At 34.7% G+C, this 144,179-nt stretch overlaps 2 protein-coding genes across 3 annotated transcripts; one reads left to right on the top strand and one right to left on the bottom strand.

Annotated features, from left to right (window-relative positions):
- Positions 1-16,403: 16,403 nt before the first annotated feature.
- ndufs6 (NADH:ubiquinone oxidoreductase subunit S6) lies at positions 16,404-22,562 on the bottom strand. 2 transcript variants are annotated; one of them, XM_088601039.1, is made up of 4 exons: positions 22,375-22,560; positions 21,278-21,331; positions 18,723-18,845; positions 16,404-16,536 (listed from the first exon to the last, which is right to left on the bottom strand). In XM_088601039.1, the coding sequence occupies exons 1-4, from the start codon at positions 22,522-22,524 to the stop codon at positions 16,468-16,470; spliced, it is 396 nt and encodes a 131-aa protein (XP_088457165.1). In that variant the 5' UTR covers positions 22,525-22,560; the 3' UTR covers positions 16,404-16,467. The 2 variants fall into 2 exon arrangements, with proteins under 2 accessions (XP_088457165.1, XP_088457166.1); XM_088601040.1 differs by lacking the exon at positions 21,278-21,331 and having other exon boundaries at positions 22,375-22,562.
- A 55,878-nt stretch (positions 22,563-78,440) lies between these two features.
- On the top strand, positions 78,441-143,822 carry LOC148651130 (lysophosphatidylcholine acyltransferase 1-like). The gene is made up of 14 exons (XM_088601038.1): positions 78,441-78,809; positions 110,364-110,503; positions 118,686-118,900; positions 123,191-123,303; positions 123,814-123,874; positions 127,711-127,769; positions 129,320-129,354; positions 129,870-129,924; positions 132,584-132,666; positions 133,015-133,140; positions 134,485-134,638; positions 135,368-135,466; positions 136,354-136,495; positions 137,560-143,822. Exons 1-14 carry the CDS (start codon positions 78,684-78,686, stop codon positions 137,718-137,720), a joined length of 1,569 nt encoding a protein of 522 aa, XP_088457164.1. The 5' UTR covers positions 78,441-78,683; the 3' UTR covers positions 137,721-143,822.
- Positions 143,823-144,179: the final 357 nt, after the last annotated feature.

Raw genomic sequence — 144,179 nt, 5'->3', positions numbered from 1 at the left:
TATGTTTGATTGAAAACAGAAAATTCATTAACCTTTGGAGCACAAAGCCACTTTGGAATAATTCTTGATAAATGCATGGATAAAACAATCAAATTATAATAGAGCACTCATAGTAACAAGGTAAAATCATTTTTTCCCCAAACCCTACAGTACATGCAGGAAGACTTATCTGATGATGTTGATTATGCTGTTGAAAACTGTTCAAATCTTTCAATTGTTTGTGAACTCTCATAAGTGTGAAAATAAACACTTTAATATCTTAATAGTAAAGGATTTAGATTTTAAAATACATTTTAAAGCATTTTGACTGAACAAAAATTATATATTCAAAATAGGTAACACCAAAGTAAACTTTATCTGGTTTTTACCCCAGTCTAAATTGTTTTAAATTAGTGCTCACCCATCCTTTGACTATATCTTTCCTTATATTCAGTTTTCTATTTTAAAAAGTGTATGAAATATCTATAACACAGCATATTCCTCATTGTTACACACTCTACTCTCCTAACATACTGTATTCAACATCCCCGTCATTTTCAGAGCTACCAATATACAGGTCCACCTAGCGTGAACTAGCATTACATAGATTGATTGGCTAACTGGTCTTTGAAAGGCTGACTGGTTAGCTGGCTGGATTTACATGAGAGACCCATGTAATCTACAGTGTGTCTCAATTTAGTCAAATGTTTCACTCCCCATATTCAGACCTCTTGCCTTAAAAACAAAAAGATTTTTTATCCATATATTAAGGTCACCCATGCATGTATTGCATTAAGTGTGATGTTCATAGTTTACCAAGTTACCTTTTGCTTACTTTGATGATCTGAAAAAAATTCAGGTTGACTGTGGTAATTTTTATGCATGAAAACTACAGTTGGTTTTTTGCTGCCTGTTAGTGGGCGAGCCTCGGCTGACTGCCTTCTCCTCATTAAAGTGTCTGCCCATTTATCCACCCCCAAATGCTTCTGTATTATGTCAGAAACACTTATTTGTTCTCTAGCCATCAGAGAGTATTAACATTAATGCCAGCCATCACATGAGAGGAGAATGTCCGCCTCTCAGACACAGATTGTTATACACACACCAGGAAACATGCAATCAACTTCTAACTAAAGGTCACATTTGCAATAACTTAGGAAAATGCAGGTAATTGGTTACAGAATGTGCTAATACCTTAGTGTGCCTTGAAAGTTAATCAGATAGATTTGAAACATAATTAAATAGATGGGGTCTTATTGGAAAGTTAACCACAAAGATGAACACATGAAGTTTGTAAAAAAAAAGTTCATTGTGCTTAAGTCTTCTTTAAATATCTTTCACTAATAGATAATGATCACAGTCCATTTACTATCAATACCTCTAGAAACCTTTATTTGTTTGTACTGGCTGCACCTTAAAATTATTCAAATACCCTGTTAAATGATAAGAAACAAAAATACTAATAATAACAATTATTCCTTGCAACTGCATAGTTCTTTTCATCATAAAATACATATAGGAGGAGATCCACTTCATCAACAGCAATCCAACTTAATAGCAGATCATGTGCAGAAATTAGAAATCCCTTCCCCAATTTAATGAAAAGACAATTTCAGGCAAGCCAAGCCCAGACTGACACAATAATCTCAGAAGACATTTTTTAACACGTAGCCAGGACTTCAGTTTGATGTCTCATCTGTAGGAATGCACTGTAGGAATGACCAGCATAGTGGCCCTGGTCACTGTTTTCGAGGATTGATTTAATAATTCTGGTCCAAACAACACCTTGCCACCTACTAGTCCATTATTACCACCTCACCTACTGTAGCAGCATGACTTTCCTGACAGTCCTCCAATTGCTATTCCCATTAAGCTAGCATTTTTTTAGCTTCTGAAATCTGCTGAGAGCTAAAGAAGGTACAAGGTAGAAATGCTGTCACGTGGTTACTCTGCTGTAAAAACTAATGATTTACACTGTTTGAAAATTGATTTGAAAGTAATGACATTACACTCAAAAGTCAGAATGAGAAAAGTCTATGGACAAGTCAGCACAATATGGAGTTTTCTAAAACAGAAGTTCAGATAAGGTTCAAATTCTAATCTTGCCTCCTTCTTTTCACTTACATATAACCTATAACACATACAGTATAACTTTTCTCAAACTTTTTCACACTCAGAACTTGCTCTTGTAAGAGAGATACCTTACCTTCTATTTTCCATCTCTTACTTTCACCTTCCATCACTCCTATGCTTTACCCTGCAGTGCCCACAGCAGTAAGCACCACCACTTTCAACCTTGTACCATCTCATACAAACCTTTATTCAGGTCCTATCTCAGTGGAGACTCTCTCTCAGTGGTTGCTCTGTTTCCCCTCAAGTACCTTCTCTTTAGTCACTACTTTTTGGGAGGTTTCACTTGGAACCTGTACACATTCTTCCCTTGGTAGGAAACAGACCAAACAGGCCAGGGTTCATATGCTGTATATAAGTATTTGAAGCCCTATTCCTTTATTAATCCTACAATTATTTTATTCACATTAGTCCCTTCACTTCTCTTAGTCACCTATTGCATCCAAGTAAATGACAGGCATCAGAAAGTGGTTGCTCTCTAAAACGCACCTGCTGTAGATTGAAATGATCTTACGTTTCTATGGACAGCACTTTACAATCATTTGAACAACACAAGTTCATATGGACTAAAGAAAAAGGTTCAGTTTTATACTACGAACAAATAATCACTTTTAATATCTTAAAAATTTAAATTTCATCAGTATTATTTCACTAAAAAATTGAAATTGAGAAAAATGCACGTACTTTACATGGTATCACATTTCATACACAGAAAAGAAAATGTTTTCCAGCAATAGATATGTAGTACCCACTACAAAAGTTTAAAAAAAATTAGAATGTGTAGATATCACATAATAATGATATAGATTCCAGTATCATTAGGAAACTAGTCAAGTTCACAGACACAGATGATACAGATAAAAAGAGAATTAGAAAACACTGTGAATTCTGCAAATAGAGTGATAATGTGGGTGGATTCATCTTTAACACAATAATGATTTTGGTACAAACTGAGGTCAACCTTATTACTGAGCTATATGTGGACACATTTCTTGGGTCAAGAATTTTTGCAAAATCCAGAAGTGTCAATTTTCTAATAGGAAGGTTCAAGACCATACAGAGCACATTCTGAAGAAAACAAAGCTAAAGTTTTGCTGTGGCCAGTCTTTTCTCCTAACTTGAATCCAAAAGAACATCTTTGGGACTAATTGACCAAATTATCAACAGGAAGCAATAATGACTGGACAACCATTGCCAACTGGCTCCAGGTGCATAGGAATTGGAGTTAAACATTCAAGTCCAGAGGCTGATTGGGTCTCTGTGTCAATGCTGCTTAGAGTGTGTTAATGCTCACAGAGGTCAAATCTGTTACAAACCTGATAATTTGCTTATTTTATCGTATTTATGATTCTTCAATATGTGTTTTTGTTCATATTCCCTAGGATTGTGTTTTATCTCTATCGTACAGTACATCAGTTACACTTGAGTGCTGTGTTTCTTTGATCTATTACAAAGAATAGTTTTTACAAGTTATTTAAATTTTCTTCTTATTTCTTCTTTGCTTTACTATGATTGGTTGCTCCAAAATTATTATCTGCATTTAAAATTTCACATACAGTATGAATTTGCAACAATCATTCAAGGCACAGAGGGATTAGCATAAGTTACAGCACTCATACCTAAAACTTCTGTTTTTCATTAACTGTTTCTTCATTACCTTAACAAGGATTTACATTGTCTATTATTTCTCACACTTAAAACTTTTCTTTTTAAGACGCCATCACCTCGGTATTGTGTATTTTGATAATCTTACCTGCCCTAATCCCAGAAGAAAAACAACAATGTGTAAAATAAAATAGAAATACTACATATGTTTCCAGTATATACAGTACAGTAGACTTTAAAGATATTGCATTAGGTGAAGGCAGTGTTAATTTCCTTGGAATTTATACCGTTTTAATATGAATAATAATTAAATATACTCCAGTATGTATTTTTTCTTACTTCCAATTATGACATTCTTAAATTTTAGTTTTCTTTTTCTTGAAATTAGATTTCTATGTTTCAACTAACAAACAATTTCATGTATTGCATTGCTTTCAGTATTTTAAGCCCCTGAGACATTATCAAAGTCTTGTTCCCATAACATTTGTACCTTGATGCAGAAAGCAGTAGCAATACATTCATCATGACTGTGACATTTGGGACAGGATTCAGAAAATGTGTGGAGAAAGACCCCTGCTTAAGCATTGTGTAACAAATTAACAAGGAACATCTTTGCTAAACTTTATTTTGCTAAAGTGTATGGTTTTTAAAATTTATAACCAAATAATCAAGCTACAGTAAATGATATGTTCATATTGAAATAGTATAATAATAAAATCACCATGACAATATCAGGTTAATTGAAACAATGACTAAGGACCTGGGCAAAGTACTGTATATAAGTAAATAACTTAGATTTTTTTTCTTTTTTATTATTATTTTTACAAAAACAGCATACTCAAATCCTCTTTCACATAGACACATTAACGAACATAAACACCTTAAAAAATCTCAAAGAGTCACACTATTTCCCCCCAAAACAAATCTCAGGTTGAGTCTGTTTCTGAGCCCAGATCCCCCACTGCTACTTGAAGACAAGACTTTCTTTCCTATCACCCTCTCAGGGCTTCTGGTCATCAAAACCCCTTCCCTCTAAGGTCACGTTTCCTGGGCAAATTATCCTGGCACAATCCAGTCAGCCTTCAGGTTCTTGGTCTCTAGAATTCTGTTGCCAGTGAAGCTGCCCTCCACACAGCTCCGCTGTGAGGGCTGGCATACCTCCATGAAGCACATGAAGTATATTTCAATATAACTTCTGATTCTTAAGTGGACAGTTACTCCCAGTCACCCTGTACAATAAAGGAGAATCCTGGAAAAAGTGATACAGAGAACCAAATGTCCCTGCTAGAGAGAAACCTGTTTTGAACTGATCGTTCAATTGGAAACATTAGTCAGAAGCATACATTCACAGGAGCAGTTTATTGTCAAACACGAATGTCTTTCCATGGGAGTTTGAGAACATTTTAGTCCTCTGCTTAATCTAATTTTAATTATCAAAAGAGCCCAGGACCTATTTTTTGACGGCAACATTCCTTACTCTTATTTTCAGTTCCCAAGTAGCAACAATTTTGGACAACTTTAGAACTTTAACTCCAATACAGTCTTGGAAGATTAACCACATTGATTCATCAGTTGAGAAAGTCATAATGTCCAAGATAATCACTACCATCAGCAGAAATATATTCTCAAGGAATCAACAAAGAAACTGCCATGTTATACTAACACATGAAAAGTTCAATACCAGCATGTGCATAATAATAATAATAATAATAATAATAATAATAATAATTGCTTACACTTATATAGCGCTTTTTCTGGACACTCCACTCAAAGCGCTTTACAGGTAATGGGGACTCCCCTCCACCACCACCAATGTGCAGCATCCACCTGGATGATGCGACGGCAGCCATAGTGCGCCAGAACGCTCACCACACATCAGCTATCAGTGGGGAGGAGAGCAGAGTAATGTAGCCAATTCACAGAGGGGGATTGTTAGGAGGCCATGATTGATAACAGCCGATGGGAAAATTTGGCCAGGATGCCGGGGTTACACCCCTACTCTTTTCGAGAAACACCCTGGGATTTTTAATGACCACAGAGAGTCAGGACCTCGGTTTTACGTCTCATCCGAAGGACGGCGCCTGTTTACAGTATAGTGTCCCCGTCACTACACTGGGGCATTAGGACCCACATGAGCCGCAGGGTGAGCGCCCCCTGCCGGCCCCGCTAACACCTCTTCCAGCAGCAACCTTAGTTTTTCCCAGGAGGTCTCCCATCCAGGTACTGACCAGGCTCACACCTGCTTAGCTTCAGTGGGTTGCCAGTTGTGAGTTGCAGGGTGATATGGCTGCTGGCATAAAGGTCTACAGATGATTCAGTGACAGAAATGTATGACACATTGGTCCAATACATACATAATAACTATCCTAGAAGTGTTTAATTTTATTCTGAATCAGTGTGAAATACATTCTGTATGTATTGGCGATCTATGCTCTGAGGAACTTTTTTTTTCTGTTGTGTCAAGCTAAACAGAATCTGTATTTCCTAATTTACAATTAAAGAAACGCTGTTAAACTGACTAAATTTCAATTTATAGTGTAGTCCAAAAATAAATATTTAATATATTTGACAAATATATTAAAATAATAAATATTAATTGTATTCAGTAGCAAGACAACCAAATAAAAAATAGGAAATGTGCTTCCATTTTTTCCCATTACTCTGTGCAGGCTCAAAGGATAAATAATAGAAGACATGGTTTATTTTATTCAGCATATTTTTTATGCTCAGTTTCATTCAAAGATTCTGCTCAGAGCAATGTTTGAACTACATTAGCCTTCTGCAACTTATATGCCTTTCAAAATACGTAATTGCCCTTACTATGAAGTTGATTTTCTTTCAATTATATAGAGCGAACACAACCATACATGAAAGTTTATAAGCATCAGTTTGACTCCCGGTGTGTCACCAATACCAATTATTTTAGCCTGGCTGCTCTTTTCTGCTCCCTGAAAACCTGCAACTGGAAAGACTGGAATCACTACATGCACCAGTAGAGACCTGGACCGTTTGCTTGGATGGGGAAATTTTGTTATAAAAAACCTTCAGAGAATAAGGCTGATAAAATAAATATGATACAACTAAAAATTGCATTGTTTGCCCCTAGTGTTTCTCATCAACAAAAATGTGCTTGAGATATTCCACAGTTTTTAGGATGAAGAAATTGACTTTATTCATGTAACTTCTACTTTCAGTTTTTTATTGTGGTTAATTCATTTTAAAGAAATTCGTGTTTCAATAAAATCCTGTAGATGTTATTATACAAACAACCAGTCAGTTTAAAAGAATGATACATTCTCAATATTGTCAGAGTTTATATACAGTACAACAACAAAAATGTTGTATATAGCAGTTTATATAAATTCTTCTGTCTTAAAGTGTTACTTTCCTGGGAGATATTAACAGACTTCGAATTATACATCTGTTCCTTAAGGAAGCATATTTTAAAATAATGAATTAACTTGCAATACTTCTGTTGAGGTTTTGCTGAATACAGATACGTTGTTCTAACAGGTCAAAACAGTAAAAAAAACAGTAAAACAAATTACTTCATCTTACATTTAAAAATAATCTACATAAGTAAACAAGGTCATACAACATATGTATTGCTGTGAACAGCTGTGCTGCTTTGTTAGTGTAAGGCAAAAGAGAAGTAGCAACTAATCACATCAGTGAACAACCCAAGCGTGGTTGTAGTGTGGTCTTTTGCATTAATACTTTACTTGTAATGAAACTCAAAAAGAATGAGAAGTCTAGAAATATCATTCAGCTGAGCATAGGTGAGAATAGATTAACTGTTTTTTTTCTCTCTGTAGTGTTTGTGTATCGTAGAAGGCATACACAGCAATGTTTGATTTTTCACTGGACCTTCTATTCAGATATTTACTTGTCCTGTACACAAAAATAAAAATATCTATGTACAGAAGGGATTTGAGCATATTGTTTAAATTTGTCAGCTTTAACATTTTCTGAAGCTGGTTGAAACTAAAGACGGAACAATAAAAAAGTATATTCATTGATACATAATTCATTAAGTATAACACAAAGTTCTACACAACAAGAAAAGTGAATGATGTTGAAAGTTTAGAATAACATATGTTTTGAGTGTGTATTTCTATTTTTCCTACAGTATATGCCTGATACCTGTAAATAGTATTGTCATGTGGGTCAAATTGCCTGCACAGTTTTGTAACTTTTCTTATACCATTTCAGAAATTAAATCCCATATCTGCTTTGGTCTCGCTTTAAGAAGCATATTGTGTCTTCACAACACAGCATGTGTTTACTAAAAAACATTCTGTTAAGACAAACCACTTACTTGAATTTAGCAGATGCGAAATTGAAAACTTATTTATACTTTCTCTAACATGAGGTATGTTGCAAATTGTATCAGAATAATGCACAATATGTTAAAAAAGTTGCTTGCCTTGATTACAGTTAAAGTCTGTTCTGCTGTACTTTCCCTTTCAACCTGTTCCTGTGATCAAAATGTCACCTGATATGTCAATAAAACAGGTGCTGTATTACAGCCCTGACATCGAAACACTGTTCCAGTGCATTAGGATCCTGATCATGATAAGTCACTATAACAGCAAGTTTTTCGTTCTTTTGCTATTTTTATACATTATTTTTTATCATTGTCATCATCTATGACAGGCAATCTTCCATCTGGATCTTGAATACAACTGTTTTCTTTTTTTCTGACCAGAGAACCCCAACCTGAGAAGATGCCATGATTTTCTTACATGCTCTCTTATCAAAATCCAAATACGGTGATGAGATAGATCTTACAACAGACTCCCTAAGCTACACTTCAGGCATAAACAAGGTTAAAATATTCCGGCTTAGAACTTCAAATCTTCACCTGTGCCATACATCAACAACTGAATTTAAGATCTGTAATAAATAGCAATTGTCATAAATACAACTATAAGAGACTCCAGACCAATTCACAGTTAATTCAATAGTAAACAGAGCAGTATTGTATCCAGTAGTTCCCTTTAGGTGTGAACAAGCCATGGCTGGTGTCTTGTTTCCAGTGCACCTAGGAAATATTTTTACTGCTGTGATCTACACAGCAGTAACTCATCCATGGATTCGTTTTTGTTTTTTATCAACTTAACATTGTTTAATACAATAGGAATTACTCAATGAAATTCTATATAGCCAACAATTTCTTTTTACATAAAATAATAAATTCTTGTGCTCCCATACTTTATTTTCTCAAGATTCTGTGCCCTTGTGGAATAGGAACAAAGACAGACATACTGTATTAATGCTGCAAGCTTATCAAGATACAGCATTAAATAGCATTAAATGTTTAAATGCTTCCTCGTGAATTAACATCACAATCATCTTGAACATTATTAAAGATATCTGTTATCATTCTAATAATTGAGTGTTTGTGATTTAAAATCAATAATAAAAATACTATTACATTCAAGTTAACAGCTTGGTTTGTGTTTATTTGTTTAAGAAATACAAATAAAATGTGGTAGACCAATACTTTTTAGTTTTAAAAATTAGACTAGAAACAATTAAAAACAATATTTTAAATTACCTTTTATCTAACATACTGCAGTTCAGGTCATGTTCACAATGGTAATAACAAAAATAAGTATTTTTCAGAGTTATGTGGTTGCATGTGCACAAGGGAGTTAAGATTAAATCATTTTTCTAATACTGAGAATACTTGGAAATTAATACCTGTATACAGAACAGTGAAAAGAGGGTATGTGTAACAAACCTAGTGTTCCTTTTCTTTTATAGCCAAGTGTCACTTAAATTGTTCTTTTGGTATTCACAAGACAAAATTACTCAAATCTCAGTATGTGTGGTATTAATTCCTCAACAACATACCAATTTACCTCAAGGGGCTTGAATAGGAACAGTCTGAGTTTCCACCCACTCTGTATCAACTAATTACAGTGTTTCATAATCCTCAGACTTGTTATTTTCACTAAACAAGTTCACAATAAAACGGCATTATGGCAGGCTGCCACTTTCATATAAGTGTGTAGACATGCATATAGTGTAGAGACAGCGTTATGCAGACTGCCATTCACCGAAACAGATAATTAACTACACTGCTCAGGTTTTAACAAATTCACTGCGCTGGCTGCTGTGATTGTATTTGTCAGGTAGTGGAACTGAGACTTCAAGGATAAGAACCCTTAAAATGAAAGCAGTTGATAGGTCTGATGGCAAAGCAAGAAATAAATGAGGTAAATTGCAGTAATTTCACATAACAGGCAGTTATATGTATATTTATCCAGTGTCACACTACCTAAGGGATATGCAAACCAAATGTAGCATACCTAGTATGCTCCTGGTTTGTATATCCCAATTGACAGTGGCAAGTGCTCGTAAATGTATGGTCTGTATATAGTTTTGTTTGTGTGCAGTTTTCTTGCTGAAATTATCCAAAACCAGATGTTGTTATTCTAATATTTTTTAACAACTGGACTTTGGGAGAATTTGGGAGATTCGGTTTCTGAAGCTGTCTAAGTCACACTTTGCCCACCAGAAACTAATCTATCCATGCACAGATGTGCTTTATCAGCTGTTCTGTATTAAAATATATTGCAAGTAAACAAGACTATCAAAAGCAAAAATCACAGACTGAGTGAATGCAAATTTTAACATAGATAAATGATTATTCCCAAAAAGCTGCATTTTCAAATCACGACAATCATCTGCCAATTCTTAATCTTTCCCCAGAAATAAATATTCAAAACCTTTATGTGTTTTCATTAAAAGAAGAATGTAAGAATATAAATCAGTACTCTGCTACATTTGTACAAAATTGAGCAGTTATTTATTTTAAATCAGTTTTGTGAAGATATTAAATAACCTACAATGAACAACAAACTGGTGTATATGCAGATAAAAAATGTATCTTTGATAACATCATGGAACTATTCATCATATTGCAGATTCTGGTTGAACATCAATGCTTAGTATGCACTCCTTTGTACACAAAGCCAGATAAAAAGGTAACAAATGTGAATTTCTAAACAAAGCTACATGTTAAAGCATTCCAATAAATGACATCGCAAATATTGTCCAGATTTTAGCATATTCTGTCTTGGATGAAACTGAAGTTGCTGCTTTAACTGTTATGTAAATCAACAGTGACCTCTTTCTGTAAAAAATGGAATAACATGAAAGCAGGGATAGGGAATGGGATCTTAATATTGTCATAAAGCGAAAACGCAAAACACTGGTACAGACCGTAGTGCTCCATTAAAGTGTGTACATATTATAGAAAAATAAAATACTTTTTTATGTTGTATGCACAGTTTAACAATTATTAAAAAAAAACATTTGTCTCAGGGTATTTTGGAAGTCTTTCATGTATTGCAAATCATTCAGGAAGGTACACATTTACATTCAACACAGTTGAAATAAAACTTTTCTTGCTATGTTGTATACTGCAGATTAACCTCTAGTAAAACATATATTTATGATATATTGTGAAATCTAACATTAAAATCAAACAAATCATACATGCTTGAGTAAAATGATTTCATGCCACGAGTACATTTGAAAAGACAAGGAAAGAAAGAGTTAACAATGAAAGATAAAATGTATTAACTATGTTGTTATACTGTTTTGACAGTTATTTAAGATATTTAATTATAAGTTAACACACAAACAATAATATAACATAATCCCAAATAGAAACTAATCACAAAGTTGATCAGAGACAATGTAAGATATAGGTCAGTGCAGTTTTTTTTTTCATTTTGCATTAGATTTATGCAAAATGGGCAAGAAATATTTCATTGGTTGCATAAATGTCAGTTAAACTCATTTTTCTGGAGGATGCCCTTTTCAGTGTGGCGAAATGTATTGAATTGGTATGCAGTGGATCGGCAACAGTAAAATGGGTGCCTTTTTGTAAAGACAGTATGGACTTCCAATGCATTAGGTTAAAGAGAATGTTTAGAAATTAAAATTAATAATAATATTTTTTTGTTAAAACATACCATTGTGGACAATATAAGTCCCTCAATCTTTATCGGAGAAATAAAGTACATCTCCTGTAAAGAAGCTTGTTTTTACGGCCTATTGGCTAGTGTTCTGAGTTTGTATGCAGTGGTGTGGGAGCAGATGAAAGAATAATTTGATACCAAGGGTTGTGATTGTGTGATAAAGACACACATTATCATTTACAATTCAATAAGTATTTTAATCTACGGACATAAATAATTCCTAACATAATAAAATGCTTCTAAAATAATGTAAACTATCAGCTTTTTTATTTCGTATTTGTGGAAACTGACACTCCCCTCTCACTTGGAAATGAAATATTGTCAAGGTTACAATAAGTCAGAGTGCTCTGCCACTGTCTGAATTTTCAGCAGTGAGATCAGGTGACCATGAAACAGACACTGTTTAGTGATTCCCATCTACATAACTTCATTTTCTCACATGAGAACTACAATAACAGAACATAGTGTCACATTTTTACCTGAAATACCCTTTATGTCCTGTATATGACTTTTGTATTGCACTCTGTTTGAGGATTCTATGTTAAGTGAAAGTGTAAAAAGCTGAATATATAATATTAATATATACTGTAAACTTAATATGAATTCATATTCATACAAATATGTCTGTTACAAAAAAAACAATTCCGCTGGGATTGAGTGTCGACCACCAAGGGTAGTACAGGCATTCTGGGGGGGGATCTTAGAGTTAGCCCTTAAGTTGATCATCATTGGGTAATAATGGTCTAAAACCCTGTATTTAAACTTTATAGAGCCAGTGACTGGCAGGAACTGGCTTTAATCCTTCTCCCAAACTGTGCTTCTTAAGTTCGACAAACATTATAGATGACAAACTGCTTATTTCGAAGCAATCAAAATAGTTTAAAACGTTATCCATCAAAAACAATGCACATTTCATATTTATAATTATGCTTCAGAATATAAATCAGTTACAAAAACAGCTGTGTATTATGTCAATATTTATTCAATCTCTTTCCTAAAAATGTAGGAAGCGGTTTCTGTGAAAAGGGGTCTTACTGACTTACTGATCACAGGGGAAACGAAATTGTTTAACATGAGTCCATTGTAGCATGCTGTAAATACAGTCCCAGTGATTTTGTTGTTTGTCGCCTGCCAATACATTCCCCTTTTGCAGATTAGCAATCAGAGATGCCACCTGATACCAGATGATGCCAGCTGAAAACATGATCCTGAATGTGAGTATTTTATTTCTGTCACAAACCAAAATAGAAAGAAATATTAAATAGTTTCTATAGTTCTGGCTTCTTGTGTTAGTAGAGCACTATTGAAGAGCTGAGTGTCCTATATTTTCGTATTTGTGTTGCACCCTCGGGACTGGTGGATGTCCAAAATTCTGACACTGGTGAAACAAAGCTTTCAAATACACAGCACATGGCGGGATTATTATATTTCCTGTCAAAAAGATTAGACAAGATCAAATTAATTTTTCTAAATTCTGCCAACTTTTTTTGTCCCTAAATCCAGCTTTGAAATACCATTTTTTTGTAAGCATAATACACAGCTTTCAAATTCCATCAATGGAATTTGATGGAATATAGCCCTTTCTCCTTTATTCATCTGAAAAGCTCACACCGCCCATTTACACTTGCAATAGTTAAGCTGTTTATGTTCCCATTCACCAGTTACACAGGCTAGCTAGTGTAAACACAGCAGTATCTTTTTAATTGTGCTGTTTCTACCCTTGCTCCTCTGTCGAATTAGTACCCTATCTATGCCAGATTAAAGCAGATCTGAATGCATTTGTCACTGAATCAGCTTAAACTTTACTCAGCGTGCATGTGGGAACACGATAACACCGGATGCTGTTTGCAGAGCGGGATTTCTAAATCTTTGCTGCCCTGGTCCTTTGCTAGATATTCTCCCTTGTTTGGCAAAGATATTTGTTCTTGCAGTGGGACTGTATTCAGATACAAGTGCCCAGACAACTATAAATAGTGACTTCCCTTTGTAATATGCATTGAATTCAGACATGTTAAGATTTTACAGGAACGATTGTAAAAAACCATCAATTAAAATGAAAAAATATTTTAAACTCATTCAAATTCTAGTAAATATTCAGCTTCCTATAGTGTATTTGTGCAGGTATCAATTACCACACTAAATAACTAGCAGGATTACATGATCTGATGCCAATTAAATTCACTATACACTTGAACTAAGGAAAAATAAAATGTTTGTTAAACGGTTAGTTATGATGAGAGTCCAAGCACAGACCCCCAAATGTACTGAGACAAAGATTATTTCTGCTATTTTTGCAGCATTATTGCTTTACTGTCAAGCAATTTGTATTTATGATTATGTAACATTAATAATGCAATATATAAACTGTATATATTTCTGGGTTATTGCATGCATACATTTGATCACTTAGTACAAGAACATACTTTGCATTCTATCCGCTGATTTCAAGTAACCAGTAAATATTGGGACACATTCATTGTTACTTTCAGATTGCAAAAGTCTGTATTTAAGGCAATAACTGTACCAAATTTACTAAATTTAATTCTTGCAGCCACTCTAATGGTTTGCCTATTTGGGGTCCTGTGACTATTTTTTTTTCTTCAGCATGTAAAATACATACTCAATTAAATGTAAAACTGGAGACTGACACAGATGCTCCACAGATGATTTGGTGTATTTTTAGAGGATCTGTAGTTCCTTCATTTCTTAAAAGTTTATGGACAGAAGAGACCAACAAAAAACCAAAGTGATAGGAAAGTTAAATTGTGAAGAACGGAACTAAATACATGTAGTATATGCATATTATGTATATTGATGCATAAAAAAATGCAACATAGAAGTCTAATGGATTAAATATTTTAAACATAAAATAACAGAAAATTGACCAACACAAATCATGGAATTTTATGTTTTCAGTGACATTGCAAAGTTATTATTGCTTATGACCTCCAGTCAGCTGCTGAAGATTGGCAGGTCTCAGTTGCCTCCTGCTGATGGCATTAGTTAAGATAAACCCACACATGCTCTATTGGACTTGGCCATGTCAAGACCTCAGCCTGTTTTCTTGAAGTCAAGCCATTGTAAACCAATGCAATATGTGATCTTTTAACAAAAGCACTTCCAAGTTGGCTAGCACAAATGCAAAAAAGGAAAAAAATGTTTGTTCAAGTACAAGGACAATGTATCACTGAGTAATAAGGTTGCCCTTAAATCTGCACCAACAGGGTTCTTGTGCTAGTTTCCTTCCCAAATTAACATATTTCTACTGTCCCATCAGTTGGCTTGAGCACCACAACTATCAGCATAATACTCACCATCTTTCATCAATTCTGTCAAGGGCAAAAACAAACACCTCTGCCACCAAGTCAAATATTCTCTGATCCATAGAATACAATGATTTTGTCTCATGGCTATTCAAGATTACTCCTGAATGTCCTCCAAGTATAAAGAGCATCTTTATACAGTGAGCTACAGGCATTTTGCTGAGGTATGGGTGATTTGTTTCAGGAACTTCTTGTGGTGTACTCACTGCAGTCTGAAACAAGTTACGCAGGCGGGGCAGACCTGGGCCAATATGGTGACTCCTGCTATCCAGGACACAGCCTATTCCTCACTGAGCCAGTTTCTTGGTTACTCTGGGCTCTGTCTGGTGATTACATAAATATATGTATCTCTTGTCAATTTCTCTCACAGACAGGCCAGCTTCAATCATGCTGATTGTAACCAGGTGACCTTTATTACTCAAAGTGGGGCATGGATACATCTTTAACTGTCCTTGCAATAATAAAATAATTCAAATCATGCCACTTTGAAAGCCTATTTACAGATTCTTAAGCAACTCATTTTGATGAGCGTCAGCTAATTTTCCAAACTCACAGAACTACCATTTTAAAACTTACAGGAAAAAAAAATCTAACTACATCTCAGCGCTATAATACATTGATACTAATCTTTTGCAAAAGGGCATTGTTCAGCAAGACCAGAGAACTTGCCATCTTTTGTGTTTATATTGTATATACATTTTATTTCTTATAATAAGTAACAAAAGGGAAGAGGGTGGCTTCATCAATATTACAATATCAGTGCTATACATAGGTTCATTCCTGCAAGGTGTGGCTTTTGGTCTTTTATGTGTAACAAGGTTTCATAAAAGTATGAAGGCTTAAATGTATGAAAATTAAAAATCCTGGCAGTACAAAAAAATTAAATTAGTAAATTTATGACTTCCTAAATATATTCAACAAATACTTACTGTAAATGGCTCTCTACTTTTCAAGAGTAAATAAATCAAGACTTAATAATAGCTGTCATGTTCCACCTTAAGGAAGTACGTTTTAGAAAAGGAACATACTCTCAACAGAATTAAGACCGCTAATTATGTACATTCTATCCACTAATTTTTAAGATTGTAAATAAATAACACTGAATATCACACAGTGTAATTAAATTTGTGGTTTATCCTACTGTATATTCTAACACTATCATAGTATTAGGATGGAACAAATGCAGCCAGCAAAATAAACAATGGGTAAGCTACAGTACTATAACAGGCTTTAAAATGACTACTAAAAAAGCCTCAGTACTAAAGAAGGAACCTACAGGCAGATAATAATATAATAAACCAAATTAAAAAGTCCACATACCGAACGAAATTTAACCAGTCTTCACCCCTTAAACAAACAAGCAAAAAGGTCATTGGGAAATAATTTATTATCCATGTAAAGTTCAGGTAGTTACAGACAACGAGAAAGGAGCTTCAATGATGATGTGTCTGCTTGAACTGGAGCCCACAATAGCCACATGTCCCGACTTTAGTATCTTTGTCCTAAGAAAACAAAAGGTCACTATTAGACTGGTAAGATCAATGTTTCATGTATACTTAGAGGCATAAAATAAATTATATTGGTCCAGAAATGTCATAAGAAACTAGCAAAAACATTTCCACATTCTATGGACACATAGATCCTTTTAATACAGTCCCTTTAAGATAGGTACCTTCAAGTAGCAATTAAATCCAGTTTTTCTGTAAACGTATTCTGCACTTTTCTAAATGTTTAATACTCCATTTCAACTTCCACTCTTGTTCATTAAATTAATATCGTATGGTCCTGCAACCAAGCAGAGGAATTTAAGGCTCAGCTCCCCTTTGTCTGGCTTCACTATGACATACATCAAGCCCTACGTGTTTCCTAAAAAAGGTCTGTGAATGCTGACCTGAGACCACTTAAAATACTTACCTCTGTAACAGTCTAATGTAATTACATCAATGAGCACAAATACAAATCAAAGACTAAGAACAGGCAAACATTCCTAAACTTATGAACCCCTTTGGTTTTGTCCAGAGTTAACTCTTTACATAAACAGTTATATACATAAAAAAGCTGAAGTGGAGGGTTTAATGTTCAGCTTTATTTAGAACATATATACGTTGGTGGTTTCAAATAGTTTCTTGAAAAACACATTTTCTCACATTGAAAAGACAGCTCATTGGTGATGACAGGCAAAATAGCCTTTTCTCATTCTTGACTATTCTAATCCTGTTAAATGCATTTATCTTCATATAGCAATTCTATCACCCTCCAAAACGGGTTTTTTCCAACACTTGTTGATATGACGTGACCCAGCATAAGGATTCAACGCAATAGATCAAAAATGCTTTTTTAATGAGTAATGATATAAAAGATTCATGTCTATTTTATACAAAGACAGAATCTCAAAAAAAATGTTTAAACTGAATATTTCCAAAATTTATGCTTCTGAAAAATGAGATGGACAAAATTATATAAGCAATTCCTTTTAATGCAATTATATTAATATGTAGAGCATATATTTATGTGTTTTTAAAGCAACTGTTTCAGATGGTTTTTTTTAATAAATTTATTTTAGAATGATAATATTACAAATTCTAAGCATTCTTTCATCTGGTTATAACACATCTATGTAATTGGAACATTGCTAAATAATCTGGTATATAGGCAAATTGTTATCCTATGTCTACAACCCCCAAACCCCACCCCCTAGACATAAATGTATACATTCAGCACAGCAAAGCCATTTCAGTCAAAACCACAGTGATCTTGTTACTTGCTCTGAATCAACACCACAGTGTTTACATTAAATGATAAAAAAACAGTTGTAGTGCTTATTCAGGGGCAGTGTTTATTTGTCCCTGAAGTACCACTTTTATGATAAAAGTGATTTCACAGCAACAGTGAAATGCACATATAATAAGAGTATATTCAGATTTTATCTTTTTTTATTTATAGAAGAACTGCAATGTTGGGGCTGAGTATGTAACTGCTGTGGGAAAAACTGGGAGTGAACTCCCCTGTATGTTGCGTATTTTTTAATTATTTCAATTAACCTTTGGCAGGAATGCCATTTATTACTATGGAGGTTGAAGTTCAAGTAGGTTCGCATACCAGAAGAAGGCTCCACAGCCTTAACGTTGTGTCTCTTTTCTTTTCAGCATAGAATAAACCTTTACTTGTTCCTTTGCAAAACAGGTTTAGTATTGTTTTCTTTTCGTTAATGTATTTGGAGCAGTCACTTCATGTTTTCTTTTTTTTACAATTTAAGTGAACAGAGAGCTCAAAAACAAATAGGTGTTAAACATTTGTATTCTATTCCCACTTTAGTATCTACTATGCATTTCATTAATTTATTATGAAGTACAGCAATCAATTTGAATGGTAGCCTCGATCATTTTAATGTGCAGCATTAACTCATAGAAATTTAATTCAAATACGTGTATTCACAGGTAGTATTAAACCAAAGGAGGTAAAAGTAATCTGGGTTGTTTACAATAAATATTAACAAGAGTACAGTTCACAATACAATTATGTTGCTTCTTTGTACCACCAATATATGCTGCTTTGGGAAGATTAGTAAAAAGTTGTTAGGGCATCAGAGGGCAAATGTGCTACATAGAACATATAAGACACTAAATGGCATGTTATGAGAAAATTAATTAAAAGGTCAGGTTAAGCAGATGAGATAAAGCCTAATTACCAGATTAATGTAGACTCGGGGGTGTCCCAGAGCTCCTCCTCCCCCATCACAAGAGACCACTCTGCTCTCCACTTCTTTAACAGGCTCCTCAGCCACCAGGTTTATGGCAAAGTTCTCATTAACCTGCATTTACCAGAAAATACAATACAGATGTAGCTGAGAATTCTCTTCTCTTATATAAGGTAAATGGAGTTCACATTATTGTCATACACTTTAAATTAAACTGAACAACAAGGCAAAGGCAGGCCTACAGCATAAGGTCTGTAGCCAACAAAACAGGTCATATAAACCTCTTATAACAGTCATCTTGGAAAATCGTTTGCTTCACACATTTGATAAAAAACATTTTTACTAAAATACATGATTGCATATCACAACCAGATATTGATGTGACAAGTGTATTACTTACCTTGCTTTTAAAGAACACATTACTCTTTGATTATATGCCTAATTGCGCTATTGGGATTACCTATTTTAGCATTTTGTATTTTAATCTCTCATGTAGAAATACTTTGTTTAAGGCTTTGACAGCAAACCATATTGCAGAAATGCCCATTTCTTTATTCTCCTTTTTCCCCAATCAAAGGCACGTGTGCACACGATCACTTGAAAAGTGAAATTCCACCTGAACTGTTCTGCAGACAAAAAGGTGATGTACTCTAAGTTTTGCCAACAGTGCAAAGCAGATGACGATAAAAAAAAAAAATTAATGCAAATTGAGCAGACGTGCTTCGGCAGCCTCTAGGAAATAGGCTAGCTTCAATGTCTGCTTTCCTTCAAACTTGCAGAAACATCCATCCAGAACAGATAACATACTCTGCCCATCAGTAGATCAGTGACAACTAACTGTCACACTAGAGCGCCTTTTGAAAGAAAAAAAATGTAGGAGAAAAAACTGGAGACCCATTTAGATAACTTGGCAGCACATGCTCAAAATATAACTGGAAAAGAAGAGAAGATGGGAGAACTGTGGTGGTGATGGAAGCAGATGAAAAAACACATATGGATCAAAACTGATCATATGTTCTAAAAGAAAAGTTGTGCTGGTGACATCCTTTCATCAAGTGAGATAAGCAATGAGATGATGCGCTGTTCCCATCAGCAGCTGACTGACAAGAGAAATGTCCACACAATGGACGTGTTACCATTTACAGTAATGCAATGTCGGAATGAATGACACTGCCAGTAACCTCACAGGTTATGCTAACAGACATCAAGGCACCAATCAAGGCTGCTGAAAGGCCCAGCTTTAAGTGTTTAGATGGGCACTTTCCGCTCCACCGTTCTCAACTGACAAGTACCCTAAAAACCACTGTCAGTTATACAAGCACCAATATGACCCTACGGGCCTCGTCAGTGCAATTCAGAATTAATGTAAATGTGCATAAGATATAGCCCATTGTACTGTGAAGCATTGCCAAAATGTAATATTCGGGTCTGCAAGTTAATATAGGAGAAACAGAGAGGTTTCTTAAACAGTTCTAACAATTGCCTCTATTTCATAGTGTCAGACATTTCACCAACTTCAGCCTGTCATCTTTAAAAGTTTATAGGCTTTTTAGTTACCATTGTGTATGTAGCCTACATTTATTACTTTAAACAGAATTTTCTACCTTTTAATGCCAAAGCAAGCAAGTAGGGAGCACAGCAAAACGTAAGCCTTCAGGTTAAACCCTAATCAACTAAATCTGCACAGACTATTTCAGATGGTCAACTGTCAAGAATACAATATAAAATGTAATCTCACTTAACTAACAAATAGCCCTTAGATTGTCCAAGCTTTACTAACTACTAAAATAAAATAAAAATAAAAAAATAAAACATGAAGGCACAATACCTCTCTCTCATGCATGACTCCAGGATGGCCAATTCCATGCCATTCTAAATTGTACTTTAAGCTGATAATGTATGCACAATGCAATAAGATGATTTCTGATTGAAAACAAAATACAACTATTGAATTTTCTATGCAGTGACTGGATATTAGAATTCTCATCTCAGATACACAGCCACATTTAACACACTGCCAGAATAATAAAAAAAACACATCTAACCTCCTAGAAACTGACAGTGAAGGACTCAGATGTAAAAGAAAATCACTACTATAAATATTGTTCTAAAATTGTCAACATGTAAATGAGGTTTATATTGTTTCACCATGCTTCACTGACATCAGCTGTTCAAGGCTCTTTTCTCTTTATAACAGTGGGCTTAAAAAAAAACAATAACTAGGGACTGCAAGCTTGTAATAAAAGCTAATTTCACTACACATACATTTTACCTGGAGTTAGCATTTAAAGTTGTGCTAAGCATCAATATTTTGTATTTTAGATTTTTTTAGGACATTTGGGAGCCTAAATGTTAATCATTTAAAGAAACGTAAAATAAAAAAGGCTTAAGTAAGTACCTGCATCAGCATGCATAGGTTGCAAAGGAACAAGTAAATGTTTATTCCATGCTGAAAAGAAAAGAAGGCTCCACAGCCAAAATGTATCTTTTTTCTTTTCAGCACAGAATTAACCTTCACTTTACTTCATAAAAAAAATACCGCTCACCTCTTTCTGTCTTCCAACAAATCTGGCTCGTCTTAAGTCTTTCTCATCATAAACCTAAAACAGTAACAATTAACTTACAAAGGTACATCTGGAAAGATGTGCTTACTAAAATAGTAGACATATCAGAATAAATGGTCTCAGTCTTAAAAAAAAACTCTAATTTTACAAAAATATCTACAAAATGGATGGAGAACAAAACATGCTAGTTTTACAAAAGGTTATCACCAACAAATAACGATTTATACTAAAGCAAAGATTATTAAAATAAATGTATATCTGCAGTATTTTATACAGGATCTCTGCATTTCTTTACATTATTATTTTTTTACAACAGCAGTATTAATGCTGGGCAAACCAGTATCCCCTCCAGAACACTGACTGGTACACAAGTTAAAGATCACTACAGTAATTATATAGTACACATTTCTTTCATCACATTACTATGGTAGTTTAGAGCTTAAAGAGACCAACATGCATGCATAATTGGGTAAATTGACAATTTTTACTTGCTACAGAAATCTTAGTAAAAGCCATATTTTACATGATGTAGACAATGAGACTGAACGTTATGACTATGAGAAAGGATACTGAACAGTTACTCACTTCTGGTTACTGGTTTATCAGGTACAGTATAAACATTAAGTTAATTTCAAACAACAGGTATTTGATTATGGCCTTCAAAACATATCTTCATATTGGTTACAGGATAAAGCAGGATATTAATGATTCAACTGTAGCATTAGACAAGCAAAGGATAAAAGGAATTTTAAATAATTTAGTTCACACTAAATCCAAATACTCATACAGGACATTCTAGTTTATGTTCAATGGAAATTAGCGAACACATTAACACCATTGTTAAAATAGAGAGACCTGAACCCATTTATTGTATTGTGCTATTTTCATTGAATAGGAAAAAAATGTTTTTGAAACAGGTACGAAAGAAATTCCCGGAAAATATTAAATATTATTTATGCAGAATACTTTCTTTTATTTAATATATGTCAACTTATAATTCAAGACAGTTACAGGTAACTATTGAACTAATGCGTAATTTAAAACATTTTTCAAGTTTGTCTATTTTTATTTTGTATTACCTGTCCTGTGTGAGTAACTTTCTCCCCAGTACTTGATACAAGAGCACCATATCGATAAGAAGGGACGCAGGACACTTTCAAGGCTGCCAAAATAAGCTTGGGATTCTTTATGTTTGTGAAGGACAACAGCTTCTGTATGGAAGCAGCCATATTTTCCTGGACTCAGTACCCACAATTCCTTGCAAACTGCTCTTGAGCATGACAGGTGAGCCTGGTTCTGGGTCCTAGTGCGTTCAAAGGACAGAGAAATGATTGTTGGATTGTTTTATTTATTTGTATATGGCACTTTTTCTATATACATTTTATTATATACATAGTTTACAATTTTAGTTTGAATAGCTAAAACAAACTAAACAAACTAAACTTCAAAGCAGTTAATTAAACCATTTTCTAAAGCACGTTAATGTCAAGGCACAGCTGTCATTCCTCAGGTTCATGCTGAATCTAAAAATCCAATAGAAAATAAAACTATTAACAGTCTCTTATTCGTCTGTCATGAATTAAATGTGATACAATTTCATTCTAAGTAATAAAAGCATCATTCCCGGCGGATCAGCGAGTATGAAATGACACTAGGACCCTGCGGAATAAAGGAAGGTCTTCACGTGTTCAGTGACTTCTCTGAAGTCACAGGAAACAAGCGGTCTGTGTCGTACGGCGTTTTTCCGAAAATCTTGAAAGAAAAGAATAACAAAATAGTCTTTGTGCAGCTAAAATACAGGTTTGTGTAGTTTTCTGTTTCTGCCTCTGCCTATTTACCGATCCCACTTTATTCAAAGGATTCTACCATATTTACTATAGAATAGGCCTTCTTCAACACGTTGGAAATTATGCTTCAATGTCACTCATTTGCTGTTACTAGTTTATCGTAAATTTCTTTGCATATCCGTACGTCGGTAACATCGTTGTATTAAGGTGGTTTATATCAGACCTATACCAAACTAGCGTACTAACCACATCTACATTTACAAATAGAGCATGAGAAACGGCCTCAATAAAACAAGAAATTCTGAAATTTAATATTAATGAAAAAATATACAGGAACCATACTTCCTGTGTCTATGTGTACTTTAAGCACAAGTAAAATAATATTAAACTTTTTTTCATAAGGGAATTGGGAGAATCGTTACATTAAATGTCACATTATCTTCGTGTGCCTTCTAATAAGGATCTCTCAGCTGCCATACTGTATTATTATAACAGGCAATCCAAGTATATCCAGTATTTGTGTGTTCTGTATTTTGCAGGTCCTGATGCAATGGCATTTGTTGTGCTGAAGCGGTTGACCACTTCATTCACTAGGCAACTCTCATACCTGAGCAGATACACAGCAAATCCATCCTCATGTCGTACAGAAGCATACAGATGTCTGTCATCTGTGGCAGCTTTGCAGCCGAAGATGTTAACATCTGTTTTTGCTATGTATGGACCAAAAGATGTGCCTGTATTGAGATGGAGCCGGCTACCGGGTTTACAGCAGTTAGCAGGAATGAAGACGAAGACTGCGTTAAAAAGACGCTGTCAAGACTGCTTCTTTGTTCGCAGAAGAGGAAGACTGTTCGTTTTTTGCAAGACCAATCCTAGACACAAGCAACGTCAAGGATAAATGTAAATTTAAGAACTTGAGGGAGTTGGGAATATCTTATAAAGTTTGTAATCATAATGCATTTCTTTTTGTGATTAGATGTTTTCCAGATGTCACAATGAAAGTAAAAGTAATGTGATCAAATTGTGAACAGAACTTTTTTTGCACTTTAAAACTACCATAGCTACATTTTTCTGTTTTTAAGCACTTATATTTCCAACATTTGAGTTTCTACATTCTTCTCACTTTTATACCCATAATGATGCATTTACTAAAACTGCAAGTGAATGTGAAGATAGCAGGGTAACAATACAACTGATCCAAAAATTAGCAACCTCAAAAACAACATGCTAAAGTGGCTTTGAATAACAAAAGCAATACAGACTTTTTTATTCATACTAAACTTCTTGAGTTCATATTTGTCATGGATAGAGTTAGGATTTTTTCAAGTGGTAGTGTATACAGTATATACGTTATGGTTATCTGACATTAAGCACTGTAAATCTAGTGCTTCCTAAATGAATGTCAAAAAAAGAATAAGCTGTTACATATTTACCTTTGAACTCCACATATAGTACATTAAAGTGCAATTAGGAAGGACATCCATCAAATCATTTTTAATAACGGCACGATCCAATACCTAGATACAATGAACTGTAGCCTAACCCAGCAGACAATTGGTGCAAGACGGAATACCCCTGGAGGGGATACCAGTTCATGATGGAGCACATGCAGAAAAAACAATTCAGACATGTTTGGGCTGCTGGAGGAAATTGAAGCATGTGGTGGAAAACCACACAAACCTAGAGACAGCATGCGAACTTCACACAGAAGGCATCTCAGGCAAGAATAGAACCCCTGCCCAAGAGCTACAAGCCGTAGTGACCTAAAGAGCCATAAACCTAAAAGGTATTTCAGTATGTCAAATTCTTATTGACAAAATAAACAGAAGAATATGAAGGGATAGTGTGCTTAATAGTTTGGTTTTAACATGCCAGACTGAGGAAATGAGGGTACTGGTCAAAGGTCAGCAGTGACACAGCATCTCAATTAGGGAATTACTTATTTTTACCCATTTTCCAGTTAAATGGTAATAAAAGACCAGTACACTAACTTAGTCTCGTATTTCTGGAATGTTGTTTTTGTTACATTGTTTGAAACAGCTTAAAGAGCAAGCAGTGACATTTGTAAAAAAGCTTACACATGTTGCTGCATCTGAGTAATATGCCTGTGGCTTTTCTTGCTATTACACAGATCTTTATAACTTACAAGTTTAATATGCAGTGTAATCATCGTTAAAGGTCTTTCAAAGATAGTGTCCCATTAACTGGGCTGGAACAGCAGTTTGTTCTCTCATAACTGCTGTAAGAACCTTAACAAAAATTACTGCTTATGCTTTAATTTTGTTTTTTTGTTTCCATACCATATCTTCAGTCATCATTATTAACAGAAGGGACATAATATCTATACATATGAATGAATCCTGCTGACCAACAATACTAATTAAATACTCTTTCCTAAAGAAAGCTTCACAGGCAAAAATGTTTTTCAGTCTTTTTTTCTTTTGCTTTTCAACATGGAATCTACTTGTTCCTCAGCTCCCCACTCTAACCTCATTATAATTATAAATATAATAAATATTCCTGCTGGCCAGTTATGTGTGAAAAGTCTTAAAATTCTAAGTTCATATGTCACTTCCTTTTTAGCAGTAGTTAAGTGCTATATTATGTCTACCTGCAGCTCAAAATGTAATTTTGTACCTGTACAGGGGACAATAGTTTGACCTTCACAACTACTATAACTCTACCACTTACAGGTAGATGTTCTGAAATTATTTCAGCAAACAGCGATCTTGTACGGTGCTCAACAGAGTTCTGTATTCCATATTTGCCTACACTTGTCATTGCATTATCATATCTGAAACCATTTATTGAAGTGAAAAACAAGAAACATGTATGGAACTGCTGTTGAAAGATGAACAGATACATATAAGAGTTTGCAATGCTCTTGTTTTATCACAAATATCAGAGGTAAAGGGATGCATGCTATGAAAAACAGACACACACAATCCTTCCACCACATTACAGCCTTTCTGCGGTTCTCATACAAGTTATGAGTCAAGATTAACTGAAGAGGAATTTTAATACACTTTGAATGGAAGCCTCACAGAGGGGGACATACCAGGTGATTAATAATTATTGTATTAATGCCAGGATACCTCTGTACTTTGGAATGTAGCTGCCAAATCTTTTCTTTTAAAATGTGTAATGTGTTTACTGGATATAAAAGTAACCGTTAATTTAACACATTTTGGACAGATCAGCAGCAATATCTTAATGTGGAATGCAATTTTTCAATATACATGGGTTGCATGACTGATATTACATTATACTTCCATACAGAACCTTTTGTATTATACTAGTGTATTCTGAGAAACGGAGTATTAACTGCTAAAGTATTAATCTTTTCTAAAAACCTTAGGTGAATTTTTAATATTTGGTCATGCCAACAGGAAAAGTGAAATTAGCATTTAGACATTTAGTAGATAACAGTGGACATTATTTTTTTTTAACTAAAGTAAACCTTTGCCAGATTCAAGCAATATTTTAATAAGCATAAAATAGAATCTATTTACATAAGTTAGTGATCCGTGAAGGTTACTATAACATTAAAGAGCAATATTTACCGCTTGAGTGGTATTCATTAGAAATTAACTACCACTTAAATTAATTCATAAGACTGTATTACTGGAGAAAAGAAGCAGTTGATCAACATGTACTGACAAGCTAGCAATCACCAGCTTTATAAATGAATATATTAACCCTTGGGTGAGGATGTGCTACAACAGGATTGAGTTTATCCAGCTGTGTAAGACACACTGCTGTTTATTTAATGTACAGTCAATACCGTTTGAGCAATAGGAGGCTGAATGTCCATTATTTGATTTAGTTCTATGGATTCTATCAACATAGCAATAATACTGTACTGCACTTTTAACATCACTATTCCCATAAAATTATAGATTGTCAGCTACCTTCAAATTTTAAATATCTGCTCACCATCTAACATGACACGTAAGAATAAAGGTGATGCAATAATTCTGTCAAAGACAGATTTGCCATTTTGAATGTGCACCTTACCAAAAAATAATGGAATTTTCCAATTTTCTGTAAAGTGGGTTCACGCTTCTCTAAATGGGCATACAAATTCTTACGATTCTCCCTTTGTGTTTCATATTGCAGCTTAAATAACTGTGGGGCACTTGCTTTAGTACTTTGCCTCTCCAAGGTAAGATGGTCTTGCCCCAGTGGTTTACTTGACATAAATCTATTGTCCCTTGATACAGACATTCTATTATTTTGCTTGTACCCTTGCAAATTCTAATGGAGTTATTATTAACCTGTACCATGTAACTCTGTTTTTCCCCCCTGTATCCTTAACTTTACTGAGGGGAAAAGCATGTTGCCTGAGGCCACATGGAATAATACTATTGCCAAGTATGCAGTATGCAAGGAACAGATTTGTTTTTTGTCCAAGTTAAACTTCTAATAGACAATTGTTTTACATACTGTACTATATAAGCACTTTCTTTGTCAAACACAAAAAGCCTTTTGTTTGCAAATACTTATTAATATATTGTATATCTTTTGATAAATTGAAAATGAGAAAGTAAATGCTATTTGTCTTATCTTTTTTATTTACATTCTGTCTAGACCATGAATGTACAGCCTCTTGCTCGTACTGCCTTTCACTATTGAAATTTTAAGTAAACTCCCAGGGAAAAGAATTGGGGTGCATGCAAACGAGCTGTAGAAGTATTTATGGACATACTGTATCTATTACAGTACTGGAGTCCTCTTACCTTCAGAGGGTCTTCAAGGCAGGGGATAAGTAATATTTTTCAGCTGAAAACTATTTGAAAGTTGAAAGTATTTGATATTCTGTTAGTATTAAATAGGTAAGACTATGATGGAATCTGATCTAAGTATCATTAGTTGATTGTACAGGAAAGAGGAAACTAAATAATTCACTGATGTATTGATTTTTTATCATCAATAGTATTAGTAGGATTACTCCTGTTTCTAGGACAATACTGTGGCTGAATAAAGTTTTACTGTACATTAAAGCTAGGGCAACATACTTTATGTACTTTTACTGTATTGTTATTGTAATAATAATACTATTTTTATATACTATTCAATGTAGCCAAATCTGCCCAAGTGCAAAATCATGGTGCTCACTACCGAGATACCAGGTACCGTGAAAATGAAGAATTTGTGATGACACATGACACCTGTTTATAGTACTTATATGGAAGAACAGGACAGGGCAATCACAGTCTCCTTGGGACAAAAGAATAGTAGGTAGAGTGATCCAGGCATGGTACCACTACCCCAGCAACGGTGTAAATGGATTTATACGGATTTATATGGATTTAACAGCCCTTAGCCCTCCTCCTCCCCATAGGATATAATAAGACAGCGATATATCAGCTGGTATGTGACATCATATCTGCTTTTTGCATTAAATGATAATTTGAGAATGTGCCAAAATCAATATTTTCAAAGATTATTTATTACACTTTTTCCCAGTTCATTAAATTTAAGGATGGCACTAATTTACCCAACTTGGTAACCGGAAGTAATTAATATTTTTAAAACTTTTGTTTCATGGCATTCATATTCATTATTCCATTATGAAGGTCAGCTGTACAAGAAGGGTTGGAATGGGAGTTATTGCGGTATCATTTGTGTTGTTTTCTTTATGATGGGTATTTTGTTTTATTGTGGAACAGCTTGTGATAAAAAATTAAGTGGATGCTAAGTGACTAATGCAATTTTGCAATCTTGGATATGGCCAATTAAAAATTAACAATGGAAATAATTAAGTTTGATTGATTCAGAGAGTACTAAAACTTGGGCTCTGCTTTATAAGTTATTCATACAAATGTACATTTCTCTTTCACTTACACCCAAAATAACATTATAACATGTACTATAAATTCTATGAGACTTTTAACTTATGTTCAGAACTTGTAGTGATTACATTATGCCTCTCTGCACATTGGAATGTTGAAATTTTAATTGTTTTTATTTTCATTTTTTACTGCATCATCTAATATGCATATAACCAGAGGTAAACAAGGATTCCTAGCAACATTTCATTTTGTAGCTGTTAATCCTCACCTTTTTTCTGGCACAGTTAGCTGTCATTTTACACTCTGTTTTTATTTTGCCATTCAGCTCTATAATGCAGCATATTCAATTAGCTTTGGAACATAAATGTCTTATTTTAATAGGTGGCTTTTTTGTTTTGATGCAGTCTGCAATAAATTTAAATGCTATAATGTACACATCTTAATTAAATAAGGACTTCACTGCACACGTTCCCTGAAGTTCTTATTGTGTGGGAGTAATTATCATATCTTAATGGATTATATAATATGCATATATCTGCTATGTCTGCATTTAATTTGTAACTTTATGTTTAGTCTATCACTAGGCCTCTGTATGCTGAGCTGTTAAGTTTCTGGTATAAATATTTGATAATGTAGTTATAATGTTAAATATTAGTTAACTCTACCAGAATAAAATGTAAATGTCCCTGAAAAGTAATTTAATCCATGTTCATGGACATCTAAAACACCTAGGGGGTTATGCCTTACTTTCAATGTAGGGACATAAGATGAAAAATCCCCAAAAGTTAGGAACTCCTGACAAACGAGATATGTGGAAAGTTACGCTCAATGGAAATGTCTTTTTTACAGGAGAAAAAGTATAAGTAGACTTTAAGGATAAAATTATGAAAATTATATTTGTTTTTGTCATGTCATGTGTGTTTAAGTAACAATTAGAGCTCATCAGGTTAGTGTAGCCTTGTCCTGACATTTGTATCTGATCAACAAAGAAAATCTTGTTGTATGGTCTTATGTTTCAATTTCTTTACCTAATTATAGATGTTAGTATAAAACAATTCTAATATCACAAGGCCAATAGAAACATACTTTTTCCAGTTTTTCAATAACTGGGTGTATATACTGTATATAAGTGGTACTTTTTACTTTCTCGTGAGTTATGCTGTGTTCAGCAGAAGTTATAAATCACCTTTCTATTTTCTATCCAACTAATTATTTTCCTTGGGGGATGGGATTGTTTAGGCCGCCTAAATAAGATTTGCCATGAGTGCTTGTTTTTTGCCTGGACTAATATTGCACTCCGCCCTTTTTCATTTCAGAAAGCAGAGACTGGCTTGAATTTGTGTCACTTTTCATTGCCATTTAACAATTTAGTATTTCTTGCAGGTTCCAATAAAATTTCTGTATCCACAGTCAAATAACTGTCAAGAATGTCTACTTGATCATGATGTTTGTTGCAATTCCATTATGTTCAACTGGGCTATAAAATCCCAAGACTATTAGTTTGATTCATTGTTGCATGGGTGCTTTCTTATTTCTGAATCAGTCGCCCACTTTCTGGGTATATAGTAACTACAGTAACTGTACCAACTATATTTCTCTTATCTTAAATAATCCACCAAACCGTAGTAATAAGATCAGTCTGATATTTGAACTCTTATTGAAGTATGTGAGTGTGGATAGCTACAGTACATATTTAATCATTGCATATGTGTATTTCCTCATATTCTGGCTATGAGTATGTTATGCATGTTTGTGTCTATATGTCTGCTCTGTAATTGACAGGCATCCAGGCTGAACCTGTCTTGCACCTGTTGCTTGCTGGGATTAGTTCAGGCTTCTCTGTCACCATGTATTGGATAAAAAAAATATTTCTAAATCCATTTTCTAAGGGATCTATATTTATGATTATTTATTTTTTTATCACTGAATTGCAATTCAAGGTGAACTTTGAAGACAAGAAACAGTTTAATGTACTACCGAAAGTGGTATCTCTGAAACTGGTGGTCAATGTACAGTATGTACTGTACTTATAACTCAAAAAGGTTTTCACCCCCTTTCGTCAAATTGTTTTCTATTTTTGTCATTAAATAATTGCTAGTATGTTCATGAAAGTGTTTAGTAAATCTGGCTAGTGATAATTTTGTCAACTAGTACGATATAAGCATTGATTAAATTTAAATAGCTTCTAATTCTACTTGTCATGTGAAATCACACTATACAAAGCAAACTTTTTGTTAAATTCTCACTTGTACCTACAGTAAGGAACCCCAGCATTTAACCAGCATTTTGCATTTTTCACAACATACATTTTAATGTATCAATCCACCCACCTTGATAATGAAAAGTAAATTGCTAATTAAAAAGGCAGCATAATAATCTTTTCAATATCACAGTAAGTGCTAGCCATGTTTATGTTATAGTTCATGTTGTGGTATATGTTATGTTCACGTTTAAAAAGTCACACATTTCTGGAAAAGGTGAGTAAAAGACTACACTATACTTTCTTTTTAGATGTTAAAGCTGTATTCAGCAGTTTGTAAATGTAGCTTCCGCTTGCTTTTTGAGCCCACTTACTTTTCTGCAGTTGGATTTTTATTCTCTTGTTACTCCAAAAGGCGGAATACATCTTGACAACAAATGGATATAAGCAACCAAGTATGTTTCTTTCTACTTTATGCATATTACTAATACATATCCTGTTGGTAGCATAGCATAAATACTTTACTAAACCTCCATTTGTAACCTGTACCAAACATTTCTGAACATATGAAATATAAATCGTCATTTGTAATGGTCCTTTGTGTGGGGGCCTGTTGGGATAGTATTGTTCTCAAAGAGACGAAATAAATTGAAAAGGTTTCTGCAGGGATTTAACTCAGTACAAAGAAAATACATTTAAACTGACATGGTTGTTCTAATGATCTCCCCTATTATCTTTTATTGAACACAAAATGAGTTACACCCATCAAGATTTTGCATGCTGTTCACTGAACCAGCTGAATCATTTACACTGGGGAGAAGCCCCTTTTAAAAATAGGGGAGAGGAGATACCAGAAGATTAGAAGTGCTTCCTTACTGGAAGATGATTAAAACTAAATTTTCTTTACTGTCCTGAAGTACAGTATACACTAGGCAACACCTCAGGAAATCTCTAAAGCCAGCATTCAGCTTAAACTACAACTTAGGGAGTTACATAAATGTGTCGTACATCCACATACCAAATAAACACAGAAAGATATTGTTGAATATTATGTGAAACATATTTTATTCTTGTACTTGTATCTTTAAGAACATACTGACATCACTGGAGTTTTTATTTCAGTTCTTTGTGTTTCTAGTCCATTAAGTTTTTCATATCCTTTCTATGTATACTAGAATACATTCATAACTATTTTAATAAAAAAAATGTTATAACTGCCATACTGAAGACTCAAAAATATTGACAGCATATTTTTGATATGAGATTGATATCTGATAGCAGAAGTACACCCTTCATTCTGCCAGTGAAGTAATTTTTTTACTTCTCCAACTGTGGAGTGGAGCTGCTGGCACATGATGATTTAACAAAAGCAGTATATAAATATCCCTAGTTATTACTGTACACTGCATTGGCAACAAAGCAGAAGTAAATAGATAGATACTTTATTGATCCCGTGAGGGAAATTGCAGAATGCTTGAAATCCTGATGCACATTCATGTTAATTTATATTCGATGCTGAATAATTCTCTGTTGTTCTTTAAGCCTTTAAAAACTCATTCATAAAGTATGAAATAAAAAAAAACATGGTGACTTCTTATTTAAAAAGAAAATAAATACATATATTTCCTATATTTTATTGAGAAATTAGTAATTTATATAAGTCATGCTCTTTGTCTTTTGGATCTGCTTTTTCCTTGTGAAGTTATACTGGTAATAAATCTTTTCTATTGAGTTGATTGTTTTGTTTAGATGTTTGCTTCAGGTACACCGTAGGTACACTGTAGTAAGTAGCTTTGCCTTTACAGAACCATGATAGTCCCAACAACATGCTTGACCATATGCTTGAGTTCTTCGGTTGGAAGGCAGTGCTTGGTGTTTGCCACCCAGAATGTTTCTCATTGTGGCCTAAACAGTTCATCTATTGACTTGTCTGTCCAGAAAATTCTTCTAGGAGTCCTGTGGATCACCCAGGTATTCTTAAGTGCTGTGATTCTATACATTTGGAGACAGCCAAACGCTGCTATCCAGCAGAAGAACCCCATTCTGGCTGTCAAGCATGGTTGTACGAGTGTCATGGTTTGGGGCTGCTCTGTTACCTCAGGAACGAGACAGATTGCCATCATTAACAGAAACATGAATTCAGCATTGTATCAGAAAAGAATTCTGGGAGAGAATGTCAGGCCTTTCGTTTATCAGCTGAAGCTGAACAGAAAGCTGGGCATGTAGCAAGTCAATGAATACAAGCGGATATACTGTACAACAGAATGGCTGAAGGAGAAATTTTGCATTTTGAATTGGTCAAGTCAAAGTCCTGGCCTAAACCCCATTGAAATGTTATGGTAGGAACTGAAGTGAGTTATTCATGCAAGAACAGCCTCAAATGTCATACACTTGAAGCAGTCCTGTAAGAACAATGTGTCAAAAAAAGCTGATGTCAGAGACTGATAAACAGTTACAGGAAACATCTAGTTGCTGCCGAAGGAGGTGCCACCAGTTATAGAATATAAGGGTTCACATACTTAGATATTTAGTGGTGTATCAATTTGTTAATTAAAAAATTCAAATACATCTTCTGTCTTTGTATTGTATTTTGATTACGATACGATGATACAGTATAATTACATTTTAGGCTGAAATAAGTGTACATACTGTATACGAGTTCACAAATTATTTTTTGGCACTGTAAGTTTTTATGTGCAGTATTTCTTAATTTTTATGTTAATTGAAATGTTATGTAACAAAACTTATTTTTTTCTTTTGCAAAGTAAACACAATCTCTTACCTCCTAACATTTACTGTACATTTTCCTTTTACACAATTCACGATGTATAGTGTATCTTATTTTACAAAGTACATATTGTGTTGCTTACTTTCTACTTAGAATACTATTTCCATTGATAGCTAGTTGTCTATTATAATAAAATAATACCAGGCATGTTAGACATATACATAAGTACTTCAATAACACTATTCAAGTCAGATTTCTCATCTTTCGATTGTAGACAAACATCCAGTTCAATAACATTATACAAATATCATTATACAGTAACAATTTCATAAGCTGTGTAGAAAATTAGTCTTTCATGGTTACAAAATATGTATAATTTTCCCTTCAGTGAAATGTTCCACAATTATGCATGTACATTTTTCAGAATTAATATGAGGGAATAAAGTTTTTCAAGTGAGAGACATGAGATTGTAACGTTTCTACTGTGCTCATTGAGAAGACATACACAGAATGCCAACAGTGACATCAGACAATTGAGAAAGACCTGACTGCTGACACATGAAATTAGAAAATGATGGCACTGCTACTATGGTTGTTAAAAAGACAGTAAGAGAATCATTTTATTAATTATACTTGTTGTACTAACATGATTGTTCCTTGTACTTCCCTAATGTAAACTTCATATATAAAGTGTAGTAAGTCAACTGGAATAAGAGTTTCTGCAAAGCAAATAAATAATAAAAGTGCTAATACTAATAGACAGGCATCTGTAGAGATAATTCACTCAGGTCAACCTAAAAACGTACCTTTCTCTTTCAGAAGCCCATTACAAGGTCATTGCAACAGCTTTTGAGGCAAATGTAGTGACATAAAACACCAATAATAAAAAACTACTGACATTAGACTCCAATAGTGCAGTTTATTCCCAGTGGGGAAGTCTGGCAGAGTTAGCATCAGGTCAGGCAGTCAGACTAGTCAGTCAAAGTGCAAATGTGATGAGGTAAACTATTTCTTCAGACAAACACTAACAGTTGCTTTGGTACGATAGTTATGGTCGGTATGATATGTAGTATATGTAAAGTATACATGTATTAACTTATTTTGCAAGGAAATGCCTTTTTGTTTAGTGACAACAAAGTCTCCCATAAGAAAAACAACAATTTTAAGTGTGTTTACCTTTGTATCTGTTAATAAGACAGTAAAGGAATCACTGGTTTTCTTCAAGAAAAACTTGTAGCATTTTTTATATGCTTTTGTTCTTAGTAAAGCAATGAATTTCAGTTAATGCTTAATAATGTAAATTGCAATCTTTCATGTAAATACATTGTTTATATTTAGTGTAAAAAAAGAAATAATGTAAAAATAAAAAAAAGAAGAAAAATCAAAGCAAGCAGAAAGCATCTTAACTCCAATCAGAATCACTAATGAGTCATCAGTGCCAACAAAACATCAGCTTCCAAAGTGAGTCTTCAAACCCACACCACAGCAGATTCCCTGACATTTCCTCCCTGATAAACCATGGCACAGGACTTCAAAAGCTTTGCCATCAGTTTTTCCTCACACTCACCCTAGTCCTAAAACTTTTCAAGAACTCAGAAGTGTAACTTGACCCTGACAGCAGGCACTTGACAAGGAAGAAAGGGCACACAATTTCTGATGTCCAGAGCTTTTAAGATTAAGATGAGAGCTCAGGTCAGGGTTACAGTTAAGATACAGCAGTATTCGATTGAGTGATAATCTGCTTATCCACAGTGATAAGTATACATTGGATCTGTCTACCCTGACTCACCGCTGTCTGGCAAAACACACAAGGGATGGATAACATTACACTTAAACACTTAGTGCCAACTGCCAGGATTAATGTGCCTCAACCCTCACAGTGAGATACATCTGGTGTGATGGATATTCCGCTAATGGATCAAAAGAAGAATTGGACTAATACGAAAAGCTGCAGCAAAAGGTTAATACATCTTTTAAGGGGAAAAAAATGGTGATTCAGATCTGTTAACAATCCGTCTGCTTACATCAGTTTCTTTCAATGCAGAAGCTAGAGACTGTCAGTGACTGGTTCCAGAGAGAATCCTAATAGTTTAAGTTTCCTGCTTCAGTCAGCACAGTCCATTGAACTTTACATTTTATTAGATGCGTTAATCATCTGATATAATGTAAATACAGTTGATGTACACTTGCCGTTTCTTAGATTCTTGCACAATCCTTACTAACGACAAGCAATAATCCATTTAAAATAAAGAATGAAAAATATTTTTTTCATAAATATGATACCTTGGAAACATCTGAATGGTATTAATGACATGAATCCTATTTAAACCATACAATATGGTATGTTGATTTCTTACCAAGGGACATACTTTGTTTGAGTTTGTTTTCCTAAAACAAGTTTCTTGGCTTTTTCTGGCAATGTAACACACTGGGAATTGGCATGTCAGAAGGAAAAAAAAAGCAAATGATTATTATGTATCAGTAGGAGAGAAGCTTGAGTTGGGAAATATAAATGCAACAGCAGTGATTTGTGTGAATTGTTGTATCTGAAAGTGTAGTCAAAGGGCAAATGAACATTTAGGCAAACTAGTGCTGACAACTGTTTCAAATGTCACTTCAGCACCCAAAGTCTACATGAGCGAATGAGAGTCACACTAGTATTAATTTAATCTTATCCAGGGTTGGATACCTTTCTGCCTAATTTTTTTTCAGTATTCTTTGCAATGCTCAGGTCATTACAGGCTACTTTGTATGTTCAATTATTAAGGCCAACATTTCTTTCACTGTGGAATTTGACATTTCACTGTTTTTGTAAGGTTACAGTAGCTTTTGCAGAAGGAATTGTGTGTTAATAAATGCACTGTGAATCATGGAATACTGATACCTACACAACACTGAAATATTTCCAAGATCAGATTTTGTAGCATCGTGAAACAAATGGAATAGTCACTAACAACAAAAAATCAAAATCTTAAAAAAACACGCTTAAATGAACTATTAGAATTGAGTGTAGACTCCATTCATTAAAGTTCATAAAAATTCTCCAAAACATTGTAAATCATAAAATACTTTTCTTTTTGCTCTTTGCATGTGTGGTAAAAATGTCAATTTTCTGCATACAAAGTGCTTTTATGAAGAAAAGAGCTATAGTTTGTCTCAGTTTGAGTGTCTGTTTCTCTTCATGCTTTCTATATTCATGGGCTTGTTCTTACAAGGAATGAGATATGCAATACAATGTTATATTTTCACATCCCATTTCATTACAAACATCATTCCCCAGATCTCTTGTCTGCCATTTGTCTTCTTAGCTGACACAAAAATGGCCACTGTAGCTACACTGGTGTCTCAAACCTAAAACCTGATTCCTTCTGATAAAACTTGCACAAGGGTGAATTAAACCAATGACATAGTCAAATTTTATTAATGGCTTGCCCATATGCATTCATTGGATAATTAACTATTCACAGGTGAAATTAACTGATAGGAGTGGGTGTCCTGAACAAATTGAATGACCCTTGATAGCATCAATAGGATTTTTTTTTCTTTTTCGCTAGTGTCCTCTGGTTATCAAACCATCAACAAAATTTGTCCACTATCCTCCTAGGAAGAGGCAAAAAACCTTTAATTATCCAGCCACTTTCTATGGCAGGTCATTAATAAAACCTAGTTATCTTTCCATAGAGCTGGGGAGTTTTACTCTTATCTTCCTTATCTCATAAAATATTTGGGAAATTCTTTATAAAAACGAAATTCAAGATGGTTACCCACAGATATTTAAAATGTTACTACAAGATATTCATTGTATAATAGAAAACTTCCTGCTGTGTGTTCCAACAACAAATGCAATGGAATTATGTTGCAGAGTTTCATAAACATTGATGGATCTTACCAACCTGCAAATGCAGATAAGGGCAAAATCACTGAGAGGCTTAGTCCTACCAAATGTATATTTAAAGGGCTATAGGTTACATATGCATTACTTACTCTTTTGCCACATGCATCAATGACAAGTGAAAAAAATGAATAGTCAATAATAATGCAGTAGACTGGCAAATGTGCTCTGACCGTGCATACATTATTCTTGAGTCTATCTAATATATATTGCGGGTAGTATTGACTTCATTTCCTTTAGTCTAACCCTTTGCCCAGTGCTATGTGCCTACTAACTTCCCTGAAAATAAAATTATTTTGTTGATGTACTGTATATCCGCAGTGGACCATTGAGGGCTCCTTATGAAGCTAGAATTTTAATTTACGGGTGAGACCTTCAAAACCATCCTGGCTTTTTGTATGGCAAAATCAAGAAAACAGCCAACAAAACATGAAAAAAAGAACATTATTTAAAAATAATTACACATGGTACAAGTGTGAAAATATTGAAATGGATTGCCATATTTATGTACTTTGCGTTGATTTGCTAATTTACATGTCTGTCAGATTGCTAACCTGTATTTTGTAAAACATCAAATATCCTGGATTTCTATCTTTTCAGCATCCCAGTGTTTAGCTAATGAAGAATTTGATTTTCTTGCCAGTGTCACCATGCTCTGCTAGTATCTTCAGCATGTTATCTGGGTTCTTTCTTTGAACAAAGATACCCCAGCTGAATCATACTGTGCTTTCAGACATCCTCAGAGCCCCTCAGGTTATACTAGGTTATCCATCAACAGCATTTCAAATTCCCTTCCACTTTTACAAAGTAGATTCATTATAACGTTTGTAATCACAATTTGGATTCAGTGACAAGCAGCCAGCCAGTAAAAAGCGGAAGCTAGCAATAAGCAAAGAAAAGAAAGATTACATTAGAAAGCTGTCAAAACTACTCACAAAAGTCTCTTATTAGCTGAGCTGCTGAAAGAACATTTCCAAGCACTTTGAAACAGTAGCACGGTCAGCTGTGTTCTCAATCAAAGGGCTGCATTCAACTGGATATTGAATATAAAAGGTTGTGCTCATTCAAAACATTCTTTCATATGCATTCCTATGTAATTTAATTCTCTGTGGAGCATGACGTGTGTTGAGCTATGAGTTCAAATGGATCTCTTTTTTTCATTTAATATCAAAAGAAGGGGATCTTCAGAAGACTGCTCGGCATTTAAAGATGCTTCGCTGCTTTGTTCTTCATCCACCACTCAGCCCGAGAGGAAATATCTATAAAGTTACATTGAAAAGATGTTTTAGCAGTCACAAATCCCAGAGTGAATACACACAGGTGTCTCTAGGCTCACAATGGGAAGAACTCAGAAGAAAAAAAATCTCAAGCCCAGAATAAGAAAAATCAGCAAAAGACAGCAGCACTTTATGTTCTCTTGGTATCAGTGATTTACATTCAGTAGCATCATATAAAGAACTCCTAAGAAAGGATGGAACATTATAAAGCAAGTATGTACAAAGAAGTAATAAACACGGGGAACGCCTTCCTTTTTCAAATATCATGCAGTAGCTGAAATTGGAAGTTTCGGAATCTTCCTGTAATCATGAATTGCATACTATAAGTTTGTAAATTTGAGAAAATACACTGAGAAGTCCGTTTTATATTCTTACCCTAACTTTGATGCATTGACTGCATGAAACACAAACAATTCAATACATTTATGTAGAAAATATTTTGCCTATGGAGGAAGACATTGGTGTGATAATTATTCATTTAGTGTTTACAGGAAACCACTATTTCTGTAGAGGATGAGTAAAACAATTTTGAAGAAATTTATTAGTAAATGTACTGTAACTTTTCATGCATTTTGGTAATACATGATGCAGTTTATTGTTACTGTTTCATTGCAGTTATTAATTTGATAAAGAAGGTGTTTACCTTTTGTTAATAATAAATCTTACATAAAATCTAATTTTCTAATGACTATACTAACCAAATCAATCAATTGATCATCTGTATATTTAATCTGATTGTTGGCAGGAACAGATGTTTATTACAGGTTTACTGTACTTGTGGTCAATAAGCCCCTATATTTAAGAAAAGTGTATTAGTTTATATTCTGTTTAAAATTTAAAAATCCTATCCTTCTGAAAGTGACCTGGTGAATATGGAGTTGTGTGATGACCATAGGCAGCATTCTGCATTCTTTTTTCAAACTTTAAACACCTTCTTATTTGTGAAGTGAAGTAAGTAAATTATTTTGGTGGCGGACAAGTAAAAGTTTTAATTCAATGATGATAACTAATCTATAGAGAAACATCTGTGCTACCAGGTGAGCATAAAAAGTAAATATATTTTGTTTATTTGTTGTTAACAAATAATCTGATACCATGCTGGTCATTTTTTAGTTACATATTGAGTTAAGATTATTCTTTCATTTGTGTAGGTGATAAAACTGAGCTATCAAATGTTGTTACACCTACCTACCAGTATATTTTTAACAATTAGGTGTTTATCCCCTTATGCACTAGAAGTAGGAACAAAATAGTATAACAAAATACTTACTGTATGAATCCTGTAATACTATCTACAGTAATAATCAAAAACAAATCCACTGTCTTCTTAGACTCAGTAGGTGATTCATATCTGTTCTTTAAGAGATAGCTCCATGACACAAGATCATACAAAGCATACTATAGGTGTTTACTGTGAACTATGGTGCATGGTTTCCTACCATACTAAAGGCATTCTTTTCATTATTTTATATTATTAACTATCATATCATTAATTTATATCATTAACTTTCACTTGTACATCATGGCTCATCAAAGTTTTGTTATAAAATCGTTGAGCTTGAGGATAATTATTCAATGCTTTCAATTGTCGTCTTCCTAATAAATAATAATAATAATAATAATAATAATAATAATAATAATAATAATAATAATAATAATCCTTATAACAGCATTACTGTGAGCATCATCATCTTCAAAGAAAAGTATTATATTGACCTACTGGGAATGACGTTGATGCTATAAAGTAAAATGAAAGCATTCTTCTGAATTCAAAGCTTGTCATGTTTAAGTATTGCTGAATACGTACTGACTTGCTTTAAATAAAGCAGCTGTATTCACAGGGTAACGGTTCTTGGAGGTTAGGGCCCAGTGGCAGATACTAATAGCAGCTGCCTTCTCCCATTTCTCAAATCCATTTTAAATTAATAAGAACTCTCCCCACTGTTTTTTCCCTTTTTTCATCCTTGAAGAGGCTCCCCCCTTTGCATATTCATTTCATGTTAAATTGATGGATTAAATTATCCCAAGCTCAAAATCAATCCTGCACATATTCATTAGACTGGACCAAATCCCCTAGTGGGGATACAGTGCAGAAAATGCATTTAGAGACGCTGATAAGGCTGGGCCCATTATATGTCATTTTAAACAAAGAGGCAAAAAAGCCTTTGGAGACGCTCTATCAGCTATTAAACAGAGACATTGCATGCACGGTGAGATTGATGATTAGCATTTCCGTCCCTGGGAAAGAGACTATGCCTGGGCTGGCGATAACCAGAAAATGTGCCTGCATTTTTCTCCCTCACACAATTATGTCTCTTGCTTCACAGGCAAATAAATGCCTGGTCTAGGCTTGTACCCCTTTGTCTTATGTGCTGTGTAATCGGTAACAAGTGGACAACATTGAATCCCTTATGTCACAGCCTTAAACTTGTAAGCAGTATACAGATACAAGTTGTTAAAGCAGTGTGACATAAGATTAAAAAAGAGAGCTGAAGAATACACATGCAAGTTGCATTTAATTGAGAAGTGAACATTTAATAGGAAAAAAGCATTTACTATAATCCTGACTGTTCCAACCCACCCATTATCCACATAACATACTATTTATCTGAGTTCTTTAAGATTTTAATGTTTACACAAAACGTCTCAGCCCTAAGAACAATCAAAACAATTCAATACAGCAACCTTAATTATAAAGTCAAAATATCATAATTAATGAGAATAATTCTGCATCTACCCAGTTTTGCACTGGAAAGTCAGAGCTCTATTAATTATAATTAGTCATACTTAACCTTTGATGGCAGAAAATAATTAATGTTACCAAAGCTGAGTCTATATTATCAAGATCCTGTCACAAGACAAATCATGTTTATTAATTCCCATAATTAAGATATCAGTTTCTATAATTAGTAAACAATATGGTGACATAAAACAGAAGTACCATAATTGTTTTTATCATCCAGCTTTTATTGATAACCTAACACTGGGAAACAATGTACTAGGAGCAACATAAATACAGTATATTAAAAATAATAACTGTTTTATAGAAATGTGTTTAAAAACAGTGATGTTAATAGCTATGTTGAAAATAAATATTGTTAAATGGCACATTTTTTATTATCCTTCATATACTGTACTTCTTTCTTCAGTAGTATTTTATTAAAAATAAAGCATTCCTTTCTGTAAAAGATAAGAACCTTTGAACCAACACAGTAGCAGAGTTTAGAATTAAGTACATTTCCTTGGATTGATCTATTCCTATCTTCATTTAAGCCCAATTTTCTAGTCAGTCATCTTCCTGAAGGATGTGCAAAGCACAGAAGCTGCTGCATTTGTTCCATGCCTAGCTAAAGTTTTTAACTTTTACCCAAATTCTGGATTGACGTGAAAATTGAAAGGGGGCAAGGATAACTGGATAGTATAGCACACGTCATCCCCAGAGCACCATTAAAATCACTGCTGTTCTGGCTCCAGTCTTCATTGTCTGCATTAACTCCAGTGTTGAAGTGACACTATTGATGTTTCTCAGGAGTGACATAGCTTAATGTGTAGCCCTTGGGATTGCAAAAAGTATTTACATATTTTTAAATCATTAAAAATGCATCCCATAATACAATATTTTAGAAAGGCGTACTGGAAGGTGAATAAATACAAACAGAATTAAATACAAAATATAGGAAACTAAATCTTGGTCCATAACTGTTTTCTTTGCACATGGTACTTGGAGAACTGTTGCTCTTACATGAACGGGTTTGAAATCAGTAGTGAAACACTGATATGATGACGGATTATATCTTTTATTAATATGATGTTGTAGTAACCTGCTTTTTATATTCCAAATGCTAAAAAACAGATCTTTGTTCCTGTTTATTCATTTTAAGTAAACCGTGCAGTATATACCATACACAAACCTGCTCCACAGTTTCCAATCAAAAGTAATAATGAACAGGTGGGAGAAATTGTTTCAAGTAACCCAAGCCACTAATTTATATTCATCACTTTCACATTTTGGTGGCAATATTATAACTTAAAGTTCATATAGTCAACATTTTGTATATTTACAGTACATTAGGTCAGTGGCATAAAGCATTAGCTACAAAGTCTTTGTGAAGACAGAAAAAGATATAAATATTCAAAATAATATTAAAATGTACTATTATTAGCTTACCTGCTGCCATCATATTAACATAATAACTGACATATTGCCATTTGATTGTCATGTGAGGCATTAGGGGTGACAGCGTGCTATGTACTTAGTTATATATTGTCTACATTAACAAGTGGGTGGGCACTTGTTTCAGGAATATATTACCCAAAATCTCATGTGAAAAGTTATAATAAGAATAACCAGGGAGAGATGAGGCCACAAGATAATTAATCTCCATTTTTCTAGTGAAACTTGAAGTGTGTTTCTTATTCTTTCCTAATTGCCACAATTTAAAGCAATGTCCTGGTTACTTATCTACAATAGATATTCTTCTCTTTGTAGTTTTCCTTAGTAAAGCTTATCTTCAGTTATTTGATCATTTTTACTAATATAGTCAGTCATATTTTTATATATCAAAGGCTAAAGCCAGCTTCTCTTTATAAAATTTCTTGTTTACATTCTTAGTGAAGTCTTTACCTGAAATGTACTGTAAGAGCTGCTGAATAAGAGCTGGTTTTGATTTCTTAAGAGCTGTGGGGTGAATTGTTCATTTAGTACACATTAACTTGTCTGTAAGGCAAATCATTTATCTTCTTTCTGGATTATTCTGTGTGTTTTATTGATGTTGTAGACTTTCATAGATTAATAAAAATAAATCATTTTTTTAAAGTATAGATATCTAAATATATTGCGGTTGCTAATAAAAACAATTTTATTTATGAGCAATTTTCAAAACACCCAATACACTGTACAATAGCACACACAAGACAAAACAGAAATGAAAAGAACGTGAAATAAAAAAGTAGAGTAAATTGAATCAAGACTGAGACTAGACTAGACATTAAAAACTTTAATAAAAAATACGTCTTTGAGAGCATTTTGAAGATGCAGACAATTTCTAATACATTTGGACAATGCATTTTATGAAGGCTGTTCTTTGTCAAAGTAAGAAGGCCAAAATCAGCAGATCTAAGGTTAAGAGATGGACTACGCTCATGCAATACGTCCTTAGAATAATATAATGCTAAACCGTTATATGATTTATATGTGAACAAAAAAATGTAAAAGTCCACACGAGATTTGGGGAAAGTACTTGCCATGTACTGCAGTTTAAAGAGGACAGAATTACTGTAAATCTGATCTAGAGTACCTTTACACAGGATTTCAGTCAATTAGTACCTCAGAAGATAACCCAAGTAAGGTGCTATAGTAGTCTAATCTTGATTACTTAAAGGCGTGTTTCAGTATTTCAGCATCAGACAGGAAAAACAAGGGTCTCAACTAAGCAATAAGATAATGGAGAAGAGAGATGCCCTCCCTAAGTTTCGAACATGTATTTCAACTTCCCTGCAAGGTCTGATTTCAAGTCTGCCAACAACAACAACACTGAAGTCAGCAACTTTGGGAAGGTGATGCTTGAGCCTAACCCTATTAGTGTAATTCAGTCTTCTGACAGTTTATATGAAATATATTTTGTAGCATCCATATAAATATAAAGTGCAGAAATTACAGGAACAGTATTCAATGTGGTCTGCAAATATATCTGGCTGTCATTGGCGTAGCAGTGAAACCAAAGGCCATTAATTAAAAAATGTATTTTAATTTAATGTATGTTGTTTCTTATCTATGGCAGTATAGAGAGGCCAGTGAAATTGTAACACAAGATTATGCATGTACTTGCCTTTTAACATGAAGCTAGCTGGTTACATATATAAATTCATGACATTCATTGCTTTACATTGCCTGTAAGTGGTTTATTTATTCTTTGGCGTCTTGAACAATCTTGATTACAAATGTTTCATTATTTAGGATTTGTCTGTTTACTGTTGAGTGTTAATTATTATTAGATCTGTTATTCTGTAGCAATGAGTGTAGCCATTGACTTGGAGCAAAGCTCTTAATTTATCTCATGAAGGGAAAGAATCAATGACACCAAACGATAGTTTTGAACAAAAAATTGAACAGAAAATATACACGATAGTTTTTCAACACTGCCTGCCAGGTTTAGTACACAAAATGATCACATTTTTAGAAAATGCTTCTCTTGATCCAGTTAACAGCATTAACTAAACAACATCCAGATTAAGGTACTTCAGTAATTACTGATTTCGTAACTACAGAATATCCATCCTGTTACCACTCCCTTCTCTGCATAAGTGTATTAAGTGTTCTTGGAATAAATGTAAAAAAGGGAATTATGTCAGCTCATTGTGTTGTGCCACTTGAATTCAGATCGTGTATTTCTACAGTACTAGACTGTGTTGACACATGGCTTATATGTGACTGACCTCAAGTTCACATAACAGTCACCCTTTTAAAGAACGTACATAATCAGACAGATTGGCAATCTAGTGCTCAAACAACCTCTTGACATGAAGCTTATATATATTTTTTAAATTTGCAGATAGCCTCAAAACAGAAGTCCCTCAACCACCAAAATAAATAATATCTATAGTATTATGTATGTAATTGTGGTGTTCTATGATCACTTCATGTTAGGTCAGTAACCCCAGCATTAAAATTATGTAAGGTATTTTCTTTAGTATAATGCATGACATCACAAACATTTAAAAGCTTTAAGTGTTAAATATGATAGCAATAGTTTTGATTAGCCTAAAATTAAAACAATTGTTCCTTTTCAGTTTGTATTATTTACAAGTCATCCCATGAATTTATTTTTTTCAGTTTGATTGGTGGATATTTGACAAAAAACAGAATTAGTCAATTTTATACAAAAACCTACTATGTCCTTTATATTTATGTGTTAGGATTTAGTAAGTTCAGCAATACACTTAACATCTGATACACTAATTACTTATATCTTATATAAAAAAGTAATAATTTAATACCTGTTACCTTTGAATTGTTATTCAATGGTACATAAGATCTATGTTTTAAAAAATAATAATTTTGTTCACACAACTGGCACAAGGCCAACTATAGCTCTAAAGACTTTTTTATTGTGGTTTAATTAACTGCTAAAAACCACTATAAAAATTAAATCTACTATATAACAGTATATGATGTAAGATTGCTTCAAATTGCACTCTACATCTTTTCAAAAATATAAAGGTTACTGTATGTCATTCTAAACTTTTTTTAGCAAAATGTCTGATTCAGCAAGGGCAAGCATTGTTTCTCTAGCAACTACAGTACTAGGATTATTTCACAAATGAAGTTCAATTTAAAGCAACAAAGAAATGATGTTCTCATATCAATTTTGTTATGTTATTTCAGAAAAATATTATGCAACTGTTGAACACAAAAAAGATAAAATAATCTTGTGAGCAGTCACAAAAATGTATTTCTCAGATTGTTATACTGAGGCATTTTAATTTTTATAAAAAGTCACTGCAGCTTTTGTAAGCAACAAATACATGCAAGAAATGTAACCAGACATAATTAGTAACTGTAAAAGATGAAATATTAATGCTTAATGTATACTAATAATAATTTATATAGTACATGGGTATTCTGCAAAAGTATAATATTTTGCATTATGATTAAATATGTATGTTGATCATAGATTTCAGATAATTTTAAAACTTTTTGAGGGTTTACTCCTCTCAGCTTATGTATCTTTTAATCAAACACATCATACCACTAGTTGTGCCACAAAGTACAGTAAATGGCTAATAAAGGAAAAGCTTCTTTCAAAAGTTTAAAAGCTCCTTTTCAAAAATAGAAAAGGCTGATCAGGAAGTATTTGATGTTTGAAGGAGGACTCCCTCTTAACAAACATATGAAATCTATTAAATTGAAACAAACCACTATATTACTGCATACTACTTACACTGCATGTTCTCTGAAAAAATACAACTGGATTAGTTGATAAGTATAGTAGGCTTCCATGTTTTAAACAACTTCTCTGAAGTATCTTCAGAATGTATGATTTAGATTGGAATGCAATGTTTTTAATCCCACCATTTTGCTGTCTCTGTCCTGTTCAGCATTTTTATTTCATAGGTAGAAATCGAAACACAAGAGCTCCCCCATTTGTCAATTAAGGAAATTACATGAAAGCACAGCTTTTCCAATGTCCAATGACTACAGTCACTATATGTTAGCATTACTGTTGTTGTTGTGCTGACTTTTTCCGAGTAAAATATACAGTACTGTAGCCTGGAACTTGAACACATCTGGAAAATGAAATTCTCACAAAATGACAAGTAGTATACAGTGGTCTTCTGGGTACTATTGTGTTCATGAGTTTCTTGAATTTTTGTGCATCAGAAATTTGGAAAATAAAAAAATACATAAGAATTATATAAATTATATAAACATAGTTTCTATAATTGAGGAATGTAGTATTAGTAAGTTAGAACAACTGTAGAATGAGCAAGTGATAAGCCGTATTGTGTTAAAAACATTTCAGTACTTAGTGTTAGAATGTAACCGCAGACTAGATAAAAATAAAATGTATTATACTATACTGTAAAATACAGTATAGCTGCGTAAATTCTTTCAGCAGAAAATTAAATGGCTCAATATTTTGTAAGTTAGAATCACTTAAATCACTGTTAAAGATTATTACTATTAAGTGTTAATAGAGATATGAGAGGCGTTTCTTTGTCCTCACAAGAATAGGCATGTTTTTTTAAGTATTCACAAACATTTGCTTGAGTCAGCGGAAATCTCTAAAAAGAGAATACATTAATATGACATAGGAAATCCCATAATTGGCATAAACAATAAAAAAGGTTTAAAATGACAATGGGTTCTTCCCACGTACATTGAAATGTTGGAAGTTCTGTAACAAAGCATAAGAAAATGCACGTTATTCTCAAATATATATACTGTATATATGTACTGTATGTTGTACGTCAGGCCATGCCTGTATTTGCCTGTTATTAACTAAAAGCTTTGTGTTTAATAGTCTTAGAGTCCTAGACAGTAATAATCAATGAAGCCAGTATACATGTGCCTAAAAAATAAATTCTAAATAAAATATAAATGAAGTAGTTTTGTCTAACATGTGGTAATGACACTTGTTTAGAACAAAAGCCTTTGTTAGACCCTTTGGTGGAGCTGGTGGTGGAAGGGAGAGTACAGCACTTTGATATCTTAGTCATCATCATGGATACTTATCAGATTACCCAAAACAGCATCCGCTGCACAGAGCGCTCTTTATTCTCATGCATTTAAACTCATACACAGGTTTCAGCTCCAAGAAGGACCACTTGTGGGAATGATGATAGACACGGAGACAGCTCAGGGCACTTAAAAAGATTCAAAGACCATTTGGCATTATAGTATGGCTTTTGCCCATCCATGTAAGGCAAACAAGTGTTTCATTTTATCAAAGAACTGAATTTTGTTTTCCCCATATTGCCTTTGATCATGCTTGTAAGGCAAGTCATTTTAAAGCTATTACTTTCCTCATCATTTTCTCTAGTTTTCAACTGTCTATTGACAAATGTTCAAACTAGCTTTTGAAGTTCAGATTAATTAGAGTAAAACTGCTTTGACAGACTGATTATGTTACATTAATTGTGCATGCAGGTATCTTTTACATTGCTGCAGACGAAGCATGGAGTTTCATCTATAGTGCTTGTCTTACACATCATCATTAACAATCATATTGGTTCATGATATATTTGGTGCAGGACACAAATTACTACATGGATGGTATTGTAAGAACAAGGCAATTTGTAAGCTATTCATAATAACAACAATCTTTATAGTTAGTCATATCAATCAGATTTTGACACATTTGTGTAAGTTGCAACATTTTCATGAAAAATGTAAATGTATGGTGGTAGTTTTGTGTCTCACAGTTGGAGGTGCTTAAATCAACTGAGTCACACTGTATGCAACAAGTCTATAACCCACAGTGTGGTACTTAATTAATCTAATATCTTGATTGCTTTAGTGTACATTTGAATCATATAGGTTCATTTGAATCATGTAGTTTTTTTTTAACTTGAAAACTACAGACATTATGATGATAATGCATTGCTAATTTGATAGTGATTTGCCTTAGTTTTTGTTCCAGTAATCATTGTTATAAACTGAATAACTATCTCTTGTTTTGCATTCAAAACACATTTCTGCTGCAGCATTACAAATTTCAGTTCCTAAAAGCAAGACTTTAATTATTTTAAATTAACATGTTGGGTTTTCATGTTCTTCAAAGCATGAGGCAGTAAGAGCAGTTGTCAATGTAGGTGTTTTATATCATTCTGTGTTTAAATGGAAGGTTTTACACTATTTACATGTACAGGTGTTAAAAACAAAGAAGTAAAGACGACTAGTTTCTCCAAAAATATCTTCACCATATACAGCTGACATAACTAAAATTAAAGGAGTTGTTGATTTAAACGGGGAGTACTGTAGATGCCCTAATGTTAACTCCAAGGCTATTATTATGGATAACCTCAGAATAACAAATGGTCTGAAGTCAATAGGCTGACTTCTTATCAGGGCTTTCACACTGGATTATATCTGTGCTTAGTATCAGCCAACACTCTGACCTGTCAATACCATGGAAGTGATAATCTCTTGTTTTTCCTGCACTTTGTCAACCATTTGCATTCCACTCTGATTACATACTCTGCAGAAAGAGGGACTCCACTCACAAGCTATGTCATTACCTTCAATCTATCGGTAAATTAAAAAGAATTTGGATTTGGATTAAAAAGCCTTTGAACATGTAAGTGTGTTATATGAAGTGGTTAGAAATGTTCGTGTTAACTATCTCGAACATCTCTCTTTAGGGAGATTTGTTAAAAGAAGGTATGTTAATACAAATTAAAGGGCAATGAAATCATGAGCCCTCACAAGCAAAGCTGGATATTCTATCACTGTGGAAACTCAAGTAAAGTACATATGTACATATTTCTAACACAGTCATCTTGGATACTTCATGACACAAAACCAAAATAAAAAAAGTGACATCTGAATTTTGCAAAAGATGCATTGTATTTAGTTTTGCTGCCACACATCTCCAGTGTCTTGGGTATGTTTTCAGTCTTGGGCATCTGTTTGTGTGGAATTTACATGTTTTTCTCTATATTCATGTACAGTATATTCTTGCTGAGTTGTCTTGTTTTATTGTACCTGCTGGATAGGTGGAATTAGCTATTTTAAATTGTCCCTTCTTCTGTGCCCCGTTAATTTGCATGTCCTCTTGAAAATAATTTTGTTCGAATCCTGTGCCCATATCTAACTGAAACTGTAGCTGGTACTATCTGCAGTCTGAAATAGAGATTGAATCGGCGATGCCTGTACGTCATAGGCTTTTAGACACTGAGCAACACCCTTCCGAATACACTTTAATTCTGATTCATTTATTCATTGTTCTTAGTACACAAGACACAGACAAACTATCAAAAAAAGTATAGCTTTCCAGTACTGTATATATCCACATAAATAGCCCTGGTACAGATAAAGAACAATATTTAATCTGCATGTAAAATTATTTTCCATCATGGGACTACATATCAAAATATATATTTATGTACTATGCAGAAACAAACACATTAACACTTTTGGTGAAATTATTCTCCAAAGTATAAATACTTTTACAACTACTTATACTTTTTATATTTTGAAAGACCTATCAGATCCTACAGTCAAGGTTCATCATCCACAGGATCTAAACTAAGTAACAATCTTTGCAACAAAATTGATTTTGTTCAATTACAATCCCAGTTTTTAGTCGGTGGTGCTAGTATCTTCAAATAATCACACAAAATAGGTACGAGCATAATTTACCAGATTGTCAGTGGTGAAAAATGAAACAGTAACCAAAACTAGAAATAAAAACAGGTTCAGAAATACTATTATCTAGATTTGTACAAATATTTCCAGTAACTAAGCAAATAAATGACTAAATCAGTAGAAAAATAAAAGAAAAACTCTGTGGTTCACAGAAATCATTTCTGTTTCTTCCAGTGCACTAAAGACAATGACAAAAAGTACAAGAAGCCTTCATCTATCGATTCATTCAATTAAATTCAGGCTCACACAGGTGCTGGAGCCTATCCTGTCAAGCAAAGGGCACAAGGTGGGGCACACCCTGGACAGTACGCCAGTCCATCACAGGTCTGACAAAGACACAAACACAGACACAAACTCACACAAGGGCCAATTTTCCTAGAAGCCAAATTACCTTTTATCTTTTGTCTTTGGACAGTGGGAGGAAACTGGAGCACCAGGAGGAATCCCACGTGAACACAAGGAGAACGTACAAACTTCACGCAGATAGCACATCAGGTCCCATATTGAACCAAGAGCCCCAAGGCTGCAAGGTATCAATGCTAACCACTGCACCACCATGCCGCCCACAAGAAGCTTTCATACACAATTTAAAATTTAAAACGTCAAGACATGGAACCACAGCAAAACTCTGTAGTTCATAGAAACACAATATAAAAGTCTCGGAGGATTATAAAAACAGGTAACAATCCTAAAAAAACAAGGTGTGCCCTCGACATACTGTACAGTATAGTAGAGCATTGAATTTGGGTACAAAAGGAAAAGATGCTAACCTGATAGTTCACTGTGAGAGTGCTTGAACATAGTGACACCCAGGGCTCCTTCTAAAGCCAGTGGGGTCCACATCATCATTTCTAAGTTTGACTCCAGATGCATTATGAGAATACACTGTGTATGAATGTAATGTAAATTCATCTGTAATATCCCAACTGATCTTCACCAGAAGTATAACATTCGCTTTTCTGGTGAATTAGAAATCAAAACTAACACTATGTTTTGTTCTCTGTGACATTTCTGAATTAGTACTTAATACCGAATCCAAGATGAAGTCTGCTGTTTGTACTGAATGTTACACAAGCAGGTTGCTACAAAAGGTCAAACATAGTTACATATAATATTTATTTTTACCCAGACCTTCAAGTAAGGTTCTCTGCACAGCTTTTGATTGACATCCCCTTTCTGAGTTCTCTGCACAAAATATGTTTTCCTTTTATTCTGACCTCTACAAAATACAATTTGTACATTTTTAGCCATTTTTAAAATTACAGGTCTGAGTAAAGCTGTGAGTTGAAAGACAGGCATTTGAAGACACAGCGAGGCACTCATGTTTGACTCAAAGATTTCTCTTGTCTTACACTGCACAGTTTCACAAGTCAGATCTGTCTTACAAAGTAACATGTGGCTTTAGTTACTAAACCATTCTTTATCATGGCTGTCTCTGTTTTTTGACACTGAGGTCACTGAAAAAAAAGTGTGAAGGTAGTCTCCTAAGGACCTTCTCATTTTCAAAGCAATATGATGAAACTACTCTAGTCAGAAAAGGTAGAACCTGTCACATAAATAAAAATGAAATGGCTTAGACCTTTTTTTCTACAAGCTTGAACAGCAAGAAACTTTCAAAGACCACCTGCAATATGAAAAGTCTGAATATCTTTGCATTTTGTCTTGAAGTGTTTTACAGAATGATTTATGCATGCAATACAAACATATACAATAATTCTGGCTGTGTCATTTCCTCAATTTGTTTTATGTGTGTGTATGTGGTTTGTAAGGGAAATCTTTGGTGCTTTATGTCTAATGTATTTGATTTCTCTATTGCTCTTGTTTTCAGAGTTTGTCTTAAATAATTACTGTAAGTATGTCTCCCTGCTAAACATAATAAAATAAACATTTTTTGTAATTTGTCTTTTTGAATGCGGAGATTTGACACCTTAGACTTCCTCTTTATTATTTTGTTGAAGGGACTTGCTTTTCAGGAAATGTGTTTACATTCAGGCTGCATATTATACAGTATTATATCTAAAATCTCCAGATATAGTAAATTAAAATGTTTAAAAAAGCAGATGCCATGTAGCTCATTAGGTATTTAGTAGCTAATGTGTCCAAGGATTTCCTCCATTCATTTCATGAAAACAAAGCTATTAGCTTCAACAACTGTGCTGGGTATCCTTTTCTGTACTCTCATAACTGATTAGGTAAAGAATTCCTTTCTGTTTTTGGTTTGAAGTGAATTTCTACATAATTCCTATGTGTCCTCTGGTTTATGCTTCACTGTTCTTTCTGAAGACATCCAGTGGGCTTACTTTGTCTATGCTTTTGAGGATTTTGAATGCTCGTATTGTGTCCCATCATAATCTCCTCTGTTCAAGACTATAAATGATCATATTCCTTCAGCCAGTCAGTATAGGACATTCCCTTAAGCCCTTGAATGTATCTGATTGCTCTTCTCCGGACATTCATCTGGACAGTGTGTCCTTGTCTATGATGGTCAAAAGTGTTCAGTGGAGCACTTTGTCTGGTGCATAACAATAAATGTCAGAATTTCCGAGTGACAAATAATTTTTTTGAAAGTTCCATAAATAGAAAAACATTAACCGTTAAATGACCAGAAAAGGCTCAGTTAATGAATAGGTACCCAGGAGCATGATTACCACATTGATATTGTTCAGTCCCAATGAATACTGTGCATGTTGCAGATGTTATGCCATAGCACTAATAAAGTATGAAATGATGATGAACATACAGTAGCTAACACCCAATGGAGCACTGACACTGGTAGGTAGTCATTTTGGGTGATTAATATTACAACCACCTGTGGCACAAATGAAAATGCAATTAATCAATCCTCATGTCAATACATGTCTAATACAAGGCAAAACCAAAAAATAACATATTAAATATGACAAGAGTATCATATCATATCAAATTGTAATACTTCAAAATGTAAAAATGTGTCTCTTGTTTTAGACAAATATATAATTTCATATAACTATACATATTTCAATATATATCAACTGTATTCCCTGAATTCTGAAGAAAATGGTTTAGCAAATGTGTGGTTTAGATGATAATATCTAACACTAAATACACTAAATACAAATACAATCTGATGTGATCACCCATTTTTTTTAAACATTAACGTCTTTGGCAGCTATTTCTTTTTCATCTTAAAATTGTGTCTGAAGATGACTTAGTGTGCAATCAAGGATGTAATTCTTCCTGGAGCCCAGTGCTTTTAGAATAGGCTGCAATACTTAGCAGGAAAAAGTGGCTTTCTCGTGATGACACATTGAAATATGAAACATTTAACATTATGAACATTGAAGCATTACACATTGAAATATGAAAAATACATCTTGTTACATATTATAGACATCATGTTTGTTTACTCATACAAAAACAATAAGGGATTTAAAAGCACAATATCCGATTGAAAGAACTAGATGAAAGGACTGTGCACTCAACTACTGTGAATGCTATCTTTAAAAACATTTCTTTGCTGTAGCAGATCAACAGACACCATCAATATACATAACACATTTTCCCAAAGCAAAATGGTTAATATACCTGTTTAAATCTGTTCTGAACATTGTCACAATTGATTGACAACACCTCTGAATAGTAAAACATTTTGTGGTCTAAAATAACAAGTCAGCCTGTCAGTCACTAAGCCTTTGCCCAGAGGGTGAGAAATAATGTAAAAACAAAAGCCTGGGCTTTAAAGTCGCTTTCCTTTCTATCATCATGAGTATAGTAATATCTGAAAAAATCCAATACATGTCTGAGCAAATTGCAATGCCCAGTGGTGAATGACACTATTATTTGTTATATATGCCCAGCTTGACCTGATCGATTGAACATTGGTATAAAACAGCACAATATCACAGAAGGATTTAAGCAATACTTGCAGTGGCAAAGGTAAATGTCACTTGAGCTTGACTAGATTTAGAAAAATATATGACTAAATTATATTAATTCAGATAGAGAACTGTGATCTGATCATTATTAAATATATGATACGACAAAAAAATAAAACTTTGTAAAACTGCAGTTTGTAGGTTTGTACACATATATTTGAAAAATCTATAGTTATGTCTAATTATGATTTGGCTAATGATTGTTTTCTTATTCAGTTTGTCAGAGCACCCACAAGAGGAAATGTTTGTATTGGTCGAGTCTTTTCAAAGAATTTAGACAGATTCATCACTGTAATCACAGTATGTTGTGCTTTGGAGCATACTTTATACTGTGCAGGTTTAGACCAAATAAAAAATCTACAATTTTAGAGCAGAAGAAATTAGACAAAGGCTTAGAAATGCCAAATAAGATAGTTAATATATGAATTTGGTGGTGAAAGAATGATAAGTTTGAAGAGATTCTATGTGAAGCACAACCCAGATTTCTCACAAGTGTGAGTAAAGCAAAAATTAAAACTATATACACAAAATCAGCAGGATATAATGTATGAAAAGAAATGCAATGGATTGCAGGTGCAGGTAAAACAAATAATAAAAAAGACCAAGAGAGATACAGAAAGTAAATTTTCCTTTAAATATTTCACCTGTTGAGCCTTCTTTGGGTGACACCCAAAGAAGGCTCCAAAACTAAAATGTTGTGTTTTCTTCTCTTTTCAGAAAATGAATGGGAATAAACCTTTACTTGTTCCTTTGCAGCCTACTTGAATTACTTTTTTCTTAAAATGTTTCCAGGTCACCAATGCTAAACCTCTAGTCAATGAAAGGGAAATGGCTGATGTACCATACTGAGAAAGTATTTCACTCATGTGTTCATTAAAGAAGAAGTCAACAACATATGCCACACCATGGAAGAACAAATGTTTTAATGTTAAAATTATATTAGCAAGGAAGAGGCAGAAGTGTTTCTGCCCAGTGGTATTCTTCCAAATGTACTTAAGCAAACAAGATGTTATTCATAAGCCATTGACACCGCTCTCACATATGCATCACTTACCATATAAGTGTTCTGTGTTAATCAATCATTATACTGTATGTGTAATTAATTAATTCCTTACACTTACATAGCGCTTTTCTGGACACTCCACTCAAAGTGCTTTACAAATAATGGGGACTCCCTTCCACCACCACAAATGTGCAGCATCCATCTGGATGATGTGGCAGCAGCCATAGTGCAACAGCATGGTCACCACACATCAGCTATCAGGGGGAGGAGAACAGAGTGATGAAGCCAATTCATAGATGGGGATTATTAGGAGGCCATGATTGGTAAAGACCAGTGGGAAATTTGGCCAGGACACCTGGGTGATAACCCTACTCTTTTCGAGAAATGCCCTGGGATATTTAAAGACCACATACAGTCAGGACCTTGGTTTTAGTCTCATCCGAAGAATGGAGCCTTTTTTTAAAATGCCCCGTCACTATACTGGGGCATTAGGACCCACACAGATTACAGGGTGAGCTGGCCTAATTAACACCTCTTCCAGCAGCAACCTTAGATTTTCCCAGGAGGTCTCCCATTCAGATACTTGCCTGTTGTGAGTTGCAGGGTGATATAGTCCCAGTGTTATTGAAGTTTATCCCACAAGGGCTAAATGAAGCTCATGTCTGGCAAGTGGGATACCTGACATATCCATTGGATAACTCACATTCTCATCTCTCAAGGAAGCCCTTGTTACAGGAGCAACTGCTCAAAATCTGACATGTCAGGATGAGCCCACAGGATAGGTAGTAATTGTAGAGTCAAGACTTGATCGCTGTGATGCTGTGTATTCAGGTTGCTATCAATTACTGTAAGCGAAGCTCTGTAGTGGACAAAACTTTCCTGCCCAGACTATCCTACCCTTCCGATCGATTGGCCAGTTGCACATAAAGATTATCATTCCACAAGTCTACTTCACACACAGTAATGTCCATCACGATAGTCTACATAAAACCTTGATTCATCTCTAAAGAGGACTTTGCTAAATGGCAAGTGACAGTGTGCTGACAGTGGCACATTGTTTTCTTAATTAATAGGGTACATAGGCCTTTTTCTGCATTTTTCTTAGTTAAGTTTCACAAGGATTGACATTCAACAGGTTCAATCACCTTATCACCTATGCCCAATGAGGTTATTTAGTACTTATGCAACATTAAATCTCAAGAATATCACAGGCAGTCATGAATGATCAATTAACCAATATTTTTCAAAAAAGCATTAATTAATATCCAAAATATCAATACATAAACATAAAAGAATTGTATTAACATTTTTTAATCTTGCTTTTCTGTAGCTTACCCCTTTCCTATAAAGTGAGCTGTTAATTGCAATATGCTATTTTAAGAATAGAATTTACAAATCTACTACTGTATGCATGGATATTAAGCTGTCTGCATTAGAAAACATGTTCCTGGACATAAACACATAATACTGCCAAAACCAAATGTTGTCAAACATATTGTTACAGCTTTAGGGGGCTAGGAAGTGTCTAGATAAAGTTGGTAACACCTAGCAGTGTAAACATATCCAGCTTCAAAGCAGAGAGGATGTTTGCTGAGATGTAAGGGGTCCCCTGATCAAAAACAATTGGAAAGCTTACCTTGGTTTACCAAGTTAATTAAGTTGTGGGTACATAATTGACAATGGACAGTCCAGAAACATACAGTACCATATAAGACCACATTTAGACAACAGAAGAGAAGAGAGGAAAAAGAGAGGTAAGTAGGTCAGATCACAAGAGAGGACTCAGGAGAAGTTGGAACTTGAAGCATACACCAGGAGAGATCCCCTACTTCATGATCATTCAAACAAAACTTTATTGGAGCTAAGTATTTGAACCTTACGAGAGAGCACTTGCTATTCTGTATATTTAGGTAACTTGGGTTTCCTAGGTAAAGATAACTTGGTTAGAGACACTCTTTCCTGCTTATGGGTGCTTTTTTAGAATAAGGAGATATTTTGTGGCCTCTGGGTTTGCAGAGAGAAAGAGAGAAAGAGAGAGAGAGAGAGAGGTTTAACTGCAGGTTGTATTGCATGTATTAAGAAGTTATCATTTAAGAGTTCAATACTTAGTAGTAGTCTGGGGACTTCTGGGTGATTTGGATGTTAGGCCTCTGAAACACCTTGTCTGTACATACTGTAAATATAGTAAGTTCTGTGTTGTATGGTTTGTTGTGTAGTGTAGTGTTTGCATTGTCATCATTAATAAACATTTGTTTAGCCAAGTGTGCTTGAATTATTACTGTTTTCACCAAAGCAGTGCCAAATAATAAAGAATTGATGTACCTTTAATTTTACCAGATGCTCAGATATATCCTGGAGAAATCACATCCAAAGATGGAGGTTATGAATATGTATTTTACCTATTGATTAAACCACTTGGTCAATTCCTGATATTTAAAATTTTTGGAACGCCCCATTTGTAACAAGATTAATTTCCTCTGAGACTTACAGTCTTAGAGTTCCAGCACTAAGCAATGTTAAGGTACTTGTAAAGTGGACTATACAGTATACCTGTTCTCTATACAAGGCTTGATATGCATGGAGAAAATGTGATAGAAAAACAGTTTTCTATCAAACAAGTGGATGGAAATTACAATCCTTTTGACATCTCTACAGTACTTTCATTATCTATTATTGATAAAGATTAACTGTTTGCCTTTACACAGGTGTTTGACTGAGTGGTACAAGTGCATTTGAACTATGAATGCTGTTTTCATCATTTCGTATGCAACCTTTCTTTATAATCACACTGTCAGTAACTATGTGTTACTGCACATGGTTTGGTTGCATTTCTTCTAGCTACAGCAAAAACATTTCTACTGTGCACTATTATATGATAGCATTGGCAAAAATACATGGTGCAAACTTGTGGGGCATAATTGTTTTGATTATGTTTCACAAGTTTCCAAAGCACACTTAACTCAGAACTGCAGAATTCAAATTAATTTTAAGCCATTCTTTCTGTATAAACATCATCAGGCTTACAAACAAATTACGTTTTAACAAGTGTTAGGTGAGTGTTTACTTCATCTCTATAAATTGCATTTTCTTCCTTTTATTTTCAACACAGTTTAAACAACTTTCATGTTTTCAATTAACCTCATCTACCCAGTTCAGGCTATAACCTGATACAATCTGCCCATGGGGAGAATTGCCCATAAAGAGCATGACAGTAGTTTCATGAATTAAAGAGTTATACAATTGTACACAATCATATTGTTCCAAATAGCTTAGTCGGTGATTTTGTAAATTATATTATCGTGAAAAAGTATGAAATCCTGAAATGACGAAGATGAGTCTGAAAAAAAAATTATTTGGGGTTTTGTTCTGCACAATAAATACATAGGCAGATCCACTGCTATCCCATTCGCATATCCAGAAATAAAATAAAAACAGAAGGGCAGGATAAAGGGCAAAAGTTTTCAGTGCTACCTGCTGTACATGGTCCACATAAAATCTATTTTTTATGTTTTTTTTATGGTTTTGAGATCATTTTTGCATTACTTCACCTCAATTACTTCTTATGCTGCTCTAACAGAAAAGTCTTTATTACTGGAATGCCTGAATCAACACGTCAACTTAGTTTAGAAAACTACTACTACTTTAAAAATATCAAATGAAAGCATTTTATATTTGATCAGGTTGTCTAGTTACAATTCAAAGCTGCATATTTTGTGTTGTTTTGTAAATGCAAGATAGAGCACAGTCATTCTTAAGTTCAGAATGTCCTCTTTTATCTATTGTTTATTTCAAATGGTGGATAATATTTGTGCACAGTTAACCTCTCTATTGTGCAAACAAAAAGGTTGCCTCAGGAAAACTGCCCATGCTTTAAATAATGCATTTTGTTTCTTTTTCTTCATTTTCCTTTAGGGACAGCAGGAGCTTTTGAAAAGTTGACAGCCTCAGAAATTCACAATAGGCTTCAGCCTGCGATCAATACAAAAACCTTTGTTGCGCTGAATATGAACCTTCTGCCCTCTGATGCTATGCGATTGACTCTTGATTATGTTAGCCTGGGGGGTATTTTACTTGTTTTTGATAAGTTGGAATTAGAACAGGCTTTGCTTCCCCATATGTTAAATTAGAGGTTGTTTCTGGACCTTTTCTAATCTCTGCTCTATCATAACTATTGTATTGCCTTCATTTTAAATGGCTTCATTTCCTTCCATAGATGACACTGTGAGATATCATATTTTGAAAATACAGCTACTGTGCATTTGTATGTTCTCTCTCAAATTTGTCATAAATATTCTGCAAAGAAAGCCTTTTTTTGCTGCTCTTGACCTAAATTAGGAGAAGCCCCTTTTATGTTAAAATACTTGCATATCAATTAAAGCGTCAATCTTTGCCTGTCTTAAATTTTCATGAATTGTAATTGTAAGTTAAGCCTCCAAAGTAAAATATTTGGCTGCAGTGTTTCTTTTAAACGTCCCCTTTAAAAACTGGCTCCAAGAAAACAAAAATGTTGTTTTATAAAAAAAAAACAATGCTTCATTCTTTAAAATGTCATATGGATTGATTTTATACGAGCATTACAATTTTAATCAGTTGTGTAGAACTAGATGTTAAAATGCATCGCCCTAGGGCTATAATGAAATTGGACAAGAGCCGGGAAATTGTGTCTTTACTTGAAACAAGTGTTAGGTGAATGTTTACTTCATGTTTGTAAATTGCATTTTCTTCCTTTAATTTCAGCACTGTTGAGACAAGAGAGGGACCTTTCCTCAGCTTTCCTACTTACCATTAACTTCATCTCCTCAATATTTCCCAAATGCAAATGTCATGACCTGATACGGTCTGCCCACAGGGCGATTTGACAATACTATCTCAATCTAAATTAAAATAGAAGTCGAGTAAGGTTTTACAGCAAGCGCTTGCTCTTGACACTTGCAATTACAAAAAATGTAGCAAGAACATGATTGCAGAACACCTTGAAAATGAAGTTTAATCAGAAACATGGAGTTTTTGTCACAGATTTATAATTTCACAGTTTAATATACTTCCATGTTTTATGTTTCAATAATTAGGAACACAAGTATCTAGCTTCTAGGCAAATAAAGTGCAAGATTGGTATTTTGTATGAGAAAAAAAACAAACAGAAAACTTCTTAATCTACTGAATGTGAAAACACAACAATATTATTACCAGAAAGGCACAGTCTGTATAAAGAAAGGAAAAACGTTTTTTTTTTATTCTATGGAAAATAACAGTATCGCTATACATTTTTGTATTATATAAATAGATATCCAGGTGAATATAATGTGTATAATTCTAAAAACTATGTCTGTATATTTTACCGTACATGGCAAAGACGACAATTTAACACCTATCTTACAAAAAAGAAAACATTCAGCATTAAAGCTTTTAAAATTATTTTACACATAAAATGTTGTTTTGTAAGGTTTTTTAAGGAGGTTCAAGGATTGAGAAGGTGTGCTGGATATTAAATTTATTAACATGAGGGCATTTATGTTAATTGCAATTTATTTTATTATTGTAACGACACGGCCGGATAGAGAAGCGCAGGTGGTGATTTGTCAGAACCCAAGCCAAGAGAGCAGAGAGTGACAGAACACCCGAAGAGACCCAAAACACTGCAGTGCAAGTGCACAGGAATGGAGGGAGAGTGAATAACAGATTACAGGCTGCCAGGGCTTAATCAGCCCAGGGTGGTCGGTAATGGAAAACAGAAGGGAAACAGGGGAGGGTGCGTCGGTCCTAAGAGAAGCTGGCTCACTGAATCCCTGGCGAAAAGAGAGAAAGGCTGGCCTGACACAGTGCCAGCCCTATACACGTTGCCAAACACAGCCTGTTGGTTGGAATAAAAGAGCCTTGGGAACGGGAAGGACCAAATGGTGAGCTCTGCTTTCCCCCAAGGGCTTCCATGAGGGGAAGGGGCTCACCAAATAGCAGTGAAGCAGGAAACCCCCGCTCGGTGATCCAGTCAGAGGGCCCAGGAGCTGGTGATACAAGGCTTATGCCCTAATGGGGGGTCTAATCCAAGACCAGGCCAGGCCTGTGCTGTCTGCTCGGCCTCCCAGAAATTTCACTCCAACAAAAGCGCCCAGGTGCAAATGGAATTGGGAACCCAGGAGCCCATTGGATCAACCAGAGGGAGACCTCTGCCAAGAACGGGCGATAAAGGAACCCTGTCCTTAGACCCCTCACAATACAAGGAGACCTGGTTAAGCACAGCTGCAAGGAACAGTCCCAGTCAGAGTCCAGAAACATGGGGTCTCAGGCTCATCTAGCATCAGAAACAACCAGATGCCTGGCTCCCTAGGAAGAGAAGAGAGCGGGATATAGCTGGGATTCTGGAAAGTGACAAGGGAAAAAAAAAGGTAACAAAATGGGAAAAAGATTAAGTGGCCTAGACAACCTGAAAAAACAGGACTTTCTACAAAACTGCGACGGTGCTGCTGGACTGAGTGAAGGATAGGTGCACGGGGAAAACCCTGGCATCTTGGACAAGGGAAGCTGCCTTCTGAAATGGGAGTGATTGCAGAGAGTGGAGTGCAGACTTGAAGCTAAAGCTACAACACAGGGCAAGGTAAAGGATTGAAGCTGGAGGTACTGCTCAGAGCGAAGTAAATGCTTAAAGCTGAAACTGCTGTGCAGCGTGAAACGAAGGCTTGAAACTAAAACTACTGCACAGGACAAAGTAAAGGTTTGAAACTGAAACTGGCAAACAGAGGGAAGTGAAGGTATGAAACTGAAACTGCTGTGCAAAGTGAAGTGAAATGAAAGCTGATTGAGCTGAGAAATGGGGGAGAATGGAAGCGGTACTGTAATCAGGAAGAAACCAGGGTGAAATGAATAATAACGAAGGTACATCAAAGTGTCTCCTCAGAATTTAATAGAAGAATGGGAATTGAACAATAAATTGGATAATTACTAATCAACACCGATCTCCAGAAGAATCTGGTATGAGCAGCAAGCCCTGGAAAACAATAAGCCCTGGTAAGAATGCAATGATTTCCCAGGGCAACTGCTAGCTGAAGAATGCCACAGGACGGCTGTCAAGACAATTATAAACTGAGAAAAAAGTAATTTAACCATAGTGAAACTTTAATATACTATAAGACCAAGTTATCACCTGTCCCGAAGTTTCCTAGGGACCCACAATCTAGTGCTGAGCGTAAAAAATTCTATGTTGTGTTGGAATACTAACCCTAAAATAATCAAATCTACTTGAAGAAGTTCCTGGAAATTGGCCATGTTCAATAACATGTCTTCTATAGGCAAATTTTCAATCAGCTGAGAAATGCTATAAAAAGATATGGAAATGAGCAGGTATTTCAGGCCAATCTAGGGATTGGCTTACTGGAACCATCTGACATTAGTTGTACAGTACATTAAGTTGCAAGACAAAATTAAATAAGTTTTACTAGTAGAACATATTTTCTTACATCTTTTAATTTGACTCAATTTTAGAATCCAATTACTAAACGCAACCATACACAACATAGAGAGCAAAAGGTCTCCGCAAAACAAAAGTTGAAGATAGGTGCAATTATTACAGGTACCAAAGTTTCCTTTAGGATAAAAATCCACCACTGAGTGCCAAAAATGCTTATGTAGTGTTGGAATGCTAAATCTAACCCTAGCTGAAGTTTCAAAGGAGCATTCCTGGAAATCTGTCAATAAACCCCTCCTGTCATCAGATTTGAAAATACATCTCAAACTCAAAAGAATCAGACTACAACGATCAAAACCATTGCAAAAAGCTCTTGGAAACTGATCGTTCTCGATGATGTGTCATGATGATGTCCAGAACGCACAGTTCTGGATTTTGGGTCCCAAGGAAAATTTAGGATGAGTGATAATTTTCTCCGATCTGAAACTTTTTTTTTGGAGACGTTTCACTGCCTATGTTGTATATTACAGCCTATGCGATTGTATTGCAAAACTAAATCAGATCAAAAGTTGTAAGAAAACCTGTTCTGCTGAGTAAACTTTCTCAATTTTGTCATTTGATTGTTGTGACCCAACCCCTACACTGGCCTGAAATTCGTGATCATTTAAACCCAATTTCTGTTGAATCCAAAGCTAGGGTTAGGGTTAGGATTCCCACACCACCTAGATATTTTTTTGACTCACTTCTGAATTTTGGGTCTCAAGACAAATTTAGGATGAGTGATACTTTGCTCCTATATGAAACTTTTTTTCGGAGACTTTTCGCTGCCTATGTTGTACTGTATATTACAGCCTATGCGATTGTATTGCAAAACTGAGTCAGACCAAAACTTGTAAGAAAACCTGTTCTGCTGAGTAAACTCTCAATTTTGTCATTCCATTTGTAAATAAATATATATCTAGAGTCAACATTTAATGATTGTGACCCAACCCCTACACTGGCCTGAAATGCGTGATCATTTAAACCCCATTTCACTAGCAATTTCAGCTGAATAAAAATTTGTCTAGAAAAGACACATCATTGAAGAGAATTTGTTTTCAAGAGTTATTTTCAATGGTTTTGATTGCTTTAGACTCATACTTTTTGGATTGAGCAGCATATTCAGATTTGATGTCAGGAGGGGTTCAGAGACAGATTTGCAGGAGTGCTCTGTTGAATCCCCAGCTAGGGTTAGGGTTAGCATTCCTACACAACCTAGGCAATTCTATTGTTCAGTTCTGGATTTTGGGTCCCAAGGCAAATTTAGGGTGAGTGATAATTTTCTCCTATCTGAAACTTTTTTGGGGGGAGACTTTTCGCTGCCTGTGTTGTATATTACAGCGTATGTGATTGTATTGCAAAACTGAGCCAGACCAAAAGTTGTAAGAAAACCTGTTCTGCTGAGTAAACACTCTCAATTTTGTCATTCCATTTGTAAATAAATGTATATCTAGAGTCAACATTTAATGATTGTGACCCAACCCCTACACTGGCCTGAAATGCGTGATCATTTAAACCCCATTTCTCTAGCAATTTCAGCGGAATAAAAAATTGTCTAGAAAAGACACTTCATTGAAGAGAATTTGTTTTCAAGAGCTATTTTCAATGGTTTTGATTGCTTTAGACTCATACTTTTTGGATTGAGCAGCATTTTCAGATTTGATGACAGGAGGGGTTCAGAGACAGATTTGCAGGAGTGCTCTGTTGAATCTCCAGCTAGGGTTAGGGTTAGGATTCCCACAACACCTAGATATTTTTTACATTCACTTCTGGATTGTGGGTCCCAAGACAAATTTAGGATGAGTGATAATTTTCTCTTATCTTTGTTTTATAAATTATCTCTCATTCTAAATTTGTCTTGGGACCCACAATCCAGAAGTGAGCGTAAAAAATATCTAGGTGTTGTGGGAATCCTAACCCTAACCCTAGCTGGGGATTCAACAGAGCACTCCTGCAAATCTGTCTCTGAACCCCTCCTGTCATCAAATCTGAAAATGCTGCTCAATTCAAAGAGCATGAGTCTAAAGCAATCAAAACCATTGAAAAAAGCTCATGGAAATGAATTGTCCTCAATGATACGTCTATTTTAGACAAATTTTTATTCAGCCGAAAAATGCTAGAAAATTGGTGTTTAAATGATCGTGCATTTCAGGCCAGTGTGGGGGTTGGGTCACAACAATCAAAGTTTCAGATGATTGATTATTGATAATCATTTATTATTCAATAGTACAAAATGGTATAGTGCCTTTATATTTTGATTTCATGTTTTTACAAAATACTGTATATTTCATAGCCCTTGGATAACTGCAGTAAAGCAATCATTTATCAGCATTTTTACAGAGAATTGAGGATGTAAGAAAATGTCTAAACCATATTATAGATAGCTGTCCAGCAGGATACTTTGTCAATTAACTTGAGAGAGAATAATGGAATACTAGCAACTTGAGGAACAAGATTTTAATTTAAGTGTCATTTTGTAATTTTATATTTTCTCATGTTGTTAATTTTTTCATGTAATTATCTGAATTCATTTTAAATCTCAATCAAACATAGAATGTCTGTTCCTCAATCTTACAAAATTAATAGAAAAGTATACGTCCAGTAAAACCATGTGAAAATAAGGTTATTTAATTACACTTTAGTGAAAAAATGTATATGAAGAAACAATTTATGTGAAGAAAGGCTACAGTGCTTTAAATATAAATAAAATGACAGTAATGAGATAGCTCTAGTGATTTAAAAATATCACAAATTAAAGCCATGCAAATCAGCCATAAGGCAATGAATAGAATGATATGAAAGAAAAAAATGTTATGTAGTTCTAGAATGCAAAATAACCTTTGTATAGAGGTCATTTACAGTTTACACAATGACCTAAAATAACCCCTCCATAAATAATGTATTCAGTTTTGATTTTTGCACTTCAAAAGGACCACTGTAGCTTTAGAAAAGCCTCTGAGCTAATTCTCACAACTACAGAGAAAAAGACATGAGGAAGGGTTGAAAAAACAAATGTGGCCTCTGTGTAATGCAATGTATTGAAAGGAGTTGAAAGGCTTTTAAAATTGCCCACATTTGTTGCCATTAAAATATGTGCGATAACATTTTATTACAACAACAGAGTAAAATATCTAATGTTCTTATTTTAATAAAATGTGTGGTATGTAGAAAGTTACTTTGATACAATCCACACATTTTTATGTCCTCAAATATATACAGTAACTTCAAAATACCGCAGTATGCTTAAAATATCATCGGAGCATTTGCACTAAAAAAAAACAGCAGAAAGATCTGCAAAGTAGCTTGGTGAGTGCCACTACTGGTTCACAGTTCCAGGGTCCTGGGTTCAATTCCTGCTTGGGTGTTTGCCTGTATGGAGTTTCCATTCCCATTCCATGCTCACAGATGGTTTAGTCAAGTTCTTCAATTTTCTCCCAATTGGTCTCTTTTTCAGGGGGCTTTTTATATATTTGGATGGTTCGTCTGTCTCACAGCTTGAATGGTCTTTTTCATTGTTGATGTTTCCAACCAGTTATTTTTTAAAATAATACTCCATTCATGCGTTTCCTAATTGCGTCATCCAATTCAGGGTTGCGAGGGAAATGGAGCCTGTCCCAGCAAGCAATGGGCAGAAGGCGGGATACACCTTGCAAGAGAGGCCACACAACTGCAGGGCAACACCCTGCAATGTATGCAATGTTGACATACTGTAAACACAGACCTGCACACACTCACACCAGGGCCATTTTCCCCAGAAGCCAGTTAATCTACCAGTACAGTATATCTTTTGACTGTGGGAGAAAAACCGGAGCACACAGGGGAAACCCACACAAAAACAGGAAGAACATACAAACTGAACTGAAGCATGGGCCCCAGATTTGTGAGGCAGCAGTGCTTACTACCATGCCACCCAGAATGTATAATATTTTTTTAAATAAAGCAAGATTTATTAGAATAGTATTTGAAACCATTTAATAATAATAATTACTTACACTTACACTGTGTAGTGCTTTTCTGGACACCTCAACCAAAGCACTTTACAGGTAATAGGGACTCCCCTCCACCACCAATCAGCAGCATCCACCTGGCAGCCATAGTGCACCAGAACACTCACCACACATCAGCTGTCAGTGGGCAGGAGAACAGAGTGATGAAGCCAGTTCACAGATGGGGATTATTAAGAGGCCATGATTGGTAAAGGCCGATAGGAAATTTGGCCAGGATACTTGGGAAACACCCCTACTCTTTTTGAGAAATGCTCTGGGATTTTTAATGAGCACACACTGTTATAGCATTAAAAAAGATTCTAAAAAATGTAAACTAATAATCAATAATTAAATAATTATTTTGGATATTCAAGAGAAAACCCCAACAATTTCAGCAGGTACACCACTACAGAAAATACAAGAATATGTGGTCAAGAATAATAGTCTGGGGAAATATGCAGTAAGGATTTCCATCATCATACTTATCCTTTTTTCTACATCTTCATCAAGTCAACAAAGATACTTCTGCTGCAAAATGTCATAATTCAGTATGTTACTTTTAATTTTAACAGATTTTCTTCTACACAATTCACAGTTTTTATGAATACAGCAAATTCCCAGATCTGTAATCAATAGCTTTCTTGCTCTGCTAACAACTTCTATTAGAAAATAGAGAGCTGTTCTATCCGTAGAGTATTGAAAAGCATGCTGTTAGTGCAGTAGCAATGTGATATTGACAGAAATACACCAGGTATGTTCAATGTAATAATGATTAAATTTCAAAATCCCATACTAATTGTACTGTTTTCTAAAAAGGACTACGTTTTCAAAGATTTATTAAGAGGCTTTCTTATGAGAGGAGCCATCAATATGGTGTTAAAACCACCTTAAAATACAGCACCTATTATAAGCACTTATGAAATTCAATTAAGTATTGACAACATGGAAACTGACAACAGCTGTATGCATTTTTCCTTCTATCCATTATCAACAGGCACTTCATCCTGAATACCGTGTGTCTTAAATTCCAGAATACTCGACTAAGCACTCGAATGCAGTAAATACATTATAGGCCACTAGGTGGCAGGCTTCAACCATCAGAAAGAGTCTAAAATGGAAGGTCCTTATAGTAACTTCTATTTCTGTTATATACACGAGATGGCAGCAACAATACGTCCAAACTACAACACATTTTTTTTTCCTAGTGTTGGAGACAATGTCTCCTAGGAGCTAAGTAATAATAGTAATAATACAATTAGATTCATAAAGTCTTTTCAAGGAACTTCTTAGTCTACATTTGATTGATACCTGACCAACATTTAAATCTAGACTACTGTTGTCCATATACTGTCAGAAAGCCACTTACCTTTGGTGAGGGTCACAACTCATAACTTATCCTAGAAGCACAGGGAACAAGGCAGGACTAAAAAATGGAGCAATTCAATTTGAAATCAGAACCAAGAATGTCAAAAATCAGATGAACATATCAGAGGGTTTTATTAAAGGCTTTCATTGACATTCAAGCTAAGACTTATAAAGCCTGCAAGACTGAATTAATTAATGTGTCATTATCTTTAAAATGCTGTGCTGTTGCTCAATATTTTTTTAGTGTCCATGCACTTCATTCAAATTGTGTTTTTTAAACGTAATTGGTGTAGCACAGCTTCTATAACAAAAACCCATTGTTTTCAGGTAGAAAAACCAGAGCTAGTAGAAAGACTTTAATTTGTTCAGACTTTTATTTGTTTTGGTCATATACAGTATACAGTACTATACCATGATTGTGTGTGATGGTATTGAAATAATCATCCACAGAGTCCATGAAAATGACTGTCGGTTATTATTTTGATATTTAAAACTTTCACATTGAAGCTTCTGAGCTGCAGGTAAAAACAAACCTTCATTTGCTACACATGTACAGTAGAAGATGCAGTGTAGGCAGCCATGTTTTTGTTTTTGTTATATTTGACCACAAGCAAAAGTCCTCCACAAAGCCCACTTAAACTTAATTCTGTCTTGGTGTTAAAATATGACCTCACAGCACAGGTAACGTGACTTGTGCTAAATTAACAAAATCACCTTAACCACTTCTTTTATGCAAGTTTTAATGAGTGAAACTAAAGCTGTGACTCTGGAGAATGAAGGTCAACCCTGTTCCTTCTATGGTATTAGTAACATCTGCTTTTTGGCACCTGAAAATGGGACACATAGGAGAGCTGCTCATGTTTCATAAATATTATGGGAGTCCTAGTCTATCTGTTAAGACTGGATTTATCTGTAGGTCATGAAACAGCCACACCAGTTCATCAGGTAAATTAGTCTCCATGAGCAGTCCTATATTCACAACTGACTCTAGTATAATATAGTACATGCTAGGTTAAGAGCATAGGCCAGAATAACCTTCAGACTCATTCTGGTCCCTTTTAGTCAACTCAGCACAAGCTTTTGTTTGTTGGGGTAAACATTAAGAGGATCTGAATTATTTACAGTAATGGAACATTAAATCATTCTGGGACTTCAAACCTACAGTAAGTACTGTATGTGAATCAACACATGACTGAACACGCACATTTTGCTCACACCATAAAAAAGAGAACTAATATATGTAGAGAGTATATTTATACAAAGTGTTTTGTGTTTTTGTGCATGTGGGATACTACTGCAATGAGATATCTTAATGTAATTCGCATAGTTATGGTGAACACTTGTGTAAAAAGACACTTTGAGCTTCACAGCTTTTATCAGCATCAACAGAGTGTGGTGTACAGTTTTGTATATAGTTTTGGACAAGTACATTCATTTTCTTCTAGTGATCTGGAATTAAAGCTTATTACATTTCAGAAAAAGGTGGAACATAGAAACAAGATTTACTCCTGGTCTTTAGTATTGGCAATCAGGAATGAGAAATATATTGTCTATGACTCCATCAATCCCAATTCTAACACTAATATTATTATTATTAATAATAATAATAATTGCTTACACTTATATAGCGCTTTCCTGGACACTCCACTCAAAGCGCTTTACAGGTAATGAGGACTCCCCTCCACCACTGTGCAGCATTCACCTGGATGATGCGACGGCAGCCATAGTGCGCCAGAACGCTCACCACACACCAGCTATCAGTGGGGAGGAGAGCAGAGTAATGTAGCCAATTCATAGAGGGGGATTATTAGGAGGCCATGATTGGTAAGGGCCAATGGGAAATTTGGCCAGGATGCCGGGGTTACACCCCTACTCTTTTCGAGAAACGCCTTGGGATTTTTAATGACCACAGAGAGTCAGGACCTCGGTTTTACGTCTCATCCGAAGGACGGCACCTGTTTACGGTATAGTATCCCCGTCACTATACTGGGGCATTAGGACCCACATGGACCGCAGGGTGAGCGCCCCCTGCTGGCCCCACCAACACCTCTTCCAGCAGCAACCTTAGTTTTTCCCAGGAGGTCTCACATCCTGGTACTGACCAGGCTCACACCTGCTTAGCTTCAGTAGGTTGCCAGTTGTGAGTTGCAGGGTGATATGGCTACTGGCATATTGGCTGCTGGCATATACAGTATGGCTAATATTACTTCAGTGCTCTCAAAGGAGACTCCTAATCACAGCTGGCATCCAGAACAGTAGGTTCTCCAAGCTGTTGTGCATATCTTGCTAACTGGGAGAACCAAAAGAGCCAATCAAGCATTTCTTTGCATGGAACATACAGTAGCAACACTGCGTCGCTCAAGCCCAAATATAATATATGATTATGACTAACTCTTTTATTCAAATTACACATGCAATTGACTCTTTATTGTACATAAGTGATTGCTTTTATCTTACATTTTCAAATGTAAAAAGACCTTGAGGACAATGATAAAAAAGGTCTTTTTTTTAAATACAGCACTTACAAGTTATCTATAGTTCACCTCAGGCAGGTTTTACACAACATCTGTGTTTTAATGGCAGAACAGACTTTTGTCTAATATGTTTGATTAGAGAATTTTGTAAACAGATTGCACTGCCCACATAATGCAAAACATTATATTGAATAGTTATTGAAACTATGCCAATAGCTGATTCAGCTCCATTAATAAAATATCTCTCTTTAACAGATGTGCATCTGAGAAGATTTATCCAGAAGTGAGAGAAAGCCCAGGGCTCTAAATATCAATTCCGTTCAAACAGAAACTACACTAAATAATCCTATATCTCCCACTGTCATGCCTGCAATCTGAAACTATATCACTAAGTACATCTCTTTACTAAAGTGTTACATATGACATTTAAAAAAATCTTCACATTGTAAAAAGAGTCCTATTTTTCAAATGCAAAAGCATGAAAGTACTTTTTGTTAAAATCTTTAATCAGATTTAGGAGAATGATGAGATAAAGATCTGTAAGGTACTTACATGTAAATAGTTCTTTTTAGGGATAAAGCTAATTGTCATTTAACATTTCTTAGTGTTTGTGGCCATTACAAAACATTTACAAAATATTTTGGGTATGAAAACAGTAAAATTCATAAACTGTCTCTCTACATTGCATTTTAGATATGCACACAAAACTATATACATTCTGAAGAATTTCTACCTGTAATGCATTTTTAAAATAGAAATGCCTGTGGCTTTTTAGTCCTGTCATTTGAAATATTGCATTTATCTTGTTCCCTTTTTGCATTATTATACTGGTGATTAAATTGTCGGTAAGGAGGTGGGTGGCTATGAGGAACAAATAGTTGAGCCAATTAAATTTCTACAAGTTAATCTTGCAAATTAGCTGTCAAACATATGGCCCATTAACTCACAAAATAGCTTTAAATGGCCCCATGCCCTTAACTGTGTGTTGTTGATGGATTAAGTCAACACATGGAATCTTGTGTTCACCTTTGCCTGGTGCTGGTAAGGTGTCTAAGAAAAAAAAACTTTTCTCTAGTCCTCTTCTTCAGTTTCTTGCCAGGTTGGACTTGTTCTGGGTGGAAAGTGTGCTGCTTAATCTAATGTCATTTGTGCCCACTTGGATAACAACAACAGGGGGTTTGCCTGCCCTAGCTAGGAGTCAACTCTTTTGATGAGATCAGTCACCTTAGTACCAGTAATTCCATTGTCTTTAGTTCTAATGCAGTCTACACACAAGTCATGTTTTGAATTCTTAGCTGAGACCAGTGATTGAGTTTTCTGGTCACCACTGGAGGAGACTTTCCCTTGGGCTCCCTTGTCTGATTTCAGGTCCTGGCAAAGCTGTTTAGAGATGCGTCACTGGGTGGTATTGTTTGGATGGGTTGGGGAAATTTATTTTTCTTTTCTCCGCCTGGGACCAGCTTCACGCAGTCCATTTCTCTATTTTGTTTTTCTGACAATCTAGGGTGCACACTTCGCTGAATCTTTGTTTTGTCAGATCATCAGTCTCTTGAAGCCCATTGAGTGCCTTTAGTTTGTTCTCCAATGTATTAACCTTTTCTTAGGATCTGGATTTTGTTACCACAGACATGGTTTCACTGTTGGGTTTCCTCTGGGATGTTCAACATGTCATGCAAGCTACAGATAACTGGTTTAAATACCATTTTCTGAAGTATTATACATCAGGCGATGTATACCAGATGCAAAGAATTGCATTTTGAAGATGAGAAACAGCTGTGCTATTTCTTCATAATGGCTTAAATATTGTTAGTCTCTGAAATTTCAGAAAGTAAAAAGACCAGAAGATTAATAATTTTATAGACACAGGTGTGACTTAAATATGATTCTAAATTTTATTCAGTGTAATGCTTTCAGCACATTATTGAACTCCAATACAGGCTAAAATAGTCAAGAATTTCATATGGCCACATTATAAACAAGGTTCACTCTCATAATCATGCATTTGTTAAGAAGAGCACAGAATTGGTGATATGCTGGCCTCATTTTTTATGCTCCCTCATAATGTCTGCTACATGTCTGCTGAAATAAAGAATCCTCATTTTTATGCTCTGTGAATGATAAGGAAGCTGCAAGACACAGCTTGAATGGACTCAGCAGAGACAATTTGTTTAGCTTGTCTGCATTCTGCTTGGTTTTAGTTGTAAATCCAGTGAAGGTAAATTCCTGTGTACAGTCAAACTTACATTGACAAGCTTATCAAAACCAAAGCTAAGTACAGTATATTCAGAAATACACAGCATTCATTTTGTAATGTATGTAAAGACATATGGCGGACATGTCCAAACCTAGCCCTGAACGGCCAGTGTATCTTCAGATTTTCAAGGTCTCTTTAATGCAGCAGCACCTGATGAGCTGTGAGAAATTGATTAGTCCAGTTAAGCCACTAATCAGGTGGTTTATCTTATTACAAGTTGAGTTGTAATGAAAACATGTAGGCACACCTGCCCTTCAGGACCAGGATCTGACATCACAATCATTTGGCATCTATTATCAGTGACTCATTTTTATCAGCCAGCAATTTATATTAATATATAGTGAATTTAATAATGTTTTTACTAGCAATGCCAAATGTACACCTCTGTTTCGAACAATGAATGTAAAGTTGCTTTTTAAAATGCAATAAATTTAATAGTAAATTTGCCAAATAGTAAATCTCTATTTGTTCACAGAAATCTTGAAATTAGTAAATCATGGGTAGAAACAACTAAATAATAGAATGACAGCAGCTCAATTTTACGTTATGGATTCCATTCCCACTTGTAGTGCAGACAATTAGCATAGAACATCAGGGCTTCATCTTCTAATCAGCATCTTCAGTTTCCTCAGAACTAAGCAATTCAGACTACACTTCTAGATTCTATAATGTGGCACTCTACAACATACCTTCTGACCCATACTTTTCTGTATTGGTGTAACTTTATTTAAATGAACATTCATTTTATTTACTTCTGCTTCTCATTTATTGTACATTACAATGCTGCTGTGTATTTTCTTTAAAATGTGTGAAATGTAAACATTTAAATGTTCATTTTAATTGCATTTAGCTACTGTATATAACTGATTCTGTGATTCCCCTTTTTTCTTTGCAAATATAACACATTTTAAAAACTATAGTCCTTGTAAATCAGCTTGATAAATTGTTATATGTCTCCAGATTAATTAATAATAATAGTGCTTGTTGTCATTTTCATGTAGAGAACACTGATATCTGTATTTCATTAAACAAAACAAGAAAATTCCATACTCTGTGATGGTGGTAATGAGCAAACAGCCCCCCCCAAAAAAGAACAGATCCTTATTTGTATTTCCTGAACACAACGTTGAACCTGGCAGATCACATAATGCCAGCAGTAGAAAGTAAAGAAAGCCAACTTCACGGAATACTAGTTTAGTTTCAAAGCTCCTCTCTGCCTGAGCTGCATAAATTCAGAACTCTGTAGGCTATCCTGAAGAAAGCTAAGACACAGGCAGGAAATTTGTAACACATTAGCTTGAAAAAGGTTAATTATGTTTTATACACAGTAAATAAAAGTTTTCTGTATAGTGTTACTACTTTTTAGAATTGAGTTATTATCATCAAAAACAAAATACTGTGCAGCTCTGAAACATAGAACGGCACTGACAGCAAAATCCCTTACAGCTAACATGGGAAGAAATATTGCAGCCCCCACAAAATGGACTGGAAGACTGTCGATGAAGAAACCAGGCCAGGACTTTTATGTCTTCTTGTTCTTGGACGAGATCTTGTTCAGGCTTGGTCAGCATAAAGAAACCAGAGTTTCAGGTTTGGAAGAAGATTGGCAACTATTCTGAATTAAGGGCCTTGTGATCAACTGAAACTGAGTTAAGATTAAAAATGGTGAAAGACTGAAGACTTTGAGACCTTTGCATTGGTCTTATTCCTGCTTGAGTATCTGAAGGTACTGCACTTTGCTTCAGAAAACCACGTGTAGATGTACAAATACCCCAGTGTCTCCAAATCTGCTGGACTAGGATTTATATCAGTAACAACTGAGGCCAGGATTCAGGCCTGGGTGCGTGCTATACAGGGCTGTTAGATGAGCATTTGCACAAGATGTCCCCTTTATTGAATTGAAGAAGGATATTTTGTAGAGATATAGGTACCTGGAATCAGTCCCTGCGCAGCCAAAGTTTATCACAGCTAGTAGGTAAACCCAGAATGTCCCCTAAAGGTCCAGTCTCAGAGTGAGGAGATTCTAGCTGAGTTACCTTAGAGAAAACTACAACTAGGGAGGTAGAGTGCCTGGAAACAGAGCTATAATACAATATAATACAATAATAAACAAAATAAACATAATACAATAAGTACCTGGGGTTCAGGGAAAAGCCAGGGAACAGGTCTGCGGTGTCCTGTTGTGGTAGAACCTTAATGAGCCCCCAGTGGGACAGCTACAGCCATGGGTAGAAGCACAGGGATAGAGTTTGTGAGAAACTGCATTGTCTCCCAAGGATTGAGAGATCAAGAGCTTTACAGCAGGATGGTTTAATCTGATGAGCCCCAGGAGAGGAGGACTGACAATACAATGGTATGATGGCACTGAAGTGAAGGTGAATTTGTTTTTGCCTGTTTGACAAAGAGGGGTACTTAGCACTCCCAGGGAGTTGAACTCATACTGTGGGATAACTACATAAAAAGACAGAAAATCTGATTAATGAAAAATGCCTTTGTTATTAAGGATATGCTCATTTTTTTTCATGGGTGTTCCTGTCTGCGTCTGATACGCCCAGGAATAACTAGTGGGAGTTAATGCAGTTACTACTGAGTCCCTTCTCCTGTTCTTGGCGCCTATCTTCCAGGATGAAGACAGGGGATTGGACATTCAGTGGAATTCAGTTTAATTAAAAGCATTACTCTGATATCCTTTGTCTGCTTATTCAGAAATCAAACTGGCAGCACGTTCAAGTGCTATAGTATTTAGATTTTTTATTTAAAAAAAGCTGCTAGGTTCATCAACAATTGAAGGAGTTATTTTTCCAGATCTCAAACTAAACGTTTTGGACTTGAAAGTGCACAGCATGCTTAGTACACAAATTATAGGGTGGATCAAATGTAAAAGGAAATGGGTAACTTGCATATTGATAAGGATCCAACTTCTTATTGTAAGACATTCTAGCAAGCACTGAAATCATTTCTTCATAAAAATAATCAAAAATATTATCTTGTGTAATGTGTTGCTGAATGGTAAAGGATGGATATTTTAAACTAGCTTTATATTTGTAAAAGAAAAATACTGACTCTCAGATGCATAAAACGAAGAACAGGTTGAATTTTGCAGTAGTTTTGTATAGACAAAATAAGCCACTAATCTGATTCTAAACTACAAATAAACACCCATTAACCATAACCTTTTAGCAGTATTCCAAACCACATGTAATGCCACAGCCAGAGTGAACTACTATCTGTTCTCATGATTGTTTTTTGCCTGCCTTTACCTTCCTTTAAAAAACAGTAGGAAGACAGCAGAGGCTGGTGTCTCTTATACAATAATAGACTGTGTATACAACATGGCACCATCTTGATTAAATGAAGTTGCTTTGCCTTTGCCCTGATATTGGCACATTTAATTATTGACATGTCAATGTTGTCCTGTTTTTAAGAATGACAATGCTCAAGTACATATTGCAAATTACAGGCAAGAACCCTTGGCACAGAACAGCATTAAAACACTGGCCTGGCCCTTAGCTCATATCTAAATCCAAATGAACATTTATAAGATGCAATTGTGTGAATAGTGTGAATAGTTGAAATTTCAGTATACCAAGAAACCAAGGACCAGCTACATTAGATGACAATTGAACTTCTTCAACAACATATTCCATTTTTAGTAACCTGTTTCTCTGTACCCTTTAGCATCAAAATTTAATTTAGATTCAGAATTAGCATGTCATAGGGTAAATATTGAAATTTCTCAAATTCACTGTTGGTTACTGTGGAACTTACTATAAATGTAACAACTGTATAAAACATATAACATCTGTAGTATTAACCATAAGTAAACAGGTAAGGAAACAAAGCTGTTAAAATTCAGTGAAACAGTAGCACCTTAGTAACCTTGTATACAAATTCCAGATGCACAGCACTTAAAAAAGGCAACCAGACATACAAAGGCAGTTCTGAAGCTGTGAATATTAGGCTGCATTTTATTGCATTGTTCACTTGCAATATATTTACATGGAAAGGTATGCTTAAATGTTTACTTCCACTACATACCACGTTAGATTGCTGTATGTGTTTGCTTTTGTTTATATTTTACTGTATATCCAAAACCTAGGATAAAAAACAGAAAACCATATCAAAAACATTATCCTACTGTAGAGGGCTTTTATTTAGTTAGGAACCACTGAAAATGTCCTTTTATATTTACAGACTTAAAAAAGTCTCTGCTAGGGGGTCACTAAATCAGATTTACTCAAATAAGTCTATATTGTACACTGTTGCTGTAGTGTTTTTAACCGTTTTAAAAATATACTACAATTGTATATAATGTTTAAAAGAAAATAGATGTAATGAAATACAAAACTAGTTTTGAAAATACAAATATGTACAAACCATAGCATTTAACTACAGTACTTGGTAACTAAACGTTTATATTATAGTAAAACATTCTGCTGTGATTTAAACGTTTACTATCAGTTATAAACAGCCTAAACCATACTGTAGGTACATAGGTATAAAAACGCAATGTGCAGGGGTAACTTTTCATTGTAACCTTCCAAGAGATGGCGCAGCGGTGGGGCAGTTAGTGCCGCTGACTCTCAGCTCTGGGTCATGGTCTCGGGTGGGTGCCTTTTGTTAGGATTTTTGCATGTTCGTACGCTAAATAGTGAAGATGGCGTCTTTGGGTCTTTTGTGCGTCCAGTCAAAAGTTGAGTCTCTCCTTGCGCCCCATGCTTCTGGGATTGTCTACAGAAATAAGTGGCTTTTATCTGATATCCGGGTGGATATAGCCTTCAATTTCAAATCGGAAAGGGTGGAGAGGAGTAAACGCTTCAAACCCCCTGGAGTACGGCACCACATTTAAGCGTATTTGTTCCAATTTAAAAACTTCAGCTACAGCATACCTTGCCTTTGAAAATGCATTCAGTTCCCTGACTGAATACTTTATTTAACGACAACGTATTTCCTCTTCTTGCGTTTTAATTTTCAGTTCTGTTCTGCTGTACAGGTCGCGGACCTCTCCTTTCTTATCATGCCTTAGCATAGCTCGCTAGCCGCTTCATACTGTCTGTGGTGAGTAAAAAGCATCAGGCTGTTGCTCACCTCCAGAGGAGAGTGATGTCAGCGCCGTCACCACAGGACGCATGCGTTCTGCAGTCACACTAAGCCAGGCTGGGGGATTCGTTTTGAAACCAGCAAAAGAGAGAGGCAGAGCCGTCTAGTTTGACCCGTTGTTGGGTAATTACCGCCTTCGATTTAGATGATCAGCGTTTTATCTCTCCAGCCCCTAGCATCCACCACCGGCTACGGAGATAAAGAAAGGCGTATCTGCAGAAAATAGAGAAAATAGGCGAGCTGCGCAGCGGCGACACGAGTAAAACGCCGCAGCTGTTGTATTAAACTCCTTCCTCAGGTCTGAGGATGAGGCTGTCGAGAAACAGCAGACGGTGCTCAACAGTAGGTGGAGATGGGAAGAAGGAGCTGGCTCCCCCATTTAGGAACCCCTTTGTGCATGACTTACGGTTCACCCCACTGCAGAAAGCCAAGGTAAGTTACTGAATACCGGCATGATGAAGCGTGTAACGATGGTTTTAGCCGGTATTATTTCCAGCTGGGCACTGCATCACTCAATTAACGTGGCTTACCAAAAGGCACGAATGCAAGCCGAGATCACGATATTGCACTGCAGTGTTGTTAATTGATGCAATATAAGGACATGTGAAATGTAAACCGTAACAATTAAATTACTCTTAAATAGTTTAATTACATGTAAGGGGAATTTTGTTCTGATTAACAGGGTTGCAGATCATTTTAAATAACGGTACCTGCCAGAAAAAGAGAAGGGCGCTTATGCCCGAGGGCCTTTTGCACTTAACGAAGTCATGTTTCTCAGAAACAAGTAGTGATCTGTAAGAGGCTTGTCTTGAATGGGAATTAAGATGATTCTATTATTACTGGGACAGTGAATGAAAAATCTCTCTCTATATATGTTGCTGGTGAAAGTATCGTCTTACAAATCCTTAAATTCAACTAGAAACAATAGGCACGAGTAGGAAGTGCAGTTAATACTTGCATTAATAAAGATCTCAGTGCCTTTCTGTCAAAGCGGTGATTTGTGTTATACATGTATTAAGAATTTTCATGTTACGAGTTAAAATAATGGATGTTTCCTGTATGAATAGAGGTTTTGTATGGTTAATTCATTATGATTATGCTATTGAAAGCATCATATAGGACGTATGTAAGAGAATGAGCTCCAGTACTGCAGCTTTTACAAACAAAAGTATTAAAGTTAGTGTACAAGTGAGAATTACCATCAGCTGTAATTTCTGTGCCATTATGTTGCGTCTGTGACAAATTTCAGCAACTCCCACCAAAGCAAGATAGGTTAAGAAAAGGTAAACACGACTTGTGGGACATGGACATATAGTAGTTTACTTAAGGTTTCAGTTTTGTACTTCTTTGCAATCCTGGAAGAGCTGTAGAGGCTTAGGTGTAGTTAAGATTTAAGGTTTTCAGCTTTGCACTTATGATTCATGATGACAGTGGTTATGTTCTGTGAGGCTGCAGTAAGTTTTAAAGGACTGATTTATAAGGTATATAGGGACCCAACAACTCTTATTTTTGTGTTATTGGTATGAGAAGATAAACTAATTAGTAAACTCTTAATTACACTGATGAAGTGTAGGTTTCTGTATATGTTATTCAAGGATTACATACATGTTACTTTATTCCTATGTAAGCAATAGTCCATATAATATGTATGCTTCTTCCCAGATCAAACTCTGCTCAACATTTGTTTCTCCCCTATATTATCTTAATATGTTAAGCATATTCATTAAGTACTAGTTTTCTTAGTACTGGATTTATTAAACTGGGGCAGGTTGTTGCTTAGTCTCAGGATGCTCAATGCAGGTCCAGTTACAGTAAGTTAATGTGACCATTGATATTTGCTAAACATGGTTATGGATAATTTAAAGATACTGCCATTGAGATTAATTTCATTAGCCTGTTTAATACATTGTACATTTTTTTCTTCTAAGGACCTAATGTTTTAGCACAATAATAGTGTATTTTTCTTTTTCTTTTTGATTAGGGTGGGGATGGTTAATTTAATAATAATTTGGACTTTGTTCTTATTCCTTCTGATTTACAAGGTCATTTAGGGGTTACTTCTGGTATTTTTTCAATAAACAATTTCCAATTCTAGTTGTAGATTATATGTTGAATAATTGGATTCCTTATAACCTCATTTATCAGTTCTGAGTTTTGTCACCTGTCTTATTCTCTTTTTTTCTAGCAGTGCATGTTATCATTTATTGTGTTTTTGTTAATGATAAACTTAACACTCAGTAATGAGTTGTCTCATTACTCATTAGAAACAATTATACCTCGTGCAAAACTGGTAGTAAAGATTCATATTTGATATTTTAATGTGGTAAGGGTTGAAAACTAAATTATTAGTTGCAAACTATTCATATTTCCCTAGAAATGTGTACTGCCTTTTCTGCTTATAGTGCTTTGAAAATAGACAAAAGCCATTTAGCTGTTTCAAGAAACAAAGACTTGGGGTGCTCCTGTAACATAGTGTTTCCTTTCATCATAAAGGAGAAATGTTCTACAGCCTCTGCACTAGAGGCAATAGTGCCTTCTACTGGTCCACCAGTACCAGTTCCAGCAGTAGCCTGCTTGCCTTGCTTAGCTTCTAAGATCAGGCTACAAGATGTTGGGACGTCAGGTTCCAACCCTCAGGCATTTGGTCAATGTGTAGGCCTAGTTGCTTCTTAATAAAAAATTCACTGAATCTAGTAAAATACAGTATATTGCTGTGTTCTTGTGAGAGTTTTGAGATTTGTATTTGTATTCATGAAATGCACTAGAGGAGCTATGATCAACCCTGTTCCCGAAGAGTCACAATCTAACAGGTTTTACGCACAAATTTCTAAGTACTTGGAAAATATAATTTTCACAGTTGAAGCAGACAGTTTGTTCAGTGAAGTGGTTTAGAGATATTTTAAATGAAAATCCTAACACCCTGTAACTTTCAAAGACCATAGCTGGCTGTCATGATGTCTGCTGAACTGGTTAACCTAATAAATTGATCAAAACTCGCATTTTCCAAGTTTTCATCATTTAAAGGATGCCCCATAAAATGACTTGGCCATCCTGTTACTACTGTGTTTCCAGATCGGATCTTTTGAGTTAAGAGTTAATTTGCTTTTTTGTATTTTTATTTAGGAAAAAAAAAACTGTTGCTTTTCTAATTTAAAATTGCAGTTTATCAGCAGCTTTATCAGTGATGTTTATGGAAAATAGTTTGTCAATGTAGCTTTCAAAGTATTATTCACTGATACCTTAGTGTCTATAACACTCTTGCAATTTTCATCAATTTGATGATGCACAGGGGCAGATTAAGGATGATTATGTCTTGTTTCTCTCATGCGTCAGTAACATGTCACCTGATTAATTTCTGCTTTCTTTATACTTTTGTACCAGTGCCATCTATTCTTATCCATCCTTTTCCAAATCTTTTCACATCTTACTGTGTATGTGATGCTTTTCATTTTTGTCCCTCACTGTGTGGTTTGCTGTCCTTAAGCTTACTGTATAGCTGCACTTTATCTGATCTCTATAGTATAGAAACCGTGAAATTATAGTGCTCTTATTTAGATATCTTTAGATAGTGGTTTAGAAATAGGGTCACGGTAATGTTTTGAAACAAAAGGTGTTTCTTTCTGATCACATTTCATACCATAACCAGACAAAGGAGGCCCTATCTGTTTTGATCAATAGGTGAATACTTAAAAGCCAAATGTGTCCTGTTGGTCATACTTGACAAACATGTGTAAAGATCTCAACATTTGCGTTCAACAACATAAATCCCAACATAAACAGTAATGTTATTTGTGCTAATTGTCAAAAACAGAAAGGTTCTGGAACTGCCATAAAGAATCAGAGGTAAAATTAAGGTCTATCAATCTAGTTTTGGAGTTTGATTTGGCAAATTCCAGCTAAAACACCAGATAATTAATTAGAGAAAGTGTTTTGATTGCCGTTGCCTTGATAATATCTCGTTTTGGTGCTAAATACTTGTATAGGTTTTTGTCAAGGCTTTGGTATTGCAGAATGAACAAGAATGTAGTTTTCTTTAGAAACCACACCAAAGACGTTCACTTTAAGGTAAAGTAATTCAAGGATGCATAAACTCCCAAGACCTTATTATTTGTTTAAGTCATTTCCTGAATTAGTGTTGGGATCTGCATCAGCTTGCAAGCTTCAGAAGAACATGCAGATGTTTATTCTTAAAAAAAAAAGGAAAAGAAACTTGGGTTTCAGCAGTGGAGTCCTTTTCAGGTATATTGGAGAATGAGGGAGAGAGAAATAATATGAGGCAAAAGTGTGGGTCAGGAGAACAAAAGACACAGAAAGTGATAATACGTCCAAGAAATTGAAATAGGAGGAGGTGAGAAAGGAGGCATAAAGAGACATAAGCCTGGGACACAAATTCCACAGGAAGTCTGGAAGGCAGAAACCTGTCATTTGAGAGATATAGAAAGAAATTAGCTGATCCTTTAGAGTTGGTGTGAGCCTAGTCTAAGAATAATTTTGGGTTTGGTATCTTTCTGGAATAGGAGTTTCTGAATCCCTGTGAACAAATGCAGCCTGGTCATTTCCTGTGTTAGCCTACTTTCCTGATGTGTGTAATCCTGATAGAATATTGATAGTAGAGTTCGAGACTTACTCTTCTCTAAAATCAAATACACACAGTCAGCGGCTTCCACATCACTTGCAAATAATATTGATAATATTGAACCAGCCCAATCTTTAATATATGTAAGGGTGCTGGTTTCATTGTCAGCAGTGCTTGAGTGTATGGGGAAATAGCAGGCCTGGAACACTAACTGGAGATGCTTCACTATGGTTCAAACCAACTGAAAACTATAATTATGATTGATTGACAACCAACACTTACAGGAGATTCCCAGTTGTTTCTGTATGTAATGACACTTTTAAATTGTGTGATTTCTAAATTTGCAGTGACATTTGATGTCTGTATTCATTAGAAAAAATCTTTGCATGGCGACTACAGTTGTATGAGTGCTTGTCTTGAAGAACATAGAAAATGTTGAGGGCTACAGATGTAAACGAAATGCCTTGGAAAAAGTCTTTTCTGTCATAATCTTCATCAAATCATACTTGATTTCAGCAAACACATTATTGAACTAATGCTTTTTGTGTATGTAGTATCTTTTGTGATTACATTATTTAACCTTATCTTCAAATGGAAAGTCATACATATAGTTAATGTTGTTCAGGTGGGTAGCTGCATCAGCATGCGTAGGCTGCAAAGGAACAAGTAATAGGTTTATTCCATGCTGAAAAGAAGAAAGAAAACACAATGTTTTGGCCGTGGAGCCTTCTTCAGGTGTGAGGTTCAATGCCAAACCTGTTTTTTTTATACTGTTGGATTGTACAACTAATGTGAAAGAGTACTAAAAGATATTTAAAACACAAGGGAATACAATATCACGATTGTTGTGAAACTGTTTTTTTTTCTTGTCATATGCAGTAATAGATAGATTGGAACACTTTACTAGGTCAGGTCCCACAGTCCATGAATAAACACTAGGTACTCTTAATTGTCTTTGAATTTCACTTTAATAATAAAACAGGAAACATCAGCAGAAATATACTGTATGTCAGGGCCATTCTAGATCAATATGTGATCAACATAAAATAAAAACTCCCTGACCCTAAGTCACATCTAAAGTAGCAGTGCTGATGGAAAACATGCGTGAAGAACTTAGTCTCATAAAAAGCTGCCATTTCGCTGAAGTGTTTTATTCCACCATGGAACCACTGCTTGCCAGCAGGTAAAAGGCACAGATATTAAATGAGAGAGGAAGAAGATACAGAAACGTCTGATGGCAGTGGTGACCAGAAGAGTTTGAGGAAATACAAACTTTACTCTGTGGCTAAGGATCTGTGCTTGTGACTGGAAGGTTGCCGGTTCAAATCCCGCACCCGGCAGAGGAATCCTACTTCGTTGGGCCCCTGAGCAAGGCCCTTAACCCCAACTGCTCCAGGGGCGCTGTACAATGCCTGACCCTGCGCTCTGACCCCAAGTTTCTCTCCCTGTCTGTGTGTCTGAGTCTCATGAAGAGCAGGCTGGGGTATGCGAAATGGCGAATTCCTAATGCAAGAAATTGTATAGGGCTAATAAAGCGTCATTATTACATTACATTATTATTATTATGTGATCGAAATTTCATGTTCAGGCTTCTCAGATCAAGACTCACCAGAGTTTTGGCATTTGAGAATATTGTAAACAAGATGTTTTTTAATACATTTAATACGTAGTTTTGCTAATGACATTCTTTGTACATGTATGTGGCAAGGGTTCAATTACGGCACATTTTTTTCCTGTGGATTTGTATGGTATTTTTATTCTCCAAAAACATCCACCCCTTTTCTAACTGCTTCTTCCAATTCTTCGCCAAGTAACGGGCACAAGAGAGGGTACCCCCTGGACAGGACACTGGTCCATTGCACGTACACAGAGACAGACACGCACACACTCACACCAGGGCCAGTTTTCCCAGAAGCCATTTAGCCTACCAGTATGTCTTTGGACTGTGGGTGGAAACCTGAGCACCTGGCAAAAACCCATGTGAACATACTGTATAAAGTCCATGCAGAAAACCAGGGCCCCAGCACTGCGAGGCAGCAATGCTAGCCACTGTGCCAACATGCTGTCCTGTCAAAAAACAATTACAGTACTTTCAAATACCCAATAATTATATAGCATGTCAGTATATAGTTTGTAAGGAGTATATAAGGTATATGTGATAGCTTGTATCAAGACAAATAAGGCAACTTTAAAACCCTGTTGGATAACTTTTACTTTTGCATTTTTATGAATATAATATTAATAATGAAGATGAAAAAATGAAATGGAAATATGATCATTATATGATGATATTGTGTGAATCATTTTCCCCGAGCTGTATAAGTCTTCCCACTCCAACGTAAAACTTTAAGTTATTTTGTGGGATGAAGTGGCAACATATGAAATGTACTGGCACCACTATTCTATACTTTTGTACACTTCCTGAACCTCTTATAGTTAATGCCTGTGTGTTTTCTAATTTACCCAAGACACGCCTTATTTTCAGGTGCAGCCTATGCTCAGGCAAATCTATTGGCCTGAGCTGTGTATTACTAAGATGTGTTTTGTTATGCTAATGGAGTGTTAATATTTTCAGTAGGTTTCCTTAGTGTCTTCTTAAGAAGCATTCACCTGTGTGAAAATGGTCTTACAGTTACAGTTCTAATATACCTCTTATGGGATGGTGTTTATAGGCCTCTTTATATTACTTATTTCCATTTCTTTAGAAACATTTCTGAATGAGGCCCACAGTCACTAAACATTGGCAGGTTGCTTGATTCCTGTGCAGTTTGTGGCTATTTTGATTAATAGATTAAGCAGAAAATTTATAGATTTCTAAGAAAAGTGTTTTCTTGTGATGAGAGGTTACAAGACCATTGTACATGACAAAGATTCTCTTTTATTTAATTGAAAGTCTTTTGTCTGTTTTGCTTCATTGATCATTGCACAAATTCAGTCAACTGCAATTTTATTTGTAAAGATAGAGAATAGCTTTCCAAAATTTTAAGCCAATGTTTAATTGTATTCTTATTAGTAATGTATTCCTATTAATTATTGTAATCTTATTTAAAAAATAGCAATAAATAAGTGTAAACCTGCTAAAAAATTAAAATTAAATTAAATTAAATTTGGTGAATGAAAAAAGTATTATTGTTTATTTACCAGCCATAGCTGATCTCTCTCATTAAAAATTAAGTCCTGTGCTGTTCTTTAATTAAAAAAGCAAATCTACTCATTGGTGTTAGAACATGGTAAATATGATTTTCAGTTACTTTTTTTTCTTTTTGTAATATTTCAGTCATTTTCTTTACTGTTTGATTTTCTTTTCACTGAGGAGCATGTTTTCAGTTGAAGTTTGCTGACTGTTAATATAACTTCTACTGTTTCAATTGCTGTGACTCCTAAATACACATTTCAAAATAAATAATTATTTTGTGATGGAAATCTCAGTAATATTATATCCAGTGTTACTAGCAAATATCAACACCTGATGGAAAGACTGAAGTTATTTAGTCTTAAAACTTATGAGTCTCCACATGGAAAAATATAAAAATGTTGTAGCACAATCAGAGCTGTTAATAAAGTTGTAATCTTGGTGATAAAGAATGGGTGGCTTTTCTTTACCATTTTGGTTCCTGATTGACCTGGGAATTTTTGAATTAACACATGAGATTGTGGAACATTTCTTATTAAGGGCAGTATAACAGTAAATTAATAATAATTGATATAGGGGGTCTTTCTGTTTTTCCTACGTGTAATTTTTGGCAAAACGCTATGAGTTTCCTTTGATTACGTACTACAATCTGTATCAGGTCTCACTAACACGCATCTTCCACTAGTGAAATAGATCTTATAGTATTGTACAGCTGTTGAATAAGCAAAATAGAGACATAAGCTCATAAACATGCAAGTGCATCAGATGATCGTGATACTTGAAGAATGTGGTTTGATCGGGGCAAACTGTTCTTTACTGCCTGCATTGCAACACTCTTTTACAGTAATTTTTAAACAAATGTTTAACATTTGATGGAATGTGAAGATACCCATGTTCATCTAAGCTGCCACAACATTTGGCTTTTGTTTTTCAAGTTTAGCTGGCAAAACATAAAGAATGTTATAGTTCTGGTTTTGTAAAGAAAGAGAATATCTTCAATGTGCTTTTTTATTTGAAAGTTTTAAAATAATTGCAAGGACGAACGTTAATATTAAGTTTCCCTCTGTAAGGGAGAAGGTCACATGATACTATAGTACCCTGGGGCTGTTCTCAACCTGTTTTCTCTTTGCATTGAAGTGAAGACAGCTAAAATATAAGATAGTTCAGGTGGGTAGCTGCGTCAGCATGCTATACAAGATAAAAATATAAGATGTGTTAAATATTGGTGGCTTATGGACTAACTGTAACTATCATCATTAATAAAGTGTTGTGATGTATATTAGGAATAAAGTCTGTTTGTGAAACATTGATACAGTGTTTGTACATGTATATATGTAATAACATTTTGTGTTTTGGGGAGTTAAAATAATGGTAAGATTCAAATGGGGAAAGAGCCAGCACCCACTGTATTTGGATGTGTGGGTAGGACAAAACCGAATGTATTCTAGAACCTGAATTATAAATAGCTAAAAAACAAGCTGATGCAAGTTTGTTCAGTTTTGAGGTGATTGCTGAAGCTCGTGTTATTAGCAGTACAGGCCTAAGGGAAGATCAGTTGAGAAAACTTGCATGAAGTCAGGAATTAAATATCGAGAGGGCAACTAAGCCAGTTTATCTGTATTTTATAAAGTTAATTTATTTTGAGTGTTCTTACATCTCATGCTAGTTTCTCACTCCAGTGCTAATAGAGGCTGAAAACAGTCATGTAATACTGTAATTCACAGCATTACAGACATTATAGCAATTTGACAAAAGGCAATTTTGACTTGTTTGTACTGTGTAAATTCACAATGGTAATCTTTTAACATTGATGTACAAATTTTATATTTTGTCCAAACTATGAATTTAAAAGCTTAGTTTTATAAATGTTGAAATTTAAAATAATCATGATTCGTGTGACATTAAACTTAGTGTTTCAAGAACAAGAAATTCCGGAGTTTAAATGTCTGTCATAGTGCTGACTACAATTTTCTTGAAAACATAAATTAACCATCCAAGGCTGACTTGAGTGATCAGCCCGACAAGAGCACTGCACCTGAGGCAACCATTTGTTTACTTAATGTTAGCATTGGAAAGAACAGGCAGGCTTGTTGACTGTTGGTTTCTTACACTTCACCAAATTGAGTCTTGGAGTCATAATTTTGCAGAGGATTTTTGATTGCTCGTGGAGACATACAACGTTATTTAAGTGGTGAGCTTCTGACTAGTGATGTTAAATGTTAAAGTATGTGTATTGGAGTGGTTTTTGACAAACATTCTGAATAATATTCACTTGATGTATGTTATATAAGTTATGGAGACTTTGAATTGTAGGAGGTGAAAGTAGCAAGATGTAAATAAATTGTGCAAGTGGAAGATCATGAAAACCTAGCACTGAGATGATGAATTTAAGAAGTAAATAATTCTGCAAGAAGCAAATAAGGAACCCTGTCAAGTACATAATTGCACAAAGTAAATATTGAAATAAGTCATGCAGACCCCAGATGAAACCTGCATTCCTTAACGACTTTGCTCACCTCAAATAAGTGGAATATCAGAGTTTACAAAAATAATTTTTTGTTACTTTAGTTCAGCAGTACAATATGTTCATTTACTTTTGGTTTTGGTATTGTTTGCTTAGAGTAAATTAACTTTTGTTTTTCTAGTTTTCAGTCAATATGAAGTGCTGTCTGTGCAATTGTACACATTGGAACAATAACTCAACCATGCTTGATCTGAGTGTAGGTGTATCCTGTTAAATCTGTTGTCGATGCACATTGTCACGTACTGTATAGCACACATGCAGATGTATTAAGATTTGCATATATGGTACTTCTGCTTTTATTGTTATTTGCATGTGAAACTATACAGTTGTGAGAAAAAGTTTGTGAACCCTTAGAAATTATATGGATTTCTGTATGAATGGCTCCTAAAATGTGATCTGATCTTCATCTAAGGCATAATAATAAATAGACAGTCTTATTTAGCAAACAACACACACAACATTTAACATTCCCATGTCTTTATCGAACAAATGGTTTAAACAATCAAGGTAATTGATGGAAAAAGTATGTGAACCCTTATATTTAAGGGTTAGGTATTTAAATATAAATACCCTTATATTTAGTAACTGGTGGAACATCCTTTTTTGGCAATAACCTCAACTGAACGCTTTCTGTAGCTCCCGATTAGACCTGCGCAGTGGTTAGGAGGTATTTTGGCCCATTCCTCTATATACTATATTATATATACATTATAAACTATTTTAGTTCGTATGGCCTGCTTCAGATCACACCACAGTATTTCAATGGGATTGAGGTCAGGACTCTGACTAGTCTGTTCTAAAATATGGAATTTCTTCTGTTTGAGACACTCTGTTGTTGATTTACTCTTGTGTTTTGGATCATTGACATGTTGCATGACCCAGCTTCTTTTGAGTTTTAGATCACAGACAGACACCCTGACATTCTGCTGTAGAATTTCCTGATACAAGTTGGAATTCATTGGTCCCTCAATGATTGCAAGCCATCCAGGCCCTGAGGCAGCAAAGCAGCCCCACACCATTATACCCCCTCCACCATGCTTCACAGTTGGGATGAGGTTTTGGTGTTGGTATGCAGTGTTCTGTTTTCGCCAAACATATCGCTGTGTACATTTACCAAAAAGTTCAACTTTTGTCTCATCTGTCCACAGAACATTGTTTCAGTAGTTCATCCAGGTGGTCTTTAGCAAACTTGCGATGGGCAGCAATGTTTTTTTGGAGAGCAGTGGTTTCCTCCGTGGTAACCTCCCATGAACACCACTCTTGTTTTTCTTATGGTAGAGTCATGAACACAGACGTTATCAAGTGCAAGAGATGCCTGCAGATCCTTAGCTGTCACCCTAGGGTTATACCTGTTTGAGGATTGTACGGCATGCCATTGCACTGATCTTTGTAGGACACCCACTCCTAGAGAGAGTTGCAACAGTGCTGAATTTCTTCCATTTGTAAACTATCTGCCTGACTGTGGACTGATGGAGGTCCAAGTCTTTAGAAATCCTTTTGTAACCCTTTCCAGTCTTATGAGCTTCAGCAATTCTTCTTATGAGGTCCTCTGAAATCTCTTTTGGGCCATATTACACTTCAGCAGAATTCTGTTGTGAAGAGCAGGTTACCAAAATTGTGATTTTTTTTATACATTAAACCCACACCTGAATTCATTAAAACACCTAACTTTGATTACCCTCTTTTCAAGATGTCAGTATCCTTGAGGTTCACATATTTTTTTCTGTTTATGACTTTGATTGTTTAAAACATTTGTTCAATAAAGATATGTAAAATGTTGTATGTGTTGTTTGTTAAATAAGACTGTCTTTATTTATTATTATGACTCGGAAGATTACTATGAAGATCAGATCACATTTTAGGAGCCATTCATGCAGAAATCCAGATAATTCACAAACCTTTTCTCACAACTGTAGTTGATGGGGACAGACTACTGACAAGTCTTGATTAATCGCCTAAGCAACGAGTCACTACATTTATATGCCTAACAGACCTAAATGCTTAAATGTTTTTCCAGTTTGATTTTTCCAAATAGTTTTTCTAAATGCTTACATTATAGAGATTGTCTTTAATATTCCACCAGAATTCAATTCAGAGTTTACATACCGTACAATAATCTGAATACTGCCCAATCAACATTAGCAACAGAATAAGAGTATTGTTAATGACATTCTTTTCTTTGCAGTAGTTTTACCTTTATTTAAATATAGTCTTCCATGCATTGCTTGTGGTGAAGCTATGTGCCATTAGCCCCTTGAAAGAACACAAAACAGTTTCTTGAAAACTTGGGGAATTCCTTCAGCACTGGTAGATTTCAGTACAGTTACTGGTTTTAATTCCAGTAATTTACGTTTCATAAGGGGGTATGTCCTACAAGGCTTTTTGTCAAATTAATTAAATTTCAGTGGTACTGTATATTACAATAACTGGTAAGATGTACATTTTCTTTTTTTATTCTAACTTTTAGCATTAAAACTGGCCTAAATAGCTGTATTTGTGGTATTTGGGGATATTTTGTGTTTACCAAACAACTGATGTATGTGGTAAAAACATTACATAAACAAAAAATAATATTATAAGATGTGAATTGCAAAGGGTTTTTTGCAGGGAAATTTGTAAACATTTGCAGTTTCTCAGTAAGAGTATGCAAAGTATGTACTCCACTGCTGTTTAAGATAATGTTAGGGTATCAGTCTAACATTGTGGTCAACAGTGCTCTCAGTAGAAGGCATGACGATTTTGTTTTAAAAAGCATTCAATCTTTTAATATGATTTTTGTGTTTTTTCATTTAAATAATGACAAATTCACACTTTACAGAATAACTAAATTAATGTACTCTGTACAATTCAAATACAACATATTTAATGCTTTTACTTGTTCGGCCGCAAGGGAGACTTGCCAAACCTGTTTTAATAAAAACAGGCAGTGGTTAAGGATGGATAAGTTTGTGGCATATGAGACAGGCCCATCTGCTGTTTCTTCCACACCTTTGGAATGTCTGAGCTCTTTCCTTTAGCTACTGTTTTCTCTAAGGCACCTCCTTTCATTCATTTCTCTGCAGTATAGATCAGGCCTGTCAATAAATCAGTAATGGTCACATTGTGCAGAAGTCATAATGTTGCTGAAAGGCCAGTGGCAGAATCATACTTTGACTTGTATTATTTAAGTAGTTTAACTGGGCACAATTTTCTTTCCATAAGAAATCTCTTTATCTCTAGTAAAGCTCTTTTAATGACATAATTGCAAACTTTCAGGTGTCTGGCCATTCCTAGCTGCTAGCTGAAAATACTCTTAGATGCCCTCAATCCCATCAATGCTAAAATACTGCAGTTATGTGCCACATTGTGATTACAAATTGATAATCTAGCTTCTTGTATTTTTAGTAAATTAGTGAAGTAGGTGTTATAAAATAAAGGAAGGATTAGCAAACACTGATGCAAAACAGTTCAGTAAGATATAGATTTAGGATTCAGGATTGAGCAAGAGACCTGGTAGATTAAATTTGATACAGACAATTGCAGTGAGTTTAAGCATAAACTATCATTTGGTTAAAATGAAAGCAGTGATTTGGAAGAAGCTACCAGTAATGTGAAAAAGACTTCAGTGTTTTCAACAGCCTGGTTGAATATATAGCCTAGTTAAAAGTGTAGATTTGAAATAAAAAGTTAAGTTAAAATTGTACAGTGCACTACACTTTTACAGTCAATACCTCATTTAGAAGATTCTGTACTCAACAAAACAAACAAGATATTGCTACTTTGGAAGCTGTCCAGAGAAGAGTGACCAGGCAGGCACATTCCCAGGCTCATCTAAATGTCCTACGCTAACATGCTGAAAGAACTGGATCTTTTCAGTCTAAATGGAATGTCATTATTAGACGACCTAAAAGAACTGGAACATATTTAGCCTAAAACAGAATTTTTAGTACTTGAATGAAAGACCCTCGCAGTCTTCTCTAATTAAAAATGTAAGGCATTGACGAAGACAACCCTGTGGACGTCTGAAGAATCAACAGTGAAACACAACTCAGCGGACACAAATGTCGAAGTGTAATTGAAACAGAACGGAGCTGACCTGTTTGCACAAGGGTTGTGGAAGTTTGGAACAAGAAAACCAGCCTTGCTGGAGTGACACTATCACCTTGTTTGAGAAATAATTGGATGAGAACAATGAACAATGAGCTACAAAAATAAATGAGCTTGGTGGGCCAAACAAACTCCTCTTGTTTGCAAACTTTGTTCTTGTAAGTCTCAACCTGTGTTCTAAGTAAATACTGTACCTTTAATGGTTGATTCACTTGGGAGCCCAATTCCAAGTTTGCTGCTTGTTTTCAACTGCTTTTACTGATTGATAGCATAGAAGGTATAAACATAGTCATACCCTGCTTTTACTTTTTTTTTAAATGTTACATGTAATGCATTATAGTTACATAAACAGAATGTAGAAAGTTCAATCCCCATTGTTACAAAAAGAAAAAATTAAAGAGGCTCTGTTGTTTTGACTTCATATAGCAGTTTAAAGTACGTACTGTAATTCTCCTATTTGTTTCCTGTTTTTGTCCTGCCACTTCTGCTTTTTAATAAATCATTTAGACTGTTTCCTGTGTCAAATACCATATTGTTTCATGGCAGCTGAAACACTGATGATACAAACTAATATTTTATGGAAATGGCTGTACCAAGATTCTCTTATCATGGCCTAGAAACATTCAGAATACTTCTTTATAAATGAGAGACAATCAAGCTGTAATGACCATCTATCATTGCATCTTTGATATGGATATGTTTTTCTAATGTTATACAAAGATGTTTTTAGTCAGTGCATAGAGGCTTTGAATCTCTTATTGAATGCAGTGAGGAATTTGTTCGTTCAGCTTGTACGTTCCTTATCCTGTAACCTTTGTAAGGAATACAGGGATATCGAAAACCAAGAGCTCTTGCACTGGAACAGTGTCATATGTTTTGTAAATTATTGTTTACTGAACTTGGCAGATACTTTAAATGAATTAAGTGATTAACAGGAATTTCAGGGAAGGAATATTTTTAGAAATAGAACCCTTCCAAATAACAAGCCTCAGTCGCAGTGATGGCTGAAGTTCCTCTTAAAACCTGAACCTTGGAATACTTTTCAGCTTGTACTGTCATTTGTGTCACACTCAGCTAAAAACATCTTCTGTCATTCTGCCTGTTAATAGAAGATGGTGGAACTAGGCAAGAAATGAAAATCACCATAAGCAGCTCAAAGGGATATCCTTATGACAAGTTATTTTCCTTTCTTGTATTACCAAGCCCTCATAGTCAGTATGTGTCTGAATTGTAAATTACTTCTTAAAAAAGGCAGCTTTTGCAGCAATTTTCATATCATATCTCAGTTTAGCAGAGCAAGATTTAAATGCTTTTGTAGTGCATACCCAACCTGAAATGCATTCACTTGTTTATCAGAGAGGTCTACTGTAAATACATTTTATTTTTGTGATTGGAACAGCTTCAGCGTTTACCTTTAGTTATAATAATATTTTAAAATGAACATAAAGGAACAGATAGCAGGGTACAATTTAATTCAGATACAATATTTCTGCACAATAGGAACAAAAACAAATTTCTGTACATAATTACAGAACAGGTTCAAAACCTAACTAAAAAAGTAAAAATACATTCAAACAAACATGCATTTCTGTTCATACTTCTTGACTTTGCAAAAATATTATATTTCAGTTATAAGGCATATAGGGAGCTACAAAAATAAAACAGTGTAAGTAAATAATAATGTAAACAGACTTTATATACGAGTACACAATATATAACTAATCTTATTATTTCACTAATATGTAACATAGGTCAAAATAATACAATAAAACATTCTACTGTATGAACATTTATCTGTTAGGCAGTATGTTATTAAGCCACCATTGTTTTATCAACCTCATGTTTCATGGTGTTAGTATATTTATTACAGAGATTTTGGAAATGTCACAAGCACATTAGTAGGGAATAACACTGTATTTCTTAGTAATGCAGTGTTAATGAAACTATTCCGTATAAAATATCCACAGTTCATGATTTTACTCATACCAGAATTTTGCCAGGCAATGGAAAATATCCAATGTAGCACATGATAAAGCAATTGATAAAATATTCATGTGCAGCAGGACGTACTTATTGTATATTGAATATGGAGGGCTTTACAGATGTAACCCAGAAAATCCCCCATTTACCACATAGATTATAGAAAAACAATAAGGATGAGGCATAGTCTGTAAATGCGGATTGTTAGTTTCCTTTCATTTGAAATGGAATTGTTTTGTTGAACTTGAATTTTTCATAACTAAGTAGGATTGCTGTAAGGTGTGTTTTAAGGATGTATTATGAAATCTGTCTCACCAATGGGGTGTGTTTTCATGTTTGGGTAATTTGTTCTGCTGATGGAAACTGTACTGTATGTTCATAAGCAGTTGTGTTGTTTATATGAGGAAAACTCTCTGCAATTCCCAGATCTGTGAAATTAAAAAAGTTCATGGGGATTGGGGGGAAAAAAAGGAAATGATTGGCTTTTTTTAGCCTCCTTTTACTTTAATTTGCTATCATCGCTATGGCAAGATCAAAGTTATGAACCAAGATTTTATTTCATCTAGTAATAGGAATGATAATGAAACGTTTTAAAAATGAATCTAACTATAACTATATAAGAATTAGCATAAGCATCATACATCTTTAATTAACCAAATACTATCATGTGACCATATAACACAATTATACTGAGCTTTCAAACAAATGTTGCTTTATCTATGTTTTTAGACTGATTGGATGGATTTTATGTATTGATTAAATGTTTTAACACTATTTTGATTAGTTGATCATTCATGACTGACAGCATGTTACCTTTTTTATCTGTATGTGGAGCTGTTATAATGCACATATAATACAAATAAATAAGAAAAACAATTCTTAATGAAATTAATGTTATAATAAATAATTAATACAATAAATATTATTGTTCAGTCTGCTTTTCTAGCCTAAAGGCATGCCAGCTGATATTTGTATTCATTAACATGTAGCATTTTTGTATGGCAAAATACACTTTCGACTTCCATTTAAATTGTTTTAAATACACAAAGTACACTCTTCGGAGTTCACTGTTCCATGTTCTTACCCCACATTCCACTTGTGGGAAATCGTTGTTTCATTGTGATGAAGTGCTTCTGAGATATTTTAATTATGATGAAAAACACTGTAAACGTAAGATGATGTCATATATCATTACAGTGTTCAAATTGATGTTGAGACATTCAAATATCGCACTTAATGGCAACTGAATAAGAGCCAGAACAGTTTTCTTGACATGACCAGCTGAGGAGTGCAGACTATTAGATAAGTTGTTGCTGTAAAACCAGCGTCTGATTTTAAAAATGATTCAGCCTTGTAAGTTACATGTATTCATAATTTGCACATTTTCAGTTCTGGTAGAAGCAGTAATTTAGACAGAAGTTGGTTTATCAGTTTCATATACTGTATCCTAGCTTTAAGGGAATAAAATAGAAAGTATTGTCCCTTATGAATATGCTCAAGGGAAGGGGAACATTTGCTACATAGTTGCAATATTTCATTTGCACCATATGTGTATTTTTAGGGAAAGCTGGATTAGTTATATTTATACATTTTCCTTTTGCCTGTTATATTATCTCAGAAGCATAACTATTTGAAACTATATGAAAAACACTGTAAACGTAAGATGATGTCATATATCATTACAGTGTTCAAATTGATGTTGAGACATTCAAATATCGCACTTAATGGCAACTGAATAAGAGCCAGAACAGCTGGCGTTTTCTTGACATGACCAGTTGAGGAGTGCAGACTATTAGATAAGTTGTTGCTGTAAAACCAGCGTCTGATTTTAAAAATGATTCAGCCTTGTAAGTTACATGTATTCATAATTTGCACATTTTCAGTTCTGGTAGAAGCAGTAATTTAGACAGAAGTTGGTTTATCAGTTTCATATACTGTATCCTAGCTTTAAGGGAATAAAATAGAAAGTATTGTCCCTTATGAATATGCTCAAGGGAAGGGGAACATTTGCTACATAGTTGCAATATTTCATTTGCACCATATGTGTATTTTTAGGGAAAGCTGGATTAGTTATATTTATACATTTTCCTTTTGCCTGTTATATTATCTCAGAAGCATAACTATTTGAAATAGGGATGCAATTTGGTTGAATAGCATTTTAGTAGATGAAAGGATTAAATGTGTTTCTAAATGTTAGCATTTGCAATACTTATTTGCAGACAATGAGAGCTGATGTGTGTTATTTAGAAATAGTGGGTCTGTTTACACCAAATTGGGAGCCGTGGTAGCTCAGACGGCAAGGGCATCTAGCTCCTGACCGGAAGGTCCTCGGTTCAATCCCAGGCAAGCGATGTAGCTTGCTCTAATTCCTTCCCAGGTCCACGCAGCCTGCTTTCCAAATGAGTACCGGGGGTTCCGGGGGTAATAGGCCGGCCGGAGCGTGATGCTGACCACATCACCTCCACTTCCGGTGTCGGATGATCAAGAAAAATGATGGCCCTTGCCCTCCATTCCACATGGGCCTTTATGGCCTGAAAAGGGACCTTCAGTACCTATCTAACACCAAATTTATTTATAACATAACCTTTCTGTAAAGCAATACATTTTCTTTCCACCCGAAAGCATGCTTTAAGTTGGACAGTTTCTCATGTTTCCACATACAATATTCTGTTTCATCATTGAGTCATATTGGTAAAACATTTCCTATCTTTTTGAGAATAAGATAAACATCCTAATATTAGAGGAGTATACACATTTAATCTCACTCTCATCAAAATGCCAGTTCTTTAAGATTTCTGTGTGATGCTTTTGTTGGTTGGCTACTGTGTTAACTGCATGAAGGATAGTGTTGTTTTAAGATTGCCATTTATTTTACTCTATAGTTCAGACTGTGCCTTGCACTCTAGGATTCTTGATATTAGTGAAAAAGCACATTAAATGTTGGAGGTGTTAATAAGTTGCTTTTAACATGGGGTTGACAAAGCTATCAAGTGGAATTTTTGATGACAGTGCTGTAACATTGAATAATACATATTAAAGATATTTGTAGTTTTATACTGAGCATGAAAAGAAGCAGTAATTATAACTACAACAGATCTAGAAGAAAGTATTAATTTGTCAAGAAGTAATATTTTTTGTAACACAGACCCTGCTACTTTTACTGAACAGACATAACATGCAATATCCTCATTAACATTTGTTATCTGGGGGGAGAGAGTCTTCCATAAAGGTTACAGACGAGTAGCATATGAAGCTGCTTTTGGAGGCAGTACCAGCTGTACATCTGTAATATATGCTTTGCTCCACAATATGGATGCAGTCTTTTGGGATTCTGTCTCATTCCTCTTGTAGTGTGGACAAGCAAATGCCTCTTCACTGGTCTCTGAGATCTTAACACTAGACTTCCTCCCAGCACAACCTATACATTATATATGGGACTCAAGTTGATGCATCCACAGTGTAACTGTCATATTTTTGTCTTGCAAGAAAGTCATTGTTCCCAGAGCAAAGTGAGAATGTGATTTTTTCTAATGGGGTGTTGTCACATCAGGATGACCCTGCAGGAAGGGCAGCAAGTAAAATTCTACAACTTTATTTATATAGTGCCGTGAAGTCTGACTTCCAACAAAAATTATGAGTGGAGCTCTTTAGCAATGACACTCATGCCCAGGCTATCACACATGCAAATATCCACTGTTTTACCTGACCATAGCTTAACGTTTACAGAGTCTGGCTGTAACATCTTGCCAGATTCAAAACTGCTGGCTGTGACCAATCCAGGCAGTCAGTGACAGTGCATGAAGGCTTTTGTTTTCTTGAGTAGTCATATAGATTCTTTTCTGTGTTGTTCTTTGTTGATTTTTTCTCTTTTTTCTCTTTTCTCCATGGTTGACATTCATTAGGCTAAATCGCCTCAACACCTGTGCCCAATCAACTCTTTCTTTAATGAGGTGATTTAGTGCTTATCCAGTCAGTCTAAGTCATTCAAGTGTGTCATTCAAGCAAAAAGAAGTATTTTGTAATTATCTGTGAATTAGAATTCCTTTTTGTTTTGTATGGTAATTAAACAACAGTACAGTGCACTTTCAGATTTTGACATTAACACCTAGGTCTTGATTATATAATGTTAGCAACAGGACAATATTTACGTCTCAGAGATCTTCCTGTTTCACTTCTGTTTTAAAAGCCTTTAGATTGTTTGATGCAATTGTACAGATTAGTTTTAAGGAAGCACACATTTTTTGTCACCCAAGTGTTGAAATAATACAGAGACTAACTGTAGTTGAAGTTGGGGTTTTATGCTGGCAAATTGTATTTCCTAATAACATTTAAAATATGCATGGTATTTGATTGATATACGACTACTGAGGCACAGCCAAATTTAGGATTAAATAATAATGCAAGGTTAAATGCAGAAAACTGTTTTCTGATTTTGGCCTAGTTTTTAGTCCGTATGGGATTTTCAGACAGTTTTTAAGTACTGCATTATCAATGCTGTTTTTTACTGCAGACATGAGTATAATGGGTTTTTTACAGTATTTATCATCTATCTTGTGTGTGGTGAGTCAGCCATGTTGGAATACTGCAAGCAGAGTAAATAAGTTGGGGAAATAATTTACTGTATACCATAGAATCAGGAATGCACATGAACATGTACATAAAGCCCGTTGACTGTTTGGACTGTATTTGAATAATCCTTATGAAATAGCCCAATAAACCCACTACATTCGAGAGGACTCTCTACCACATGTACTCCAATGAAACTAGATTAATATTTTTTTTTTCATAAAATAAAATAGTTAGTCAATGCAGTAGCAATCAGTAAGGGGCAACGACAGCACATTATATATAATGAGGCTTTATGATAGTGCTGTGGTAGCTGTTTGTGGCAGAGAAACAGTACATTGCGCTGTGCAGTGTCTGTCTTCTGTTTCTTGCTGCTTCCATTAGTGAGTCAGGTGGAGTGCTCCCTGGAGGGATCATGCTGCTGCTCCCGCCAGCCTCTGGAACAGTTTAATCTTCCTGTCACCACAACCAAAGGTGCAGATGGCAGAGGATCGAATCACAAGCATTGATAAGTGCAAAGAAGGACAGATAATTTGTACACTGAGGCTGTGTTAGGATTTTCATTTCTATTTTTTGCATTCATTATGATGAGGAGAGATATCTTGTTACATGCCATTATATACAAACCAAAAACGTTTTTTTTTTTTTGCTGTAGAGTTGTACAGTAACAGTTTCTTATAAAAGAAAAAGCTGCTAAATTCTGGAGCTGCTAATTGAAACAGATCCTGAAAGAAGGTCTTTCACAAATGACATTAACAAATTCTTATTTCTTCTCCAACATAAGTCATTGAAATATATAATTTTTTAGTTATGTGAATGGCAGTGGGCATTCAAAATCCTAGTTTTGATTAGGTGCTTGGCTGCATTCTTAGTGGACTTGCTCTGTGTGTTGGTTTCTCCAAATGGTTCCCCTTCCTACTGCTTCCCAAACGCATGCTGTTAGGCTGACTGGCTATATTAATATTCCCTTTGCAAGAGAATCAAGTGAAGAGCCCCTTTCCTGCCCTGTCTAGAAGGACCCATCCATTCATCCATTTTCTATCCTGACAAGCACCGGTCACTAGGAGGGATACACCCATGACTGGACACAAGTCTGTCGCAGGGCGTACACACAGACACATGCACATTCACACCAAGGCCAATGTTTAGAGATGCCAGTTAACCTACTAGCATGTCTTTGGACTGCAAAACCAGAGAACCCAAAGGAAACGCGTATGAACACTGGGAGAACATACAAATAGCACCCAAGATCCAGAATACCCAGGGACCCAGGTTTTCAAGGCACTATACAGTACCACTGTGCCACCCGCTTGATGGACTTCACTTAAAGGTAATCTCTCACTACAGGAATGCTACAGTAGTATAATACCACACTGCATTACCATAACATCATGTTTTGAGTTGTTCCAGTCCTCTCTTGGAAGGGGATAGAGAAAAAAAAATGCTTGTGTTAGAGCACTAAGAGAGGCTATTTGTAGCCTAAAAAAGAATTGTGAAAATAAAGATGCTAAGCTTGGTTTGAGTAAATGGCACATGGCTTCCCTTTTCTAAACATAGGGATATTTCAGTAACATTTTGAGTTTGAGAGCTGATCAGAAGCTTTCTACCATAAAACACAAGGGAGGTTCTTTTATAGATTTAAACCTACTGTATGCAACAGGTGTCTCCACCTCCCAGGAGAAGCATGTGGTGTGCTTTTCTGTCTTGGAAGGAAAGGTTTATTGTTTGGAAGAAATGAAATACTGCATCTGTAGACAAAAATCTGAGGTTTCAAAATCATTTTGTGACTATAAATTATAAACCGTAATTCTGTCAGTGGGGTCATTGAAGTGTTTCTGAAAGAGCATAAGTCCATTAATTTCCTAAATGAACAAATCTTGCAATTATTCAGTTATTTTATTTGAATATTTTAAGTATTTTTTCTTAATTTGTTTAAATTTATGCTTCGATCATTTCATCCTCTTGACTATGAAGGTGCTTCGGTATTTTTATATTCTGTTGAAATTAAATTGTCAGTGTGTAAAGTAATTAAAATAACAATCTGTAATCAGTCCATCTTTCAAGACCAAAAATACATTAATTTAAACAAAAACTGCAAGATTTAAATGCCAGGCTTTGGAGGACTCTTAACATGTTTGGGGTTTTGGCTTAGTTTGGCTAATTTTTACAAGAGTTTTGCTGTTTTGGAATTAAATTCCTCAAAGTCCTTAAATTGTTCCTCGATTCTTCTAACAGCCTTTGTATATTCAAACAGTCATTTTAATTTTGATTTATTGAAGTTGGCATTTTCTAGGCCTTTGTGTTGCATTGTAGCTGGTCTGTACGGTCTGATTCATTATTAAATGATTTGTGCATATAATTTCTGACATGAAAACATGATATTGAAGAAAATAAAAAAATACTGTATAATTGTCACATTATATAAAATATTTAGTTAAAGATGGTTTCAATGTGCCTAATTTCATAGCTCAGCATTGTCTGATATTTTAATACATGTCCTGACCTCTGTCTGTCCTAGGAAAATTTTGTTCTGTGTTTCTCCTGGCCTTTGTAAGGAGGGAAATAAAGATATACAAAACCAGAAATGAACCGTAGACTGGCTTGACTGTCTTGACATTCCATTTCAAAGAAGAAAAATATATTTTTGTAATACGTTTCTTTTCTTTTCCATTTGTATTAACTTGTGTTCAGTTGTACATAATATAAACATACATATACTTTAGCACAGACTTAGATATGTAAGCAAAATATGGAGAGTGTTAATCAGTGATGAATGAAATACATCATTTAAAGTGATTAGGTAAACCAGTTCTTTAAAGTCAGCTTTATCATTCCACTGCTGAATGAAGATTCATATATTTGAGTATTGACTAATTCTAGGGTTAGGAATAGACCCAGCTAAGGGTTAGGTTTAGAAAAAACATCAGTAACCGCTGTGTTTCAAAAGTCTTAATCAAAAGAGGGTAAAGTAAGATTGAGGCATAGTTTGAACATTTTATTTGACTTTTACCTGTAGTTAACCCTAATGCTAACTCTATTCCCAATAACATCTTGCAAAAATAAAAAACAAACAGGAGGTATAACTAAAGCTTCATTTATCCTATATTTTTTATCCCACTACACAATTTGAGAGAACAAATAAAGTTTATATATTTAAAATGTGTGTAATATAGCCTGTCTTTTCTGTAATTCTGGTGAGGTTTTTGAACGATGCTAATCATCAATTCAGTCAAGTCGAAACAGTTACAATCACTTTAATGTGTAAAATCCATTAAAGTTAATAAAGATTAACGAAATCCATTAAAGTTAATAAAGATTAACTAGTTAATCTGCATATTCAGACAATTTCAAAATACTATTATATGGTGAACCTCTCTAGAATGGCACTCATAGCTGGCAGCCCCACTGAAGCTCAGCAGGTGTGAGCCTGGTCAGTACCTGGATGGGAGACCTCCTGGGAAAAACTAAGGTTGCTGCTGGAAGAGGTGTTAGTGGGGCCAGCAGGGGGCGCTCACCCTGCAGTCCATGTGGGTCATAATGCCCCAGTATAGTGATGGGGACACTATACTGTAAACAGGCGCCGTCCTTTGGATGAGACGTAAAACCGAGGTCCTGACTCCCTGTGGTCATTAAAAATCCCAGGGCGTTTTTCGAAAAGAGTAGGGCCTCCTAATAATCCTCCTCTATGAATTGGCTTCATTACTCTGCTCTCCTCCCCACGGATAGCTGATGTGTGGTGAGCGTTCTGGCGCACTATGGCTGCCGTCGCATCATCCAGGTGGATCCTGCACATTGGTGGTGGTGGAGGGGAGTCCCCATTACCTGTAAAGCGCTTTGAGTGGAGTGTCCAGAAAAGCGCTATATAAGTGTAAGCAATTATTATTATTATTAACCTCTTTGGCCTGCATGATTTTGATTCACCTAATGTCCACTTACATGGAGACCATGTTAACTGTAGTATGGAAAGGTTTATTTACTGTCTATCATCCTGGCTTTTAGCATGGTTCCTGTACTGTTATGTAACTCAAACTTACTCTGAAATATGTTTTTTAAGCCACCAGCGATCAGTGAACATATTTGTACTCCGCTTAGCAGAAACATGTGTCAGCATTGATATACATACTGTATCTGGGTTCATGCCTTATGGGGGTTTTAAAGGTTGTTGTAAAAGCAAACGAATCAGATCTTTATGGTTTTTTTTTCTTTTGCTGAAAGTAAAAGTAAAAATGTTGTTAAGTTTGTTCCAGCTTCATTAGAACAAAGGTGTTAGTGTAAACTTCTACTTACGTCCTTGTTCCAATATAGTAAAACTTCGTTATGAGGTGAGTTTTGGCTTCTTGTTGGCTTGTGTAGTGTGCACAGCAACAGTCATATTTGATTATCAGGCATCTTTTCTTGCCTGTTTCTGTTTGTTCATCTCAGGAAAAAAAGTAAAAAGTCAGCTGGTCGATCATGAGGGAGTTAAGACTAAAAGGTTCAACCTGTAAAAGAATTACAGACTTTTGGATTTAATGCAGACTTTGACCTGTGACAGCTTCTTATTAAATTTGCTAAAATAATCTGTAGGATATTGCTGGTTTGGGCAGCCACACATTTGCACACAGTTGCTTAGAAACATTGTATCGTGATTTACATAAACAATTTTTCCACCCTCTTGAACAAGAAGTTTTCATACTGATAATTAGTGGGAGTTATACTGTCTGCAACAACATAATTTGAGAATTTTGAGTAAATAATCAGTCATAAAGAGCTATTCATTTATAACATCTAATTTTCGTGCCGCTAATGTGATTTGAGAAAAAGCAGGTTCAAATAAGCTAAAGCCCATCTTGGATGTGTTGTGCCATGTCTAATAAAAAATATTCGCTAAGGTCTGATTTGTTGGTGGTGCATTCCTGCCATTGTTTTTCTGATGGCCCGGGGGGCAAAGAATGCCAGTAACCTTGAGAGATCAGTTCTTTGGTTTATTTAATGTTCAGTGTCTTAAATGAACATTATCATGTAATATCCTTTCTGAAAACCATATTACAGTCCACAATGATGTGTTTCTGTCAGATAGATATGATTGTAAGGAGCTGGGCATGGCTGTAAGGCTGCAGCAGCCCTATTTGTGAGATAGGAACTCACATGAATAGGGTGGTTTCTCATTTAGTCCCTAACACACAGCTCAATTGGCCTTGCTGTTCTGAGGATCTGAGAGAACATGTACAGTTAGCATGTTACTATTTTATAGAGAGAATAATAAGAACCAGGAGAAAATTAAATCAAGGATAAGAAGATTTTTCATTACACACAGTTAGGTTCCCCATTGTATTCAGGTATTCTATGAAGAAACAGCAGCAATTTGTAGAAGATGTATGTTGTTCTGGCGATTCACTACTAGGGTTCCAGTTGAAATATAAAAGCAGATTTTCCATTAAAGCAAACATCTTCATACTAAGATAATGCAGCTACCCACCTGAGTATCTTAATACTAACCTTGGCTAATGAGGGAGAGTCTTTTTTCCTTCATTAATTTAATCGACTGATATAATAGTTAAATGTAATTCGATTAAATTAACTATGAGCGAGAATTAAGTTACATGCCAAAGAGAATTCATGCTTGCTGGAAGCAGAACTTAAGTTTGGAGCCATTTTAATACAAAATTATGTATTATTTATTTGAATAATAAATAATTCAAATATTTCGCAGTGTAACCGTGTCAATTTGTAGGTGGAAAAGACAATTTTCTAGAATTTCAATTACTATAATATTCTGGTTAAGGGTAGTACAAGAGCTAATTTTTTTACAATTAATTTAAATATGTGTTTAGTATTATTCTTTAATTTTAAATTTGTTTGGAGATTTTTTTTCTGTCATTTCTGATTTTGTCTGTGGGTTCTGGTTAGTAATTTTCATATCCAGAACATCTAAAGTGTAATGATTCCATGTTTCTTGGAAGATAATCATGCCAGTACAAGATGCATGTCTAAAAAATTAACTCAGCTAACATGGAATTTGCTATGACTGTAAAAAGAAACACAGAAGAGAAAATAACAGTGTGTCTCATGACTAATAATAAGGCTAACATATTCAAGTATACACCTTTGAAGGTGTTTAAGAATACACATTTGTAGATTTAAGAATGTTTGTGTTTTCTAGTGCAGGTGGTTTTGAAAAGAAAATTGCTTAGCTAAGAAATGCAAAAAAGTGCAAAGAGGAAGGGTATAAGAGAATATTATTGCATAGCGATTATTTAACTTAGTGGTCTGTTTGCGACATTAATGTCATGATTTTTTATTAGAACCAGTAGAACCAGTGTGTTTCACTGGCTTTCAGTGTGTTTGGTGCTTCATTTTTTTTGCTTGTTATCAAAACACTTAAAGACCATGCATCCTTTCAGGTTGAGATTTCAAGAATAAAGCCTGGAATTTGAATAATCACCCTTATAAGGTCCAATTTTTTTAAAAAAAAGCTTACTGTCTAGGCGGTTTTTATTTTTGAGACAGCCACCTTGTCTTATCAGAATGACTCGGTATACACAGTCTCACAGTCTAAAATAATTTAAATACTCAGTACTATACCATTGGCTTCCATAGCCAAATCTTAAAATATTAGATGTTCTGTGTTTTTCAGATATTGAATGAAGATATTGAAAGCTGTGGCTTTTTTTTGTTTTGCTTGTCTTTAAGAGGTCTTCTATTCTAACAAATTCAACCTGCAAACACTACAGTGTTACAAAAAAGGTCCAGTATTTAATAATTAGAGGAAGGCAGATGTTCATTGATAATGGCATGTTTTAGCATGTGCACATTTCTCCCTGAGGAAAAAAATCAGTCCTGGGCACATTAGAGAGAGCTTTTAATGCTATTGATCCCATTAAAGGACATTTGTAGTGCTTGGGCATAAAAATCAAATTATTAAGCAGTTCTAATAGAATTGATTTTTAAAAAAAGAAAAGATAAATGAGTGGGATTCTAATTGACAAAAAAACTATAACTCAAAAGCAACAACATTTGTGTTTCATAAGTTGTTCAAAATACTGTAGTAATGTTATATTTGATTCTGTTCTATACAAAATGAAGTGTGAATTTGAATTAAAGCATGTAATAGTCCTACACTGTAGGAATGAAAATTCATTCAGATCAGAATTTTAAACTTTTAAGCCTATGAGTTGACAAGTTGTGTTTAGTACTGAGTCACTGTTCAAGTTCTCGTTAGTGAGGGAGATTTGAAGCACTGTATAGCCTTCCTAACTGACTTATCTTATGATTACGGTTTAGGCCTTTCTATTGCCAGCTTGCCTCAGGTAGCACACGGCTTTGCGTCGTCATATTTTATTTCTGAGCAGTGTTTTGACGGTACTCTGACAAAAGATTTAACAAAGAAAATGATGCGTCAGTAAATCAATTTTTGTAACGTTAATGCCTGTTTGAATTGAAGGCTTGTAACCAGTGTATCTTTCCCAATTGAAAGATGGTTAATTTGCTGTATACTTTCTTTGTAAATCGGAGAAGCTAGAGAATCCCTTCTGTTTCCTGGTCTGTGGTAGACGAACAGCAAAGTCATACATTTGGTAATAAGCCTGCATCAGACAACACTGCTCCTGAGTCCTCAGTATATTGCTCGTTTAATAAACGACGTGATGCAGGAATGCAAAGGCTGTCATAGCTGTTGATTCATACTGTGCAGCAGAGCATATAGTTATCTTCATTACCATTCCTGGCAAAACGAGCTGTTAACACAGCAACTCTTTGGGAGGGGGGTGGGAGCCTATGATGAACTGGATGTCTCAAGAACTATTTTGTCTGTTGTCTGTAGCTGTACAAAAAGCCAAAGTGATGCTGAATGTTTGATGTGGAGTGTACTGTGAAGTCCCATCTAGATATTATTGTGCAAAGTACAATTTGGACTGTTGGTAAATCTACCAAGTGACATTCACGCCTGTGTAGTTGTTATTGGTGTCATAACTGTAAAATAATATGCACAAAGACATATGGAACATTAATGTGAATAAATAAAAAGCCCAGTCCAGGTAACACAAAAAGCTGATTTAATTGTGTCTATTATCAGCAGACTGTTTAACTAAATCTGTTCTTCTTGAGTATCCCTTGTGACAATGCTGTTGTAGTTTATATTGAGGCAGTAGTAGTAGTAGTAGTAGTAGTAGGGGTTGGGGTGAAGATATGTTGGGGTGGCTGTGTGTTTTTGGCATTAAGCATCCACTCCAGTGTCCGAAATGAGTTTTTGAAGGTCTGTAAAGCTTTCACATATTGCTGTCTCAAAATTCATATGCTAAACACATTTACACAGAAACAGCATGTTTTTCTTAATACTTTTAATAACAGTTGAAACATCATGCTTAGAGTTAAAGGTACATTAATCAATTTTGCCAGAAACTGCCAGAGCATGGTTCTCTATTTGCAAATATTACAACAAAAGAGAGGGCCCTCTTTAGTCACGTTTAGTTTTTGTTTTTTATGTTACAAATGGCTTACTTTTCTTAAAACATTTTGTATATAACTTCTGTTTAATGTTGATACATTGTTTTCTTTAATGAGGGAAGAACACATTGTGGCAATTGTGTTTTGCAAGCACTCAAACCATTCCTTTTTGTTTTTCACATTTTATTCCACTCAAAAGATGTACATTTACTGCAGAAAGAAATTGGAATTGTGCTGAAATATTAAATGTCAGTTTAATAAATCTATTAAACATCTTCATAGTTTTGAAAATTACAGCAGTAAGGAATGACACAAAGCACTACAGTGTACTGTGCCTGCATATACTCTAGACTCTAATAGTATTTCATAAACGTATTTACCATAATATTGATGTTTTTTCTTAACGTAATTTTTATTTCTTCCTGTACATAATTCCCCAGGGTGTAGTCTATAGTGATCTTTGTCATTGCGTGACATGTCTTATTGGATTGAAAGATTAAGGGATTACTCTGATGTTGGTCTTGCAGTAAGAACATGTGAAGCACCATTCTCTAAAAGTTGTCAACACCATTGCTGTTTACGGTAACAGGGAAGTTAACACTTTTACAGATGCGATAAAGAGACACACCACAAGGATCACAAGTGTAATGGGAATTATCATCTATTTATGTTCATGCAAACTGTAGTCGTACTGAGGTTAATGAGTAAGAATAGGTGTAAGTATATTCTATGGTGCCTTCTTGTTTTAGTAGTAATAGCTGTTGCTGTGCAGACATTACTAATCAGGTGGTCTACATACAGTAGATATGCAGTTGACTGGGTCTGGGTTGATCAGGAGTACCTCCTGTCTTTAGTACTGTTGGAGTCTAATGGTTGTTAACCTCACATTACACGCTCATGTTCAAACGAGTTTGCTTTTAATGCATGCATTTTTTCTCCATTGCTTTTGTAAGACTACAAGCCATTATGTACTCGGGAGGCAAACTTTAACATTTTCTATATACATCACAGGTCTAGGAGCCATGTTCATTGCAATCATTGCAAACTATCCCAGGAAACACCCTGTGACACCATTATCTTAAACAATTAAATCATAAGGTAGAACAATAGCATTGTCTTCTTTTAATTGTCTTTAATTTAAAATTGTCCTGTTATTATGTTTTAGTTCGTAAAAGGTTTCAAAGTGAATAAAATACACTGACAAAAATTCTGGAAATATAATAAATAATAATTCCTTTGCATTTATATAGCACTTTACTTGACCCTGACCCTGCTTGACCCAAAGTTCTTTACATATAAAAGGGGATCCACTTTATCTATCCCATCCACCACATCACATGTAATAAAGAAATTACTATATTACAAAATGGCTTATCACTTATGGAAGAACATACTGCAATATTGACATTTTGTCTGTTATGTCCTCTTTCAAAATCTGACAATTTGAGCTGCTTTGTTTTCAGAGCTCTGCACAGGAGATAAGACTATAGCATATTGCATTTGACCCACCCATTAAAGCAACCTGGGATATTAAATGGATGGTAATTATTTGTTCATTGTTCTGCTGGAATTGAGTAATGTTTCTGTGTCACGAGGGTGTGTGCCATTACAGTGTTCATAGTCTATGCATGTTGCAAAAGGAAATGGGTTTCTTTACAGGATGGTTTTAAGGGGGTGTTTGGAGTGATTATAAATAACTGTATTTTATATATTGCCTTTAAAAGCAGTAATCACAAAACACTTATAAGATTATCAGTTATCTTAGGTTTAGCAAAGTACTATACTAGTTATAAATCCAAACTGCTGACTGGTGCTGCAGCACAATTTCTTTGGCTTCATTCCTCTAAAAGGTTATATAGTAGAATTTCTTGTTTGGAACACAACCCTTACATATCATGCTATAGTTAAACACTTAAACATTTAACCTTTATTTTTCTTGGCTTTATTTACCTTAAGCAATTTGGGGGTATAGCAGGTTTCTGGGGAAAAAGTCTTATCAGTATACTTACAGATATATTAGGGCTACTAAATCTTACGACATTCTGTTTTGGCATTTAGAGAAAGTCTGATAATTTGTGTTTCCAAAATTAAATATATATATATTTTACAAGTATATGATCTGTCTTTTTTGTACTTAATACTACAGTAAAATGTGCTGGTTCTGCACTGTTTTTTTATCAATGTGACTTTGCTCAATCAAGCAAGATTTGCTTTAAGTGAATTACTTTACTGAATAACTTCGTAAATTAAAAATCTATTGGGTGGCACGGTGGAGTGGTGGTTAGTATTGTCATCTTGCAGCGCTGGGGCCCTGGGTTCCATTCCAGACATGGGTGGGGTGTTTTTTGTGTGCAGTTTGTGAGGGTTTTCTGTGTGAGGGTTTTCTCTGGGTGCTCTAGTTTCGATCCACAGTCTAAAAACTAAAAACCAGGTTAGTGGGCTTCTGGAAAAACTGTCTCTGGTGTCAGTGTGTGTGTTTGTGTCTGTGTGTGCTCTGTGAGGCACTGGCATCATATCCTCCAGGGTCTAGCCCGGCGTGCGCCCATCGTTTGCCAAGATGGGCATCAGCTCCCCATCGACCCTGAATTGGATGAAGCCATTAGGAAAAGGATGGATGGAAAAATCTGTTTCTTTAAAGTAAAGCATTGAAGAAATCGTGGATTTTCTTGGTAATATTGATCTTTTGTGTCTTTTCAGATTGCCATCATGACAGTGACACTGTTTCCAATACGTCTCTTTTTTGCTGCCTTCATGATGTTGCTCGCCTGGCCTTTTGCATTTCTTGCATCCGTGGGACGTTCAGAGGAAGCTGTGGAGCCACAGTCCTGGTGGAGAAAGTAAGTACAGTAACTACACTGAAGCTCCTTTTGAGCGGAGCTAAAACTCTTTCACTTGTTTTCCGTTTCAGTATTAATTAGTGTCTAAGAAAACCTTGAAATAAATTTGACTGCTATGTGTCAGTTATGTTATGAGTTTTAAAAACATAAGAATTACAAATTGGTTTATGTTAGATGTAAAGATGCTTTTTCCAGTAAAAGTGAATAATAGTCTATGCTAGGGGTTGGAATCCTATGGCACATGTGCCATTTTTTACACGCAAAGGGATTTTTAATGGCATGAGCAATGAAAGTGGCATGTGCAGTAAAGTCTAATAAGCCAAAAAGAAATTCTATGTTTGAATGTTCTGTAATTCTGTAACAACTTGCTAATCAATGAAAGCTCTTTGACATGGCCGTCCTATTGTTTTCACAGTAAAGCTTGCAATCAGTTAATTGTTAAACTTAGATTTGCTCATTTCAGCCCTTTTGGAGAGATTAATATGGATTTGTTCAATATAAAGGCCGTGCTATTTCTGCTCGTATGTTGTGAGAGCGTCGTTTGTTGCACTTCATTACATTTTCAGACAAAACATGACACACGCTTAGTGTGTGGATATAAATAACGTAATGCGATTAGCATTTCTTGTGAGATACTGTTATCATGGAACAATTACAGAGCAGATTTAGCTAACATGTTTATTAATCATTTTAAGGAAAGTGGAATTGATGTCAAGAAAATATTTTCTGTGATGACTGATGGTGCCCCCTCTATGGTTCGTAAAGATTATTGCCAGTCACATTGGCCACCCACGGTATATTTTCATTGTATTATTATTATTATTCACCGGGAACATCTTGTGCCAAAATGAGAAATTATGAGATTGATAATGTGGTGACTACAGTGGTGAAAATAGTGAATTTTCTTTGGTGCTCGATCTGCCTTGATGCAAATTCTGCTTCAGGAGATGGGCATTGTGTACAAGGGCCTTTCACTTCACAGCAAAGTGAACCTTCCTTTTAGACATTCCTTATGGACTGTCGTGATCCAATCAAGATCTTGTTATCGGAAAAAAGTCAACACTATTCTGAACTGCATAATGAAAAATAGGTTGCAAAACAAAATTGAAAAATGTTTTCAGTCAACATCACCACGCATATAAATGGGCTACCCTCTGTTTTCAGGGTGCAGACCAAACTGTTATGGTTTTTTTTTAAACATGGAATGCATGTTGTGCAAAACTTGCCATTTAATATTTGGACTTTAAGAGCTTTTCTCATTGACAACTCAACTTTCTGCTATTGCCAGCATCTTAAAGAACTTTCAAAACATTGCACAATCCATCTTGTTGAGTTTGGAGTTTACATGATAGAACTGGTATCAGAATTTTCTGTCAAAATTCCAAATTTTTTCCTCACTGTTTTAGTTTCTGATTTAACCAGACAGCTTTGATACCAGCAACATGGATTTTTCAGTGTTTCAGTGCATGGATGTTGAGGATTTTGAAATGTACATGTAGCTAATTACAGTGCACAGACTTACGGAACTCAAAGGTCAAGGATCCGTGAAATACACTTGAAACTACCAAAATCGTGAAATTGGCCTACCAGGAAGAATTGCTGCAAAGAAACCATTGTTAAGAGTGCAGAATAAAAGGAAAAGACTTGCCGTGGCCAAAAAACAGGCCAGCTTCGAGGCCAGCTTCACGCAACCTCTTCTGAATAGTTGATGTTGAAACATCTGTACTTCTAGTTTCATTAACCTCAGCTTGTATTTCAGGGGCAGTTAGTCACCGTTTCCGCAGATCTGTGATTCTAATTAACGTATTCTCCGATTCTGAGGTCACCTTTGGGCTGCCTGACCTTTCTCAGTCCTCATGAGTGCCCAAGTCTTCATACCATTTGATAGTCTTGACCACAGCTGTAACTGACACTTGCAAAGTTCTTGCAATTTGCCTTAAAGATTGACCTTCATTTCTTAAATTAATTATAGATTGTCTTTTCCTTGCTTGCTGAGCAAATTTTGCCCTGTTCCTTCAGGAATTACAAACTTTTGCCAATGCTCCCTATATTTATAGTAATTGTGTACCCTCACCTGTTTGCCAATAATTGGTGATTGGTGAGAACATGTAGCAAAGACAATTTTAAACTTCTTTTAGTGTTCTAACACCATGTTAAACACTCTGACTTTAAACTAACCTGGGCTTCAGACTGAAATCTGCTTGATTTGGGTGTTCATTTTATTGAAAATGAAACATGAACATTTTCAATGCATTTCACTTAAGATTATAAGTAATAAGTAATTAATTAAATAATTAAATATTAAATGTTTATACACAAGTTTATACAGTTTAAAGCACAGATAATCATGAAAAACCTGGTTTCAAGGAGGTGTATTCAAACAACTGTTGTGGTAAAGGAAAAAAATTGACATTAATTACGCACTGAAAAGAAGAAAGAAAAATGCCACATTTGGCTGTTGAACCTTCTTTGCGGGCTGAGCAGCTGAAGACTCTAAAGCCTTCGTTTTCTGTTTGTCAGCATAATTTTGTCAAATATTAAATTAGCTGAGGACAAGCAAAACTTAAACAATTGAAATGGTCTTGCTTAAAATTGAAAATGAATGACATTGTAGGTTTTAACATATAAAATCAGGTTTTCTCAAAATCATATATAACACTTGAAAGTGGAATTTATTTGTATTTTTAGAACATAATCTGAAATAAGCTTGTTTTCCATTGTGAAGAATGGATGTTTTCAAATATTTGAAAATCATACTTGTATGTTACGTTTTTAATTTGACAATGTATTAGCACAATCATCCAGTATTTATGTACTTGTTTTGCAGTATCAAACTACAACTGATAAAAATAAAATGATGTGTGATTCATGTTTGTCCTATGAAAATGCAGAACAAAATCAGAAGAAATAACTAAAGGACAAGTATCATGCTTTTGCTAGAGACGGACTTTCTATTCTTGTCATGTATTTTAACACTGGCAAGCATTTCAGACAGTTCATGCTGTGAGGTGACTTGTTGCTTCCAGTTAGAAGGTGAAGTGACCTAATATTACCCTGTTATATCAAATTCAATTTCCGTGTTTCTTTTTCACCTTAAGATCCATTTATTCAAATATGTATTTAATTGTTCTTTTTCCATGACCAGTAACAAAATTTTACTTCCAGCCTTTTTTTACAAAAGTTTTTTAATTGCATGGTTCTACAGCATATTTGAAGGAGTAGATTTTAATGTAGTGACTCAGTGTACATTGCAGATTGCAATTGCAGATACACCTGAAATAAATGCAATAAAGCATGCCTTAAATTCTGAATTGCAGGTATACCTTAAGTAACAGCTTTAACGTATGAAAAATGTGAGATGAAAGGGGGCGGATGATTCTTTGAGCTATCTATAGTAACTGTACAGTAGTATGAACATATTTTGTTTTCAGGCATATAGATATAATGTAATATCTCTTATTTATGTCTCTTTGCCAATACCCATCGACTCCACACAGTTAGCTCATTTGTCTTTTAATCCCTCTATTCCCTGATAATATAACTCTTTCGACTGCTGCTTCATCAGTGGTGAGCTTCATGAAATTGTCTACAACCCCGAAGCACTGACTGGTAGAACAATAATAGTCACTCAAAACTATGTCTTTGCTGTATGAAGGCTCTTTTAATTGCTTAAGCCTACTCTGGCAGCCTGCAAACTGCCCTGGTCTTAGGAACTGGCAGTTTGGTGTGCAGCAGCTGAATACCATGTGTTAATATCCCCCACTGTTTTTCACAGATGGCTTTGCTCAGTTGGTCCAATAAGTCAGAATAATATTAAATGGCGTTTGTATCTGCATCACAAATCCCAGAAGATGCCAGTCATAATCTTGCTTGCTGAGGCTGTGACTTTTTTAAGAGTGAAGGCGCCAGGTGGTTCCACTGCTTTGACTCATTTTATGTGTTGTTGTATAGTGGTGAACTTGTATGTCATGTCTCACTAGTCTCATGTACTGCATTTTGCTCTGTCATTGTTCAAGAGCTCCAGCAGCTCCCTGCTGCACTCCAGTGTCTCTTGTTGATCCTGTGAGCTGAGGTTTGGGGTCAGTGGTCTGGCAGAAATGTTTGATGTTGTTCATAGGCAATGGTTTCAAGCTTCCAAAGGAAAAGCTCACTTGTGCGAGTTCTGAACCTACAATTGCTTTCCACACCAGGGATTGTTTGTGGATTTGTTGGGTCCAAGTTCATCCAGACCTGAGAATACCTTCAGTTAATGATGTGCAGTGTTTGAACTTCTTAGCCTGAGAGCTTGTTTCTCCCAACCCATCAACCATGTATCTATGGATTATCTTTGCAGTGTAGTCTGCCTTGAACCAACATTTAATAACACTATTCAGTATTTTGAAAGTATATCATTCATTGAAGCTGGAAAGAAGACAACCATGAAATTCAACATCACTTCTAAATATGTGTGCCGGTTGCAATAATGCATATGGATTGTGCAGTGGTCACAGTCTATGTGAATAGCAAAACGTTTTATTCTCCTCAAGCATTTAATGTACCACCATGTGTTTCTCAGTCAGCTACAGTATGTAAGTCCCCTGTGCTTCTGTGCTAAAACACTAAATAAAAGGTTGAGTGCTAATAGTTTTCGTGGGGATGTTCCCTTTAAACTGTTACAGGCAAATTGCAAAAGGTTAAAAAAAAAACAGTCGGCACATTCCTTTGTATATGCAGTGTTAAGACCTTCTGATTTTTGGAAAATGAAGAGTTAATATAAAGAAAAATGCTGAACAATAGTAAAAAAACCTTTAGCAATGTTGTAAGAGGATGTATGTATTGTGCATATTACTGTAACACAGTGAACTATTTCAGCTATGTTGTGACAGATGATGGTTCTGTAGATTTGTGTTCATGTTAGATGTGCAGCTTGAAATACCGTACTCAGTTAGTGCAGTAGTCTTACATTGCAGTCACAAAATTCCTGTCGTAAATATGGCAAAAATAAATGGTAAAATTTGTATTTTACATCCAATGCTGGTGCAGTAAAGACTTTTTTGAGATTGTGCTTACTCAACAATTACAAAGCAAGGTTAGAAAATATAAAAGGAGACCTTCAAAGCTTAATTTACCTGTCACATGTGTGTTCAATCTAGAACTTTGCGGGTGCAAAATTACATTGGAACTGAGGGAGAATTTAAGTAGTGAGGATATGCAAGATGAATAGGTGAGTATAGTAAAGACAGCACTAGGGATAACTGTTCTCTGTCTCTAATTATTTATTTTTTTACTTTTTTCTTGAAAAAAGTAACTATTTTGAAGTGAAGTAGAGCAGGTTTCCTTAGACTTTGAGTTCCAGTTTACACTTCTACTGCTTTAGTGTTATTTAATATTAGTTGTTTATTAAAAAGGTCAGTTTAACATCTCATGTTATTTAAGAAGAAAAAGGTAATTACTGTCAAATAAATATCCTTTCCTTGGGTTTAAAGTATAAAACTAATTTTCAAAAAGTACTGCCAATACTTTATTCTTAATCTCTAAATGGTCTGGATTTATTTGTAGTAATCATTGCAAATGAAACATGGAGTTTTGTTTTCTTTTTTCTTTTTTTTTTAATTTTAACTTTTTTTAAATCATAAAGGCACTTTATCAGACTGAACAGGATACTAGTATATTCAGTTACAGTGTGCAGTATCACAAAGAATAGAAAAAAAGCACATACAGTATGGCAAAGATGGAAGATTCAGATGCACTATAGTGGAAAAGAGGAAAAAAACATTGTTTATTATATAACTGTAAAGCTTTTACCAGATTGACCTTAATATGGTGATTTTTCTGTCAGTGGATTGTTTCCTGTGTTTTAAGGCCAGCTATGAAAATTTGCCAAATGGTACAGTACCTACTATAATTAGGGCTTTGATTTTTCCTTGACATCATGACTTGAGAGGCTTCTAACCTGTAGTTCTGTCATTTACTCCGAAGATCACTATAGGTAGTCTGAAATCAGCAGTCATTAGATATTTGGATAAGAACTGTAAGTAATTATATAATTAGAAATTGACATGAGTTTATTGGTACAAATTCCTAAATGGATGCATTTAAAGCAAAATGTTAATAAAATTAAAATGGACATACACGCCAAAAACTATTACACTGAATGAGCAAGTGCCACAATACCCACCTGGTGCGTTGCCCACTAATTGATACAGCATAAGATCTTTGGACAACTCTCAAAAGATGACAATAGACTGATGTTTAAATACAAGCACCAAATGAAAGGTTATTCTAGACATTCGTGAGAGGGAATCCTCTAAAATAAAGGTAAAGATATCTTGGAACACTGTTCATGCTGTGATTTAGAAAATACCAGAGGCTTTGATCTCGGTTGATATTCCTCTTGATAAAGTGGATTATCCACTAGCAATTTGCAACAAGCATAATAAATGGTGTGGCAATTCCTACACCTATAGTTCCTAAAAGTCATCTGATAAAGAACTATTTAGTATAGACTGCTATACAAAAGCTACATTAAGTAACTGATCAAAATATCTTGCTGTGTATTTGTGGTTACTGAAAAATCTACAGATATAAAAAAATCACTATGTTTTACATATTATTTTATTAAGACAAATGTACCAGTGAACTGGCATTTTTTATAGATACTGTAGATGCAGCAGATACTGTTTATCTGCATTGCAACATGAATTACTCCTTGGTGGCACAGGGCATTATGACATGTTTAAAGGCATTTGAATTGAATTTAAAAACATAACTATATCTGTTTCATATAATGTTGATTACAGTGACATTCTTAAAGTCTTTTGTTGTCAAATAGAGTACATTTGACAAGTAATGCCCCCATAATAGTCTTTGCAAGTAATATATGGGCAATTAATTTCCCCAAATTCTTCAAACTGTAGTCAGCATATTCAGTCCAAAACAACTGTGCAGTTTAGTTTTGGATACCCTCCTGTTGTGATGATGAGTGAAAATCTGAAGTGGACAAAGCTGAAAGTATTACTTTGAATTTTTGAGGCTGAAAAATATTTCCCAATTTAACACAAAGGGCTAAATGATATTTGTCATTTGTTACCAGTTCCATGGATGCTGAAAATGTTTATTCATATTACTAGGTTTTCTAACTGCAGCATCAGTCCATGAAGGAAAATCATAGCATTTCAGTTTACAATGAATTAATTTAGCAGTAACGTATAACACACTCAGTGCTTTCTAAAGATAAGATAAGATCACTTTATTAGCCATATACAATATCTTGCATTAGGAATTTGTCTTTTCGCATACCCCAGCTTGCTCTCCATGAGACACACAGGCACACGGATGGGGAGAGAGAAGCTTGGGGTCAGAGCATAGGGCCAGCCATTTATACGGTGCCTCTGCCGGCTGTGGGATTTGAACCGGCAACCGTACAGCCACAGGCGCAGATCCTTAGCCACAGAGCCACCACTCCACTTTTCACTGCCAATCATTCAAATGACATTTACAAACTCCTTTGTTAATTTCTTTTTCTTATTTTAACTTTACATTGCTATGACACTCATTTTCTGATTTCTGAAATTTTCATCTCTTAATGCAAAGCAAAACTTATTTTGATGAATCATTATTAACGTGCTCAGTTTTAATGGCCACATTGTAATACTGATTAATATTATGGAACCTTAATTAAGCGTAAATAGCCATATATGTCACTGTTAATATACATGCTTATTTTTGTTCATTATAATAAAATACGTAATTAAGATAGTTAAAGGTTCACAATGGAATGGTTGGTTTATAATTGGCTTTAGAAGAAGCTATATCAACGTCTTGTTAGTGAAGGACTAAACTAAAGGTTGGAAAATTACAAAACATTCCATGCCATAACAGTCATTTTTTTTCTGTTGGTAAACAGCCCTTCCCTTTAACAGACCTACAGTACCCCTACTGTAACTTCAGATGAACAACGATGTGAAGTTATGTTTTCAATGTGTTGTCACAGCTGTAAATAATAGATTACTAAATGGAAGATACATTTTTATGGGAATTTAATTACATGACTGCTACATGAAGAGAAGAGTAATTTAGCTTTGCTGTTAAAATCCTGGTTTTTGTGTGCTTATCAAATGTTTTTTTTTTTCTTGTAGTTGCTGTTTATGGTTTTTCACTGATCTAAATCCACATTTTTCCTGTGTCCTTTCTCCATGTATAGAGTTGTGGATTTCCTCCTCAGAGCAATAATGAGGGCGATGTGGTTTGCTGGGGGGTTCCACTGGATGACTGTGAAAGGGCGCCAGGCACTGCCTGCTGAGGCTTCCATTTTGACTCTTGCGCCACATTCTTCTTACTTTGATGCCATTCCTGTTACCATGACCATGGCTTCCATTGTAATGAAGGCGGAAAGCAAGGACATTCCAGTTTGGGGCAGTAAGTACCTTTGTAACATATTACTGATTGCATTATTTTGTTGTTTGGAAAATCTGATAATATGTTAGAGATGCCCTGGGGACTGTGTTAACTAAAGTACGTTTGGGAGTGCACACCTTTAATATCCCTTAATGCCTTCACTCTTAGTCAAGTAGATATAGGTTATCGTTAAAAGGTTGTCTATCAACAGCAGGCTGTCAGGAGAGACTTAATTGTGATGAAATGACAAGGCCAGTCAAAAGCTGCTATGGCTTTGTTGGTTTTGATAATCCAGTTTGCACACTCCCCTCTTAAACTAAATATAAATCAGAGTCTAGCAATCATATTTTTGTTCATTTAATTGTTAATTTTGAGTGCCACAATAGCAAGGTGGTTATACCACGAAAGAGTAATATTTTAATCTGTGTATTTTAACCTTTTAGACTAGAAATTAGTCCACTTGCTCTTTGAATTCCTAGGGCAGCTGTATTATTGTTGTAATATGGTACTGTACCAAAACTGTGCATAGTATTTTAAATGTGTTCTGGTAAGTGCATTCTATAATTTAACTTTTCTTGATTAAAATATCCTACATGTTTAACTCTGTATCATAGCCCTTTGGCTATTAATCATTTTCCAGTACTAAACAACATCTCCTAAATCATTAATGGCTAGGCTCCTGAATGGTTCAACCATCCAGTAAAGGTGCTAATTCAGAGAGCAGGCTGGCTTCTATGATCCAGACATCACTAGTTTTTAAGCTTTAAGAAATTCTGTAATTCTGCTAATTCTGCTCACCATTAAGTTACGTTCATCGACCAAGTTACAAGGATTGTTTATTTAATTATAAAGAAAAAAAAGCCATAAATAAAAGAAGATAAAGACAACATTTGCTTGTGACATTGCATTCTGGAACACTGTAAAAGCGGGAGAATAAGTTTATGCACGTGTTTATTTGCTAATGACATACATGCCATTTGTGTTTCTTGTGAATTTTACAAAGGTGCAATTTCTGTGGAATACATAAGAATACTTTTAATTCTCTGTATTACACTATATTAAATTCTCATGAGCCCCCGAGGCCCCATTTGTAATGATGTGACAGCATAGGTTATATAAATATTCATATACATAAGTAAAATCTATTCAGTTTGATACTGATTTGCTTAACTAGAATGTTCCTCTTTTTGAAAATTAATAAGACTTCTATTTAAAGTCAAATAGAAGCCAAAGTACTTTAAAAATAATATGTATTTTGCATACAGTCTATTGCTATTTTTTATTCTTTTTTTATTGCTTTATTTTCCCAGGTAAGACAATTGAGAACAAATTCTTATTTACAATGACGACCTCGAGACCCATTTATACAGTAGGGCATCTGATGGCGCAATTTGAGTGAAGTACTTTGCTCAAAGGGACAACAGTACTGTCCCACTCAGAATTAGAACCTGAGTGAAGTGCAGATTCTTTTTGCTAAGTAAAATGCAATCATCACTAACTGTTTAGTTGTTGAAGAAAGCTGTGGGTTCTGTGGCTATCATTTACATTTTTAATAACTTTTAACTTTGGTCTCTTAAATCATGTGCAGAAGCTTCTGAAATGTATTTTAGCAAGAACATTATTGTCAACATCAAGCAACTTAATGCGGGCTCTCTCTCCAGGCTCACAGTAAGTTAATTTATGCTTCACTGTTGCATTCTTGAAAGCATTCTTTAGTAAATACAATATTTTAAATTACATACAGAATTTTACCTCTTTGTGTGATGAAGCACGCAGTGTAGACATTTCCTGGAATCTATACCAAGAAGACTCCCTGCTGATAATCTGCTTCACTAAGTACAGAAATGCTCTTTAGTATCACTCAAAAGATCCATCTGTTAGCCTGTTGGGCAGCAAGCAGTGCCATTTTTAATCATTAGCTTGCGGCAACTATGCTTTCATACAGGAGTAGGTGATGGATCAGTGTCCAGAGCCCAGTGGTCCCATCGCAGTCTCTGGCAGATATTTTATTACTTTTCCAATATGAGAACCTGGTATGAATGCCTTCAACGGCAGTAAATGAAGCTGAATAGAGACAGAAACATGTTTAAGTAAGCCTTCCTACATGTGTGTTTAGCATGTAGGACTATTAATAATATGTTGTTAATAATAAAATCAACCCAACTTGAAGTACTTCAGGCTCAACATTAAGACAAGAACCCAGGGCTACTAGTATGTACTGTACATTAAGAGAACGTGCGTATAGGTCAGAAAATAAAAGGAACGTTGTATGTGGAGAGCCATATTCAGCCATGTTGTTAAGGAAAACTCCCAGGGATCTTGTAAGAAGTTGCTAGATTAAACTGTGGGAGCACTATTTTTCTACTGAAAAGGCAAAAAAGACTAAATGTCCACAGTTGTTGTTTGGGGCATTTTGGAAGAAAGAATTGTGAACAGTAAATATCCCGGTATTCATATACAATGAGTAAGCCAGGACCATTTTCTTTGGTTGTATATATAGGTACTTCTACCAGATATATGAATAAGAATCTAGCTTTGCCTTTTACCAAAACATTTTATTTGTGTTTTTAGTGAGGGAGAGTATGTGTACTTCCAAGTAAAATTCTTCAAGAGTATCTACCTGACTCACGGTACCACAAATTCACAAGATAATAGTTTTCTGGGTCCATGTGTCTTTCATAGTATTTCTGTCTTTACAAGTAGGAATGCACACAAACAGTACATATTTCCATGTTCCAAGACAGGAACCAACTGTTATCTCACTAAATTACGAGGTAGTATTTTTCATTTATGTAATGTGAGTTCTTCTGTAACCTAAGTTGTTTTTGAAGAAAAAAAGTTCCAAATTCGAGGTCTATAGAAAAGCTAAGAGTATTCAAGTAATTGTCTTATAAATAAAACATAGTGAAGAACATAAAGCTTTGAATTATGTGCAGTTTCTCCCCGTGCTGCATAGTACTAACTTTAGATGGATGGATACTTTATTACAGTTTTGAACAAAAATATACACATTCAGAGTCAGAAAAATATATCCATTTTAATTTTCTGATTTGTAATTTAGACAAACTATCAATAAAGAGCCCTATAAAATGGTCCTGTATACTGCACAAATTAGATTTTCTTTAAATTACTTTGCTTTTTGAAAAGATTGAAAGGTTCACTATATTCTACGTCATTCATACTTCTCATTAAGTTGCAATATTAGGCTTTTTGTTTCAAGTGACCAAGAACTAAATATGCTGTAAGGTTGAAAAGAACTAATTTGGAATATCAAGTGATTTGTTGTTCCTTCTAATCTTGGTGTATGTTCATTAGATTTGAGTGTTTAGAGCTATCCAAAGCAGGATATGGACATTGTGTTTGCCTCCATTAGTGTCCATTAGTGTTACTGTTTTTTACAAGAATTTCTCTTACCTTATCTTTTTGTTGTTAGACGTATTTATTTCCCATTCAAATGGTTATTTAAGATGATATATTAGACTGTTATTCAGGTGTATTCCTGTGCTGCAGCAAAACTCCATTTGATTTTAAGAACTCCTTCAGTATTCATTGTGATTGCATTTTTCATCAAGTGAAGTGATTATTAATTCAGTATGCTATGAAACACAAGAATACTGTGTGGATGAATCTTTTAATTTAATAAATACAAAAATGTGAAGGTGATGTGCCATGAAAGGTGCTTTATAAATGTTTATTATTATTAACACCCAGCAGGTTTATGAAGTCTTTTTGACACTTCTTTTTTGCTTTAAATACTTCTTTAAAGAAGTGTCTTGACAAGATAACATTGTAACATGTAACTATTGTCATCATTTCTTCACACAGCCATTTGATTATCCTTATTACTTAATATTTTCCTTATTAAGTTATTTTTATATTTTATTTGGAATATCCAACACCCGTCATTTTTTCCAATAAATTAAAATGTGCGGTATGTAGCGACTGCATTTTCTCTTATCATGCAAGTGTGATTTTGTTAGGAATTGTCATTTGTGTCTCAAGGTGTTAAAGTGTTGTAGCACAATTCAGATGTTTTCCCAGTTTGCTTCCTGTCAGTGAGCACATAAAAAGGTATGCATTTGCTGTTTTTTTCAAACAAGTATTTTACAAACAAAATACTTTAGCCTGAAAGAATTGCACCTCTCAATACATGCAACAGGAAATAGTATGAAGGATCATAATCTAAAAAATACTTGTAAGTGACAAAACAGTTCACCTCTCAAGATAATGGCATCTAAACATTAAGTGTTCTTTCTCTGAGCAGAATCCTCTGTGAAAGAATCTTAGGACTTTATTTTCTTTTATCCTCAGCTTTAATCAAGTACATTCGGCCAGTTTTTGTATCCCGGTCTGATCAGGACTCCAGAAGGAAAACTGTGGAGGAGATAAAGAGGAGAGCCCACTCAGGAGGAGAGTGGCCTCAGGTACAATGAACCCCAGATGAGCAGAGCAACAACAGTCTGAAAGTATTGGTCTAACGAACGGTATAGATTTTGGTTAAGAGGAGAATTCCTCAGCACACAGGCTTTGTTTTTGTGTGTGGCATTCCCAAACTTTTAATTAGCACTATAAATATTATTATGTCTCCTGCTCCTACTGATAGATGTTGTGGCAAATACAGTACAGTAACTTCTATATACATCTGTTTGTTTTTTAATCATGCTGTGCAACAGAATCAGCTGTGGTTTGTAAATAGAAATATTTCATTCACTCTGTAACAAAATATCCTTACAACTGTATTGTCATAAAATAATTTAAGCACATTTTAATTACAGGGAATGGATACTGTCTTAGACAAAGCTATGAAAGTAAACTGAAATAGTACAAAAGTGATAGCATAATCCATGATCACTTAAATATGTTTTGATGGGTTTTATATTCTTGTGCTTACGTGTCTGAAAGTACAAAATGTCCACTTGATTTGTTTATTCCAGATAATGATATTCCCAGAGGGAACTTGCACCAACAGGTCATGTCTGATCACATTCAAGCCTGGTATGTATTTTACAGCTTTCTGCTGAAATGGCAGATTAGCAAAAGCAACAGAATGATGCCAGTCTCTGATTGAACTCATGCAGAAAAAGTTTTGTTTTGTGTTTTAGCTCAGCTGCTGGTTGAAGTACTATCCACAGAGCATCCCAGGCAAAATGACTGGACCATAGTCAAAAAGCTGCTCAAATGCTCTTTTATTTCTTTGTGGAATGTTTATTCTGCTTATCTGGTCAACCCATACTTTGTTGACCTTTCATTCTGCTTTTATCATTAACATTTCCTTTCTACACAACTCCTGATAACCATGAGCAAGCTCATAATTAGATGTTCTGAAAATGTCTCTCAGGATTGAAGTCCTTCATTCTATTAAAAACGGAGGATAGATGAGCCTGTCCAAGATATGCTAAATTTTTCTCATATTCAGAATCTTATTAACTGTGATGGACATTAATAGTCATTCAAATCTTTTTTATGAAAATGTTGTTTTTGATGTTAGTTCTCAGTTGACCTCAAAGCACGCAATTATGTATAAGTATGCTCTGAATATGCATTACTACAAAGACATTAAAGAACTTGAACGGTATTAAATGTAAGGTGTAAATTATGAAAACATTGCAGTTGATCTCAGCTTTATATTTCGTAAATTAAAGGTACTATTCCTCCCTTAAAAATGTTCTTCAAATACTAATAACCCAAATTTTGGTTTGACATTGTCTAATGGTTTATAATTTCTGAAGTAATAACCTTAACACACCTGCCCCCTATTGATGGAATTTGGTATGATTTTTTTCATTATTGTTTAAGAAGTTATTTAGTTTTGAGTTTTGTATTTTAGTGGGGCTGCATAAATATCAGTAATAAGTAAAAGAAATGTCAAATTATTCTGTTGTAATATATTAATTCATGTATTTCCTTATTACTTATCACTGGCTGTCATGGTATATTCTGATATGTATTATATGCTGTTCAAATGATATTTTATGATATTTTCCTTAAAATGAACATTATTGAGACACAAGCTTGAATCAAAACCAATATGAGAATTAAGGTCAGACGTATTAGTATTCAAAGACAATATTTGGGAAGCTATGGTTTCTGCTGGAAGTGGTGTTAGTGGGACCAGCGGGGGGGTGCCTGTCCTGCGGTCTGTGTGGGTCCTTATGTCCCAGTATAGTGGCGGAGACACTATACTGTAGTGGGCACTGTCTTTCGGATGAGACGTTAAACCGAGGTCCTGACTCCCAGTGGTCATTAAAGATCCCCGGGCATTTCTCGATAAGAGTAGGGAGTTATCCCTTTGTCTGGGCCAAATTTCCCCCCTCGGCCTTTGCCATGGCCTCCTAATTGTCCAAATGTATGATTGGCTTGCACTTGCCTTTTGATTTACTGGCACCCCATCCAATGTGTACCCTGTCTTGTGTTCGTTGCTTGCCGGGTAGGCTCCGGCTTCCCACAACACCGTATGGTATAAAGCGGTTTGGCAAATGACATGACATTATCTTATCTCCCTGGAAGACCTCTTTAAATCAGTTGTTGTGAAGAATAGAAGTAGTAATGAATTTCAAGTCCACGTTTATCTTGTGATAGAGGCTAAAATAAAACAAAATTCAGTACAGCATAACTAAAACAACAGTATTTCAACATCAAAAGAACAGTAAATGAAGAACCCAGGTGTGCCTGAGATAAAAACAAATCACTCAGGTGCTTTACCAATTAGAAACATTGACAACATTTCTGAGCCTAACAGTGTTCTTTGTGAAATTATTTACTTGGCATCAAAAGAAACATACCTCTTTATTTGTAGAGGTACAGTGCCATGTAGATTGATTAATACTCCCAATGAAACAAGAACAAAACCTTGCATAACAGAATGAGTTATAGATTAAATACAGCCTTGTTTGCATGTAATACTTCAATTATGATAAAATTGCACAGAGCAAAGTCTTGCTTATTGGAAGAGAAACAGAAACATCAAAAATCATATATATATAGACGTCCAAAGATTACTGTCCCTTTGGGTCAAAAAAGAAGATAAAACATGGAAGACAGTCAGTAGTACCATGCATCATTATGGTTAAGGCTAGACATCTATGAGAAAACTGCTGACATTGTTTGAACTGGACAAACTAAGGAATGGCTATGAAGGAATCTACTACAATTGTGTACTTTTCACTGTAGTGTCCATTATTAAGCAATTTAAGGCTTATAGCATAGTGGCAGGCCTTTCCAGGAACAGAACGCAACTATTTGAAATCTCCAATGTAGACTGCTATCTTCACTTAGCAAACTGTTGAAAACTGCTATTTGACATTGCCTGCATGAATGTGATCTTTGTAGCCAGGTTGCAAGGATCATACCTCTCATAGTAGTAGTAAGGCAAACTACTAAAAGAGGCAAATCGAATTTCCAATATACATCTGACCGACAATTAGATTCATGTCTAATGTTAAGATGAAAAATTATGCTCATTGGCATTATGTTTGGTGTAAAAATAATGAAGCTCATATCCACACTGAAATATGGCCGGGGATTTGTTATTTTTTATGTTATTTTGCATGGATGGGTTCTGGAGCCCTTGTTAAGGTAGGCAGAATCAAGGACTCCAGCATATTCTCATGTGACAGTGATCCAAAACATGAATCCAACAAACAAATGATTAACTACGTACAAATTAATGATCTTGGTTATCCATCTCAAACCAGATCTTCAGATCTCAATGAAGAAAAACAAACACAAGAAGGCAGTTTACAAAAGGAAACCAAAGAGTCTGAAGGAATTACTCTAGGAAGGTAGAAATGAAGTCATCAGTAGTGCACTGGTTTGCCTGTACAACTGTCCATCAAACTATTTAGTGACCAGACCAATCCTTCTTCAGGGATTTTAAAGAATCCTGGTAGTGATCATGGGTCTAATGAGAAAGAGAGTTAAGTAATCTGTGCCCAGATTTATCTTAATTTCTGCATGTACATAATTTCTTTTTGTGAGGCTGGACTGAATAAGAGAGACTGCAAAATGAAAAGCTCTAGATATTTAGGCCTAGTCCTGTACTCGCCAACCCGTGACAACTAAATGTTTGTCTTTGCTCTTTCACTTCATCTTATATAGCCTACATGTATACACGATTCTTTACTGAAATATATTTTTTCGTGAGACACCAACTCCCCTACAAAAGTTTGAATTTATCATAATAAACAATGATGGTTTTTATCTATTAGTATTGGTGTGTATATCCTAAAACTCTATTAACCTTTCTTTTGAATATATGCAAATAACTATTCAAAACATTTAGCCAAGTACAGACCACTTTGGCTTTGAAGTTTTCCAGTAGGTGTAACCATGTTTTGACTGTGCTTCATTTCAACTGGTAGTTCACAGCATTGCTTAACCGTGACAACACACCCAAAAGATAGTGACTGGGCATGAAGTAGGGCAAGAGACAGTGCTTTGTAAGTTTTTTATTAGAAGCATAGCATGTCTTTTTCCCTCCCTAATTTGCATTATATAATTTGCATTTCAGATGAGCAGTATTTATCATGGAGATAATATGTAAACTCTAAAGACGTGTTCAATAATATGGCAAATTATTTAAAGAATCACTTTAGAAAAAGATAAAAAAGGAAACAGTTTATTGAGTTAAAAAGTCAATAAAATCTTGCCATGACGTCATAGCTACTGTGAGTATTCTGGTCTGCTTGGCATAAGGTTGGACCTACTATTAAACACGTTCTTTTGCCCTTCCTTATCTGGATGTATTTGCTTTGTTCACTTTGTTTTGGCACTTCATTTTATGGTTAAAGTGGCAGCTTGTTGAATGCTGATAATATCTGTCTTGTTTGCAGGAGCTTTCATTCCTGCAGTGCCTGTGCAGCCTGTGGTGCTCCGCTACCCCAACAAAATGGTAAGAGCCCCCTGCTGTGCTGGCTGCTGGGGCGCTGGACACATGATTTATTAATTACGCAATCCATGATGATGGATGGCAATTTCTTGGTTTACAGCAGATTTGCAGAGCGCTAATGATGTAAGGTAACATCTTGCAAGAAAAGTGATGTATGTGTGATTAAAATATGTACATTTTTAATGTGATGTGGCTGTTTGTACTTAAATATAGAAAGACAGTTTTTCCCTTCTTCCCAAAACAGAGAGAGATTAAATAGTCTTCTTCTGTCTCTGTGTGGCTTAAACCTGATTTCCCTGCTGCTGGATGAATAATGAATGTGCGGCTGTTGTTTCATTTCAATTTCCTAGAAACACATGTGCGAGTGAGACCTCTTAGTCTCAAATACACATACCTTGAAAGTGTGCGTGCGTCTTGTTTCCACCTGCTTTAATTCCTGACACTGTGGATTAGTGCATGCAATGGCAAAAATAAAATTTAACATCAAAATGCTTTGTTTCTGTCTTACTCTTTCTAATACTGTTTTAACTTGAAGAACACCATGTTTTTTTCCAATTTCAAGTAGAGAATTTGTGTTCAGCTACTGATCATTCCCAAAAAAGGTTATTATAAACTGTTGTACTGATTTACATATTAATCCTTAAAACAAAGGTAACTAATGATGTGTATTTTGAAGCACCATCTAGCTCAAATTTTGTGGTACACTAAACCATAGTAAAAGTCTACTGCTTCCTGTATTAATCTCTTGTGTACTGATTCAATTGATTTTCATATAAGGGAGTGTTCACAGAAGCAAAGAAAACTAACACATATATTATTGTGGCAAGTGTTTGTTTCACAGTCTTTAGTATACCTTTCCTAGGAGCTTTCAAATTGTGATGGAAGAAAAGTTTTTAAAAAACTGCATATTTATTTTTGTATCTGCTTCACTTGAACTCCAGTTTCATACATAAGTCTTACTGTTTTTAAATGGCTAAGTGAATAGTTTCCCTGACTTCATTAAATTGAATACGACTTGATCACAACAATCATAACATTTACAGGATAATGTATCTATAACTAAAAATTACCAGTAAGGTGATATGTACCGTACTCAGTATGCACTGCGTGACATAAGTTATGGATGATGTTATGAATGTTAATGAAGCACTAATGTGAATTAACTTCTATGAATTCACAATTAGTAAATAATTGTTTTAGTGAACTGGCTTATTGGAACTGATTATAATGTATATGTTTAAGTACTGTAAACTATCCCATCTCATAAAATTGAGGTGATAAGTAGGACTGGGTGTGCAAAAATTAATAGTCTGAATTATTGTATTAGGATTTTTAGATAAACCTACCTTTTCTGTATAATTTTCTTTTTAATGACATATATAAATGAATTTCCTCAAGCAAATGCTGCCCCTTATAAGCTTTTTGGAAATGCATAGTCAGAACTGCAATACATGACTCCTTTTTTCTGTTTTTCAAGTCGTCAGTATTTACGCAATGCAGTTATTTGATTATGGGGTTAAAATCAGACATTTCCTTCTGCATCTTTATTGCAGGATACAATTACATGGACTTGGCAAGGGCCTGGAGCGTAAGTGTGTTTGTTTCTTACTGTATTATAAACCACCAGAATCATTGCTAATCGGGAAATAAATTTAATGTGAATTAAATCTATGTACCTAAATCTAAATCCATGCAATCCAGTCACCACAATGTGTCTGCTATTGCTAAAATTGTAGAAAGTGAAACGGCTTTTTTTGTAGACTTTGGACTTGCTTATGCTCAACTGTGTAATTTAGGAATTTTGTCATGTGTAAAAGCATAGCCAGTCATGTTCAAATCTGTTTAGTGCTTTTGAGGACATATGAGTTGCCTTATTGTAAACATTACAGAATCCTAAACAAGATCTTAATCTGATTATTAAAAATAATATAGAAACTAATATTAAAACAATATGTTGTAATGATATTGGATTTTTAAAATATTTTTTGTTGTTTATTCTGTTGTTTATAAACGGTTTCCTCAAAATAATCTTGAATAAAAAGTTGATGAACTTGGTGCACATCGAGTATATTTTGATCTGTTCTCCTGGTGTTTTTTGTTTAGATTCAAAATTCTGTGGCTCACCCTGTGCCAGTTACACAATGTTGTGGAAATTGAGGTAAGAAAAATGCAGACTTCATATTTTTATTGTGATGTTGATAAGATAAAGAATCGGAAATATTTGTCTTACGTTTTCTTTATGCAAGCTTTAAGTATAACATAAAGAGCGAACATTATATGCTTGTATATTTCTGCTTGTGTGTGTTAGTATAGTTTAAACCTCCATGAGAATAATGCACTAGATTGAAAATCTTTTCAATTAAGTTTCAGATTTGTTTAATGCTTAATATAAGGCCTTTTGATTTGGAATGGCAAAATGTAATAGTGGGTAATATTTAGAAACATTACCTAATTACAGTTGATGCAGAATACAATTATAACACAAGGAAGGAAAATAACTAAAGTCAAAAAGCAATTAAAATATTACAAGTTAAAAAATCAAAGTAAAATCCTAAAAACATTTATACATAGAAATACATAAATTCTTGGGAACAGATGAATGCACCACAACTCATTTTCTAATTTTCTAAGTCCACTTCCATACTGTAAATTGAAATTGACAGAAGCAAAATAATACCTTTATTACAGAAGCTGCAGAACAAATAACTGCTGTAAGCTATTTTAAATAATACAAAACGATTAATCAGATTTATTGAGTTAAATTGTAAAGTTGTTGAGATTTAAATGTGAGGGTCCTTGGGTTATTGAATTCTTAAAATTATTATTTATTTTATTTGTTTATTTTATTTATTTTTTTATTTATGTTGTCTTTACAATTAGTTGGTTATGCATAACTTGTTCACGTTTTTTTTTTTTAATCCGAATCTTCATTTGTTGATTGTTTCTCTAGTCATTTAGTAATGTCATTTTCATTTTTAAGGAATCTAAAAGTGAGTTTTTTTATCAATTTTCTTATTTACAAATTCAAAGTTCAACTTGTGCTGCAGCCCACATCAGCTCGAAGGAGGATCAATGCCTCTGGCCCACACCCCTCAGTAAGGTCAAGTCATTGAGTCCTAAAAGACTGACAGGAGGTCACTCATGGCTTTGTGGTGCACCTGCTCAGTAGAGGCATGTTCATTTGAATACACACCAGCTGATTTTCCCTCCGTAATGTGGTAGTGAAAATGCCAGCTTTGCACATCTGACAGGTTAGGAGCAAGACTTGTAACTTGGCATGGCTATAACAAAAACTAAATAGATCGCTTAACTCATTCATCCCCTGGGGCAACACATAGCATGCCTTTTGACACCCAGACGTTCATACTTTGTTGGAAATCCCTATCTTTGGGGTTACCTGTCAAATGAATTGGAGATCTGAGCCAAGAAAGTCTAAGATTTAAGTTGTTTAAGATGTTTTGATCTGCGATATAGCTTTTCAAAATCCGTCCCATAATCTCAGATCATCATCCTAAAATCATAAAAAGATCATAATCTCACCTTCAACACCTTCAACATTCAGAAGAGATTCAGTGACACAAGTTGAGATTCACAGTGGTTTACATCCGTTTTAAAGAGTTTTCATTGATATATTCCAAAATAAATAAAAATAGCTACTTGAAGCCAACTAAAAAATCTTCATGCACATACTCTGACATACTGGGATTGATGATTTCATAGCTTCCAGTGCTACAGAAGAACAAAAGACACAATTTTCACAGGAGGCAAAAATGATAGTTGTGCTTCAAAATTGCAAGCCAGTAGGTTGCAAATCAAATCATATAGCAAATAAGTTGTACTACTAGCTCATGGTGGTAAATTTTATATAAACCATCTGAAAATTACACAATTAGAGACTAAAAATTGATTTTTTTAGAAGATGCTTTACCTATCCTGTCAAGATGTTTTGGTTTTCAAGGTTGTGAGTATTCCTAAATCCATGATGCTGGTGAATTTCTGCAATCACTCCTTGAACAACAGATAAGAGTTTGCTATCATTTTAAAAAATGTTAAATATAAAGCTATAAGTGCTTAAAATCGAATTCTTTATGCATTCATATAAAGAGCTAATAACGACTCTTAGCTTGAATGAATAAATTAATGAATAAAAAGTTTTTTCAACAAAAGCACTGAAAAAATATGTTCAGTGTACTCTTCATAAAGTTGTTTGTGAATCGCTAAATTTCTGTAATGATTAATAAAAATAGGAATTCTGCCAAGAAGTAAAAAGCTTGTGTAAGATAAACAGAAATAGTTGTTTCTAGATTATCTTTAAATAGTTCAATGTTAAATAAGGCATGAACTTCCATGTTTATATACATGTTAATTTGACAACACTACTCACTGGTACTTGTGAATAGGGCCAATGAAATCCATCACATGTTTCTCTATTTAAATGCTCTCATGCAACATATTTAATATATGTGGAAGTCAGTGTACAAAACAGCTCTTTTAAAGCAGTATGCCTTAAGCTGGAAAAGGTTGGAAAACACTGCTGCAAAATATGATCTACAAAGAAATTCAAATTATCATTTTTTTATTCAGGCTGGATTTCTGTTTGGTTAACTCGAGCCTCTGACTTGACAGGGTGTTCTCCTCTACACCATGGTTGCCAGCTCTCACATTATGAGATAAAGTTGGGTTTTTGGCTATATTAAATGAGCAGAGCCCAAAGTAAAACATTTGCATGCCTGGTTTCAAATTCCCAGTAATTTAAACCCCGATTTATATTTGGTAATTACAAATCATTTCTATACTTTATTTCTTTTTTGATTTAGTACCTACCAATCTACACTCCTTCTGAAGAGGAGAAGAAGAATCCTGCTTTATTTGCGAACAATGTGAGGAGTGTGATGGCAAAGTAAGTCACATGCAGAAATGTAGATTTGCCTTTTTCTGCATTAGCAGATGCAGAGATCTAATCGCTAGGTATTTTCCTCTTACGTTCCTTGAAATGATCTCACAGATGTCCACCTTGCCTTTTTACTCAGCACATTTTCTGTGATTTTTTGTAAGTGGTTATTTACTTAATGTAATACAGTGTATGGCTGAATACATTGTGGAGACATTTGTTCCAGTAAGTGCATTTGTGGGTACTGCAGTATGTATTTTTTGTTTTGATTAATGATGACCTCTTATAGTACTCCTGTGTTGGAATTGGAAAGCCAATGTTGTCTTTCGGTATTATCATGGGGATGTTTTGATTCAGGGCTTTGGAGGTTCCTGTTACAGATTACTCATTTGAGGACTGCCAGCTAGCCATGGCTGAAGGCCAATTCAGACTTCCAGTGGACACATGCCTCTTAGAATTTGCAAAACTCGTTAGAAGACTGGGGTAAGTATATCTTTCAAAAACACTTTAAGATTTGTCTTTTAGGTCATAAGGCTTGGTCATTTAGAGTTTGCATTTAGAGTTGGGTTCCACATTGATAAGAAAATTATATCTTCAATAAGACGTTCATAATAAGGGTCATAATAAATGTTTTGTGTACTGGAAAGTTATTTTTAATTTGCTCCCCAGCCAACCTTTAATTGGTGTATAAAACACACTTAAATAAACGTCTTGATCTCAGTTCATTTCAGTTTGTCATATGCACAGGTGCAATGAAATGGCTTATTTGCATGTATGCTCCAATACAAAGACATTAAAGGAGTCACCAAAAACTTAAACACCGAATAGCAGAGGTAACAACAACAAATTAAATAACATGCCATTGGAAAAAAAAAGTCAGACAAGCAGTGTCAGGAAAAAAAAATCAGTGTGAACCAGTGGTAGGGGTAGAGTTCAGTAATCTGACAGCTTGTGGGAAGAAGCTGTCTCTGAATCTGGAAGTTTGTGCTTTTATTCTCCTATAATGCTTACCAGAGGGAAGGGGAGAGAAAAGTGAGAAAAAAAGTGAGATCTGTGGGTTTCAAGGGGATGATGTCTCGCAAGTGTGCTGCTGGTAAAGATGTTGTCTTTGATAGGTAGTGACTCACCTGGGTGAACACTTATGCAATCCATATATCTTAGTCTTATATTTTTCATTCCTGACATTCTGCTACTTTCCCCTACAAAAGTGTTCAGTTTGAGCATTTTAAGGTTTGCTTAAAAATAATGTCAGTAAAGGTATATCATTTGTTTGAAATTCAACAAAATTAGATATCATTGGAAGAAGGTGAATACTTTTGTAAGGTACTGTATATGTAAAACAATAATATGAAGATATTTTCATGAATAACTAAGCATATGTCAGGAAGACAGTGTAGCCAGTATAGGACCTCTAGTGCTGTGATTTAGTGGATTACAGTTTCATGCCCAGAACAAAATTAAGATCCCCTAATAATATGGATGTTGAGCAGCCCACTGCTTTTCTATTGATTGCTTGATTGATTGATTTTTTTTCATATTTTCTTGAACCTGCAGGTGTTGGCATTGTATTCTTTTGAATATTTGTTCCTGTTTAATTTTTTTAAACTTCCTTCTTTCCCTTTTGGGCTCAAATACACTTTGCTCCTGGATTTAAAGTCTTGAAAAGCATTCCAACACATTTGCTTTTTATTTGCACTTTTTAAATTTATTTTCTCTGTTTACAGAGAACAGCACATAGTGTAGTATCAGTTGCTGCATCCTTGCCAATTATACATGCTTAATACACATTGTTAGAATGAAAAAAATAGATTTGGAATTTTCTTTTAGATTAAAACCAGAGAAAACCGAGATGGAGCTTGAAGAATATGGCAACAGGGCAAGACCGTTCAAAGGCGAAAAGCTGAACATAGAGGACTTTGCCAAATATTTAAACCTCACAGTCTCAGATACATTGAAAGACATGTTCGCACTCTTTGATGAGGTAGGTCTTCGATTGCAATTTAACAATATATTGGTCTTTCCCATATTCACATTTATAATGGTAATTTTATTCACTGTTGATAGTTGTAGTAATCACTTTTGTGCTGTAATTCATTAAACGGTTCTGGAGATACTATAACCTTCTCACAAACTGTTAGCTCTGACATTAGAAGTGTGACTTCTGTATTTTAATTTAAAAGGTGCATGTAAAAGTTGGTTGTGTCTTATTCATTTAATTTTACTTTAATGAAACCTTGAAGACTTTTTAAATACAATCTGAAGTGTTTGTGCAGTTTTGACAAATAATTATAATTTGTTCACTAATTATGGTTAAAATATGTGTACTAGACAGAAATATAAAATTCCTGTGCTGTTCTTCCTGAAGTTTGACGCAATATAACCTGCAGAAGTTTTCTACATACCAAAAAATTAAAATTTTGTTGACTATCCAAAAGTTTTGGGCTTCTTATATACCACTTATTGTGAAAGTTCAATTTGATTACTGTAGGACAAGTTAACCAGCTGTGCCACTGAAGCTTTTAGAAAGGAATCGATGGGATTGTGGTTAATTCAGTTAACAGTTAACAGAAACAGTTTCCTTTTGTTTTTATCCTTTTTTGTACTCTTATATTCAGGTTTTGATGATATTTAAGATTTATACATGCTGTATTATCACAGAACATGTATCTGTTTAAGGATTTTCTTTCTGTTTTGATTACATTTCTTTCAGGATGCAGATGGCAAAATGGACATTCGAGAATATGTGATTGCCTTATCTGTAGTATGCAGACCATCTAAAACACTGGAAACAATAAAACTGGCTTTTAAGGTAGGCTAATGTATTTTAAACTACAAGGGGGTAGTAATGCATGTGCACATTGCTGTTGAATCGTTATTTATAAAGACACACTGAGTATTTGCAAAAAATGAATTACATGGTTACGGCTTGTTCTTTCCAGACAGAGAACGGTCTGAATAAAGTCTTGTTCTTATTTTGCTGTCAGTAAATTCTTTGGGGAGTTTCATTGTAGAATGACTGTAATGCCTATAAATGTATGTTGTTCACAAAGAAATTGAAGTTCTAATGCTTTTTTTAAATGTAAGTTATAAAGCATTTATCAACTAATTGTGACTAACATACTAGCAATAAAAAGGCTTGATGAATAGGAAGAGTAGAGGATGCTTAAGTGCTTAAGATGTGCTTTATAAGGATAATGTGTACAAATATAATAGACACATTAAGTAACTCATATCTTTTATACCTGACAATAAAATATTACTTTTATGTAGATAGGAAATTACTGATAAACTATAGTTGACTGATTTGATTTGTCACCAATTTGGATCTCTTAAGCATAGAGCATACTGCAGCACAGTAAAAAAATTGATTTTCGATGCTTTATTAAACTTGATTAAACTTAACAGACTCATCAAACAAATTTGGGCCACAACAGCAGTTTCCTTTGACTAAAACTGTGCAGCATGCTGTTTATCAAATATTATTTTCTACTATTTCAGTTGAAAGATTAATACTATTATTTAGTTTTATACTTTCTAGTAATTGTTATAATGTTAATATCATTATTTATGGTGGACAACATTGCTTTTGCAATTAGTTTTATAATTACTATACATAAAGCTCTTGCAAATGGATTTCTAGGTCAGTTGAAAAAAAGATTTTTTTAGCTATTTTTTAAGATTCCCTTTTCTCAATAGATGTTTGAGACAGAAGAAGATGGGCCAATTACAGAAGAAGATTTAGCCTGCATTTTAAAGACAGCTTTAGGAGTTTCAGAACTGAATGTAGCAGACTTGTTTTGCGCTATAGACATTGAAGAAAGGGGAAAGATCAGTTTTGGTAAGAACTGTAAACATTTTTTCCCCATTATAAAGGAGTCATTGTCTTGCATAATCTCTTGTTCTTTTAAAGTTGATGTCTTCAAAGAACATACAGACTAAATGCATCTTGTCTATACACTATATTGAAGTTTTCTTACATTTTAAAGGTACATGGTTTTCCTTTTAAATTGAGTTAAAAATGTGTCCATTGAACACAAATCTTTACCCCTGAACACAATCACATGTTAATGAATACTCAGTGAATATACTGATTAAATTTAAAAGTGACCCCCGGGGATATCTTTGCTAAGATGATCCTGGCAGACTACATTTTTCTACTAGGACTCAAGCTCAAGTGTTCCCACGGGCAGCTAAGGAAGATGCAGTTTGTTTAAAAGAACTTTTAAATCAATCTGAAATACCTTTTAAACATTTTAAATATCTTTTCACACTTAATAAAATAAAATTAGTAATTGGAATATCCATTGAGCTTAGTCAGTGTACATGAATACGGATTTAGTTTACAGTAGCTGGAATTTTGTGCTTGCCAAAGTAACAAAACTAAAGACGAACTCCATTAAATAGGACAAATTAAAAGTATTTTACTGACAGGTCTGAAATGGAGATGGAATCTAGTATAAATGCATTTAACCACTTAAGCACAGGCAAAGAAATACAGATACCTGAAAATGTGCACAAAGCAAACAAGATCTATAAATGTCTTTAGCAAAGTGTTTATTAGTGTGGGTATTAAATGTGCACAAAAGAGAGGTCAAAATCAATATCATTTGTTCTTTATTTCACTTGCTGAAAACATTTAGCAAAACAGATGACTCTCGATATTCAGGTGTGTCCTTTTACAGATCATCTTAAACAAAAACATGTGGAATCCAATGAGAGAAAATACAAAATATTTACTGTCCTTCAATTAAATAAGTATTTAAATTATGCTCAAAAGGTTTGAAGTTCTAGCTGCCGTCATTTTAAATGATGGCTTGGTATTTAAAAGATTAATATAAATGTATCAATTTTATTGTTAACATCTTTCTCATTAATCTTGTGTGTTATATTCCCTTTTGATAGATGATTTTAAGAATTTTGCGGATCAGCATCCAGATTTTGCAGAGCAATACCTCTATCCAGATCAGGCAGGTTTTGAGAGCTGTGCCGAGACCCCATCAACAACACTGGCCAATGGTTTCTGCCCAGACTTCACTCCTGAGGATCTGAAGAAACTTAACTGAAAGGTTATTGTAAGAGCCCAAGTCTGCTCTCCTGGTGAGAGAAAATGGCTTAAGATTGGGGTGTGCTACACGGTTAGTCAGACGAGTGAGGGTTTAATTTAACTGTGTGAACATGCTACTTCCACCTCTTAGCTTGTATTTATTAAAATTTCAGTTGTTTTTTCTTTGCTTTTTGCTTGGGAGAGTTACATGAAAGCCTCAAAATGTGAATGTGCTTCATCTGTGAAAGAATATTTGAAGGGAAACCAAGCACCTTTGATTTTGTTTTCTTTCCTTTGTTTTAATTTGGGTGAAAATTGTAACATATTGACTGTGCATGTTTTAAACAAAATTCTAATGGAAAGATGAAAACGTTAACGGTTGTGATTAGTGAACTTTGTTCAGTGAAATAGTGTTGTATTCATTTTGTGAGATGTTTATTTTTTGTGTTAGCTTAACTATTGCTTTGAAGCAGCCTTTAAAAAACAAAGAAAAAGTGTTTGCATAGGATGGTCTTGGGAATGTTTAGTTGGAACAGTGTTAGACTGATAAAAAGAAGAATCTGAAAAACCTTTAAGCACCCATAAAGGCACAGTGCAGTAGCTACTGACTACTGACTAGATTTTAATGATTGGTAAGATATGATAGGTAAGGCAAAAATAAGATACCGGTTACAAGCCAGTTTAATTGTGTGCTCAGGGGACCAGCAATTTCTAAATGAAAAACAAACAAAAAACATAACATTACATGGAGAGACATGACCAAGGTAGTAACAAATACTTCTGCATTAATATTGTATGTAGATACAGTATGGGCATGCACAAGTTCATATAAGAATGCATCAGGTTTACACACTGAAGCCTTTTTTTGGTTATCAGTACTTTAGTTGTAATGTACTGGTAGAGATAATCTTGTTACCTTTTACTTAAATATGCACAGATTTGCTTTCAAAAACTTAAATGCTCAGTGGACCAAAAACTCTAGACTGACTGAATGAATGGTTATGTATGTTACAGTCAAAGACTACAATCTGAACAATGGCAACTGACAAAGAAAATGAGAGATTTCATATTGGATTTTTGTCTTTTCTTTTACCTGTAACACATATACTGTACACGTGTGGACCATGTACTGTTGGCACAAAGGCAAAACAATAAGTCGGGTTTTTGTTTATTTCTAAATATTATAAAATCATGTTAGCTTAATATTTTGCCCGCCTTCTTCAGGCCTTACAGTAAGATTTGAGATATTCATCCAACATAATAGCTAATAGTATTCACAGTTAAAAAAATGTTTTAATTGGATTAGATTATATTTTTACAATACAGCTCTGGCATAGCGAACGAAAAATGCGCATGCTAGCAAAACACTGTTACTTTTTTAAAGTACAAACTGTATCTAAAATTGAAAGAACACAAAAGCATTTTAGTTTTAATTTATTTTCTGTGAAATATTTACTTTTGCATTTCGATTCCATTTTGTAATAAAGTTTCATAGCAATGTACAAAATAACACCTTGAAAGAAAATCTAAACTAAGAAATATTGGTGGGGTTTACATGCGGAAGTGAAAGTGTTGATTTCTTATTTATCACACCTCTCAGCAGATTGCATTTGCATATTTTTGTGGTCTCATAGAGAGAGAAATCCTATTACAAATTGAAATTATGCCACAGTGAAATGCTAAGGTACTCCACGTCGGTTCTGTGGACAGCAGATGTTTGCTGTATTTACATAAGGATTTCAGCTGTAAGTATGAAGAAAAAGAAAAACAGTACAAATAAAACTTATCAGTACATGAGTGTGTCTTTGGAAGAAAGTTGTTATTTTTACCAGTATGGGAATTATTATACCCGTATAATTGCCTAATAGTAGTCTATCAATGCATATATTATGTGAAATAGTATGTATCATAAAATGACATTCAATAGGGGCAACAACAATGTTTGAGAAAAAAAATCAATAAGTAATGATTTTGATAATGTCATTTTAAAAAATCATGCACAAATAATGGAGAGACCATTTGAAATTCCCTTTTTAGATGCACCAGATTTTAGTGCTTGTACTTTCTGTAGCATGAAGATTGTGCATGACTTGTGCACATTAGTACAACAATAGCACATGCCAGGATTTTCTAAACAATACTGTATGTAAACCCAGCCATTGGCATCTGTTCTTTCACAAATGTAAAAAAGGTATCTAAATATGCTGTTTGAAATTATTTACTCATGAAGTGTTCCAGCACCATCAAGAAAATAATTTAGGCTCTAACTGAAGAAAATTCTTTTGTAAGAAAAGTGACTGTTGATACCCTCCTCTCTTTTTAATGCAAGAGCTGTACTTCATGTTGATAGTTTTATCACTAAATCAATTTGAAGATTTTCTTGGCATGTGAAACATTTTCTAATCACCTGTAGTTTTCAAACAATCTAAAATAATCTGATTGTTTCATCTTTCAACTTTTAACTGAACACTGACATATACCATTAGATGTGTTATTATCACTTTACATAAACAAATTCAACGATTTTAAACCAAATTCAAAACAAAGTCACAGCTAGTTATGTTACATGTCATACAATCTTTTGCATTGTTCTGGTAATTAACTTGCATTGACTGTACTGTTTATTTCAACAATTAAACTGAGTCAGTAGTTAATGCTACGTACAATCCCAAATATTTATTTTGGAGTAAACTTCCTTTTACTTCTCATATAGAGGTTGCTTAATATTTCAGATATCATCAAGTCATTTTCAGTGCTTTGCTTTGGTAATTTGATTAATATCAGTGTCACATACTAAGAAAGAGAAGCATAAAGGAGAAAAGGGTTGAAAAAGTTATGCCTTGAAACAATAGCAACTCTGTCTTGGGCTCTGTTACTATCCAGATAGTCTGCAATGTCTTATTATACCCTCTGTTATCGTTTTGGATGTTGTTGTTTACACTTATTACACATTATACATACACTATTTAGAAAATAATTTCCTTATTCTTCATCAATTGAAATTAATGTATGTTATATTGCAGCTTTAAGTATAATTGAAAAACATAGTTGTTGAGGGTGTATAGTGCCTACATGTTCACCTCTTATTATCAATGTTAATATCAGCAATATTGAAAGCACTTGTTGAAAAGAGTGGAGGCTGTGCAGGCTTTGATTTTAAATATTTATTGAAAGAAGCATATGGTTTTTAGAGTGAATCTATTTAACTTTAAATGGACAACTAAAAGTCTCCAGATTCTGAAGCAGCTTGGTTTTTAGACAAATCTGCATAGGTATTTTTTTTTACTGTGAATTCTGTAGAGCACAAGTGGTGTTCAGTCTGTAACTTACTCTGAGCACTTTTTTATTGTTTAGTTTTATCTTGTCTTGTAAAACCAGATACTTAACCCAAAGAAATGGCGTAATGTAAAAAAATATTCATCCTTCTAAATACCTTGGCAAAACAATAAAAAGGTGCTCAGTGTTGGGGAAAAAATGTGAAACAAGTCACAGGAAAACCTAGAAAGATAATCTTAAAGTCCCTTGGTATATCAATATGCACCATCTAATGTACTTTCTTTGCTTTCCCTTTGAATTATACATAAAATGTTTTCTAATTGTGTATCCAGATTATTTTTTCACATGACACTGTTCAAGCAGTATATTCTTTTGCTCCACATGAGACAGGGCTACTTTTGTAATGCTTGTTTACTTTGTTTGTGGAAAGCCTTAAAATGGTAAATGCAAGTCAATGGCTGTCTTTGGAGCCTCTGAAGTTAGTTTTGTATTGTGTGTTTATAAATTGTGTGATACAAACAATACTCTCTTGGAAAGCGGTGTGCACAAAAGACTTACACAAAAAGGAGATGATGTTTGCATTAGTCTTTTAAGTATTATATTTCTGTATATAGCTTTTGCAGTTAAGTGGTAATATTCACTTAAAGTGTTTAACCTTTACATTCCACTGTTCCACTGTTTTCATGTTCATGCTATTAAAAGGCCTGTAATACTTTAGATTGCTTTTTATTTTTCAGGGAGAATTGTTGATTGATCCATGCAGGTGAAAGAATACATTCACATATGCAAAACATAAGAAAGTTTGAGGTTTTAAAACATTTATTTCAGCGTCAAACATTAAAGTCAGTCACTTATAAAATCTTTATAAAACGGTAAAAGAATAATGTTGGTAAAAAGTTTAAGCTTTTTTCTTCTTCATACTTCATACTTCTTCATACTCATACAAGATGGCAGTTTGTCTTACTGTAACACTTGATTGCACTTTTTTGCACGTAGAAGGCACAAAATCAGCCCACAGTGGATGAATTATCTATACTGTTTATCTTTATGTAAGTCTGTACTGTGTACTGAAGCTATATTTTATTAGCATTTTCCCCATGATGTTTTGTCTAGATCTTCAAACAAGTCCTTTTAATATATAATTTAATATTCCATGTGCTAGGTATTATGGGAATTTCATTGTAAATGAAGAGACGAACAAAGACTTGTGTTCCAGCAGTTAAAGCTGCTGATTTTAGACTCTTGCTGACTTCATGCTTCCCTTACATTACCGTTGTAATATAATGAACATTCTTGTGCATTTTATTATTATTATTCATTATTATGACAGTGATATAGTATAGAAAAACATAACAGAATGCCACCCATTTGTGTATTCCTGATAGAATTGTTGTCATTAATAATGATAAAATGTGCTGTAACATCCTTTTTTCCCCTTCTTGTACACATATACGAATTTGATTAACTTTTGTAACATGTTTACCAAGGAATTCTTTACTTTGAGGTTCCTGTTTAATAACAGTAACTGTTCTTTTGAAAATATTGCCCTACACTGACTTAACCAAAACGTAAAATTATTAAAATTTTTAAACTTAAAATATGAATATTTCAGTGGGTTAGATGAGGTAATTTAAAAACCTTAGAGTTATTTGCAGGGTTTATGTGGAGTCTGAATTGATTTCTTTCAACATTTTCCATTTTGTTTCCTAAGACCAAAAATGTAATAAATTAACATTCCTGTTTTTTTTCCTTGCATTGTTAAAATGAGAAATAATTACATCTTCCACAGTTGTACAGTAGTGGTTTGTCTGTGTGTGGCCTTGAATTGTAGATATTTCTACTCATGACAGGTCTCAACGCTTTTGAAAATGTTTATAAAATGTGGACACTTACAATTAATACTTAATTGTATGACTGTAAGCTGTTTTGTTTGATAAGAAAAAGGGGGTTTCTTATTCCATTGAAAGCATACAGATTAGATCTGTTCAGATGTGTACAGTATATGTATGCATACTGTACAATGTGTATATATTACTTATACAGTATATGTACACATGTACTGCCACACATGTACAGTATGTATGCATTCTTGAGATATACAGTAGATGTATCTGATTCAGCTTTGACACGTTATCCACACAAACATTTTGAAATGAGATAGTCTTTTCAAAATCTTTTGACAAAAAGAATATATATGTTTTGGATGTTGGTAAAATCTAGTCTGAGATGTAATGCCAATTAATAGCAACTTAGGTGAACCATACCTCCCTATTTATGCATATGTATTTTCCTGTTTCTGCTGAGGAAAAAAGGGATTGTTTTATCCAGTGTTTAATATTTGAACAGGGGTGATTTTTTTACAATTCAGGTTCATTTTCATAAAACAGATCAACTTAATCAAACCTATTTTCACTCCACAATATCAAAAATATCACTCTAAAACATTGAGGGCACTTGAAAAGTAAATCATGTCCTTCAGCTGTTTGTGTTCATTTTTATCATGTTTATTTTGTTTAAATACCTCATAGAGAGAAATGTTTATCTTCCTGCTCTGTTTAACGCGTTATAAAAAAATATTTATTCTGCTGCCCCCTGCTTGCTGTTGTGTCCTACACTGAGCTGAAGAAGAAAGACTCTGTTAACTCGTAATTACTTCGTACAGGTACTTGTCTTTCTGATGGTTTGTGTGTGGACCATAGTGCAGAATGTGCTGTTATTCAGTAGCTTTTTATTTTGTTTTTAATATCTTTGGAGAATCATTGCTCAAGCTACCTTGTACTGTCTGGTCATGACTGCTATGATTTAACTTGTCAGTGTGACTGTAATAAAAAAGAAGCAAACACAATTATCTTTCATTTGTTTTATTTTTGTGTGGCCTTCTTTTCCTAGAACCGTACAGAATATTGCCAAGTGTAACAAGTGGCTTGTTGATACAGATAAAACCAGTTGCATGTGCTAGCTCATTAAATTACCATATTAAATTATAAATTAGAATATTAAGAAAGTTCCAATGTTTTTAAATCTCTATCAACACTGATCTGTGTGGTAAAGAATTTTACAGGCTGCCTTCCAGATTTACTGTAGAATAATGTAGTTAAAATGGTAACATTATCTGCTACTTGTATCTCATATGTTTTTTAGTATCTGCAATTTCATTAACATTGTATAGAAGCTTACAGATTCTGAAAGAAATGTCTTGTTT

This window comes from Lepisosteus platostomus, chromosome 12, assembly GCF_059453375.1.
Source record: "Lepisosteus platostomus isolate fLepPlt1 chromosome 12, fLepPlt1.hap1, whole genome shotgun sequence".
Classification (NCBI taxonomy): domain Eukaryota; kingdom Metazoa; phylum Chordata; class Actinopteri; order Semionotiformes; family Lepisosteidae; genus Lepisosteus; species Lepisosteus platostomus.
This window is presented reverse-complemented; position numbering and strand designations above follow the sequence as displayed.

Bases quoted from the DNA above. Each gene is read 5' to 3' on its own strand.
- LOC148651130 (XM_088601038.1), top strand. From the start codon at position 78,684: ATGAGGCTGTCGAGAAACAGCAGACGGTGCTCAACAGTAGGTGGAGAT. The intron at 78,810-110,363 runs GTAAGTTACTGA...GTGTCTTTTCAG, and splicing joins CCCCACTGCAGAAAGCCAAG to ATTGCCATCATGACAGTGAC. The intron at 136,496-137,559 runs GTAAGAACTGTA...CCCTTTTGATAG, and splicing joins AAGGGGAAAGATCAGTTTTG to ATGATTTTAAGAATTTTGCG.
- ndufs6 (XM_088601039.1), bottom strand. From the start codon at position 22,524: ATGGCTGCTTCCATACAGAAGCTGTTGTCCTTCACAAACATAAAGAAT. The intron at 18,846-21,277 runs GTGAGCGGTATT...TGGTAAATGCAG, and splicing joins TTGTTGGAAGACAGAAAGAG to GTTAATGAGAACTTTGCCAT. The intron at 16,537-18,722 runs GTAATTAGGCTT...TTGTTTTCTTAG, and splicing joins CCCGAGTCTACATTAATCTG to GACAAAGATACTAAAGTCGG.